We start from the raw sequence: 144,179 nt of genomic DNA, 5'->3' as shown, positions 1-144,179 counted from the left end.
TTCTTCAGAATACTATGGGGGAAACAATGGACATAGGATCTGCCCATATCATATGGGGAGGAGACTTTAACATAGCATTGAATCCTGAGATGGATAGATCGCACCCAGTTCCCAATGCCAAATAGGAGATATAATCCAACACATGCACTGATAAATGCGTGGCGTACCCTGCATAGGGATAATAGAGAAACCACATGCTATTCTACAGCACACTCCTCGTGGTCGAGAATAGACTACTGGTTGATCTCTAGAGGTGTGGAGTCTTGGTTATGCCAAACTATCAGAACCGTCGAGACGCCGCCCAGAGGGTCCACTCTCTAATACGAGAATAAGTTGTGCTCATTAAAGTGCCGAAAAGAGCGTGCAACGAGCAAGCTGACAAATAAATATCATTTGTGCAGAGCTTTCTTCGTCTGCCCAACAACATTTTAAAAGCTGCGCTGACATCTTATCTTAATGAAGCGCGAAACGAGCGGCCGTTGAATAACAAATACCCCACGTCAGTAGCTCAAGCATACTCGCGGTGCAAATAAAATAACCACAGATGTACTACTAATGCGGTCTGAATAAACTAAATATGGCACCTATGGACAACAAATACTGAAGACTTCTTTACTTTAACACGCTTGATGGTACAGTCCTGAAGAAGGCACATTAAAGTGTCGAAACGCGTAGACAGGATACAGTAAAACCATCCAAGAGTTTTTTATACTTATGAATTGTTTAATATTTTGTAATCGTGCATATGTTATAATGCAAACTAATTTTTATATCTTATGTGTGTAATTATGTCAATTTTATCAATCAGTATGCAACTGGAATAAGTATTAAATTTGTATTCAAAAATATGTACAAACTGTAGTGGATTACTACTTTTTTATGTGTTAGTTGTTTTTTTCAATTTGCCTGGGTAATTTACTCACACTTGAAATGTTGCCCTGACCCAGGAAACTTAAAGGTATCAGGGGGTCCTTGTTGTCTCTCACATTGGAGTCTTGGTTGACACATGCGACTCACTTACATTGCACGGCGAATGACCATCGCAATGCATGCGTCACATCGCATGGGTTTACGTCGCGTGCCATCACAACGCACGCGACGTTACAACCATTACATCGGAGGCGCCATTACATCTTAGGCGCCATTACATCCCTTCTGGAACCACAGGAGACAGGAAGGATGACGATATACTTGTAGTGTTATAGGCTTTAGGGTAGTTGATGGGGAGTGTAGTGGAGGGAGAGGGTTTTAGGCTTTAGGGCTTAGGGTTAATAGTAGTATATGGTAGTGTTTTAGGGGTAGGACTTTTAAGGCTTAGGCTTAAGGGTCTTATATTGTAGTGTTTTAGGCTTTGGGTTAGGGCTTAGGGTTAAGGGACGTATATGGTAGTGTTTTAAGCTTTAGGGTTAGGGCTTAGGGTTAAGGGTCGTATATGATAGAGTTTTAGGCTTTAGGGTGTCGTAGTGTGTTTAGTACGTTGCTTACAGTGTAGTTTAGTCGTTAGGGTCAGGGTGAATGAGCATAGGGGTAAAAATTACGATTTAGAACCATGCAGGGTGTTTGTATGTGGTGTGAATGTATTTTGCCTGCTTTTCAATTGAAATGCGACGTAATTGGGTGTGTTGTGATTACTTACGATGTAAAGGAACATGCGATGTAAAAACGACGATGTGAGGGTATAGGATGTTAATGTTTGCAATGTACCATCATACATCCAGCATGTACATACTCTGATCACTCCCCTGTGGTAATGCAATTTCCCCCCCAGTCACGACATCGCCATATCTGTCCTGGCAACTGCTGCCCCACGCCCTCCTAGATTCTCCGTTCAGGTTGGAACTGCAACAAGAAATCGCAGAATTCTTTCAAAGAAATACGGATACGGTTCCCACGCTGGCCACGGTATGGGAGGCTTTTAAAGTCACTATAAGAGGGGTGTGCATTACAAAGGGGCAAAGGAGGGATAATACTGAGGGATATCCGCACTACACTTAAGAAACTAGAAAATTCAACACAGGCCCCAAAACCCAGATTGGAAGCGCCGTTGGGGGACACTTGCAGGGTGAAATTAGAGAGAACAGTTAGTCAAAAGGGAAATCCCTGGAGTCGACTGGTCCACTAATCACTATTGGCCTTTCTTGTTGTAAAAGGAAAGGTCACAATATGCCATGGGTATTCGGACAAACATAAAAAATAGGTTTCCACAAAGAAATAGTCTTGTTTACAATCTAGATTTATTAAAATTACATTAAATTAAACAATAAAAACAAGATAAATAAATACAATTCTTCCAAAACAATTAAAATCCAAGATTAGGTATCTTGGAGGGATAAAAATGATTATTCAACAGTGTTACACAAACACAATATTACAGTACACGATAAATGGAAAAACAATCAAAATGTGTTCACAATAAACAACAGACGAAACATAATCACAACAAACCCCTCATGTGTAAGTGGCCCACTTGATATCTCTGCCACTGTATTACACTAGATCCAGTGGCCGTAGATAATTTGGTTACTCTGAAGCTTTAGTGGAAAGATGTGATACCCATCTAAAGTTTTTTCTCGGCCCTATCTGGATTCTTTTAAACCAAACAGTGCGTCGACGCGTTTCGGTGCTTAACACTTGATATCGTGGCACCTTCCTCAGGACTTCTTATTTCTGGGGTTTCGAGGAACGGATGGATACACCGTATCTGTGAATATATTAGCAGAAATGTGCGCAGTCAGATATCGTGCATTGAAACCTGATGTCTCATTTGCCATAAGAGCTGGATTGCTAAGATTAACACATACCCACTCTGACTATGTACTATTGATTATGACTGCCATTATTCCCTTGACAGTTTATCATTCCTGACAACAGATCCGCTTAATTAGAGAATACAATTAATCACACAACGATGTATACAGTGGCTCAATTGCATTTGGTTGACGCTCCAAAGAGAACTGGAGAAGATAGTCATGGTAAAAAGCATTGGATATGACGAAAGTCCGTCTTTAGTGTTCATGCGCGTGTTCGCGTGTTTATAATGGAGAAAGGACTAAGCGTTCGCACCGGCACTCGGGAAGTACGCTGCCACGGGTGACAGATCTATTTTTCTCCGGTAAGGGTCGACAATGTTCAGAGGACTATTGCCTCTTTGGAAATAGTTGTACGCTGGCCAGCGTTTCACAGGCTGTTATTTTTTTCGGCAGGTTCATTTACTCCTGAGCACTTGTCGAGACTGAAATTAACCATCTAAGGCTCGCAGGTAAATCTCTTGCTAACAAACCGCAGTGATTAGTAAATATCGAACGCAATTTTGATTCAGCGTTTTTTGACTGTAGTCTTATTTTCCGTATAGGCTCTTGAAAATATGGGACCACAGTAAAGGTGAGCTCTATTGTTTTTAGCAAGTAAAGGTTGGAGTATTTTTTGATGCACGTGTTTTCTTACATAGATTTCCTTCGTTTCTTCTTTTTCGCAGATTTTCACGCAGATAGCTATACAGGTAACAGTCCTTTTAAATCAGGGAGTAGTCGGTACTTATCTCAATAAATGGGTGTGTATATTAAAAACAAAGCCTATGTTGTTTTCCCTCGTCCAGGTTACTCAATTTCATACAGTTTTATTGGAATTCACAATTCCAACGTACTCGGACTAAGAAGCCTTTTTAACATAGAAACTTGATACTCAGTTTTCTCCTGCATCTAGAGTAATGTGATTTCTTCCTTTTTTTTCTTTTCTTTTTCTACACACAGACCCCTGACGAAGGGGCATCCGCCCCGAAATGCATTGGGTGTTGATTAATTGTTTTGATTTGAGTTGTACGAACTATGTAATATGTTTGCATTTTTGTGAAAGTAGAGTATTTTGTTCTTGCTAATGGAAATCTCAAAATGAATGAAACAATGATTCTGATTATTGCTTGTTTGAATTAAAAGAATGTACTAACGTTAAAAGATTGTATTTGAGTAGTGAGTACTGGTGTCCTGGTAGTTTTCAATACCAGGCCTTATACATCTATGAGAAAAATTGACACTTTTGACTTAAACCCCACAATAAATAGAATGGGTAGTTTAATGCATGCGTTTTATGAATATGGTGGTGATTTGTTTTGGTTTTAAGGACAAATGTGCAAATAAAACATATATTTTGTCTTTCTCTCTATTTATTTTCATTGATTTCGAAACAATTAGTTTTTACTTCACACCCCTGCAGTGAATTATACGTTTTTAAAATCACTAAATGACTACAAATGTAAGATTTGTACACTGTAATTCAATAAGGAATATTGGGTTTTAAGATATTTACAGAACAAAACACTCTAAATATACAAGTTTTCATTCTAACCTCAAAAAGTGCACTCAGATGTGAGTTTGTAAAGCAAAATATTTGTGTAATAAGCTGCAGTGAATGACCAAGTCATTGTGTGCTACTTCTTCAGATCTGCACATAAAATGGATGTTGCATCCCACTACTTCAAACTGAGGCTTTTAGCTGTCAGTTGTCGAAGACCTTTTGCAGCAAGGCCCATGCTTTAGCTTATCATTAGTTGTCTTTCCTTCTTATTGTTATGTATCGATTTAGATTCCGTATGAATTTCCCGATTCATGCCCTTATATAGGTACAATTCACATTACCCTTATTTAGGCATAGAAATCCATCCCTTATTTAGGCATAGTCCATACTACCTAAATACATGCGTGGCTACTTACATCCGTTCATCTACGTCACAATGAGTTCCTGGAAAACCAGGCTCTTAAGCCTTTAGGACTTCCCCTTGCTTGAATATTGATTTCTGTAAGAACTCATTTATTATGCATGAACATCTATTCCATAGGGGTTCGCTCATGACGTTCTTATGCCCGACTTTTACGTCGATACTGGCATTCCTAAACACCTTCAAGTTATAAATATACCTTCACTTGCTATGGCAAGGCGCGGTGTGGTCCGTTTACCTACTTGCATGATGCGGTTCGCTACAGCAAGTCCCGAAGGAAGTCAACTCTCCAACTGACGCACTGACCAGGCGCTGTCATCCTCCTCGCCGAGAATCCAGCTTCAGTGTTTCTGACTCCCCTTGAAGGGTGTTGGAGATCGAGTCCCGGGAAAGAGATATCAACCGCTCTCATTCTAAGGTATGGAGCTGATTAGAACCTAGAGAAACCTTTGGCATTTCTTGGCACAACTAAACTAAACTAGACTATAGCTAAAACAGCACCTACTTCTTCTCTCGTACTAGACTTAGGTTAGGTACACTGGGGTAGGATTATTTTAGAAGCACCAGCTAAGTATTTTAGCCTGTGTTATTTATGTATGTATTTTTATATATGTCATAGCTACAGACCATGCTATTAGAGTATTATTTTATATTACTGTTAACGCTGTACGCATTATAGTTCGCATTCTGTCTTACGATGTGCAGTTCAAATCTCTTGCATGAGAAAGAAGACTGTTCAATAAACCCTTTTCATTGAAACATCGGTCCTCCTATTTCTGTGCAACAACTCTGTAGAAACGAAGCATGCACGATTGACTGAGTGAAACGGTTATCTATTCTTTCCACGACTCTGAAGATATTGTTCAGCCTCTAAGGGAAACAAAGTTGTCAAGTATATGCGGTTGTCAGAAACGAATCCCTTCGAGAAAGTTTCTAGTGACCTCTGAGTTAGCTGGCACACACAAGTAATTAAGTTTAATGTACTTGATAGAGACATACTGACCTCAGTCCTATGTCAAAACAATAGTGTATATTATTCCAATACACAGAGCCTATCAGGGATATAGGAACTACACTAAATGGCGCCCAACGGTTTGGTAAGGCATTAATTTGACGCTAGATACTGAAGTAATTCAGTTATGCTTTTCTCAGAGACCCCTACTCATAAATACTCCAATAGACATCAGGAGTGGGCAGGGATAATTTCCGCCATAGCTGAGTAGGAGGAAAATCCTATGTATTATCTTTTTGGTTTGTTCAAAGTTGAAGGATACAATGTTCCAAAATATTGTGCACCTTATCTTTGTTTCCGAAACCGGTGGAAATACAGGCGACAACGCTGTACCAGGTTTAACTTAACAGGTTTCCAAGAAACCGATGAGAATGCTGTAATGATTCTTCCAAATTTAAGGACAGCCATCACTCTAAAACTTATAAAACATGGCCTAACATCAAAAGGTGGTAGAGCAGCTTTTTGTGATAGAGGCACATGAATATCATCAGACAGAAGATGATCCACCAGAGAAATATCTATTCGCTTTGAGGATATTGAAATTCCACTCACATACCAGGCACATGAGCTTTGGTTTAAAGGCGCCCTAAAACATTTAAATCACATTACCAGGCTCGGTCCACTAGGTAGACCAGGAGCAACATGGCTGGTTTTAGCTGGCTATACACCTGACCGTGACATTGAAGCAATGTCAGACGATGAATTACTTAGTAATATGTAAAGATAAGTGGAATTATACAATTAAAACCACAACTGTCCGAAAGTCCTGAAAAGGTCTTTTCTAAAATCACTACTACCTCTTCTAAAAAGAAGTGGGAGAATAGCAAACAAGCTTCCAAAGAGAAGCGTACTCATTCAAGCGGTATGTCTCCTCAAAAGGAGCCCTCTGAAAGGAGGTATAACCTCAGGAATAGGGATAATTTGAGAAAACCTGAAAGGTATCATGATACTGATACAAGTTCCTCTCATACCTTTCAGATATCGTCACAGACATCCGAAAGAATAGGACGGTCAGAAAACAGGAAGAACGTTTGAAATACAAAGACCATCAATACGTTCAGAAAAGTAAACAAAAACCTCAATTCCCCAAAAAGAAGGTAGCAGGTCTAAAAATTAGACATGCTGAGGATCTTGAGGACACAACTCAATTACTGAGAATGGGCTCAGACAATGTTGGACAGCCAAACAGAAGTATCAATAACTTGCCAGAACCTGAAGGGACTCCTGGAGACAGTGGACTTGAATGAAGACATTGAAGTTGAAACTGCAGATACCAGGTTTAGTTTTCCACATAGGTTATATGAAATAACACTCCGTATGGAGGGAGACATACCAAGAAAAATGAAAGCACTCTTTTGGGAGCGACTTTCCAAGGGTTATGATATACTTCTAGCAGAACAAGACTTGTCACTAGAATTTGTCAGGGAGTGCCCACATGGCAAAGACATAATTATACCAGCCTTCTCTAATCATATTCCTGTACATTTAAAAAATACTTATGCCAGGAAATGGGCAGTTGCCCAAGCCCCAGCTATATATAAAAATCATGTAGGCTGGGATGTGGACTCACCTCACTACAAAATCCAATAAAAAAATCAACCAGCTGCACAAAGGCATTACCCAGTTAAGCAAGAAGCTACAAAACAGGTCAGGGAGATCTTAGATCATGTGAATACCAAGGGGTGATTGAAATATGCACCTCATCAATGAACAATGCTTTGTTTCCTGTTTCCAAACCAGACAGTACATATCGTCTAGTTTTGGATTACAGACACTTAAACTCTTGTTGCAAAACATTTGCAGAGCAAAATGCACACAGTACAGCATTAATGAATAATATTATAATGTATTTTGTATGGAACGCGGGATGAGAACAACAAATGGCCGCACCACTTCGGACAAATCTGGGATGGCAACTTTTTCAATCAAAGAACTCTGGCCTTGCCTAGTGGATATGGAGGTACGTGTCGTACCAAAAGCGACCACGATACCCTCCTTCTCTCTCTATGTAACATTAACTTTGCCCAAGATGAGGTGTTGGCAGCTAGCCCAGATCATGTCGAGTCACACATGACTAATGATACACGTCGCCTCAAATGGTCTAAGGTTGCGTGTAAAGTTGAGTGTGTGACCCACATGAATTCGTTGGTTTCAAATGCAGTAGTAATGCTCAAGGCAGAGGCAGGGCAAGAATCCTCTACTGTTAGATCTGTTGAAATACATGAGTACCTTTTTAATGATCTTAAAACTCATTTTATTACTCCAATCAACACAAACTGTAAGCCGGCACGATCGAAAGCTGCTGTATGGTACAACTCGTCTTTGTTGTTCGGCTTACAGATTGTTAGCAGCCACTATTAGGTCCAAAGATAGGGAACTAATTTAAAAAAGTAGGCTTAGTTATAAGGCTGCGCAGGCAGCAGCCAAAAGGGAATGGGATGAAGAGCACTGGGTTGCCCTTCAGGAGGCAAGTTTAAAAAGAGATATGACCTTGTTTTGGCACCTGTTGAAGTGGGGTAATGGCATTCCAGACAATATCCCATCCAACCATGTGGAACCACAGCAGTGGGTAGCCTACTTCGGTGGTCAATTTACCTGTGACATAGCAAACAGCGGTTTTACGGGCTCGTTGGCTCCCTACCCTCCTCTGCAGTTTACAAAGCCCGAAGTTGAAAATGCACTTAGTCAGGTTCCTAAAGGTAGGGCGCCAGGGCTCGACGGTATCCCTCCCAATTTGTTCCTTCAAAACACAGGACTGTGGGGCGAGTACATCCAGCTCCTAGCTAATGCCATCGCAAAAGGCGCTTGTATACCCACTACCTGGGCAGGTGCGGTGATTGTACCCATCTTTAAAAAAGGTGATCGGTTGTTACCAGCTAACTATAGACCTATTAGTCTAATAGACTGTATACAAAAAGTTATTGCTAGGGTGTTGTTATGCAGAATTCAGGGCTGGTTAGAGGAATTTGCCATTCTTTCAAATCTCCAGGCAGGGTTCCGCCAATGTACAAGCACTGTGGATCAGGTCATGAGGTTCATACTGTTATACTGGGGCATTGTGACCATTGGGAGGGGTAACATTTATGCCGCGTTTGTGGACCTCAAGTCTGCTTTTGACTTGGTCCCACAAAATAAGTTGTGGAGTACTTTGGAGAAATTGGGTATGCCTGCAGACCTGCTGACATTTGTGGTGAAACTATATACCAACAATATTGCCCAGGTAAGTTGGGACGCCATGGGCAATGCGACACAAAAATTCTCTGTGGACAGAGGGGTGAGGCAAGGTTGCGTCCTTGCCACCACCCTCTTTTCCCTATACATCAACGGGGTGGTAAAATACTTCGAGGATTTTCCTACTGACGCACCAACACTAGGGGAACAAAGATTCCGCTACTTATGTTTGCGGACGACACCCTCATCCTTTCTAAGACCAGACAGGGCCTCCAGCTTGCGCTGTCCAGATTTGAGGAGTTTTGTCAGGACCATGTCCTTGTTGTCAATGTTGACAAGACCAAATACATGGTACTGCCAAACTCCTCCAAGGCTGTCGGGTTGTCCGGATGGATGGGGGTGTTCAGGAGCAAAACAAGACTTTTTCCTACCTGGGTGTTTTAATATATAGGAAGGTCACGTGGAAGCCGCATGTCACCCAACAAGTAGTTAGACATGCCCAACTTGCAGGAGCCCTAGTGAAGGAACATAGACAGTCCCTCACTAAACCAATAGCACCGGTGCTCCAGCTCTATCAATCCAAAATTGGTGCTTCACTACTCTATGGAGCCGAGTTGTGGGGTTATGTAAATGTGGGCAGCCTAGTTATGGCCCAGAACAAATTCCTACGATCTATTTTTGGCCTTCCACAATCGACCCCTTTAGTTCCACCGTACATGGATCTGGGGTGTAACACCATCAGGGATGTGGCTCATTATAGGCTGGTTGCCTACTGGAGACGAATATGGGTAATCCCCAAACTTGCCCACTTTGCTAACGCTATGTTGGAAGTTAGGGATTTGGATGTCAACAGGAAATTGGGATGGTTCAGGACAGTACACAACATACTATCAGATATGGGTTTGGTACACTTGTGGTCTTCCCCAGCAGAAAACGCATTTCCATCTAAATCCGAGTTTAAAGCTGTGTTTTGGGATATGATCAACAGGCAACATATCCAGACCTCCTCTGGTGCTTCCCTGTCTAGTGTTTTCCTAGACTTCAAGTTGGAACCTAAATTTGAGCAGTACTGGGATACCATTTCATCACCTCGAGACAGGAAGTTGTTCCACCAGTTCAGAGTGGGAACGCTCCCTATTAACAACTTCATATTCAGGTGGGGGTAACATTCAATCGAGCCATTGTCCGCTTTGTGTGGACAGTATAGAAACGATAGGTCATATCCTCTTTGCTTGCCCAGCTTACATTAAACTAAGAGCAAGATGGCTAAAACCTATCTGTGTTATTATGGGCACTAAGTCCAGTGTCGAGGATCTTCGTATCCTCAAGATTTCAGTGGCGGGTCCGGTTGTGGTTGCTCTAGCGACATTCCTAGGTTGGGTATGGGTGCTTCGCTGGAAAGAGAAGAGTGAGCAGCAAAGGTCTACCCACAGAGAGGACTCCCCAACCTTGAAACATCCACTTCCCTATCTCACTAGATTATAAATATTGCGGCTTATCCTGAGAGTGTTATTTAGGATTTTAATCTTGGTTTCTTAACGTATTTATGTTTTAAAAATCAATTTTAATAATTTTTAAACTTATTTAAATAAGGTGCAAGTTCTTTAACTGTCTTTTCTTTGTAATATCATGAGCAATATTGTCACAGTTTTTAAAGTACATTATGCTTATGTGTATTAACTTTTGTGATTTCATTCAAATCGAAATAAAGTTATAAATGAAATGAATAATATTGTGCGTAAAAAATATAAAACCACATTAAATATTTCTAACGGTTTCTTTTGTCAAAACATTACACCTGAAAGTAGGTGTTTGACCGATATCTCATTAATGGGGACACTGTGTCACTTCTGTTGTCTCCCTCAAGGATTTAAGAATAGTCCTGGGTTATTCTCAGCAAGGGTAACTGAGTTACTACAAACTTATGATGACGAGGCATTGTCATATGTCAATGATATCTATCTGACAGACGATGACCTGGATAAGCACTTGAACAGGGTGAAAACCATTATACTGGGCTTCGCCTCTTAAGGGTATAAATTCAATTTTAAAAAATCAAGAATTTCCCATCTCAACCCCCTTTTTCTAGGATATGAACTATCAAGTGAAGGCAAAACCCTGGCAGCCAACTTTTTAGAAAAGTGTGTTGTAGGTTTCATGAATTCTGGAAGAACTTACATTCTAAAGTACGCACAAAGGGTTAAACCTCTCTACGAATTAATCAAACCTGATTTTAAAACAGTAAATTGGACACAAAAAAACACAGAAATTTTGTGTTCACTACAAACAGTCATGTTAGCAACCAAACATTTACAAACACAGATAAACGTATGCAACTTAGTGATCCGAATCATTCTGGGTCAATGCGGATTCACCTTCTTAACTTTTAACAAAGGTGAAAAAGAACCAATTGCATACAAATCACATTCGAACACACAAGCAGAAATGAAATTTAAATTGACAGAAAGAAATTCTGACAGCAGTTTAAACTGCTGTAGCAAAAGAAAGAGCTCTAGCACAGGGAAAAGGCATTATGGTTGGAGCACCTGTACCAGCCTTAGAGGCAGTTACAAAAGCTAGCATTCCGAATGCAAAAGCTTGACATCCGAGACGGATACAATGGGGTCATTCTCTTGCTGCAACTGATGTTGAAAACTTTTTTGATCCTTATTTGAAAACACAAGCATTCCTGCAATACGAAACAGAATGTCCTCTGCCTACTGAAATTCTGCCTCTAGACCATAGACCAGTATGAATGTGTAATTTATACTGACGGATCAGCACAACCTGCTACGGGGGGGGGGGTAAACAAGCTTATAATGCTGCATGCACGATAGTTAAAGGTCATATGCGCCAATGCAAATTCAGACCTATGGTCGTCTCTGTGAGATTGCACAGCTCAGCGAGCTGAACTACTAGCATTCATACTGGCACTTGAAAATGCGGATCGCGAATTCCCCACACTCATAGTGTGCAATTCTTTCTACTGTGTACAATCATATCATTGGCGTCAAAATGGTTTTAAAGATGCAAAAGGTGGTACAATCAAGCATAAAACGCTTTGGGAACAAGAAGTTCAGTTGCGAAATGGACTACAAAAAACTCACGTGTTACACACGCTGGGTAATCAACAGGATGGCGTTCACGTTGAAGGGTATTCATTGGCTGATGAAGCCGCGAAGGGGGCTGTGCAATCGGCTACCGTAGCTGCAATCACTCGTTCAAAAACAAAAATAGACAGTGAAATAATACTGGCTGTCAATGCTACAAGCAAAGGCTGTGGTATTATGTTACCTAAATGGTTTCCACTCAAATACTCATATGTAACTGATACAAATAATGTTCTGTTTGCTTGAATCCCTGGGGTGGGGGATAGGGCAATTCCAAACATGGTACATAGATTAGGACTAATCCTAGCAGCACATTAAGGGCTCGCCTCTGCTCATGCAGGTGTTTCCGCCACAATGTAATTATTATAACAAAGATACGGGTGGCCCGGCATTAGAAAACAGACCAGAAACTATGTCTTGGACTGTGAAATATGTCAGAAGATGAAAGTCTCTACTGTGAAACGTCCTCCGCAGATGCCCCTGTTAATTTCAGATAAACCATTAGCTTGCGTTTACCTGGACCACTGCGGTCCCTTACAAAGTGATGGTAACTATAAATATATAATGGTCGCAGTGGACTCGTGTTCAAGGTTCATTTGGATGTGGCCTCAGCGCTCTGCTGATGCTCGAACTGTTATAAAAGATTTGCAAGCCTTTATTGGCACATACGCAATAGGCACACTACACTCTGACCAGGGCCCTGCGTTTAGCTCTCAAGCTTACAAAGAAGCCATGTCCAGTTTGGGCAGTGAATTGCAGTACTCTTCTCCATTCCATCCTGAGGGATATTCTGTTGTGGAAAGAAAAAATAGGGACATAAAGCAGCCTATAACAGTTAGGATATTAGGTTTGGGTGACGGGTGGGTCAAACATCTAATTGGGGTTCAAAGTTCTCTTAACAACTTGCCAAGAAGTTCTCTAGGGGGTATCACTCCATATGAGGTCCTATTTGGGACAAGAATGTTGATTCCGGACCTTGATTGTCATACAGCAGTGGTGGAAACTAAGAAATTTGATATCAAAGATCGTTTGGCCGTTTTACAGGATTTAAATGAACTAAGAATGAAACAAAGCAACGTGTTCCTGAAGCTAACCACCACTGGGGAAAAACCAACCATCCCAGCAAGGCCTGTCTGCATCCAAAGCTTGGTGATCTAATCAGAAAAAAGATCACGGACAAGATGGAATTTGGGCCTTTTTACAGACAACAAGTACCTGTCCTAGAGATCCACGGAACAAGAACAGTGATACTGCAGCCCCTTGCTGAAAAAAAGGAGAACAGGTTTGTGTCTATCAACCTGATCAAACCACACTATGTGGCCGATACTAAGCAGTAGGCCAAGTGGACTCTGACAATGTAGCAGATGCACTCCTCTAGCTATGATCCAAGAGGTTCAAACTGAGAGACTCATCACCATTGAAGAAGCTGCAGTGAGAAAAGAAGGACTAAGCAACAAAGCTAAGAAACTCATTCCTCTTGAGACCCAAATAACAGTTCATCCTGAAGCACCTGTCTACAATGAAGTATCAAGTGATCAAGTGGTTCCAGCGATTTCAACAAAACCGGATGCAATTCCAACCATTGACAGAACAGCCTCTGGCTATTTCATTAACTTTAATACATTGTCTGAGGATCCCACCGAACCTGAAACAACGCCAGCAAAAAGAACTTTCAAAGAACAAGCAACTGACTCTTTTCATCACCTGGAAAAAACGTATCTGTTTTCACCATGGAATGAAATATGCATTGTGTTGAGAATATTTTTCTTCTACTTTGGTTAGCTCTGGTAATAACTCTGGGTATGCTGATAAATGGAAGATGTGTAAAAATGGACACAGCAAGTACACAAGTGAACTTACTTCTGAAGCCATACAAATCATCCCATCGTGAACAAAGAGACTTGTCAGCAGTGAACATCACAGCCGTTCCTATACCTGATGGTATAGCTTGGGAGAAAACAGAATATGACATTTTTGCCCATCGGAGCTGTTGAAGATTCCACACTTATTCAAGATTTCATTAAGTGACTTTATTACCTCTAGTACCTTTTCAGATGATTGGGACTTCAAGACTGTTAATAATATGATGTCTGATCTAGAGATGTCTGCAGTATTCACAAATAATGAATATTTAGAAGGTTCATCAGACTATGAACAAATGTATTGTTATAACCATTATGGTAATCATTTCTTGTACAAATCTAGAATGCCTAGAAATGTATAAACGTATAACCAATGGGAACATTGTCCTACACCTCCAAAGGGTAGCTCAAAAACCTTTGTGAATAAGTTTCCATATATTTCAGGGTTCAATGTATCCAATGGAGAAACATTTTTTTTTAGAAATGTGAACCGAACAGGAATGAAAACTATGTTAACCAATACAAAACAGATTTATTCTGCAGCCTTTTATGCCCAACTGTTTAGACAAGGTTTCAACTTTTGGAAAGACAACATTGCGACAAAAACTGTCTGGGGTTCAAAAGATTGGCAATTGCAGGGGGTAGAAGCTTTGTTTAGAGTTTGTATCATCCCAGAGCAAATTATGTTTTTGAGTGACACTGTCCAACAAATGTCTTGCCTTGGGTTAGCCAAGATCAAGGACATGAACACACCGGCCATACCAATACCTGTGAGTAATAGCTCTACACGGGTGGAGGTCGGCATACATAATATCTTGCATCACAACAGATCAGATCCAGTTTGGAACAAATGGTTGCTCTGGCCCATAGACACAAATAACTGTCAAGATCGATTTCTGAACAAAACTCAAGGTTTCAAAGTCAATAAGCCGGACCTAAGATATGTTCAAAGACAGCATCCTGGGGTAATACCAACATACAGTGTAGGGAAGCTATGCCTTGATTGGCTACAGAAAGCTACAATACAGGATGTAAAACCTTAGGGAATTTTTGCTAGGACCAAGAAAACCGCGTCAAATCTTTTTCATATATGCTGGTATATATGATGCATATAACAAAATATGGATGATTACACAAGCTGAGACTGCAGAACGAATATGAGAAATTGATCGTATTAATTTAAAGAAATCTCTCTCTGTACTAAACAATGGGTTAACGACTCAGCCGTCCAGGATATATTATTTGGACAGCATTGTGTCTTCTGCCATAGACATCATGGAACAAGATTTGGTCATGTTGCAACATGGTCAGTCTCAGCCGCAGCGCGTGGGTGTGTGGGGGCTGTGACACCGAAAGGCTACAGCGGGACCCTCAACTTCGTCAGCACCCTGAAAGGACGGGACACTTGCGAGGACAAAGTTACGGGGCTTGTTGCAGCCGTGCCAGTCCAGCAAGGCGGACTCCAAGCCCCAGGATCCTCCAGCAGCACCACCTGGCCTGGGAGCAAGCCGCGCCCACACCTCCCAGCTGTTCAAAACAACTTCGGCGCTCCCGCTCCGCAGGAGCCGCAGCACGTGGGTGTGTGGGGGCTGTGACACCGAAGGGCTACAGCGGGACCCTTAACTTCGTCAGCACCCTGAAAGGACCGGACACTTGCGAGGACAAAGTCTCAGGGCTTGTTGCAGTCGTGCCAGTCCATCAAGGCGGACTAAGCCCCAGGATCCTCCAGCAGCACCACCTGGCCCGGGAGCAAGCCGCGCCCACACCTCCCAGCAGTTCAAAACGACCTCGCCGCTCCCGCTCCGCGGGTGCTGCAGCGTGCGGGTGTGTGAGGGCTGTGACACCGAAGGGCTACAGCGGGACCCTTAACTTCGTCAGCACCCTGAAAGGACCGGACACTTGCGAGGACAAAGTCTTGGGGCTTGTTGCAGTCGCGCCAGTCCATCAAGGCGGACTCCAAGCCTCAGGATCCTCCAGCAGCACCACCTGGCCCGGGAGCAAGCCGCGCCCACACCTCCCAGCTGTTCAGAACGACCTCGCCGCTCCCGCTCCGCGGGAGCCGCAGCACATGGGTGTGTGGGGGCTGTGGTACCGTAGGGCTACAGCGGGACCCTTAACTTCGTCAGCAACCTAAAAGGACGGGACACTTGTGAGGACAAAGTCTTGGGGCTTGTTGCAGTTGCGCCAGTCCATCAAGGCGGACTCCAAGCCCCAGGATACTCCAGCAGCACCACCTGGCCCGGAAACAAGCCGCGCCCACACCTCCCAGCTGTTCAAAACGACTTTGCCGCTCCCGCTCGGCGGGAGCCGCAGCGCGTGGGTGTGTGGGGGCTGTGACACTGAAGGGCTACAGTGGGACCCTTAACTTCGTCAGCACCCTGAAAGGACCGGACACTTGCGAGGACAAAGTCTCGGGGCTTGTTGCAGTCGCGCCAGTCCATCAAGGTGGACTGCAAGCCCCAGGATCCTCCAGCAGCACCACCTGGCCCGGGAGCAAGCCGCGCCCACACCTCCCACCCTACATAACTGTATCGTCTTCCCCGTGATGCGGGAGCGCGCGGGAGAAGCCCGGGACAAGGGCGGGACAGTCTACAGCAATCGTCGGCAGGAGGCGGCAGGGCTGGGCCATCCTTCTAACGCCCACAATAAATATGGGTAAGCGCAAAAACGTATCTAGTGTTGATGCAGGGGGAACAAAACCCAAGGTGGCTAGACAATCAGACTCCATCATATCATATCTAACTACAACGGTTGGGGCCTTGTCCAAAGAAATCGAATCTGCACAACAGGAACTGGGTTTGGCAGTCCCCTCACCTAAAATGACTCAATCTGCCCATGGTCAGGGGATCCCACTGGAACCAGATATTATAGTGCTCAAGCCATCTACAGCCGCCAGCCTGAACCTAATTGACTCCTCGCTATTTTTCCACCAAGTAAGCCAGATGAGCAACCTGCTCCCATAATAAACACGTCCAAAAAGAGGAAAAAAGGCGAGGGAGATACCGCTGTTAAACATATGGTCATGGACACTTTGAAGGATCATCTAGACCACTTATTTGCCGAGCGGATCGAACCGCTGCTCGTTGGGATTGCAAAGGACATAACAGACACAATGAGCACATGCCTTGAAGGTCTTTTAAAAAAATGTGTAATTATTGACAATCTGGTTAAAAAACTTGATAGCATCCACCACCCGAAGCAACTTGTTAGCCCGGCCCCAGAGGGCCCCAATTCAAATTCCGCTATATTGCGGCTACCGTTACCGTTACCCCTACCCCTAACAATCGGTCAGGGGAGCGCTGTACCGTCTTCGGGGGAGGGTCAGAAGGACAAGACTCTAAATTCCCCGGTTACTAACCAGCCTAGAGTTGGGGCCCCAGAGGTGCACACTGCCCCAGTGGGCTTCAGACATGTGGAATGCACAGCACATTTAACGCTACCCCCTGTAGTCGCCCCTTTTGTGGCAGTTTTTATTGGAGTTCCTTGGTTAGTTGAGGGGGAGGTTGAAACAAACGCAGCATTAATCTCGAAGGCTAAAAAATGGTGTGATGAATCTTGTAGCGGGGGTTAAATATCTCATCGAGGATCATTACAGCTAGAAGGGTGGGATGGGTGGGTTTTAGACTCAAACGGGTAAAAGGCGATTGTGTAGTTGTGAACTTTGATAGGACTCATTTGCCAGACAGACTCTTTTGGGACGGCTCTGACATACAAGAAAATGGCCACCTCAGAGCAGTCCCCCTGGGGTTTTTCGATCCACCACAGTTAAGGACTTTGCCGACCTGAAGTCCTTACAACATACCACCGACGGCAGGATGTGTGGGTAATGAATGGCAAGTTGTACCCTATAGACCTCGACAAAGTAGACCAACAGCAAATGAGGTAGGCCCAAACATGACACTGGCTAACAGATTCACTCCACTCACTAACCTGAATCTTAATGATTGACAACCAGTCCCAACGCAGCCACGAACAGGCCTTGTCACAAGGGAGGAGGCTATCCCATTTTGTAAATTTACTAGTTGGAACATTGCAGGCTTGAAGGGCAAAAGTGCTGACCCGTCATGGGTCAATTTTATTACTACACACGACGTAATAGCCTTACAAGAAACATGGGATATCTCGCCAGGGTTCTGGCTAGATGGTTATTCAAGTTTTGTAACCCCTGCGGTCGCTAGTAGTGCTGGGAGAGCGAAAGGGGGACTTCTGCTCCTATTCTCCTTAGAATTAGCTGGGTCATTTAAGCAATTAGAGCCTGGCTCACACAATCTTTAAATTGTTGAATGGATTGTTTCTCCAAGTTGTACCCTCCTAGTAATACATTTTTATAACTCACGGGTGAGGGCGAATGAAACGGATCATATAGTCTTCTTGGAGAATTTCTTAGTCACCTACAGTCAAACTACGCATAACATTTTTGAGCTCATTTTATTGGGCGATTTTAATATTCATAAATGTAATTTACCATGCCTTATAGATACTGGTGAGGGTGCGGGCGTCGTAGATACTCCTCACTTTGAACATTCCAAATCAGGAGAGGCGCTTGAAGCGATGCTAGCCAGTATTAATCTATATGAACCATCCTATACAGGAGAGGGCGATAGGGTGCCCACATACAAGGGGACAGCGCAGGGGACGATTATAGACTATATCTTCATCTCGGTCGCGATCATCCCAAAGGTGATAGGGTGTAAGACAATTGTCTCACCCCACAGCGATCATAACCCCTTGCTATTAGCGATTCACTGGAGTGACTTACGGCGCAACCTAGTTGGACAAACTAAGGTTTGCGCCACCGCGGTGCCCAGTGATCAGGATAGAAGGCTTAAGTGGGGCAGAGTAGTCGAGGAAGAATTTATGGCCACCATCTTGCTCAAAATAGAGGACTCAATTGCAACCTGTTTGGCCCAAGGCACTTCAAGCCTACTAATTATACAGGCCTTTGACTCTATCTGCGCCCAAGTCACTAGGGTCCTAACGGTAACTAAACCACAGTTCCCACCAAGGCCCCACAAATGGTTTGATTCCTATTGCTCACGCATTCATAGATCCTTAAAAAAAGCCTTAAGGGACAACCCGAGAGACAAGGCTTTAATTACTCGCCTGAGGCGGGAATACAAACTAACCCTAAATAGAAGGAGAAATGCCATTAAAAATGCGGCCTGGAATAAACTTCTCAACATAGATGTCCTCCACGATAGTAAAAACTTCTGGGACACCATAAATAACCCGTTTTTCTCGGGTACTGACAATACTGCCCTTGACTGTGTCATCCCGGATGAGAAATGGATTGACCATTTTAAAAATGTATACGATAACAAATGTGGTACATCTGTGGTTTGCCCAAGAACAGCACAGGTCCACCTTGAGGTAGAGTTTGGGGAAGATGAGGTTGTGGAAAATGACCATGTATATGTACATAAGCGGCGTTCATTTGTGTTCACCATACCCCTCTCTGTAAGCAGAACAAATACCGCGAAGCATTGACTGCATCATCCCGCCAGCGTAGGCCCATGCACACACGTACGCGACAGCCATTTTTAGGCACCATGGCCTCTCTGCCCATTTGTTAAATCCCCAGCACCCCCGCGCATTAAACACCCCGCTCTCTCATGCATAGACCATAAAACTCTTCCTCCGCGCGACCCTACTCTGGAAGTGACCCCCCCCCGCCTGGCCCACACCCTGTATTTCCCCTCGGGAGCACCCTTCCCCTCTTCTGATGACCCCCCCCTCCCGGCTACATCTGGCCTCTCGACCCGGTCCCAAGTCATAAGACCAAGCCTCGTGGAGGTACACCCCCCCTTTCTTTATTGCCCAGCATAACAAAACGTGATGCACCAACCGAAGTGCCCGATCTTATCGCCTGCCTAACCTTTGATCTGATCACCCCCTCTTGCCCTTGTGTCCTGTTGGAATGTCCGGCTGCGAGATCACAATCACTTGTTACATTCGGGAGGGGGAACGACATCTGAGCGATTGGTATGGGAATAGGCCTGAAGCTGGGATTCCAAACATGCCTTTGCGTACTTCAAAGTGTCTTTATTGCAATAAGGAATGTTTGTGCATCATAAACCTGTGTATAAAAGACGAAGCCTCAGAGAAACTTGTTAGAGCACCTCTTGAAGACACTGTGTGCGTGTCCGAAATGACAGGCTCTCCTCATGAGAAATAAAACTCTGTTCTTGCGTTCCTGCTTCCAGCGCCTGTCTCTTTATTTGGTAATTGTTCAAGATGGGAACTAAGAGGCGTCTTGCGCCAGCAACCTGGGCATCGGTTGTACTCTGGACTGCTTTTTCCTCAATTGGCGTCCCAACGCGGGGCCCATCAGCGACATAAGGTCCGGTAAGAGAGGTCCAGACGATGGGGTGAACATCTAAACGATTGGAGTATACCTGCATTGAGAGGACCCTCGTCCAGCTGCCGATTGAATGAACTTCACCGATTCCGAACGGACCTCTCTCAAGCGACCTACTGTCCTGACTGGAATCCCACAGGAATGCTGCGGTAAAAACATGGAGTAAGAGAACGATCGGGCGCTGGAAAGGGAAGGCGAAGAACTGTCCGCACGGTCCGGTCCGGGTAAGGTTAAGTAGGACGTCTTTTACGTCTGATTGGTAGGATGGCTTTATCCATCTGAATGATTGATTGATTGTTTGTATTGGAATCGGTATTTAAATACTGGTATTGTTCATTGATTGGTTCATTTAGCCTTGGTTTGTCCTTGAAGTATTGGTTCTCTTTGAGACATTCTCTGTTTGCAAACAGCGACGAATAGAAACGTTCCTCTCTCTTTGCAAATAGTGAAGGATAGGTAAGGCAGACTTTTGCCCCCCGTTGTAATCAGTCATGCCTATTTTTCTCCCCACTGATTGATTGGTTGCTCTTCGAGACATTCGCTGTCTACAAACGAGGAAGAATAGGAATATTCTGTGTCCCTTTGCAGATAGTGAAGGATGGGTAATGCAGACTTTTGTCCCCCATTGTAATCCGTCATGCCTGTTTTTCTCCCCACTGATTGATTGATTGTCTGGACATTTATTGTTAAAGGAATAGTTCTTTTGAGGTATTCCCTGTTTGCAAATAACGTGGAATAGAGATATTCTGTCTAGTCTTTGCAAGTAGTGAATGGTAGGTAATGCGGACCTTTGTCCCCCGTTGTAATCTGTCATACCTATCTGATTGGTAAACTAGTTCCACCCGGACCATTTATTAGAGGTAGATCATCTGGCTCAACCGGAGGGCACCCCTAATAAAAAGGACATATGTAAAATACGAAGTAATCACCGTACCCTGTTAACAGAAACTTTAGCATGAAACACACTACAAAAGGAAGGAAAGAGAAATCGAGCAAAATCAGTAGGCCACTGATGAGTTTTCGACTTCGCTAGAAATAAGAAACGTTAGAAATAGCCCGCAATAAGATAACACGAAAGTGGTGAGAGAAGCCAAGCCTGACATCACGGCAGCCACGAGGTAGCTAGGCTCTGCCGCCCCTCACTGCTCCAAACTAGGCGTGGGCGGAAAATCCGTTCCGCTCGCGGATTTTGCGGATTTTCGGGAAATCCGCAATCCGCGAGATTTGCGAATTTCCCGCAAAATCCGCAAATCCGCGAGCAGCGGATTTTGCTCGCACTGCTCGCACTGTTCGCGTGAGTTCGCGCCCCGCGAATAAGTGCAAAATTGCAGAAATACGATCTTAGCAAAACTGAAAGTAACTACTTACCAGGTTCAAAAGTTCAGGCTCATCATTAGTAGCCATTTCCTGGAGTGCTTCCTGAGGGGCCCCTCCAGAGTTCAGTTGCCAGTTGAAACTAGTATGTGACCCTGCTCTGAACCTCAGAATAGTTACACATATGCCACAAAGGTCCTGAATTACAGCTAAGGGAGACAAGCAGGAGCCAGGCTGGAAGTTAAAATCCATTAATCAGCCCCTAATTCATTATTGTCAGTTGGGGCAAGGCAGGTGTTGTAACTAATTTTGCAACAATGAAAGCACTTAGCAAGTGCAAAAGATCACTAATCAGGGCGCACTAAGGAAGCAGGTGCCAGCTAAAAAAATATTCTGTGACACATTAATCAGCCCCAAATTAATTCAGGTCACTTGAGGCAGGGAAGGTGTGCTTGCGTTGCCACAATAATGTACACTGCTGGACAACCAGAGGGTGCTGTGATGAAACAGAGGGTGGCATGGGTGGGCCAGAGGGTGGCATGAGTAGTCAGAGAGTGGCAGTGGTGACAGAGAGTGGCAGTGATGAAGAAGAGTGTCCCAAACAGGCTGGACACGTAGAAACAACAAGTTCGCGAAACTTGCGACCCGACAGGTAAGTTCGCAATTTGCGAAAGTGTACAAAACCCTCACGAACTGGCAGAAACACGGGCGAACACAAAAAAAAAAAAAATCCGCAAATTCGCGGGAATTCGCGGATTTTGCGGATTGCGAATCCGCAAATCCGCAAAATTCGCGAACGCGAGATCCGCAAAATTCGCTCATGCTTACTCCAAACATGTCTGTCCCACCGCCCGCCACGCCCAAAAATGGTAGCATAAGATAGATACAAGTCAGCAGATACCTACCCCCATTCCGGAAGTTCCCGAAGTGCAACAGGCCCACGGCTACGCCCATCCGGAAGATGAGGCCTCTACACGTGCAGAGCGGGGCCCGGCTAACTCCCATCAGCCGGAGAGGTCGTGGGATGGTCGGCCCGGAATGTACTGGTCCTCCCATCCTCTTCTGGCGCCCTGCAGGCCACGAGGGGGGGATGTCTTGCTTCTGCCTCTGACCTCCCCCCTACTCTTATCGCCTGGTCCGGCCATCACGAATGTCGGAGCGGGGAAACGGCGTGGGGTGCGCTGGGAGGGAGAGGCGGCGCGGACGAGCCGCTCCCACCTCCCCAGGTGGAGGCCCCCAGCTGCACCCCCAACGCTCCACTCACCCGACAAGGGTTCTGCCACTCTTGCGGTGCAGCGGCGCTCCACTCGCCCAGCGGGGCCTCGTCCACTGCTGCGGTACAACGACGCTTCGCCCGAACCAGCTGAGCTCATGAAATGGGCAGTCGACCCTGCAGGAGCGGGCCCGGCGTGAAAGGATGGCCCGGTCGCCTGTCAGCTAGAAAATGAGTCCCACGACCAGAAGTGTTCTCCTCGACTTTGAAGATTCTATGAGAGCCGCGTGGGGGCCCCACCCCCGCGGGCACCCACCGATGGGGAATGGCTGCCATGATCGCCCACGGAACGACCACGACGTAGCCACAAGACCTTGGTGCTCTCATGCCGGCACCAGCCTCAGTATGAATGACTAAAATCCTGCGAACTACCAATTTGATCAAGTTCCGGTGGAACACCAGTATGACCCGGTAGGAATGATTGTTGCCACCTCCCCCTTTCCTTTTTTTGACTGATGGTTCATTTCCCCAGTCCCTTTTGCTACCCTTTAATGAAAACTTTTGGACTGCCGAAAGAGGTTTTGGTCCAACCACGAGTTGATGGAGACATTTTGACTATACTTGGACCTGCCTGACCTCACCCAAAATGGCGCCGGTACAAATGAAACTCGCAACTCCTTGTTGTGTCCCGGTTGCTCAGCCTTGATATCATGAGATGCTTATGCAATTTTTGCACATGGCGAGATGGGATGGGCATTGATTATATGTTCGGACAATGAATTGATATTAAGTTTTGGCGCATCATGTTATTGAAGGTTTAAAATTTTTCAACACTTATGGTACTTGCTCACAATGAATTTTTTTTCACAACAAGTTTATTGATAAAGATGAGCATAGGAAGTAGAGTGGCATCCCACAATCAGGACGATACCACCAGGCATTTCAGTTACGATTACAATATAGATCTGAGCGTTGAAGCAAGAAACCAACGGAATCTAGGATACATGGAAACAGTAATCTCACCTTCATCTGTTCAACTATCTATCCACCCAACTCCCGGATCCCTCCCTGGAACCCGCCCTAACCCCGTGCATGTGTGTGTGAACTGTGTTGACGGAAGCTCTTGGTGTGTCTAGCATGTGTGTGGGAATGGGTTTTGCTGGGTCATACAGGGCTACAGGTCCTCCTCTTGTTCTACCGGGGGGTCTAGTGTCAAACCTCTGTAGTCTGCCCACCTCTTCCATATTTTAAAATGTTTACGAGGGCATCCTCGCGCCTCAAAGATTGGCCTCTCCAGACCCATACAGAAGTCCATACCAGCCTTCCATGCAATCAGGGGGGGGCCTCACGACCTTCCACGCTCGGGCCATGTCTCGTTTGGCTACCACCAGCCCCAGAAGGAGCAGGTGTCGCTTATATATATTACCCCCAACCCCATCCATGATGTGCAATAGACCCAAGCGGTGAGTACGGGGAAGGGTCCAGCCCAGCACCTCCGACAGACAGCCCCATACACCCCTCCAGAAGCCAGCTAGTTTGGAGCAAGACCACACTGTGTGGAGCAACGTACCCACCTCTGCCCCACATCGCAGACACTCCGGGGACCCAATCAGGCCCGCCTTCCACAGACGCTCTCGGGTATAATAGGCCCTGTGTAGAACCTTGAACTGTATGAGGCGAAACCGTATCGCTATAGCCGCACCCCTTGGGGATTCTAGGGCCTCTCGCCAATCATCCTCATCTAATGGTCCGATATCGGCCTCCCAGTTCGCCTTCAGCGGAAGAAGGTTGGAGGAGCAGTGGGTAACCATAGTCTGGTAAATGCGTGACACTTTCTTGTCCCCAAGGTCACCCATGAAGACCTTTGCTTCGATTGGGCTGAATTCAGGGAGTGAGTCAAGGTTGGTTATACTGGACGTCAGAGCATGCCGGAATTGTAAATATCGGAAAAATTGAGACTGGTGCATATCAAATTCGGTGCGAAGGGCCTGAAAGGACTTGAGAGTCGTCCCGGACAGTACATGGCCGAGCTGCGATATGCCTATTGAGTCCCAGCCATCAAAGCCTGATAACCTAGATAGTTCCGGTAGTAAGCCGTTGCGCCATAGCGGCGTTTCTGCGGTCAGCCTGCCCCACCAGCCCATGCGACGCAGTGCCTGTCGCCATATCGCAAAGACAAGTTTAGTGACCCTCGGCAGCGGCCGACGTAGTCGGGATGAGTATAGGATGGTGTGGAGCGAGTTATCGCCCATCAACGCACGTTCCAGGGCGTATGCTGGATCCCCACCGTCACCATACCACCATTCATTTAGAACAAGGAGATGGGCGGCTTGGTAGTAGGACTGTATATCCGAGGTGGCTAAGCCCCCACAGTATGTGGACAAAAAACAAGAGCGCAGCGCTACTCTGGCAGCACCTCCAGCCCAAAGGAAGCGACCCAGCACTGAGTTAACCTGCCGAAACCATTGGGGTGGGATAGGATATGGATGGTTCTGTAGTTGGTAAAGTAGGCGCGGTAGTGCAACCATCTTAAAAATGGCAGACCGGCCAAAGATTGACAGGGGCATTCGAGACCAAGTTTTAACATCTGTCTGGACCCGCTCCCAGACGGGCAGTAGATTGCGCTCCCAGGCAGTATCCGCCGAGTTTGAAAGAAACACCCCAAGGTATTTCAGACCCGCTGTGGCCACTTGCAATTCCGAGGCCCAGGGATCCGTCACAGTGCCCCCAGGCAGCACCCATAGGGTGGACTTGCGTAAATTTAGATACAAACCTGAGACCTCCCCAAACAGCTGCATGACTTCCAGGACACGTGGGCCGGAGCGCTGCAAATCGGTAAGGAAGAAGAGGACATCGTCCGCGTATAGCGCGATTTTATCTGACAGGGTGGCATTCCACTCGAAGCCCCGTATCAGCGCATCACTGTGGACTCTGGCAGCCAGGGGTTCCATGGCTAGGGCAAAAAGATAGGGGGAAAGAGGGCATCCCTGCCTGGTCCCCCGGCCAATGCGGAATGTCTCCGACATCGCCCCAGCGACTCGCACCGAGGCCGTAATGTCCGTATAGAGTAGCTTGATATAGGACCGGAAGATTGGGCCTAGGTTGAGCCACGACAGCAGTGTAAATATGTACGACCAGCTGACCGAGTCGAAGGCCTTGTTGATATCGGCCAATAATAACGCCGCCTGGTCCCCCAAGGCTCCAGCAGCGTCTATCGCCGCCTGTGCCCGTCGGATATTATGTCGCGTCGCCCTGTGGGGCATGAAGCCTGCCTGATCCGAGTGGACCAGGTCTGTGATATACGGAGCCAGACGGTTTGCTAGGGCCTTGGCCAGTATTTTGGCCTCGATATTGATGAGGGAGATAGGCCTATATGAGTCATGGCTACCTGGGGGTCTACCAGGCTTCTGAAATACCACTATTTCAGCATGGCGCCAGTCGGGGGGCAGTGCGCCCCGTGTTCGCGCCACCTCAAGAACTCGGCGATAGTGTGGCCCCAGCTGTACGTGAAATTTTTTAAAGAACTCACACGGGTAGCCATTGGGGCCAGGAGCCTTACCAGCATTGAGTTGCCCCAGAGCGTCTCCCAGCTCCTCTGCCGTGAGGGGTGCGTCCAAGGCCTTCCTGGCCTCGTCTGACACTCGGACGGGCGGCAGTTCCGCAAAAAACTGGGCTAGGTCACCCTCAGGCAATTGGTCACATGAGGCGTATTGGGCTTCAAAGTACGTGGCGAAGCTCGCAGCCAATTCGTTAGGGTCAGTCAGGACCTCCCCATTGTCGTCTGTGAGTCCCGGCAACATGAGGGGTTGGAGGTGGTGTTGGCATAATCTGTGGAGCATTGAACACGACTTGTCCCCCCATTGATACACCCTACTCCTTGTGGCCAGCCACGCCTGTTTGGCTTCATCCATCAATAGGGACGCGTACGATTGCTGTGCCTGTAAAAGCAGCCGTAGCCCGATCTCATCACCACCCACTCGGTGTTCCTGTTCGAGGGTCACCACTCGCTCAGCCGCCATCGCAGTCTGTTCCCGGCGCCGCCTACGGGCCTCCGAGCACCATGCTATATCCACCCCCCGTATGGTAGGTTTCATAGCCTCCCATACCATTTCTACGTCAGCCCCCTCTATTAGGTTCTCCCGCCAGTAGTGATCTATGGTTTCTCGCAAATGCTTAGTATAGGCTGGCTGCAGGAGATGCCACGAGGACATCCTCCACCTGAACGGCTGCCGTTTTCGCAGGAGGTCTACGTTAACTGAGACGGGGGAGTGGTCGGATAGGCCTCTCGGCAGAATGGCCGCGCTCCTCACCCTACTCAGGCATTCACGAGGTAGAAACACATAATCTAAACGCGAGAATGACCCATGTACCGCCGATACATAGGTATACTCACGGGTCGCAGGGTGCATATAATAATAATAATAATAATAATAATAATATGAAATTTATAATGCACTCAGCTTACCCGGGGGCATCCCGGCGCAACAGACCAGAAGGAGAGACTAAGCTAATCACTACTATGGAAACAAGTGGGTCTTAAGAAGTTTCCTGAATGGTAGGATCTTGGGCTCTGAGCGAATCTTGAGGGGCAGAGAGTTCCAAAGAGAGGCCACTTGTACAGAGAAACGCCTGCCCCCAGAACAAGCTCTTCTTACTCTCGCTAACTGCAAAAGGTGTTTTTGGTCCGAGCGCAGCAGACGTGGGGGTTTGTAAGGACGGGCCATGTTAGCAAGGATGGGGGGGCCTTTGCCATGTAAAATTTTGTGGGCTGTACATAGCGCTTTAAATTTCACCCGCTCCTTCACGGGGAGCCAGTGAAGCGCTTTGAGGGCCGGAGCAGCAGACTGCCTTCTGGGAACATCCATAAGGACTCTCGCAGCTGCGTTTTGCACCTGTTGGAGGGTTTTGAAGGTCGTTTCTGGAGCACCGAGAAACAGCGCGTTCCCATAATCGAGCCTCGATAGAATCAGGCCACGTATCAACAGCTTCCTTGCTGGATCAGGAAGCAAAGGTAGCACCTTTCGAGCTGATCTCAGTAAACCAAAGCAAACCCCTGCGGTCTTCCTGGCATGAGTCCTAAAGGACAGGTCTTCTTCCAACCATACTCCCAAGGACTTGATCTCCTTCTTGGGGGATGGTGGGTCCCCAAGAGACCGGGGCCAGCAGCTCGCAATAATGGAGGGGCTGGAATTGCCCAGGAGCATCAGCTCGGTTTTACCTCCATTAAGCTTTAAAGCGGAGATAGACATCCAACGATAAACATTGGCAAGGCAGTCGTGTAACACCTCCGGTTGTTCCGTCAGCTGAGTGAGGCCCACCACCAGCTGAGTATCATCAGCGTAACTGATGATCTTCACCCCCGAAGGGGCGACCACTCTTTCAAGTGGAGTCATATATATATTAAATAGGGTAGGGCTCAGTGATGAGCCCTGCGGGACTCCACATTGAAGGGGGATTAGGGCAGATTGCTCTGACCCTTCCCAGACTTGGTAGAAACGGTCAGAGAGAAAAGATCCCAACCATTTCAGGGCCGTCCCTGAGACACCTACCTCTGACAGACGTTGGAGGAGCACCTGATGACTCACGGTGTCAAAGGCAGCACTCAAGTCCAGGAGGATCACTGCCACTGACCCTCCTGTATCTAGAGTGCTCCTTGCCTCCTCCACTACTGCCAGCAAGGCAGTGTCTGTTCCATGGCCGGGGCGGAAACCAGTCTGGGAATCTCCTAGCAGGTGGTTAGACTCAAGATGGTGAGAGAGCTGACGGTTGACCAACTTCTCTGCAATTTTAGAAAATCCAGGCAGAAGTGAAATTGGCCTGAAGTTGGTCAAATTGGATGAGTCCAGTCCTGGTTTTTTCAATAGGGCTTTCACCACAGCCTTTTTCCATCTCTGGGGCACTGTGCCCTGAGCGAGTGAAAGATTCAAGAGATCAGTCAGAGGAGTTGACAAGGTGTTAGCCACGAGCTTAAGATGTTTTATGGGAACTGGGTCACTCGGGGAGCCACTCTTCATCTCCAACAGGACTTTTATCACCTCCTCTTCCGAGAAGGGGCCCAAAGATGCTAGCTCAATCGAGCGACTTGTGAGGCTAGTAGCCGGTTCATGGCTTTGAGGAATAGTGGGTAAGGAGGATAAGATGTTCTCTATTTTTGAATGGAAGAAGCTGGCCAGTTCCTCACATTTTTCTTTGGGATTATCATGCAACACTGGAGGGACCGGGGCATTCAGAAGTTCCTTGAAGATTTTAAACGATTCTCCAGAAGAATTGCTTGCTCTCTCAATCCTGTCACTAAAGAAAATCTTTTTTGCGTCCTTCAGTGCCAAGCATCCATCCAACCCAACCCCTCACTCATTGAATGCAGTCTGGTGGGTGGAAAGGAAGGGGGAGGGGTTACGGTCATCTCCTGACGCCTCCGGCGATCCACACACACATCCATTACGTCGTTCCAATCTCCTCCAATCACTGCCATCGACCCGGATATGTCTTCCCACATAGAGAACAGTCTCTCAGCCAGGGCCCACTGCAGGGGGGGGGGGGGGCGTACACACTCCCAAACACTACCTGTTCCGTACCCACCATGCCTTTAACAAACAGGTAGCGACCCTGGGGATCCACCCATTGCTTCTCATGGACATATGCTATCCTGCGGTGTATCAATATGGCCACTCCCCTGGAACCCCTGGAAAACCCCGCATGGAACACCTGCTGATAACCAAACCTCTGCAGGCCCAGCGCCTTCGTGCCCATCATGTGAGTTTCTTGAAGCAACAACACATCTGCCACTTCCTTTTTCCCCCATCGTAACACTGCCCCGCGTTTGATTTTGTCTAGTAACCCCCTGACATTCCACGTAATCACCCGCATAGAATCTTCGAGAAGTCGATGAGTCGATTCAGCCATAGTCCATTGGAGTCCACCATACGAGCCCCCCATTCCAGCGCCACCCACCGCCCGTCACACGAATCATCATTACGACACACACATGCATTGTACTATCTACCCCAGAAAACACCACCAACACCCCAGCCCCAGAATCCCCAACATTTCCCAACCCCAACTCAGCAGCCACAACCCTGACCGCCCATCCCCTGCCTCCCCCCACCCTATACCTCAATGATCAATGAAGTACCTGTCGCGGTAGGGGTAGTCCCGAGACCAAAACAGAGGGCTCGGGCCCACCTATACCAATGGATCCCAACATCCCAATAGGAACAGTGAACTCACCCCCCCCTCCCTCAGTGTCCCTCTCACGAACGGGAGAGTGGCAGCCACTATCATGTAGTCCCCGAACCCCACCCCACAACCCCATCCACCCTCAGTAGACATTAGCAGTATTGTCTCAAGGCCGCGATACAGCCGGTGATGCAGGGGGTCTCAGGCGACCAGGTGCACCCATCCAGGATTTACAGCAGTAATAGCAAAAGAGGGACTTCAGTGATCTGTGCCAGAATGTTCGGAGTCCTCGGTTCTACCAGTGCCTTGTGTGCCATCAGCCGAGGCTGCGCGCCTGCGTGATTTGGAGCGGTTGTTTCGTCCGTGTCTAGCCGTCCGGTCTCGCTGTGTCCGAGGCGAGCCCTCAGGGGAGCCCGGGTTGAGCCCTGGTTGAGGGTTTGGTCTGACCTGCACCGTTTCGTCTGTCCATCTAAAAAGGTCCTCCGGTGTATCAAAGAACAGCGTTCGTGACTGGAAGATTACTCTCAGGCGCGCCAGATACAGCACGGAATATTGTAGCTTAAGGCCTCTCAACTTTGCCTTGGCTGCCATGAAAGAGTGGCGCTGCTGCTGGACGAGTTTGGTGTAGTCTGGGAATATTAAGATCTTTTGATTTTCACAGAGGAGGGTTTCCTTATTTCTAGCTTCCCTCAGTATGGCGTCCCTGTCGTGGTAGTTCAACAACCGTGCGATTACCGCCCTAGGTCGCTCGCCCTCAGGAGGTTTTTGCGTCAGGGCGCGGTGTGCTCTTTCAATGATGAAGCAGGCCGTCAGCATCCCAGGGGGCATCCATGATTCTAGCCACTGTGCAAGGAATTGTTCCATGTTACCCTTCCCACAGCGCTCTGGAAATCCAAGTAAGCGGAGGTTGTTGCGGCGCGCCCGCCCTTCTGCATCCTCTACACGGAGCGCCGTAATCCGCTGCGCAGTTTCCATCGCCGCCATCCTCTTTTTTAGGTTGCTCACGTCGTCCTCCACCACCGACACCCTGGATTCTGCTTCCGTGATTCGCGCCACCGCATTCCTCAGGTCTTGGCGCAGCAGGGTCACATCGGCGCCAACAGCCCCTATCTTGGCATCCAGCATGTCCCTTGACTGGGTTATGGCCGCCATAAGGGCCGCATTGTCCGGCCCCCCTCCAGGCGGGCCACCCCCTGATGGCCCAGGGCCCCCACTAGGCCCGGTGAATTTGTCTATCGTCACTTGCTTAGTGGAGCTGTTACCCCCCCTGGTCATGGTCGCAGAGTCGTTAGGGCCACTCGATAGTCGCCGGCCCCTGGGAGGGGGGGGAGTCTCAAACAAGGCACTGCGGAATAGCTCAGCATTGATAATAGCGCCTGGTGGACCTCAGCTACTGCCCCCAAACAGGCTGCCCCCTCCAGCCGCCGATGGTCAGGGCTCTCAGTGACCCGTAGTGCTCCCACAGATGGCGCGTGGGTCCACTGCGTCGCGCGCCGATGTCTCCTCTGGTCTGTGGGCCCGGGGGGGGGGGGGGGCACAGTTGCCCCACTACTCACAGTTGCCGCCAGTCGGCTGGATGTCCGTCTTGGCACATCCACCGCCAATCAGGATCTCCAGGGCATCCGTCCCCCTCCGCCGCCGTCGACCCCGGCCGGACACTGGGCTGCGAAAATCGAGGTCCCGGCTGCGCCCGGGCCACCAGGCCGCCCCTGCCGCTCCGGTCCCTTCGCCGCGTCCACACTTCCTGCAGGCCCAGCCAGGCCCCGGGAGGATAGTCACCGGCCAATTGTCCAATGTCTACAGTGACCCCCTCGGGCACAGCTCTTCTCAACAGCCCCCACAGCACTATGCAACAAGAATGAAGGATGCAGCTCCCACCGGCAGCGGAGCGCCGCCGCCAGTCCCAGTGGAGGGTAATGCGCCTGTCAGCGGTGGGGGGCGCCGCGCCCCCGGAAGGCGGAGGGTGCCGCAGCAGCAGAGTGTCCGAAGACCAGCGTGGATGACCTCGGGTGGGGGCCGCCAAACTCGAGGCCCCGGCTCCGGCAAGGCCAGGTAGGCCGCAGCTCCTCCGAGGCCCCCCAACGGCCCAGGCCCCCACCGCCGGCAAGATGATGATGGGTAGGGCACTCCGCAGGGAGCCGCCGACAGCAGGCAGCCCTGGAATGCGGCCAAGGAGCGGCAGCGCCGGCTCCGGGTCAAGTCCTCCGGTCGGGGATGCCAAAATTGAGGCCCCGGCTCGTCCGGCGGGCACCAGGCCGCCCGCTGCACTCACTCGCCTCACAGCCGCAGATGGTCTCGGCGCGTTGTCTCCGGCACCGGACGATTCCCGGTGTCTTCCGCCACGACCACCCTGGACGCGGTACACTTTTCGGGGTTCAGGGGCCAGGATAATTCCAGGATAATCGTCGGGCCGGCGGGAGCTCTTAGGCAGCCACGTCCGCCATGATCGCCCGCTAAGCCACCGCTCACAATGAATTTTCAACATGATTTTATCGTATTTGTCGCACTTTTTAATTATGAAATCCCTGACCACCGACTCTGTTATGCTTTCCACAAATAAATATCCCCGCATGTACAGTTCCAGTCTGCTCCGTTGTGGTAAATAAAATTACCGGGACTATTTTTCTATACATTAAATGACAATAAGGATAGCTCATAAAAACGAGAGGCAGAGTCCTTGGTATCTGAGTCATACGGGCTTTAATTAAGATGACTCGAGTCATTGAGAATCGGGTTCCATCACCACTAAGGTTCAGGAAGGGATATCTAATGCTTTATTAACATCACACATTATATATAGTAAAACTGTACAATTTCAATGAATACAGTAGGCGTAACAAGTGAAAAGAGAGAGAGATAAGAACACATGGGCGTAAAAGAAGGCGTGTAATAGGGCGTACACTGAGGTGTGTGCTAGATGTGTCACAGAAGTGTCATGGGTGGGTGGATGCATAGAGAAAATCTGCGGGGTCAGCAGAAACCTTTACCATACATGCGCGCGCAACTGAGCATGACGTGTATTGACGTGTAACTGGGGAGAGCTGGGGGGCTTGACTTTAGCACTAGTAGAGGAGTCTGATGTCTGGGATGTCAGAACGACCTGCACCTATAGCATATCTGATATCTTGTGTTTGGAGGATGTGTTGTCTGAAGTAAAAGGTCTCTCGGGCAGAGGCCATTCATCACTGAATGCTAATGGGTGCATACGTGTCTTCGTGTAATGCGCGGGGCCATGGGCCTACTATGGCAACGGGTGCAGTAATTTACTTGCAAGGAGACAGGAAGGCCGGGCCCTTTGCTCTGCAGGCGGGAATATGTTTACCTATTTCACTAGACTGGAATGTGTTTTTGCGGAGGCTGAGCAGATAACTATAGGCAAAATACCATCTTGGCAGGCAGACCAGGCCGAGCCGGGCACCGCTCGGCTGAGCAGGAAGTAAGGTAGAGGTCAGGGATGCATACCTAAACTGCAGCTTTCTGAGACAGAAGAGGCTCGGAGCCTGAATTAAGAGCCTGGCTCGACTGAGCCAGAAAAACGTGTGCTTCGCGGTATTAAAAAGTGCACCATGTAAATGCATTGGAAACGTAGGCCTGGATGCGGAATTGACATTAGAACCACCGAGGGCCTAATAACTGACATGCTAACATTTGACGGAAATGCAGGGGCATTATTAAAACAGGCACGGAAAAGGAATTACATGATAATAGGGACATACATGGGACATAGGTACATGGATAGGGTGCGAGGGGGGGACACACTGACTACCTGATAATTTCTATTTCCTCATTCCCTCCTTGGCCCCTACTGCGCCCTTTAGGATATATCTATTTTCATGAGACCATCTATCTGTTCATATAACATCATTTGCTCGTCTTTTTTCATTCGAGCACGGGAACGTGAACGTGGACGGGGAATACAAGCCGTGGCGCACAAGCCGCAAATCGCTGGGCCACATTGTAGACAGAGACAGCAACTGAATACTATAAGCAATACTAGTCCTAAGAATGACAGTACTTTCCATCCCCAGGCTGATATCACACTCCAGAGCCAACCGGACCAAGTCCAGGTGCCTGGATTCTGGTATATCTGGTGAGCTATTTTATGAAGCCTTGTTATTGCTGAATACACTGAAGGTGCGTTATTAGGAATGAAAATACAACAACTGGAGCCGATAACTCTACAAGCTCCGCCCCTATCGGCCAGGATGACGTCAAGAACAAGGCGGTTCTGAAGAACAACAAGTCTCATAGCAGACTGCTCTTCCGTTAGGTTACCTAAAGCAGAAGTAGTCTCATTCACTACTGCTTCCAAAGTTCTGGTTAATCTACGTATTAATTTACTATTTTGAATGGGACCTATGAAGAAAAAGAATCCTTTATTGAAATCTGTATATTGCTCCAATGTAGTCTCAGTCTGATCGACAATTGGGGACTCGATCTCCCTCTTGTGTCTGACGTGTACGAGTCGAGAATCTCGATGATAAGTGGATGGGGCTAGAAAAACTGGTGGCAGTAGGAATGCAATATAACATGTTCCACCCCAATCTAAGGGCAGACGTACATAAGCTGTCTGACCACAAATAAAATAAGAATGACGGGAAGCTTTGAAAGTAGACTTTCCTTTATCACTGAATTCGACCACAGTATTATAATCACTGTGTCCTAGGTGTACTGAACCATTTTTCCTAACGCATAATTCACCTTTCACGGGTAAAACTGTTATAAAAGGTAAGTCCGAATTAGTCTCGGACTGGACGTTCAGAATCATGAGGTTAAGGGAAAAATTACCTAAATCATACACTTCATTTTCTAAATCGGTCCCTGTCCTTTGGGGAAGACCGTCTTTGTCTGGGAAACAGGCTTTATTCATAACTGTATTCAGGTCTCCCCAAATCCAATTGCTCTGGGAAACTGTGGATTTACTGCCTAGTGAGGACATTAAAGTAAACCATGCTCCGCACGAACCATTGTGCGAAAACGGATAAGGAAAGAGGGGCAGAGCTCCCTTCATTTTCTGGTAAGGTGGGAGTCGGCCACATACCCAGCAATTCGTGACATTGCTGGTCTGGTGAGAATGCTGTAACATACGGATAAAAGTGTTGTTGCGCAGTGCTAGTCGATAGGATAGTTCGTGAGGTGGCAGGTCGCTAAATGTGTGCTCTATTGTGTCATTGAAAGAAGAATGTACATGTGAACCACGAGGAGGAAAGAAAACATGTAATGTCAAGCTTATACATATAATCGTAATACTCAGAAAAAGCATAATAAGCAAGGTAACGATGCATCTACTACGTAGATTTTTACAATATTTCATTTTCATTATTTCCTGTCTATCTCTCTCACTATTTGGGTCTACAGTCTCATACATATCAGGAACCTGTCTAACCGCTTCACCCGAGGGGGACTTAAACAATTAAACGCTGCCTGACTTACTAGACCGTAGCTTGGATTTGTACTCCTGCTGCGGAGTTTTTTCTAACAAAGGGAGTTTAGTGTCATTATCAGAAATGTTCTCAGAAACCTTCACGAAACAGTCTTTGGAATCTGAGCCAAGTCCATGGAATCTTTTTACATGATGGGCATGGATCCAGCCCTTACGACCTTCTACTTTTATTGCCGTCCTCGTCGTTAGCAGCACAAGTTTTGGTGATTTCCAGCGCGGCTCCAGGGGACTTGACCGGTTGAAATTTCTTACAAAAACGACGTCACCCGGGACAATGGCGTGATCCTTAACTTGGGTGTTGTCTGGAAAGGCGGCAGCAACCTGTGAACGACAAGAGAGTAGTGCAGACATCAAGGAAGCCAGGTAATCTGTCAGCATGTTACCGTCAACGTCAGTAATTTTCCTAGGCATAGGTGTACCCCAAATATTTGGGGGTCGACCGAAGACAACCTCATAAGGAGATAGTCCGGTTCTGGAATGAGCTACCATACACATGTAAAAGAGGGCAACCGGCAAGGCTACCATCCAATCTACGCCTTTTTCAGCACAGATCTTAGCTAGTCGTGTTTTCAGAGTCTGATTGTGTCTTTCGACAAGGCCAGCTGCCTCTGGATGTCGCACACAATGGAACTTCCACTGGTACCCTAACAGAAGAGATACTTGTTTCATGAGTTCAGAAGAGAATGGCTGTCCATTATCTGAGTGCACGACACGGGGCAAGCCGTATCACGGGAAGAATTCACGGACCAACTGTTTGGAAGTGGTCACAGCAGTGTAATCTGGGACTGGGTACGCTTCTGTCCATCTGGATAGGGCACATACAACTACGAGGACATACTTGAATCCTCGACATCGATCCATCTGAATATAATCCATCTGGAGGACTTCAAAAGGGTGGTCAGGAGGATGAAATCCACCTTGTTCCACGGGAATGGCTTTGCCTGGATTGATCTGACAACAGATCATACAGGTACGTACTTTCTGTTTTGCTGCTGCACGTAAATGTTTGTTGAACCAAATGTTCTGTATGCTGTCTAACATAGCTTTCTCTCCTAAGTGTGCTGGACTATGTGTCGTATTAATGATAACTTGAACAATAGAGTCGGGGAGAAACCATGTGGCTTTTCCCTTTGTCATCCATCCCTGATCTGTCTGGACCCATCTCCTGGACTTTCGTATGTGCTTTGCACTTCATGATGGCTATGGCTGTAGGCAAGTGTATTGCATCTAATAGAGCTTGAATGAGGGGACCATGCTGTATCTTGGCTCCATGAGAAGTTAAAAAACCTCTCTCCTGCCAAAGGACACCGAAGTCGTGAACGACTCCGAATGCGTACCGTGAATCTGTGTATATGTTTACTCTCAAGTTCTTGGCTCGTATGCAGGCTTGGGTCAGAGCGATGAGCTCTGCTGCTTGGGCAGACAAGGTGTCAATACGATGTGTTTCTATGACTTCAGTTTCAGTGGTCACTGCATATGCGGCCACTAACTCTCCTGTGCTTGTTCTCATGCATGAACCATCCACATAAAGTGTCAGGTCTGGGTCGGGCAATGCAATGTCTGTCAAGTCTTGTCTTGGCTTCGTCAAGGTGTGGCTTCCACACAGTCATGTGGCATAGGGTCTGCTGTAATCGAGGGTAACAGTGTAGCAGGGTTTAATATGTTGCAACGTCTGATCTCTATGTGTGGCTGAAACAGTGTCAGTTCATATCCTGTCAGTCGTGCTATGGTCAAGTGCTGTGTCTGTGTCCTGTTTAAGAGAACTTCCACGGAGTGTGGAACCTGTACTGTCAGGGGATGTCCTAACACTATGGAGTCGCTTTGTCTGATTGCTAGGGCTGTTGCTGCAACTGATTTTAGGCATGCAGACAAGGCCTGGGCTACTGGATCCAATATACTAGAAAAATAAGCACAAGGCTTGTGTTTTCCTGCTTGATCTTGTGTGAGAACAGATAATGCTGTGCCATCGCGTTCAGTGACAAAAAGTGTAAAAGGTTTGCTGTAACATGGTGTCGCTAAAACAGGTGCTTGACATAGGGCTTTCTTCAATTCGTCAAAAGCAAGTGTATGTTCCTGAGTCCAAGGGAGGACAGTCGAAGTCGCTGCCTCCTGTGTTGTCAACTGTATGAGTGGTTTGGCTAAATATGCATACTGAGGAATTCATTGTCTGCAGTAAGAAGTGAGGCCAATGAAGGCCCGTACTTCCTTTTGTGTCTTGGGCTGTGGAAGATGTGCAATTAACTGAATGCGATCAGGTGTCAACTGTCTACCCCTCTTGGACAGCAAGTGTCCAAGGTAAACCACTTGCTGGGCATAGAATTGTAGCTTCGAAGGGGACACTTTATGCCCCTTTTCGGCCAGGAAATACAAGACTGTCAGTGATGCACGTTCGCAGTCTCGTTCTGTTCGTGCTGTGATCAATAGATCGTCAACGTACTGAAGTAGGGCAGTGTCAGTATGCATGTGAATACTGTCTAGTTGTCGTTTCAGTGCTTGACTGTAAATACTGGGGCTTTCTGTGAACCCTTGAGGAGCCCTTGCAAATTTGAAGCTTCGGCCATTTAAACAGAATCCGAAGAGATACTGGCTTTCCGGATGGATGGGGACACTAAAGAAGGCGTTCTTGAGATCAATTACAGTGAAGAACGCAGCTTCGGAATAGATGGCAGTCAATAGGGAAGAAATGTCTGGGACCACTGGGTACTGGGGTATTATGCATTTGTTTAATTCTCGAAGATCAATCACCAGTCTATAGACCGGTGGTGCATTAGGGTCAGTTCGTTTAAGAACCGGGATGATAGGAGAATTACATACATTGGAGTCAGTTTCTACAACCACTCCCTGTGCAATGAGTTCGTCAATAATTTTCAGTAAGGCCACTACAGCCTCAGGTGGTAACTTGTATTGTCGGATTCGGGGCAGTATAACTCCTTGTTTTAACGTGACACGGTATGGTGTAATGTGCATACAACCTACATCAGTCGGACCTTGCGCCCATAAATGCTGTGGTACATTCTGTAATCTTGGATCAAAATCTCTTAACACATAATGTCCTTTAAAATCACGTAAAAACAATCTCACTCCTTCCGGAGAACAACAAATCACTGCTCCTAGTTCTTTCAACGTCTTTATACCAAGCAAGTTTTCTGGACATGATTTCGTAAGTAACAAGTCTGTAGTACGGGACAATGGACCAACTTCTAGGGAAACTGGCTTTGACACTTCGTTAACAATAGGCTTTCCTGAAAATCCCAGGGAAACATTTCGTGAGTCTGAGAGGGGTGCCCCTGGAACCTCATCATGACTGATGGTAGTTCTGCTCGCCCCTGTGTCAATCAAAAATGTTCTGTCTTTCCCTAATACATGGCTATGTACATAGGGACCCTCTTGATCTACAGGAACCTCGATAAGGGGCAAGCCAACCTCCCTCTCTGGGCTGTTTCATGAATACTGTTGATAATCTGGATAATCTGACTGTGCATACTGGTACATTTGCTGTGTAACATGTTGTGTGGCAGCTATGGGCTGGGGTACGGCTGCTGTCTGTTGGGCATTCTGAGGAGGTTGCGTGTTCTGCGTTCTGTGTTCTGCGCGATGTGTTCCTGTCTAGGAGGACGCGGTCTTTCTTTCGTCCTGCCTGTAGCTATATTGTGTTTCAGGACGGCACATTCATTTATATAGTGACCTGGCTGTTTACAATAGTTGCACGTCCCTTTTACAGGTGGCGCGTCTTTTCTCTGACCATCAGCTGCCGGAACAGTTTGGGCAACTAATACTTTCATTTTCGTGTCTTTCATGCGTCTCTTTTCGTGTTCCTGCTCCTCTCTAATTCGATTCTGATGATACTCTAACATTTGTAACATTTGGGAAGGGGTATTAGCTTGCCAGGTACTCTCAACCTTCAGTACTCTATTCTTAACCTGAGGTATAGAATTCTCTACTAATTTGGTCACAAACAGATGTGGATACGATTCACTACTTGTCTTTAGGCCGCTAATAATAATAAAACATTTTTCGAATCTAAAATAGAAATCACTAGTGTCTTCATCTTGTTTCTGTTTGCAGGCTGAAATGGCATCCCAATCTTCCTTTTTGGTAATCAATAATCTCGGCAAAACCTGTATCAATAGCTCTGGTAATTCTCTAGCTCTATCCCCGAGACCACTTCCAGGGACTCGTGTATTTTCTTCGTTTTCCAATTCTGTCCAATTAATCTTTTTCTCTCCCACCTCCCATTCTTTTTCTTTAAGTTTTTCGTAAATGCCTGCAGGTAACAGGACTTTTAAGTGTATCAGCATATGTATATTCTCCCATACGGAGCATATCCGTTAATTCACGGTGGAACCCCGCTGGATCTTTATCATGACAGGGCAGTAATTTTTTCATTTCCAATAATTCCATTTTCGTCAAGGGTGTGTATACGAATACTCGTTGAAGCGTACCTGCGTCATTTCTGACGGGATGAACCTCACGTAAAGGATTCTGTCTGTCTATGTAATAGGCCTTCCTTTCTGGGTGTGAAACAGGAACGAAATGTGGAGTCAGGAAAGTCCTGTATTTGTGTCGTTGTTCTAGAATGACATTAATTAATTCAGTACCTAGACCTCTCCATCTTGCTAGGAGTAAATCGTCCAATAATTTATATAAGGGACCTGGATCAGAATGCTGATTCTCGTACAATGTAATGAGATGTTGAACCATGTACATACCAGCTAATCGCTGTTCTTCCGGAGGAAGCCTCAAAAATGTTTGCGCTACTATGTCATCTTTATATACGCTAGTATTGCCAGCCCATTGTACTGCTGACCGGGCTAGTTCCTGTTCATGCATGGTATTAAGTTTGCTACTCCCTATTCGTCTTTTTAATGTTTGGTCAGTGGCTTGAAATATGTGTTCGAGGGAATACTGTTCTGGTACGGGAGAAAGAGAAAGTTTCTTGTATTCTAGGCGTATAGGTCTATCGAAGGGTCTTGCCCTTCCTACGTACTGTATTCTATCCGGGTTCTCAATTGCTACATCATCGTCTTCTGAGACTTCGTCATCCTCCTTCTCGGCTTCTCTCTCCGCCCGCTCCCTCTCGTGCATCTCAAGGATTTCTTTACGAATCTTTTTATACATGGCTTCTATACAACTCTGTTTATCATGTTTACCATCAGCTATGTTGTCACTCCATTTTGTCAGGGTTCTCATCTCATCTTTATCTTTACTTGGCTGGTCTTGTTCCCTTATCAAACAATTAATCAAAAACTGTAAGATCAAACGTTGAACCTCCACTTTCCTATGTGCCATGGCCACGTGAATACTTTCTGGTCCCTCCCCCGTTCTAATGAAGTGATATATCTTATCTAAATGTTCCTTCATGTCTGGTAGAACACTCAAGTAGTTTGAAACGCGTCTTACATGTAATGAGTATATAAGCATTTGGCCTTCACCTGGTACTGGATCATATATACAATCAGTAAGGTACTGTCTAAGTGTTGCGTGAGTAGCTGCTTTTGGCGTGCACTGTAATGCTAGTTCTCGTAGTGATGTTCGTTTTAACTGAGGCGGGGTGGAGGGACCTCCACCCGCTGCTCCTACACTGAGATCGCCTAGGCCTGAGTCGACCTTTACTGGCTGTGCTGTCGCTGGTAGTGTGGCGGTAGCCACTGGTAACGTTGTCACTGGTATGGCAGGTTGATCTTGGACTACAGGTGCTGAGGAAAAAGGATTGGGAGGGGGGTTGGTAACAGGAGGAACAGTAGGGGGATTCGTGTTATTAACAGGGTGGGGAGGAGGATTAGTAGGTGGTACACGTACATTTACATACTCTGGAGCAGCGTCATCTAAATAGGAAGAAAGGAAAATGTCCGCTGCGGTCTGTTTATGATGGAGTTTAATCGGGATCAGTGGTTGCGGCAAGTTACTGGGTACTTCCGGGGTCACCTTAGGTAGGCCCTCGGCGAGAAGAGGGTACATGCCTTTAATAAGGGCATTTCTTTGTCTGTCTAATTGTTCTACTCTAACTCGTTCACCTTCTTCTAGTTATTCTTTTTCTTGGGCTTTTTCTGATGCTTCTCTACTTTTCTCTGCTTTCCTAATTTCTTTCTCTGTTCTTCTATGCGCTTCTTCACACCACAATTCTATGGCATCTTTCTGGGATTGTCTGGCTTTCTTTTTCCACAGTGCTTCTTCTACTCTCATGATGCAATCAGCATCCCATGTCCCTGAGACAGGCCATCTATATTTCTCTTCCAGATCCTTAGTGTAGTCTACCCATAAATCTAAGTATAGTATGGCATCTAAGCCATGTTTATGGTACATAAAATGTCCTGGAGTATCCCTAGGCGGGACGGGAACTGCCTCTTCGAGTATCCCTTTCCTGGTTCCTATCTGACGTAATTTCGAAAACAGCGGCATATTTGAACTGACTTGAACAAGAACACATTAAACACAATAATGAACTGCAAACAATCATTCATACCACGACATTAAAACATTGCGAGCAGAGATTACCTGGTACATAGAATAACACAAATCTGAAAAACAATACTAGAATACTGGATACTGGATGCACTGCTAGAACAGTACAGTCATACCGGTCCCATAAAGAGACACGTCATACCGTATCCACCTAAGTGGACACGTCTATACCGGATCTGTGTACCCAGACCCGTCTTGACCAGGCTCAAATAAATGAACCCGTCTATATGCGTTCCCAACAACGGTACTCACTGGGAAGCAAAACTGAAGGCCTCGGAAACTCGACACTGGACTGGACTGGACTGCTACGGCGTCTGGCTGCTACGCATGTGCTTTGGAACAGGTGGGCCTCCGCATACCTCGGACCTTGCTCTCTCGGCTTGGGCTCTGGTCGGGACAGTCCGCATTCCTCACCGCCTCGTGTGGATGCCTGGTCGCAGTCTCCGTCTCCTCCGTGGGCCTGAGGGAGTTAGCAGGAAAACCCGCGAATGTGCACAGAAGGGGGCCGTCACGGCTGTAGAAGGGGTCAGGTTGCTGCGTTACATCGCCGGCACGTGGGGAAGGGGACTGGTCCCTATTCGGGCGCCAGATTATGTGGTAAATAAAATTACCGGGACTATTTTTCTATACATTAAATGACAATAAGGATAGCTCATAAAAATGAGAGGCAGAGTCCGTGGTATCTGAGTCATACGGGCTTTAATTAAGATGACTCGAGTCATTGAGAATCGGGTTCCATCACCACTAAGGTTCAGGAAGGGATATCTAATGCTTTATTAACATCACACATTATATATAGTAAAACTGTACAATTTCAATGAATACAGTAGGCGTAACAAGTGAAAAGAGAGAGAGATAAGAACACATGGGCGTAAAAGAAGGCGTGTAATAGGGCGTACACGGAGGTGTGTGCTAGATGCGTCACAGAAGTGTCATAGGTGGGTGGATGCATAGAGAAAATCTGCGGGGTCAGCAGAAACCTTTACCATACATGCGCGCGCAACTGAGCATGACGTGTATTGACGTGTAACTGGGGAGAGCTGGGGGGCTGACTTTAGCACTAGTAGAGGAGTCTGATGTCTGGGATGTCAGAACGACCTGCACCTATAGCATATCTGATATCTTGTGTTTGGAGGATGTGTTGTCTGAAGTAAAAGTTCTCTTGGGCAGAGGCCGTTCATCACTGAATGCTAATGGGTGCATACGTGTCTTCATGTAATGCGCGGGGCCATGGGCCTACTATGGCAACGGGTGCAGTAATTTACTTGCAAGGAGACAGGAAGGCCGGGCCCTTTGCTCTGCAGGCGGGAATATGTTTACCTATTTCACTAGACTGGAATATGTTTTTGCGGAGGCTGAGCAGATAACTATAGGCAAAATACCATCTTGGCAGGCAGGCCAGGCCGAGCCGGGCACCGCTCGGCTGAGCAGGAAGTAAGGTAGAGGTCAGGGATGCATACCTAAACTGCAGCTTTCTGAGACAGAAGAGGCTCGGAGCCTGAATTAAGGGCCTGGCTCGACTGAGCCAGAAAAACGTGTGCTTTGCGGTATTAAAAAGTGCACTATGTAAATGCATTGGAAACGTAGGCCTGGATGCGGAATTGACATTAGAACCACCGAGGGCCTAATAACTGACACGCTAACATTTGACGGAAATGCAGGGGCATTATTAAAACAGGCACGGAAAAGGAATTACATGATAATAGGGACATACATGGGACATAGGTACATGGATAGGGTGCGAGGGGGACACACACTGACTACCTGATAATTTCTATTTCCTCACCGTGGCCGGCCCACGTGGTTGTAGTAGGTATGGGCGGAAAATCCGTTTCGCTCGCGGATTTTGCGGATTTTCGGGAAATCCGCAATCCGCGAGATTCGCGAATCTCCCGCAAAATCCGCAAATCCGCGAGCAGCGGATTTTGCTCGCACTGCTCGCACTGTTCGCGTGAGTTCGCGGCTTCCCAGTACAACTTCGTGCCCTGCGAATAAGTGCTAAATTGCAGAAATACGATCTTAGCAAAACTGAAACTACTTGCCAGGTTCAAAAGTTCAGGCTCATCATTAGTAGCCATTTCCTGTAGTGCTTCCTGAGGGGCCCCTCCAGAGTGCAGTTGCCAGTTGCAACTATTATGTGACCCTGCTCTGAACCTCAGAATAGTTACACATATGCCACAAAGGTCCTGAATTACAGCTAAGGGAGACAAGCAGGAGCCAGGCTGGAAGTTAAAATCCATTAATCAGCCCCTAATTCATTATTGTCAGTTGGGGCAGGGCAGGTGTTGTAACTAATTTTGCAACAATGAAAGCACTTAGCAAGTGCAAAAGATCACTAATCAGGGCGCACTAAGGAAGCAGGTGCCAGCTAAAAAAATATTCTGTGACATATTAATCAGCCCCAAATTAATTCAGGTCACTTGAGGCAGGGAAGGTGTGCTTTGCTTTGCCGAAAATAATGTACACTGGACAACCAGAGGGTGTGGTGATGAAACAGAGGGTGGCATGGGTGGACCAGAGGGTGGCATGAGTAGTCAGAGAGTGGCAGTGGTGACAGAGAGTGGCAGTGATGAAGAAGAGTGTCCCAAACAGGCTGGACACGTAGAAACAACAAGTTCGCGAAACTTGCGACCCGACAGGTAAGTTCGCAAATTGCGAAATTGTAAAAACCCTCGCGAACTGGCAGAAACACGGGCGAACACAAAAAAAAAATAATCCGCAAATTCGCGGGAATTCGCGGATTTTGCGGATTGCGAATTCGCAAATCCGCAAAATTCGCGAACGCGAGATCCGCAAAATTCGCCCATGCTTAGGTTGTAGGCCCGTATTTGTGCACCAACATTTTTAATTAAAGGTTTTTGAAAAACAAACATAGTTGTAGCACTTAGATTGGTAAGTTTCGAATAAATGAACACTGTTTCCGATATGAGTACAATACAGGTGAAATGAAGCAGCTCGATTAGTTAAAAGGTTAAAAAGTATAGTACACAGAAATATTGCAAAACATAAATGGTCCAGGTTTGTTATGTGTGTTTTTCATTTCTGTGCAGCATAAAAGCAATCAATAAGGATCCTGGTATTTAGCCTCTACTTTATATTCCACATGTATCAGGGGAGTTGTTTTAGATGCCCCTAAACCACTCCGAAGGCTTGCCACCAGGCCCCTCTAATACGAACGAAAACGACCCTGTACCACTGTAGACCATCCCTCTTCCTTGGAGGAGAACATGAGTTCACCCCCACTCTACACTGACTGCCCTTTTGCTTTGGCCCTTCCCCACACACGATCTGAAATGCCACGTTTGAGCGATCTATGCTATACACAGGCCATCAATAATTATCTCTCCTGCCCTACCGGTCCCTCTGGGCTTAAACGCCGAGATGGTAGGGACTGCATGCCGCGGAGACAGGCCGAGTATGTGGTAAGTAAAGGCATTTTCGGGTTTATGCGCGCTGATGTGTTTTAAAACGCTGCCCCCCACCCCTTCTTTTTCCCCTCCTCCTACAGATCACATCGGAACGTTGACTAAAGTATGGTGAAGACCTAATCAGCACGCCATGGTCCCGTGCGGAAATCGGGCTAGCACTGTGAAAATGATATATTACCTAAGGGGACTGCCCCTGAGAACGTGGCGAATTTGTGCGATATGAATGCACGTGTGCATGCCCTGATGTGTATAGCTCGACTGAATGTACGTTGCACATGTGTGGATTGATAAGAGAAATGTTTTGTGTATGATTTAAGTGATGATCGAATGACCAATGGAATGGGGAAAAAGGGGTCTGAACATGGTTCCTATACACGATAGACAAACAAAGATATAGCACTCCCTTATTTAGAAATGACTGTCTCTCTCTCTGAGCACAGCGACTGGGAGGGTGAAGCAGAAACTTGACGAGTTATTACCATATGACAAAATATGACCCCAACCGGCACCCCAAATAATGCAACCAAGAATGATGGGCACCAATGAGTAAATCCATACGTTAACTAAATAGGGAAAGGTTAAGGAATACCCCGGGGTGAGGTTTACCCAAGTACCCTCCGCCTGAAAGACTAGGAATGTAATCAAAGTTTAAGATTTACCACCTTCTTCTTGCACCCTCATAGACATAAAACTCAAAGCTGCCCCATTGTTCTCCCGACTGATACCCTCTGTTGTCTCAGCGTGGAAACCCATTCACTAAAAACGATTCGGAGATCCCACCGTGAGCATTAGCCCGACCAGGTTAACTCCCGACCAATTGACAAAAGTGTAACTATATGCAACCAAAACGCCACCAGACAAGGCAGCCGACGATAAGAAAGAAGAAAAAGGTAAAAAGCTCAGCCCCCAGATGGATTAAGTAGGATACTAAGAATGCGCAGCATGCAGGCAGAAATCTTTGTGGCCAGAAACTGTTCTATGTTTTGTCTTGGGTTTTTGTTTGTAATACATGTACTATCTCTCCCGTCTGAATTCGTGTGTACGTAATGTATGTATCTACGTCGACCCTCAGCCTGTGTTTCTATATAACTCGACCCCCGCTGTCCTGTGTTGTGTACGCACTGGATGGCCTATTATCGTACACATCTCATTCTCTCTCTCTCTCTCTCTCTCTCTCTCTCTCTCTCTCTCTCTCTCTATGTCGTACGTGTACCGAATAGGTCGTTTAGAATGTGGACGACTCTCTCTCTCTCTCTCTTCTCTCTCTCTCTCTCTCTCTCTCTCTCTCTCTCTCTCTCTCTCTCTCTCTCTCTCTCTGTGAGGGCCTCCCCCCCCTGTTCCCTTTTCCTTTGTGTGGTTACTTTGTGCCCCACCGGCACAAGCCTAATTGGTTTGTGAACACAAAGGTGTTCGGAACAAATTGACAAGAACCTAAAACAATTGTAAACTGCCATGTTACTACCTCTCCTTTCTACAAAATGAAGGAACTTAAATTGGCTAAGAAGGAAAGGACAGGTAAGACGACTGATGTCCCCTGATCTGGCCTTTTTATAGGGGGGGCTATATGTCAGTGGCCTTCCATTTTTTCAGTTCATTAGAAACACAATCCCCAATGTCCAGGTTGCCCCACCCCTCCGCATCCAAGTACGAATGACCAGAACGCCCTCGCTTCTCCCGATTGACCCCAGCTCCATATCTGCCGTCCTCGAAGTACAACTGATGACCCTGATTAAACTGTTACTCCCCGAGGAAAGAATGTTTAGCCCCTGTCCCTCTCTCATGATGACAGCACCCCCCCCCTGCTTGCAAGAGTTAGCCGACCCTGAAGGAAAATGTAAAGACTGTCAGGACTCGGGTTAGAAAGACGAGTCTCTACTGAAGGGTCCAATTTCGAGTTTGATAGAACACACAGTCGATAGGAGTCTGACTTCTCTCCACATATGTCATGAATGAACACCAAAACTGTGACCGATGAACATATCCCCAACTACTTAGGATTTGGGACGGAATTGAAATGTATAAATGTCTTCTCCTGCCAGTTCTCTAAAGCTTGTTTTGTACCCATTCAAAGATACACAATCACCGGAGGAGAGGGGCCGGACGTGATGCTCAGCCTGGCCGCAGATCATGAAGAACCTGTGACCTTGACCAAAGGTGGAGCCGCAGAGTAACGAGACGCGGGACGAGGCACCTCTCTCAAGCACGGAAACTGAGAGGATGAAGGGCCGCCTTGAAGCCCTCTGTTTGCTGACCCGCTTGTGCCAGAAGCCCCCCTGCTCTTCGAGCCCGATCAATGGGCCAGCCTGCTCGTTATCCCTTGCTCCCTTGGTTTGTTGCAGAGATCTGATCCCACTCCGCCCTCTCTTCCCTCGGTTATCCAACGACACCCCTTCTTTCCACATGGATTTTGACTCAGAAAAGAAGAACAGCATTTAGGTAGAATAGGGTTTTGCCACGAAGGGAGAAAAGAAATGCAGGTGCCCAGCATGAGGCACCATTAAAAAGATTAGTTAGGAAACAGGACTGTGGTCTAACAGCAGAGGACAGATCACACCCTGCAACGTGTAAGGTTGGATCCGAGCTGGACCTATAGCTCCACCGCCGGTGCTCAACAGCGCCAACGGAAGAAGACGGACTACCAGAGCCTACCAGTGATGGCTCGCTGCTAAAAAGACACTGTGACGAAGACCCTCCCTTTTTTTTATTCTTTTGAACATTCTATCCCTCGACTAATTGCTTGTATAGAACTGAATTCCTCCCTCAACCACTCTGTATTGCTTTCAAAATGTTTTTCCGGTCACTTTAACTGTACATTGATACCGCCGAGAGAGTCAGAACATGGTTCTATAATATGTCGGAACATTTCCTTGATTGACCCCGACTGAGTAGTATTCCGACCTCTAGACTTGTATGTATGACCCGACAAATGTAAATTCATATGTATTGCATTTCGCCTATCGCATCGACTACACATGGTTATACGCAATCCGCTAGTATTGACAAACGCTATTTCATTGACCACACATGGCTACATGTACATCCCGCCAGTTAGGATAAACACGGAAATGAACTAACTTATGTTAAAAAGCGGCGACTGTGGAAAATGACCATGTATATGTACATAAGCGGCGTTCATTTGTGTTCACCATACCCCTCTCTGTAAGCAGAACAAATACCGCGAAGCATTGACTGCATCATCCCGCCAGCGTAGGCCCATGCACGCACGTACGCGACAGCCATTTTTAGGCACCATGGCCTCTCTGCCCGTTTGTTAAATCCCCAGCACCCCCGCGCATTAAACACCCCCGCTTTCTCATGCATAGACCATAAAACCCTTCCTTCGCGCGACCCTACTCTGGAAGTGACACCCCCCTTCCCCCCCGCCTGGCCCACACCCCTGTATTTCCCCTCAGGAACACCCTTCCCCTCTTCTGATGACCCCCACCTCCCGGCTACATCTGGCCTCTCGACCCGGTCCCGAGTCATAAGACCAAGCCTCGTGGAGGTACACCCCCCGCCCCTTTCTTTATTGCCCAGCATAACAAAACGTGATGCACCAACCGAAGTGCCCGATCTTATCGCCTGCCTAACCTTTGATCTGATCACCCCCTCTTGCCCTCGTGTCCTGTTGGAATGTCCGGCTGCGAGATCACAATCACTTGTTACATTCGGGAGGGGGAACAACATCTGAGCGATTGGTATGGGAATAGGCCTGAAGCTGGGATTCCAAACATGCCTTTGCGTACTTCAAAGTGTCTTTATTGCAATAAGGAATGTTTGTGCATCATAAACCTGTGTATAAAAGACGAAGCCTCAGAGAAACTTGTTAGAGCACCTCTTGAAGACACTGTGTGCGTGTCCGAAATGACAGGCTCTCCTCATGAGAAATAAAACTCTGTTCTTGCGTTCCTGCTTCCAGCGCCTGTCTCTTTATTTGGTAATTGTTCAAGATGGGAACTAAGAGGCGTCTTGCGCCAGCAACCTGGGCATCGGTTGTACTCTGGACTGCTTTTTCCTCAAGGTTTTTAAGGCTATAATGGATTCCTCCAAAAACAAGGCGCCAGGGCCGGATGGCGTCCCAGTTGATTTTTTTAGATATTCCCCAAAAATTTGGTCACAAGTTCTAACCAGAGTATTTAGAGCCGCAAATGATAACATTTTCCTGAATACATGGGCCACAGCCATCATAGTCCCTATTTTTAAGAAGGGCAACCGGGAGGACCCAGGGTGCTATAGACCCATCTCCCTCCTTGACTCTGCCATTAAAATCCTGGGCAGAGTCTTACTTGGTAAATTAAGGGCAAATCTGGAGGCTTGTGGGGGGCTCGCAAATATACAGTACGACTTTCAAGAAAAGCGAGGTACCCTGGACCAATGTTCCAATTTGCACCTTCTTGTCTCTAAATACACGGTGGTCGGGCAGGGGTCAGTTTATCTGGCCTTTATGGACCTCTCCTCAGCCTTCGACCTGGTTAACAGGTCCAAATTATGGTCCCTGCTAGAAGAGATTGGGATAGAGGCTCCATTGGTAGGTTTTATGGCCAGTTTACATCAGGACCTGTTCACTAAAGTAAGGGTCAATAGGGAGGGGAGATGCACCGATAGCTTCAGGTCACAGAAAGGGGTGCGCCAGGGGTGTATCCTGGCCCCCCTTCTCTTTACCATCTACATTAATGGACTAGGGAAACATCTTGAGCTAGGGGCGGCAGATGTTCCGCATGTAAGAGGGGCCCAGGTACCGGCCCTCCTATACGCGGACGACGCAGTCCTAATTGCGCGTACTGGCAATAGCTTACAAGTCCTACTGGACCGCTTTGGCTCATTTATGGAGAGCCTTGATCTGAAAGTAAATGCAACAAAATTGCACACTATGATCATAGGTCGCCAGAGAAGTAAGACTACCCGAGTAACCTTTACTTGTGGGGGTGATGTGGTTTCGAGGGTTCCTGTCTTTCCTTACCTGGGGTCCTTTTTGATGACAAGGGTTCTTGGGCTCCCAGATAAAGGCAAAGAGTGTCTCCTTGGCTCGTTCAACAGCTGCTCTGATGGGCTTTTCAAAAAGATTGGGGGCTAAACCAATGGAGGTCTTGGTTAAAGTCTATAATAGTAAGTGTATCCCCATTGCCACGTATGGGTCTGCTCTGTGGGGTTATGTCAATCAGGATCGTATTCAGAGAGTTGAAAATGGGCTCATTCGTCAATTCTTATCTGTCCCGAATTCTACCCCTACGTTCTCCACTCATGAGGAACTGGGTTTACCCTTCATTACAGACAGACTGAAGTTGGCACCTCTACTCTTTTGGATTAAAACATGGCTGAACCCAGAGCTGATGCTGCACCATGGTATTCTCTTGGATGTGGTATCAAGGGACCACGCCTTGAGAATACCCTGGCTGAGATACCTTAAAACCTCATTTGCCGCGTTGGGGAGACCGGAGATCTATTCAGCCCCATCAAATATTAGAATAAAGGATGTTGGGTGGATCAAGCATCGCATCGCATCAAGCAAACAGCGCCTTGAGACCCTCCGGGTAAGTAGTGCGCGATATAAATGCGATGATTGATTGATTGATTGATTTCCTTGAAAGGGCACGGTTAGAGAGAGAAGAGAGGGAAATAATGAAACCGTCATTAAGAGCATATCTGGTCTTAAGTACCACTCCCTCTCTGGAACCTTACTTAAAAATTGTCACTAATCCCCTCCATAGAGTTTTGCTTATTAAATTTAGGATGAACTTGATCCCCTACACACTTGGTTGTTTTTCTACCTGGGCAAAACCTGAGGACGCTCCACCTTGCAAATGCGATAACTTTTCTACCCAAGATACTCTACACTTTATGTTCTTTTGTGGACTTTATGCCACCGCTAGGGAGAAATATTTAATACCTATTCTGAAGGATGCCGGCTTTCTCCAGGCCAGCATTAATTTTCCTTCAAATGTTGGGCAACATGCACATCATTTTTCGTGTTGCATCTTACCTAACGGCTGCATTTAGATTAAGAAATAAACAAGCCCCAGGGAACGTCTCATTTTAAATGTTGGTCCTGTGTGTTTAATTAAATTTTAATCTAAATTATAATTAATGTTTTTAACTGTAAATTAGGCAAGGACGACTATGAATTGAATTCTGTATGTAAATTGCAATGTGATTTTTATTTGTGCTGTATGTACTGATTTTTATGATTTTAACAAAAATCGAATAATGCGTATTTTGACTGACCGGTCAGTCTCAGCTACGTTCTATCATTCTATTGGGTTGGACGCTCCAAAACGTGCATTCAGACTATGTGCCTTGACTTTTAATCAACACTACGTCATTGTTTTCAGAATTCAATCTCACTGATAAACAGATCACACTGGCACAATGGGGAGCAGACTATATGGTGCTGAGCATTGAAAAAATGGAAAGATTGCCATTTACAGTAGCACAAAAACCAGCTCCTGAATGGATAATACATGGAACAATCTCTCTGCCGGTTACAATTTTCTATTTTCAGTATTGCCTAAAACACATACCAGCAGGCAAATATGAAAGGTTGGGTAAGGAGTGCCTTCTGGAGGCACCCCTGTGGCCTGGAGGCCTGGTACTACACGCATGGCCTGATGAACTTGCGTACTCCAGCGGAGCAGCGCAGCTGTTGTTTCTGGCTCCACGGCGGAGAGGTGCGCTGGTGCCGGACTACCCTCATCGCTGTTGCCCATCACGCGTGGCCCTCCGGCCTGCACCTCCGCGTTCCTGGCGGCGGCACCTAGCCCACTTTGGGACTTGCCTCCACTACAGCGCCACACATAAGGTCAGTGCTGCCTGGGTCCGCGCACAATCGTATTTTGCCCGTGAGGAAGGGGCAGTACTTATGTTCTGCTGCCGGTATCTCCACCCACTGCAGCTACTCATCGTTGCTGGCCTCTGACTGCTGAAGATACCTGCGGTTGCAACATTAGAGACTCACATTCAGCGCTGTGTGGCACATTGGACAGCTTGGGGAGGTGTGCTGGCTGTCCCCCCCCACTTCACCATATTCTCACTGCAGGTTACTAGGACACGGCCTGCTTGCCCCATCCAGCGACAGTGCAACTCTGCATGTACTCACCCTCCAGCGCCCGCCTACCGCTACAATTGGCTGTTTGCTGCCTTTCCGCAGTAGGTTCGCACGCACCTTCTGCTCTTGTGGATCATTGGTTACTAAACACCTGGCCAAATTGCGCGGGACTGCCCTGTGGCTGTGCTGACTCCCTTCCCCCATTGGTAATCGGTCTACCTCCCTCTCTCATTGGTCTTGGGGCTGGCCAGTACCCCGAGGACTGTTGGACATTGTAATACGAGACATCGGATGGCTATCTGCCGCTCCACTCATGTCTGGGGGCACCAGGACGGGAACAGACACTGGAGGCACACAACCGAAGGGCAGAATTGACAAATCGGCGAAGCCAGCTGTCATGGATCAGACAACGTCTAAGCTTGACACGATGTTAGCCGCCATGGAGCCGCTGGAAGAATCGATCCAGCTAACCCACGCCTCGCTAGAGTCCAAGATTGACGGTGTGGCTGTTGATTTCACGCATCTGCGCGCTGATCATAAGAAACTAGCGGACCGCACCACCACCTTGGAGGACACAGTCGCAGACCTCACGCCCCGGGTCGCCCAGACCGATAAACATGTGCAAGACCTCCTCAACAGAGTGGAATTTCTGGAAGATCGCACTGAGGATGCAGAAGGGAGGGCACGTAGGAACAACATGCGCATTATAGGTGTGCCGGAGCGATGGGAGGGGAGGGAACCTGCAACGCTTATGGATGACTGGCTGAGAAACCTGCTGCCGGACTGAGCACTGTCACCACACTTTGTCGTAGAACGCGTACCGACTCGGCCGCTCCCAACAGGGTCTAACCCTCGGCCAATGCTCCTCAGAATTTTGAACTATCGTGCCCACGATTCCATTCTGTGAGAAACTAGGAAGCTGCTGGAAGTCTGCATCGATAATACCCGGATCATGTTCTTCCCAGATTACACGATCCATGTTCAGCGTCAGCGACATTCCTTCCTAGCAGTCAAATAACGGCTCCGTCAACAAGATTTGAAGTACTCCCTTCTCTTCCCAGTGCGTTTGCGGGTGGTGGCGCAAGACAAAACCCACTTCTTTGCAACTCCGGAGGAAGTGGAGGCCTGGTTGGACACTGATGTGGCCGTGGAATCCCGAGCAGCATCAATGCAGCACCATTTCCACGCTTCAGAGGACCCCGGCGTCGACGCAGAAACAGGTCACCTCCGATGAGCAGACCACGCGTGGTGACGGAGATGGGTCCACAGGCGGACCTTATCCTCAGTGAGCAGCGAGACGCCCTCCGGAGGGTGGCGGAACTCAGTGGCTACCCGAGTACAGATGCGGCTCCGAAGGCCAGCCCACGTGAACTGCCTAGTGATGACGAAAATATCTATGGATTGACAGACTCTCAGATGTTCATGGAACAACTGGATGTTACTCCGCAAACAGCTGACTTGATTCACTAACTCTCCGGTTTCACTGTTAGGTACTGTTTGTTTGCCGCTGTGCGATCCTGATGCACCGCCGGGCCTGATATTGGCCGAGCCTTCACAAATTGTTGTGACTGATGCCTGGGCGCGCAATGAACCCTCTATCTGCAGTGTGCTGCGCAGTGAGAACTAATATTGCGGCGACTGACCTCTGGGTGGGTGATACCCTCGCTGCACTTTCAAGCTGGTGGCCAAGCCTGATAGCGATGGATCCTCATATATTGGGCGGGGGCATGGGTGGTGCTCTGCTCTCCTGTGGTGCTCCTGCGACGAGCTACACTGTTTGCAGTCTGTGAACTTTCTGGCCGGAGCATTTTGCACCTACTGGGGCTGATATATGCTGCTTGAGGGGAGGGGTGCTCGCTCTGCCTGCTTTGCAGGCGCAGTAGTACAGTCGTGCCAGGTGCACAGCGACCCCCCCTAGACTTAGATACTTGTTGCCTCATTGGAGAGTTTGGACGACTGCATGTTTCGCTGTTGACCTTTTGGTATTGATTATCTGTTTCTTTTATTATATGTAATGATTGTGTTGTATTTTTATATTGTGCAAATTCTGCGAGTGTTAGCTATTTTATCCTCTGAAGCCATGAATGTGGGGAATGTAGGGACACTGGGCCAGCTCCTTACTGTGAATCTGTGGTGGGTGGGAGTGGAATGGTCACCTGGGATAAATATGTCTACAGTTAAGATATGTACGTGGATTGTGCGTGGCATGCACACACCGTCACGTAGGTACCAAATATACTCTTACCTCAAAAGGCATCACATACATATAGCTCTTCTACAAGAGACACATCTGGCTGGTACGGAAATCCAAAAATTGCATCGCAGATGGCGAGGGCAGCTGTACGCAACGGGATACTCGGCTTATGCCCCTGGGACACTGCTCTGGGTATGGCCTGGGACCCCATTTGCTGTCACACATTCCCGGATAGACTCTGAGGGCAGATATGTAGCTGTGCAGGGTAAGCTAGATGGCCCTGCTGATTGTCCTAGCCTCATTGTATGCTCCCAACACGGAACAAGTTTTTTTTTTAAAGCTGTCTGCAATCCTGGCGCCATGGCATGGTGTTCCTTTGGTGCTGGGGGACGATTATAATTGCGTTCTAAATGTTGCCCTGGACCGCTCCTTTCTGCCCCTCTCTGGCACGTCCGTGCACAGCGCTATGAAAGCTCTAACGACCTGGGCCTCACAGTGGGATTTACATGATGTTTGGCGGAGTTGCAACCCACAAACCAAGGTATACTCTTATTATTCAGGCGCACACACATTACATGTGAGGCTGGATAGGTACATGTTATCGAGCGAGCTGCTCTCCCATGTCACTGACACTTACTATATGGGTCGCACCCACTCTGACCATAACCCTCATGTCTTAGAACTGGCATGGGAACGCCCACACCCGACGATAGCCACCTGGAGGCTGCAGCCAGGCTTGGTGCTTGATGCACCCTTTCGCAACTCCATGTCTACACATCCCACACAATATTTTGAAAACAACAACCACACTGCATCCACCCCCCAAATTGAGTGGGACGCGTTTAAGGTTGTAACCAGAGGCCACTGCCTAGACACACAAGCAGGTATGCAGAAACACTTAGACAAAGAGCTGACGCGTATTGAAACTAATCTACTCCAGAAGGAGCAGGAAGCGGTGGAAGGGGATGATAGGGCATTGTTTAAGGCTCGAGAGGAACATACGCAGCTACTTGACCGATTGCGCTATTTAAACTATAAACCCCATTCGGCACGCACCCACCATCTTGGTGACAAACCAGGCAAGTTACTGGCCTGACTGATTAAACAAGATACAGTGACGGCGCCGGTGACCGCAATACGCACCAGCCGGGACGCCATGGTATGTACACAAAGTGCCATACATGCAGCCTTTGTGGACCAGTATGTGGAATTATACCGCTCAAGATTACAGGTCTCTGCTGCCAGCATAGCTGAATACCTCTCCGACATAACACTACACCAAATAGAGGTTATGCAGCATGATGAGTTGGGGGCCCCACTCACGCCTGAGGAACTACGTACTGTCCTTTTTTACCTCTCCAATGGCAAATCCCCAGGCCCAGATGGGCTGCCATCCGAATTCTATAAAGCATACTCTGATATTTTAATTACAGAACTTTTAAGGGTGTATGCGGCGGCCTTCTCTGACTCTTCCCTCCCGCCCACGCAAAATGATGCCATCCTAATCTCCCTCCCAAAGCCTGGCGGAGACTGTGCGCTCTTAGGCTCTTATCGCCCACTAGCCCTCCTAAACACTGACTTCAAAATCCTATCTTCTGCGCTGGCTCAACGTCTGGCCCCCTTGGTGCCTACCCTCGTACCCAGCAACCAAAACGGCTTTGTGCCAACTCGTAGCATTTCACTTAACATCCGACTCTTGTTCAGAGTGAAAGCAATGGCCCTGATCGGGGTGTCTGGTGCTTGATCTCGAAAAAGCATTCGATTCAGTGGACTCGCCCTACCTTGTAGCAGTGTTGCGGAAATATGACCTTGTAGATGACCACATTCAAATGGTGGGCCTATTGTATCAGAAACCCACGGTACAAGTTTGCATCGGTAAGCTGTTGTCAGATACCATTCGTGTCAAAAGGGGCACCAGACAGGGGTGTCCCCTATCTCCACTACTCTTTTCATTGGTAATGGAGCCCCTGGCAGAGCAGTTGCTAGCACATGGTATAGACTGGTGTATCCCTCTAGCGGATGGCCTCCACGTAGTATCTTTATATGCCGATGACCTGCTTTTGTATATTAGGGATCTGACCCGTTTGCCATTGGCCCTATCCAATATATTTCATACTTTTGAAGTAATGTCAGGGCTTAAAGTTAATTGGGCCAAGTCTGGGGTGTATTCCTTTAGCGCAGACACGCAGGAATGTGAGATCACTATCAATGGTGGACGCCTCACCTTGTACCCTACTACGTTCCGCTATCTCAGAATATATATTTAGAGGACCCCAGCAGATGTGTTGGAAGGTAATTTGGTACGAGCAAATGAACTTCTGGAAGACCCTCCCTCTAAATGTGCCCAGCCGAGTCACGCTGACAAAAATGATAGTCTTACCCAGGCTATTGTACTACTATGCCAACCTCCTGGTATATGTCCCAACACGCATATTTTGCAAGCTAGAAACCTCAGTCAGAAATTTCATATAGAACACAGGTCGACCCCGTCTAGCGTTAAAGAAACTGTATGCACCCCCCCGATGCTGGAGGCCTGGCGGTCCCTAACCAGGAACTCTATTATCTTGCGGCACAGCTGCAATGGGTGACTGGCTGGCTGAGTGGGAGGAACTTGGGGGAAACCGCCACGGACTCCACGATTTGGACGCGGGCGCAAGTCCACACACTGTTTCACCCTCTAACCAGGGCTCCCTGCCCGTCGCAGTTACACTTGGCAGTTGCACGCAAATGCTACACGGAAGCCTGAAACTCACAAGCACCGTGATTCCATATGCCCCGATTCTTCCATTATTGGGAACACCCAGGGACAGAGACGTCATCACAGAGCCGGCACTGGAACACTGGGTACAGGCCGAGGTGGACACAGTGGGAGACCTATATGCAGAAGGGGTTTTACTTCCTTTTGAGACATTAGTTGCGGACACGGACCTCCCGGCAGGACAGTTCCTCGTACATGCAGCAATTACACGAACGCTAACACGAGCTTGGGGCGACCTCTCCAGAGAGCCACCAACACATTTACTGGTGCAATACTTACACGCTATGGGGAATGGTTCGCATGTGGTCCATTGGCTTGTGCAGGCACTCCTTACCCATGCACAGCATCCTTTCCAGAGCCTAAGAGACAAATGGGCAGTGGACAGGGGACGGGCATGGACGGATAAAGAATGGGCGGTTGTGCTAGCCGGTGCTACGAGTATCCAGCACAACTCTCCTGTCAAACTTATACAGCTTTACATTATACATCGTGCATATCTATCGCCTGAGAAAATTAACCGATACTTTAACACCGCGACATCCACATGCCCGAGATGGACACTTGTAGATGCAGACCTCTTACATATGCTGTGCTACAGTTATATTGGCACACCGTGACTGCTACCCTTACGGAAGGTGTTGGCAGGGAAATGCAACACACGTGGGAAACATGTATCTTGGGTCTTTATATAAACGGACGAAGCAAACTAAGGTCCCCTCTAGATTCTGTGACCTTGGGCTTATAACAGCGAAGAGGTTAATCACTAAGCGCTGGAAATGCAGCGAACCTCTACAAGCGGCACATTGATGCAGCTCTTTTGATAACTGGGCGAGGGCGGAAAGCATAACCCTTCACAGAGAGGACAAGGCGGGACTAAGGAAATACCCCATAGCACAGTCCTGGGATGATACTCTGAAGACTTTTCAACAAGCATGCCTTCAAAGGGGAGTAAACTAGACATGCCTTAACTGGCCCTAACGGGGGGGGTAGCACCGGGGACTATATGCTTGTGTGATCTGTTTGTGCCTCACCCATGCATACAGACTTCTTTGCTACACTGCATTGACACTTAGCTGGTCCAGACACTGGCAGCCTAGATCCCACTCTACTGCGTGCCTGACGCTGGCACTATACACGACGCTGACACTGCCCTCCCTGGCAGACCCTTAATACAGTAGCAGCATGTTTCCTTGCTCTCGTTCATGGTATACCCCACGACTAATGTCTTGCTCTCGCGGTAGCACAACAATAATTTCTTTATTTGTCTTATTATTTTCTTCTTGCTTTTCTTATTTTGTGTCTCAATATTGTTTTAGTTTTAACTGTTGTTATAATGTTATGATTATCGGATCGTTCACACATTACCCTGTACTCACTTGCATCTGTCAATAACTACGTGCTGGATGATCCATCCTGTGACTGTTAAATGACACTGGCCAGTGGAGACGCATAGATAAGATTATATTTCTTGTGTTGAGTCGCTAGCGACTATGGCAAATAGTTATTATGAGCATGATGCTATATACTCTCTGAAGTTTATCTTGATATTCAATTTGTGCAAAATGGAACATGGGCATCCTACTGTGACAAATTGTTGTTTACAAGTATATTCACGTACAGCTGCAGGATGTTACATTATTTTTTCATCCTTCTATGATATGCACTGTGTACAAAGAACGAAATGCAATAAAAGATATTCAAACAAAAAAAATGAAAGGTTGGGTAAAGAATACATCAAGACATCCTGGGATTTACCTTACACACACCGATGTTGGAGTGGGGGGCATGAAGTGTTTCTTAGCGGTACAAACTGTGAAAACGCACTAAGCGGTTCTCTCCTTTGCCAGGATATTAATTTACACAGGGCCTGCGAGGGTTCCCCTAACAACTTATCCTGTCACCTGCATGGTTCACCAGCTGCAGTGATTGATCCAATTTTTGGGCAACTTTCAAATGGAAGTTACCTCATGTTAAACAAACACAGCTGCTGTGGCACGTTACCAGGTATTCCATATCTAGTAACTGTGTCATCCAGGGTCACTTGCTAAATGCAAGTATGGTTTCCACAAACCAAGATAGCCAGCGAGTTGCCTTTATGGCCTTCACTGAACATCTCTTCTATACAAATTGATACTCTAAGCAGAATGAAAGCCATTCTTTTGTAAAAAACTGTGCCACTGACCTCGGCCAAAGAAACCTATGATCTACAAGTCGCAAGGACTTCTGCCGAGATACATGCCCTTTTGAATACAAACTGCCCCATACATTTCTCAGAAATGTTGGGTCGTATCTTAAACATGTCTGATACAAGCGGTATTGTACATCTATTTAAAAATGTATGTTCAGGACTGTTAGCACCTTTTCAGCAGTCCTCTGAATAATGCCAAACTTCGTAAACTCTGTATTGGGCAGACTGACCCTCCTTTTGGGACTCGTTGAAGGTATACTATTTTTGCTCCTACTGCTATGATATGGCAAGCCAAATTACTAACGTCACTCCAAGCACTATAGAGAGAGCTCTATTGGAGATGAAGTGTCGTGAGCGCACTGTCAAATTCTGGGTTTACCTCGTCTATGAGAATTAATTACCACATGGTTTCTGTCATTCAGACCAATCTGGCTAGATTGCATCTTACCTGTTCTATGCTGCCTGCTTTGTGGTGAAGAATGGGTGCTACACATCTGTCTAACACTCCCATCAGTCATGCCTACGGATATCGATACTCTGCTGGACCCAGTAACGGCCCATGCTCTGTGTTGTCCCCAGCGGCTACAATTCTGATGACGGCATTAATTAAGATCTCACAGATGCAAAATGCTGATGCTGAGGTACGAAAGGAAATAACAGGCATGCAGGTAACATCCGGTACAAACATTGCTGATGCGACCAATGCTGAAGGCGATGCTCCACATCTATGTGCGGTTAATCTTCTAAACGAGGTAATCCAACTTTCACCTACAATGGTAGATGACTTTTTGTCTACCGACATAGAAGATTTCATGTTTTCTCCCAGCCCTAACACTGACTTTTGATTTTGGCTCACAGTGTTCTGAGAGACTTTGAATCTGACCTTCATTTTTCAAAAACAAGGTACTAACTTTGGAACTTTTTCCTATGATAATGTTTTTTTTCCAGATTTGTATTTTTTCATTTTTTGGCACAAGTAATCTGCTTATAGTAAAACTATTCATAGAGAACAAGAATTATTTGAATACTTCCAGAGACAATATGTGACCATGTCCACAAACAAACAGTTTTATATAATCTGACATAAAATGGTTTCGGCCCTTTTTTTCTGTATTTACGAGCCATTTCATAAATGTATATTTTTATGATTCATTCAATTTGCATTTCAAATGTCAAACATTTGTCAGAATGAAACATTGCTTTAATGTGTACAGAACCAATGCATTCTTATGCTTACAACCAGTTCTAATGCATGTTTCAATGTATTTTGGACATGTGTTTAGTACTTCATGTGTAGATATATTTTAGATATGTTTAACATCTTTAGAATTTAGTAACGTCGTACATACGAAAGTGAAGTGGGTGTTGTGTATCGATTTATATTCCGTATGAATTTCCTGATTCATGCCCTTCAATAGGTACAATTCACATTGCCCTTATTTAGGCATAGAAATCCAGCCCTTATTTAGGCATAGTCCATGCTACCCAAATACAGGCATGGCTACTTACATCCGTTCATCTACGTCACAACGAGTTCCTGGAAAACCAGACTGTTAAGCCTTTAGAACTTTCCTTTGCTTGAATATTGATCTCTCTAAGAACTCATTTATTATGCATGAACATCTATTCCTTAGGTGTTCATTCCTGACCTTCTTATACCTGACTTTTACGTCAATACTGGCATTCCTAAACACCTTCAAGGTATAAATATACCTTCACTTGCTATGGCAAGGCACAGTGCGGTTCGGCTACCTACTTGCAAGACGTGGCTCACCACAGCAAGTCACGAAGGAAGTCAACTCTCCAACTGACGCACTGACCAGACGCTGTCATCCTCCTAGCTGAGAATCCAGTTCCAGTGTTTCTGACTCCCCTTGCAGGGTGTTGGAGATTGAGTCCTGGGAAAGAGATACCAACCTCTCTCATTCTAAGGTATGGAGCTGGTTAGAACCTAGAGAAACCTTTGGCAAATCTTGGCACCACTAAACTAAACTATAGCTAAAACAGCACTTACTTCTTCCCTCGTACTAGACTTAGGTTAGGTACACTGGGGTAGGATTATTTTAGAAGCACCAGTTGAGTACTTTTGCCTGTGTTATTTATGTATGTATTTTTATATATGTCATAGCTACAGACCATGCTATTACATTATTATTTTATATTACTGTTAATGCTGTAGGTATAATACTTCGCATTCTGTCTTACAATTGTAGCAGTTCGTATCTCTTGCATGAGAAAGAAGACTGTTCAATAAACCCTTTTTATTGAAACACCTGTCTCCCTATTTCTGTGCAACAACTCTGTAGAAAAGAAGCATGCACGATTGACTGAGTGAAACGGTTATCTATTGTTTCCACAACTCTGAAGATATTGTTCCGACTCTAAGGTAAACAAAGTTGTCATGTTTATGCGGTTGTCAGAAACAAATCCCTTCTTGTTCATTCGAGAAAGTTTCTAACGACCTCTGAGTTAGCTGGCACACACAGGTAAATAAGTTTAATGTACTCAATAGAGACATACTGACCTCAGTCCTATGTCAAAACTATAGCGTACATTATTCCAATGCGCAGAGCCTATCGGGGATATAAGAACTACACTGCACTATGTTTTTCCATTCGTCTCTACCTTGGAGTATAGCTTTATTACCATCATTAGGATGGGATGACTTTTATTCTTCCTCTGCTTGCATTCAGGTAACTAGTTTTTTTTTCTCTGAGCACTCATTGCAAGTTTTTGTATTTCCTTGCTGTCTCCATAAAGTGCTGCTTCCTCACTTCTCCTGCCCTCTCTGTATTGCTCTCACTCCACCCTTGCTCTCTGTGTGTTGCTCCCCTTCACCTCACCACCCTGCACAATTTTCTCTCCTGTTTTAAATATTGAACCCATCACCCACAATGTCACTTTGTTGTCACCCCCTGCTAATCACACCCTGTTACCTCTCCAACACCCCTCCTCATAGTTGCGATGCCTTCCCAGTTAAAACAAAATAAAATCAGAGGGCACAGCAGCTGAATTTTGTTATTGGGTGACTCCTTTCAATGAAAAATACATTTCAGTGCACTTTTGTTATTTGCTATTCCAAGCTGCTGGGTCATGACACATAGGTGGTGAGAGGGAGCGTGGATCCTTATGATGCATATATGTGTGCGTAAGCATGTCGTCTTTTTTTGAAAACTTTTTTTTCCAAACCTGTTCGGCATCAAAAATAATTAATTATTTAGTTTTTTGGCCAGTGCTGTGCAGCCTTTGCAAAACCACAAGGCCAACATTGGCAAAGACAGAAGGCGAAACGTATTGCCTTTGCCAAAGCTTGATTTTTGCTTCTTCCGCCATGTGTGGTGGACTGATCTTCAACTGGCCAACCCATGTAAAAAGCATTATCAGCTGTTTCTAATTTGACCCATTTACCCCTCCCTACTTCCTGTGCCTACAGTGGTCCTTGTGGAAACTTCATTTTTGGACTTGGCCCTTTTTGCAGGGTCATCCCTGAACTTTTTGCCTTTCCCCTATATTTTTTCTGACCTGTTGTTGGCTGTTTTATGACTCTGGGCACTTTACCACTGCTGATCAGTGCTAAGATGCATATGCTCTCCCTCATGTAAATGAATGTATTCATTGGGGATTCCATGATTGAATATTTGGTTTACTAATCAGATTCTAATACAGTGCATTAAGTGCTCAGGGAGTGTAAATCCAAATGCCGCTAGTGGGCTTGCCGCACTGGTTGCGCCACCCACAGAAGCGGCCTTGTCAAATGTGTCTAAGGTCTGCCATGGCAGAGCCTGTGTGCAGTCTGGTACTGTCATGCTGACTGGGCAAGTGCACCCACTTGCCAGTCCCTAAACCTTCCCTTTTCTGCATATTAGTCACCCCCATGATAGGCCCAAGGGCAGGGTGCATTGTAAGTATAAGGTAGGACAAGCCCTGATGTGTGTGGCATGTCCTAATAGTGAATTACAGCCTTTTTTGTTTTTCACTATTGCAAGGCTACCTGTTCTCCATGGGCCAGAATGGGCTGTTAGAGTTATTACCTTTTATAATCCTAACTGACTCGGAGAACATGGTAGAATTTCGAGTTTAGTATGCCTGAACTCAGAATATTAAAATACATCTTTCAGTAAAGTTGGTTTTAATATTCTGTGTTTGAAAATACCACTTTTAGAAAGTAGGTATTTTCTTGCCTAACCTTTCAAGCCTGCCTCTGCTAGATTGTGCATTCCTTTGTCTGGAGTGTGTGAGTGACAGGGCTGGGGGATTCCAGGAGACAGAATGCGTCAGCCCAGTGGTGAATAGAGAGATCTGCATCTAGATGGGAGGGAGGAGTTGCACCTGGGACCTGAATAGGACTGTGCCCCCCTCCCCCCCCACAGTGCTGGCTCCACCCCCTGTGGTGCGTCTGATGTCTCCGCCCTGCACTGTGAAAGGAGAGAAGGAATCATGTCAACAAAGCGCTCTAGGGCTGTGCTTTTCCTTCACAATGCTGGCTCCACCTCCTGTGGGGTGTCTGATGTTTCTGCCCTGCACTGTGAAAAGAAAGGAGTCATGTAAACAGAGTGCTCCAGAACTGGTTTGGAAGGACAAAGGATTCTGGGGTATACATTTTGGGACCCTGATCCCAAGAAATTAGTTCACTTCTGGACTTACAAGACAAAACCTCTGCTGAGGAGAGGAACCTGAAGAAACTGAGGAGAGACTATTCCCAAGCTGAAGTGCTGCTTGGGGGATTTGCCTGCATTGGGTTACTGTATGTGGTCACAAATGCTTAACTTACAACGCCTCTGAGATAAAGCCTTGCTGCTCGTGCCAAGCTATCAAGGGGGTGAGCAGGGGTTATGTTAGGAGCGTACCCCCTTACTCTGACTAGAGGGGAGGGGCCCTATTTGTCACAAGTACCTACCTGTGCCAACTAGAGACCCCCATTTCTAACATTCATACGTTATGATTGCTCAGTTTCCTAGATCTTCTGTGGCCACGGCCCTTCATGGGGTGTAAACTTACAGAGCTGAACTAAGTCACTGGCTTACCTGCTTCACTGATTCAAGCCTCGACTCAGAAAGACACATGATTCATGTATTATGCTATGTTATTTGGATTTGTTTTATTTTGTATTTATGTTTTTTGTTCTGTGCAACAGGCAGTAGTGACACAATGCATTAATGTCTGTCAAGTACATATGAGATTTATGCCACGTTTTCTTTACCAGACTTGACTTTCAGTCTTTTAATCTGACTATAACAAGGCAATCGGTACGCAGGATGAGACACTTTCATTTGCGAATTTTTGACTTCAGAGATGCCATGTACTTAGCCGGAGCTTTAACAACGTCGATGACTTTGATTCTCTTGGGATCCCAGACGCAGCTTTCCTCCAGACCACTTGGTACCATGCCGCAATTGGGGGGTACCCAAGCTGTGTCATACCCATGTTGGTGCCACGTTTTCTGTAAGGGGTGGCCTTGCCAGTCGATCGCCTTCACTTTGCCGACACGGACTTTGAGCTTCAGAATGACCCTCTCATGAGGAGGTATATTCAGTGGATATGATTCTACTTTTCTTATATCCCTGCTAACGTAGACTCCGCGGCCGAGCATGCCATCTTTGGATGGAGTGAAACCTTTGCTGAGGATGGAAAATGCAGCGGGCACTGATGTTCCATGGTACATTACGTACTCTTTTTTTCCAAAACCTCTTTTGGACCGGGACAGCAGTTGGATGGATTCATCTTGCGGATTTAAACCTTCTAAATGATGTGAGGGACCGTCCTTCAAGTCCTCGGTAAGAGCAGCCGAGAAAAGCACTGCAGAGAATAACAGAGAAGACAGGTTTCAGGACTTTGACAAAGACACATCTCAAAATATGACAATTTGGTGAAACCACGGCTTAAAATTGTGAAAACTGCTTGCACAATAATGACACCAAGACTATCTAGGACCCATCACGCATTTTCATTTATAATGCATTCCCCCATAGTTGGTAGAATAGATTTTTTTAACGGAATTGCCACCCCTTTTACACAACACTCCTGGTTTGTACACGCTTCAGGCCGATTACGATTGGTGGAATTGCCTCCGAGCAACAACGTCTCAACAACGTCTCGGACTCCGGTCCGACCGGCACACCGTTGACGGTTCCGACTGCTGTATAACGATGCAACTGAACACTGTTTGGTCGGCGTCCTGTTGTTCCCTATGGGAGCTCGTGTTCCTCCCAACAACTGGCCAAAACACAGGTTCCTATGGGAAAATGGGGTGTGTGCGGAAAACCCTGCACCCAGTCCCAGGCACACCATGGTGCAGGGTTTTACAGGGGGTGTTCCATAGGTACCCCCTTGGCCACCAACCGTAGGCCGTAGGGGCTAGGGGGCCCTGCCATGGGCCCCCAAAGTTACTTTCTGACAGCCTTTCCATGTCGGACAGGCCGACGCAGAAAGGCTGTTGGAAGTCGACATCGTAATCCCGATGGCGGAAACACTGTCTATAGGGGGTTATGATGCCTTTCCGACCAACACAAAAATACTGCTAATCATGATGCCCCAGCATGCCTGGCAGGCCCGGCTACACTCAACCTTATTAAGATTAACAACGCCCCTACTCACCCTGCAGGGCATACATTGAATCTAATTCTTATTAACTCTGTGGAGAAACATGCCCTCTGACATCGTCAGACCACTCATTGATAGAATTTCAAATTAGTAGCCCCAAAGATCACTCTGCTCCTAATCCTCACTCTATGCAGTGGTTTAGATAATAGCATAAACTTACAGCTGATCAGTTCCAGAACTTAATTCCTTCCTGGAATCCTGATTTTGATAATGTGGAGGAACACCTGGCCTACTTTAACACTGTCATAAACTCTACAGTTGATTATTTAGCCCCGTTGAAACAATGTCCTCACCCCCCCAAATGCCCCCAAACTACTTGGTATTCTCCCCTCCTTCGGTCCCAAAAGAGTCATTGTAAAAAACTAGAACGAAAATAGTGCCGCTCACATGACCCACAGGAAAAAGGAAAGATATAAAGAAGCACTGGCTTTATATCACAAAAACTTAAAATCTGCCCGCAAATTTTACATTGCGAGGCACCTTGTGCAGCCAGGTAATAACCCTAGGACCCTTTACCAGATCCTAAAGTCTTTTACAAACCCAAAGGCGTGCAACAATGAAGAGGCCCCTGACCAAACTCTATGTGACAATATAGCAAATCACTTTATCCAGAAATCGATACGATTTATAACAAAATCACAGCGACTAGTGGTACCCAGTGAGGTTTCTTGACAGAGCACTCGCCGACTACATCAAATGCTTTGCTGCTGAAGAACTTTCCCCTACTCACACCAGATGAGTTAGAATCTCAACTAAAGAAAGTAAAATCTGGATCTCCATTAGATGTCATCCCTGCTAAGACCACCTCCCTGCTCACTAAGCAACTTGCTGACCCTATTTGCACCATTCTCAACAGCTCTTTGAAGGAAGGCAGACTCCCTCTTGAATGGAAAGCAGCACAAGTTGTTCCCATCGGAAAAACCTTGGGAAAAGCTCCCATGGACGAAGTATCCAACTACTGCCCTATTTCCTTGCTCCCCCTTCAGAGCAAGCTTCTGGAAAAACACAGAAATAAATACCTATCTGAATTTATGGAATTGCCTGGATGTCTAGCAGCCAGGCTTCCGGGACAGAAAGGCACCGAGTCCACCCTGATAGCAGTAACCAATAACATCAGAATGGCCCTGGACAATGGTCAGGCATGCCATCAATACTGCTGGGCATGTTTTCACACACTTATTCTACTAAGCAGAGTCTTCACTTTTTTCCCCTCCCCTACACGGAAAATGCTGATCCAGGCACTAGTGTTGAGCTGCCTGGACTACTGCAATGCCTTGTTGGTCTCAGCCAAAGAAGCCTCTTTAAACAAATTGCAGGTAGTCCAGAATACGACGGCCCGCCTAGTAGCCAATGCCCCTCCCAGAATGGCATATTTACCCCTTCTGCAACACCTACACTGGCTCCCAGTGCAGAAGCGGGTTACATTTAAGATCTACTGCACTGTTTTCAAAGCTCTTTATGACCTGGGTCCTAATATCTATCAGACAAATTTGTAAGGTACATCTAGCCCCCCTTTTTTGGAACCAAATTCCCCTTCACTTACATCAATGTCCGGACTACTTACAATTTAGTAAGCTGCTAAAACTTATCTGTTCTGATGTGTGCTTGCTTGGCTGAAGTTAGCAGTCCTAGAACAGATATACCCCTGACTGGGTGATTTGGATGCTATATAAATGATTAAATATCAAATATATCAAACATCAAATGAGGATTAAAAACTAATCACAGAAAGATTATCACAGTTAGATTATATATTTTCTTAGTTTTCAATATTGACATAGTACTGCTTTACTACAGGCAACTATAGAAGTTGTGGAACAAGGAACAGTCTTTATTTTCAGCCACCAATCCATGCCACTGTGCACATAGGGCTGAACATGTTGCACATTCCCTTTCTTCATCAACACTTTAGCGGGTTTTGTGTGGTTGGCTACAGTGGGGTTGGGGGTTAAACTATCATAAGAACATATTATCCCTGTGGTGTCGACCGGCACTTTGGAGTAAATGTTACGTATCTCCAGGAAAGAGCATAGAATTAATCTCTCAACACATTTAACACATAAAGGAGGGCCAATAATTGCATGCTATTGTAATCAATATACATGTTTGGGACAATGGTTTTCGCAACTAAGATGGTGCGGCATTCTATGATGGCATACACTTCTGCTGCATTCTCTTTTGGGGTGCATCAGTAGGATAGAGGGCGCAGTCCCTATTTTCCCAGCCATTGATATTCCTCCAACTCTACCTTATCACCTACCACTTCTTCTCTCGTCTAACTTAGTTTACCCTCCATTTGCTCATAAGATGAGAAAGACAATGGTTAAGACTGTTGTGCGAGTGTGTTAGAAGTGTTGAAGTTTGCCACGTATGCGCAGGCTGAGGATTCACTGTCCCTGTTAGCTTGTGTACTGCCTCTTAAAGAAGTTTAAACTGTACAAAAAGTGATTGATATAATGATTGCATCTGATAGAATTTTAGCCACAGATTCCTTACCTTAGAATAATCCCAGACATCAGACTAGGTCCAGAATTATTTTTGTAAGCAGTACCCCTAGGTAGGTGGTGTCGTTCTGCTCTGCTTGGTGTCACTGGTACCAGAAGTGGCATGTGTGGTGCCTATATAGGTGTCACCCCTACGCGCTGACGTTATTTCTTTTTTTCCATGCCAGTCAGCCCAAATCCAGGGAAGAGCTGCCCCCAGTCACCTTTTGACTGACCATGGTGTACATGAAGTCCACCAGAAAGGCAGGGTTTCAGCCATGCAGCACCTGTCATTAACAGATGTTGGTGACAAACCCGCATTTGGTCTGTCTATAGCATCCTGAGCATGGCCAGGACACCAAGACATGGGAGGATCTTCTGTTGCAGCAGCACAGCAAATGTCTGCACCCGAACCTGAAAACACTCCATCTTAATGCGTGGAAATAGAGCAGCAACAGTTGACAGCTTTCGACCTTCTGCCCGAAGTCTGCCATGTTATCTTGACAGCCAGGTGTCCCTCCACCAAAAAAGTATATGCCTGTCATTGGAGCCAGATTTTGTTTTTCTTACGTTAGCCCAGCAGAGCTCTGCTTTGGACACTTTGAAAGGCTATCTTTCTGCCATCTCAACATTTCTGCGGTTGCCATATTGGACATCCTTGTTCAAGTCCCCAATTATGCATAGGTTTCTGAAAGGTCTCCAACACATGTACTCTTCATTATGCCATAGTGGGACCTTAATATAGACCTGACATCTCTAACGTGTGCTTCTTCTGAGCGTCTTCATAACCATCCACTCAGGCTCATCACAATAACAACGGTCTTCTTGGTGGTGATAACATCTGCACAGTCAATGATCTACAGGCACTATTTGCAAAACCTCTGTACCTTACCATCTAGCTAGAAAAACTGGTCCTTTGAACTAGAGCATCCTTCTTACAGAAGGTGGTAACTCCCTTTCAAGTATGCCAGTCCATCACCCTGCCTACCTTATGCACTCTACCTCACCCCTCTAAAAGAAGAGGTGAGACTCCCTTGGCTGGACCCCAAAAGAACACTGTCGTTATAGCTTTTCCACTCAAAAGAGTTCTGGGTGGATGATCAACTCTTTGTGGTACATCTAGTACGAGAAAGGGAAGCTGTGTACAGACTGGCTATCTCACCATGGATAGTGCTCTGCACAAGAATTGCTATGCAGTGTCCAAAAAACAACCCCCTGAAGGTTAGCAAGCTCATTCTAACAGAGCCAAGGCTGCAACCACTGCAATAAATCGCAGACTTCCTGTCCTGGATATCTGTCAGACAGCAACGTGGGCTCACTTCAAAGGTTTACAAACCTGTAAAGTCAGATCTGGAGTGACAGTAATTGTGCCCACTCAGTTCGACGGGACTTTCTAGTATACTACGTGGTGCAATCCCATCTCCGGGAAGTATTGCTTGTGTATTTATGTATGGTAAAGAATCTGTGGCTAGAACTCTCAATAAAATGAACAAGGTACATAGGTAACACATTAGCCATCCTCCCGCTCTGTGGACACATTTTGGAGTTCAGGTTTTTTTTTTCCTTTTCGAGGACCTTGTTTATGCACCAGCGTTCAGGGTTCTTTGTGGCTCTGTGCTTCTGGCATGGGAAGTTGCAAAGAGAAACTGATGTTAGCATGCAGGGGTGGCGCCTATATAAGCACTGAAACATCACTTTCAGGACAAACGACAAAGTTGTGTGGAGCCGAACAATTACCGGCGCACATGGGTACTGCTCATGAACAAGTACTGGATCCAGTCTGGCGCCTTGGATTTGTTCTAAGGTAAGGAATCTGTGGCCAGCTAGAGTCTTTACCAGGTAAGGGGTTACATGATCACTAATATCAGTCATTGGTAATCACTCGGGCTGCATCCCAATCTATTATTATTTTGCTCAGCATCCCACTTCAGTTTGAACCCAGTTATATGAAAATAAGTCTTGACCCTTCTCCAATGGGAGAAGTCCAGCCCGAACTGCCTACCATGTTCCACTATGACTGGTTTCACCCTTGTTATGGGCTCACCAGCCTGGTACAGCTTGGTTCCACTGTCAATGTCTTCAAGACCCAAGTCTGGGCATACCCATCCCACTTAGGTCGACACACTAAATTGTACAAAAAGTGATGGATAGATGCTTGAATTAATCCCATCCTCTGGTAATTATTGGGCCTGCATCCCAGTTCATCATTATTGTGCACATCATGCCACCTCAGTTTTGAGCCAGCTACATATTTGCGAATCTGTCCTGAGCCTGCACTAAGCCAGATCCTCGTTGAACCGGTCCTAGGTTGCTTGTATTCTGGTTCAGGGAGGAATTGGCTTGGGAGTTTGGGCTGCACTGTTCCGATTGTAGCAGGGTAAAGTCTGATTTACATATGGCTGGGTCCAAACTGAGGTGACACGGTGGGCAAAAATGGTGGAGTGGGATGCGGCCCAAGCCATTGCCAGTGTATTCCATCCATCACCTTATTGCTGTTGTCCTAGAGAAAGTTGACATGGTATGGGCAACTTGGTGGCTTTATAGAGGCCAGCCAATAATTTTCACTTAAGATGTGACATAGTGCTTGCAATTGTAGCTTGAATTGCCGAAAATACTATTCATAAATAAATCTCCGTTCACAACTGGCATTTTCGTTGGACAAGAGAAACTCAAAGCACTTCTCTTTCGATTTTGTCTATTCCATTCCTGAGCATGTTAAACAATTTTAACTGTCTCCTTAGTTCTTTTTGCATGCCCTGTCCCTCCTCTACTCTTAACATATCTGGATGATGAGTAAGAGAAATGAGAGGGTTAGGAGAGAGGAGTAGTACAGAGAGGTAATGAGAACGGTGTAGTGAGGAATAAAGTAGAGGAGGAAAATGAGGTTGCGACAAAGAGTAGGTTGATAGAGAGGTGAGGTAGGGATAGATATAATATAAAGAAGGAACAGTGATGTAGTTGGAAAGATAGCTACATATAGGTTGGAACAAGCAAGCAGAGAAAGTATGATAATGGGGCAGATATTTTTCTAGTATTAGGTACAGAAGTAGAGAAAGCTAGACACAGGGCAAGGAAATATAGCGAGAGGGTGTAGTACATCTGGGTGAGTTTAGAGAGAGGTAAGATAGAAAGACAGCTGAGAAAGGCAGAGACAATCATGTAGAAAGGAAAGGTTGAGAGAAATGAAGAGAGTTGAAAAGTAAAGAGAGAGTGCTGAGATAGAGGCGGGCTAAATTTATAAGTGAGGTATAGAAAACAGGACAGATATTGTGAGTAGTCAGGCAGAGAAAGGTAGAGAGGGGTAAAGGGTAAAAAGAGAAATAAGTGGAAAAACATAACACCATTTAAAAAAAATCTGGGGATGACCACCCATAAATTGCTTTCCAGCTAATTTCAGTCTGAACTCCAACTTGCTTCTTTATTGCACAAGCAGCACATATTCCTAGGGAAAAGCCTGATGATGGAATGGATGTCTTTTTTTGTATGTTTCCCTTGAATCCTCCGATGCAGAGAATTCTTTCGAAGATCAGCGAGAGTCCAGGTGCTCTATGATTCTGGTGGTTCCAGCCTTGCCTCACAGGGTTGGTACTCTGATTTATTCAACCTACATTGCCACTCCAGAGTATGGACTTGCTATCCGTGGAAGGAGGGAGCCTTTGGCACCTCTCTCTATAATTGCTCAGATTAAGGGTATCCCCCCACATGCATCAAAGTATTTTGGAATCGCAAACGGTGCGATTCCTTAAAATCGGCCGTTTGCGACTCCAAAATAGCTTTTTGGAATGCATCATTCAATTTTAGAATTTGCATCATTTTTGCGATTTCTAAAATTGCATTTGCTTTTAAGAAATCGCAAATATGCGATTTCTTAAAAGCCTTGACTATCAAAGACAGAAAGAAAGATCTAAAGTTCCTAATCCATTCCTCTCAGTGTGGCATCACCCTCACCCCGCCTCCAACTCCTTTGGACCTACATCTGGTCTTGGCTAGTTGATGTGCTAACTAGTTTAATCAATAGCCTCCTGTGAAAATAGCATTTCTGATGGCCTCGACATTGTTGAAGCGCATGGGTGAATTACAACCCATTTGCACCTCAGAGTTTCTCATGATGTTCCATATGGGCAGAGTAGTCCTTTCTTCCTTCAATTCACATTTACCATTAGATTTTTTCTCAATATTTGTTTTTAATGTCCACAGCCGCCTGAGGTGAGATGGTCTTAATCAACTCGAAATTCAATGACACCTTGCTCTTTTATCCTTACCAACCAAAAGACGAGCATTTCAAAATGCCAACCTTTTTTTTACCTTTGATGGCAGGCAATCGTTGTTAAATGATACTATTTTTCATCAACATCACTACAACCTGCGTGGAGCCCAGCTTCCATCTAGTGTTAGGACAGAATATCTTGAGTGACAATGGTATTCTTTAGGCATGCCGCTCAGTCTCAGGCATCTCAGAGTTATGTCAGTGGCTAAGTGGAATAACCCACATGTAGGATAGGACTCGACTCAAGGGCAATCAGGCAGTGCCCAACAGATGGGTCTGGCAGGTAAGTATGTGAAGTGTTTTTTAGCTGTTTGTGAGCTGGATTCATGGTCTGCTGAGACTTTTTTTTACCGCTGATCTCCTTTATAATGAAACTCTTTATTGGCGACTCCCCTTTGCCACATTGGGTTGTAAGCCTGGACCAGGGACTCCACTTCCCAGGATCCCCGCACAGCTGACAGCGTTTCCCGTGCCCGGAGGCGCATAAATTAAACCGAGAGCTTCCACTGCGCAGGATTCTCCTTTGCTGCATCGGGGTAAGAGCCGGGACCAGAGACTCCATTTCCCAGGCGTTCCGCACTACTGGTAGTGCTTCCCACGCAAGAGGCGCATAAATTAAACCAATAGCTTCCGCTGCATGGGACGCGCGCGGGCTGCGTTTGGAACATACCCGGGCCAAGGGCGGGCCCGTCCCTGCCTGTCAGAGCCCAGAGGAGGCTGGGCTGGGCCACCCCTCTTTCAAGTTAAATTCACTAAGAGGCACAAGGTAGGTGTTTGCTAGCATCAACCTATTGGGACCATTAAATCTATCATAACTGACAAGAACTGACTCAGAGCATTCAATATGGGGAAACATATTGGCATATTGTCCTTGCGCCCTATCACCAGTAGCATTGACAGGAGGCTGGAGAGCGTGGTTAGTCTTGTATCAGGTGAGATCGAACTGACTCAGTGCCGATTGTCCCTGGGTAGTGAGGGCCTACTGAACAGTCCTCATCCTAGAGGGGCATATCCGACCCCTGCAGTTGAACCTGAACCTGTCACTGTATCGTGTTCCTCAGAGCATCGGAGGATTGGCACTTATAATACCCCACTTGCTAGTGGGAGCCCAAGAGGGCATGACGCAGTCCAGGCTTAGTCAAACATGGACACCCCAACAACTGTGGGAATCCCAGTTGCTAAACACAAGAGGAAGAGTGGGAAGCCTTTTTGCACCAAAAGAAATCAGCCCCATGAACTTGCTCTTCTCGCACTTGTTTGTTCGCATGAATGTAGTCACTTTCAAGCACTGGTATTTCTGATGCAGCGTTAAATGAGAAGTTACACTGCTCCATCTGCACACAGACTGAGGGGACATCTGACCATGGGGATTTTGGATAGACCTGGGGTAGTTTGCATAGCAGCACTACACATAGCTTCATGTAATATACTTTGAACTTCAAGTCTGCCGTAGCTGATGAACCTGTGTACTTGTATGCACTGTGAAAAAATTGCAAAATAATTGCAAATGGCATTCTGCACAGTATAAGTTATGATCAAATAAGTATATGCTAAAAAGCATATAGTACTTCCACAAAAGTGAAACTGAAAAATTAGCAAGAAGTGAGAGAGGTGAGGATTTTGGGATCCTCCCTAACATAGGGGGAGTACCAAACAGATGCCTTGAAAACATAAAAGCACTTCTTATTGAACAATTTGGTGGTGGTCCCATCCTCTTAGGACCACCCCAAGCAAAGTTATTGCCAAAAAACACATTCCAACCAAAGGCCCTGCAAAGCATTATGGGATGAATGAATGAATGAATGAATGTGGAATTTGTATTGCGCGACTTTGCCGGGAGGCATCAAGGCGCATAGGATGGAAAACAGCTGAGTGAGATGTGAACAGAGATGAAGGGTTACAGGTAGGCTTCTGCGAAGAGCCAAGTTTTTAGACCTTTACGGAACAAGTCTAGGGATGCAGGCCCTTGAGTTCTGCAGGAAGCAGGTTCCAGACTTTCGGGCCAGGGAAGAAAAAGCCTTCCCTCCCCATCTGGCCCTGGCGGTTCGAGGAACAGACAGAAGGATTTTATTGCCCGGGGTGTGGAAGGACACAAGAGACCTAGTGTCTTCTGCACCAGATCCGTGAAGAGAACAGAAAGTAAGAACTAGAACCTTGAAGTTTATCCTGGACTGCGCAGGAAGCCAGTGAAGGTTCTTTCTAATTAAGGATCCTGAGGACCACCTGGGAGCATCAACAACAAACCTTGCTGCTGCATTCTGGACAACTTGTAAGCGATGGACCAGTCTTTTGCTAATGCCCAGATATAGGGCATTACAATAGTCCTAGCGAGGGGAGATGAGAGCCACCAAGACTTGTTTACGTGCTTCCGGGGAGAGATAGTGTGCAAGTTTTCTCAGAATCCTTAGGACACCACAGCAAGTAGAAACAGTCCTGTTACCTTGCTTATCAAAGGAGAGTGTGATGTCAAGGATAACACCCAGATTACAGGCAACAGGGGAGGGCTTGGGGCATGTTCCAAGGGTAGTGGGCCACCAGTCGGCCGACCAGACATCTTGTTTACCTCCAAAGATGAGGACCTCGGTCTTTTCCCCATTTAATTTGAGGAAATTAGAGTTCATACAACCTGCCACTGCTTCCATACAATTCCTGAAATTAGAGGCCGTGTTCTCCACAGATTGCGAGAGGGAGACCATGATCTGGGTGTCGTCAGCGTACGACAAAACTTCCAATCCAAAGGATCTTAGAAGCCTAGCAAGTGGGCCCACATATATGTTGAAAAGGGTAGGGCCCTGAGGGACCCCACATTGCAAAGGCTTGGCAGAGGAGAGGAAGTCGCCCAGTTTTACCCTTTGTTCACGCTGACTAAGAAAGATGAGATTAGTAGTGGGCAGTGAATATTATATAGTATCCAGTATCAAAATAATTTTACAAAGAGCTGCAGTTCAACTGGTGGTTACTAGATGTCCCTCACGAGTCAAATGCAAATGCTTGATGAAAGGGTTTCAATGGTTTTGCATTTGACTCGTGAGGGACATCTAGTAACGACTAGTGGAACTGCAGCTTGATGTAAGAATAATTTCAATGCTTTGCATTTGACTCGTGAGGGACATCTAGTAACAACTAGGTGAACTGCAGCTCTTTGTAGAATTATTTTGATATTGGATACTATAATATTCACTGCCCAGTACTAATCTCGTCCCATATTGCTTTGCAGGACCTTTGGTTGGGATTGTTTTTTTGCCAATAACTGTGCTTGGGGTGGTCCTAAGAGGATGGGGCCACCACTGAAGTTCAACAAAATGTGCTTTTTGTTTATGCTCTATGTGTTCAAGGCATCTGCTCGGTCCTCCCCCCAGGTTAGGGGGGACCCCAAAATCATCAGCTCTCTCATTGCCTAACATTTGTATTGTAAAAGTTCACTTTTGGGAATTGGTTATATGCTTTTAAGCATGTAAAATTGCTTTTTCAAAGCATCTGAGGCTGTTGTTCATTTAGCTGCTATGCTACGTGATTAAGCACAATTTGGAAGTGCGAATTAGTAAAAACTTTGCATGCTCTGTAGTGTAGTATTATGCCCAGGGTTAGTTTTCGGGACGCCTTTGTTAATATTGTTACTGATACTGTGTCCAAGCAAATCAGCGAGTTGTTAGATATAAAACTTATATCTCTTTTAGAACGCTTAGATCACTTGGACACACTCATGAAAAAGCTTAGTCAACCACTGGAAACAGTACAAATTATGACTGCCCCAGTGGAAGGGCCCACTGTTATCCTTTTTATAAGAGACAAGGGAACCCACTAGGTAACCAAGGACCTGGGGTATCAATTAAACTATGAACAAATGGTCCTTGACAACAGGGAATCTAACTTTGTAATAATTATAGGCCACAATGAACTCTATAACTCCTTTTGCTCATGCCTTTTAAAGGCCTGAAGCACCACTGTAACTGTATGTTTTGAATGTATGTGTAGCATCGAGGATGCAGGACTGTGTCCCACTGCTTTATTGTTTGTTCATTCGATTAAGCATATCTTCAATATATTGAATAAAATTCAAAGTTCGGCTGGACTTTCTCTCTGTTATAGAGTTCATTGTGGCCTATAATTATTACAAAGTTAGATTCCCTGTTGTCAAGGACCATTTATTCATAGTTTCACTGTTATCCCTGGCACCTCTCTTCTTGCTAACCAACCCCCTATCGCTACTGCTCTCGCCACCTCTTCCCCCACTGGCCTTTTGGCTGGTAGCATTTGCAGCACATGTAGACAAGTTAGGGAATGTTTCCAACCTAAGGGGAATGTAGCCTCCCTAACAGTAATGGTTTATCATCTACAGATGAGTCCCTACAAATGTGCCCTCTAATTTTATTCCAGGTTGTACTAACAGATCAGGTAGTGAACAACCAAAGTTAAGGCAAGGTAAACTAAGTAGTAATGCACCCAATTTTTTGAGCAGAAGTCTTCAGAGCCCAAACTCAGATGTTTTGGGTTTACAACCGGCCCCTTGCCCTTAGAAGTTGGTGATAGCAGGTGTACCAACTCTTAGGAGGGACCAGAGGGAGACCTGGGTTTATCTGAGTAATAAATGCATGTATTGGATATCAAAGAACAGGAGGTTCAATGCGTCAGACATGAATGAGATCATCATGGTACGCAGAGTTCTGTGGGTTGGTGTCTCTTCTTAAAACATAGAAGGAGACTGTATTGTGTTTAATTTTCGTGGACCATCCTTGGTAAGATCCCTATTGAGAGCTCATGAGACCACAACAACTAACAGCACTAACACCTGTTCAGTAACGCTGGTCTACTTCTATAAACCAAGCTTTACTCCTTCGATAAATGAGCCTCCCTTTCGACTGTATACATCAGGTTTCAGGCTTTGTCTGAACTGGACACCCTGGGTTGCCTACTATCACTACTGAAGTCTCATGGCACTGTTCATATGTTTGCATTTCCCCCAGTAACTCACAACCTTGATGTTCCAACTAAGGTTTCCGCCAATTCAGATCTGATTATTTTGAGCTGGAATGGGTCCGGCCTACAGTACATCAACTGAACTGGCTAAAAGTGTTGAGACAGTAGGATATCCTCATGTTTCAGGAGAAATGTGCGACCCAAGAACTATATATCGATGTGTTTGAATGGTACAACATTGTAGCCCCAACCCTTAAATTTGGTCGACCCGCGGGGGCCTATCGATCTGGATAAGCATTGCTGCAGGAGGTAGCGTTAAGGCGTTATGTGCCAAAAGTGACAAATTCACAGTTTCATTGTTTACAATGGGTGTTTCTATTTACCAAATTAACTTCTACTACAACGACTTCCACACGGCACCAAATGGAAATTTCATACGTTTATTCGAATTTATTGCCACCCTACAGCATTGTAATGGACTCAATAAAACAGCTGTTATTTTTTTGGGAGGTGACTTTAACGATGTAACCCTGTACAAGGACCAGTAAATGGCCATGTAGAAGAGGACAACTCAATCTAGTCAATGTTATGGCAATTACCGCCGTAACAATTGATAATAACCCCCATGAGCTGATGTTTAGAGGGAGGGATAGTGCTTCCAACATTGATTATGTTTTTAGTTACCCTGTCCTAGAGGATTGTTTATTGAAAGTCGAAGTCATTGTCACAACTTATGGTGATCACAATTCGATTAAAACAGTACGGAGACTGTCCCAAAGGCCAATATTTAATACCGAATGTGGTGTCAGGAACCTATCACCCTCCACAGACAACTTAAGACAGGTCTGGCGGCTGTCAATAATACTATTCAATTAATTTATATAGCGCGCTACATACCCAGAGGGTCTGAAGGCGCTTGAAGAAGGGTGGGGAATTACTTGTCGAATATCCAAGTTTTAAGTTGCTTTCTGAATGCTAGGTGGTTCTGAGTCTAGCGGACACAATAGCAGAGCGAGACAGCAGTGGATGCAGCCAACGTTACCACCGAGGGTGAGGCCATCAAATCCTTACTATCGAAATCCACCACTGTTGTGCACCATGGACCCAGATTGTTTAACTGTGAGTGCTCGAAGGCTAATAAACAGCTACGCAAGGCCCTGTCGATCAGTCCGAGGTGCAACCCACTTGTTAAACCGCTGAGGCAGAAGTATAAGTTAGCGACTTCTAAAGCGAAGGAAGAAATGCTAAAAGGCAGCTGGGAGTCACTTGTCAATGCCGCCAGCCTAAAGAACAGGAATACATTTTGGGCTGCTGTTAAGGATTTGAGGTCAATGGGACAGTTACTGACCTCGATAAGCTGCAATATAACAAGTGAACAATGGGAAGCCCATTTCTCTATGATCTACACAGCCCCAGCAAAAGAAGCAGACCGTTTTAAGCAAAGGGCCCCAACTAGGATTTTAATATTGTTTTCTTAGGTCAAGGAAGCCATCCACCAGAGTGTGGGTAATAAAGCCCCAGGTCCTGATGGGCTACCCATTGCTCTCATCAAGCACAAACCTGATTTTTTTTTTTTTTTGGAAAACCTTTATTTGTAGAAAAAAGTACACCGCTATTCAGCCATACATCCCGGAGGCCAGGCAGCATTGAGGTAGCATTTCTATTCGTGCACCAAACGGTAGACAGGAGCAGTCAGGTTTAATTTCAAATATATGAGAACAATAGAATAAATAAACCAAAAAAACAACAAAAGCTGCAAGAAATAAAGTAAGGAAGAGAGAAAGAACAAGAGAAGAAGGAGAAAGGGAGAAGAGAAAATTAGGCTGAGGACATAACAAACCTGATTTTTGGGCGCTGCTTTTCTTAAACGTTTTTAATAATTTAACTAATGCCCCACTACCAAGCTAATGTTCAACAAGAATTATTGTTCCGATTTTTAAAAAGGGTGTTCACTCCAAACCCAGTTGCTACAGACCAATTTCCTTGATAGACAACACCCTGAAATTCTTAGGCAGGGTTTTATATAACAAGATCCTAATATGGACGAGGAAAACCGTATTTTAGAATCATGTCATCTGGGATATAGGAGCAAAGTAGGCTCAAACCAACAAGGCCTAAATCTTAATTTAATCATTGGGAAATACACCATAGCACAGTGATCACCAATATATTTGGCCTTTATGGACCTGACCTCTGCTTTTGATGTTGTTAACAGGTCACGTTTATGGTCCATTCTTTTAGAATATGGTTTAGACTAGGCATTGGTGGATTTTCGGATCTACATACATAAAGATTTGAAGGCCCGGGTTAGGATTAATGGCAGGGGCGAGATTTCCAATGATATTAAAGTAGGTAGAAGAGGCAGGCAGTGGTGCATCTTGGCCCCTCTTCTTTTTATTTTTTATATTAATAATTTGCACAAATAATTAATCAGCTCACTAATGATGTGCCCAGAGTTAACTCCCAGTGTTATTATATGCTGATGACGTGGTTTTAATCGGCCGCACACCTAATGCCCTACGCATCCTAGTGCAGGGATTTGATGATTTTATGTCCAGTCTAGACCTGTGTACCAATTTAACAAAATGTTTCATAAAGTCTTGTGGGCCGAGAAAACTTTCCCTAAATTTCATATCTGTGGGAAACCAAAAATTAAAATGCGCTAGCACTTTTCCATATCAAGGGTTGTTCTTTGCTGCGAGTGGCACCTGGTCTGAACATGTGGTGTTTTGTAGGAACAAGTCCCCAAAGGCAACCAATTCCATTCTTAGTCTTTCCCGGCCAAAGAGGACAAGGGCCATTTTAGCTAATTTAAATTGTTTTAAATCCCAGTGTGTCCCTACAGCTATCTATGGCACAGAGGTTTGGGGTACTGCTAAAAGCTACAGCATCCAGCTGGAGGAAAACAAATTCTGTCATAACTATTGGGCGCACCGATCTCCATCTCTCAGTATGTTTGACATAGTGAACTGAAATTAAGCTATATTGAGGATTTCATATGGGACCTCCCCACTTTATTTTGGCTTGCCACATGGAAAAACCCAGCAGCGCCCCTCACAAGAGAGATAATAGGTGATTGCATTCATTGTGAGAAGGGGATGTATATTCCGTGGTTTGCAGCGGTGAGTCAGAGCCAGAGTAGCGTTAATTATGGCAGGTCCAAATGCAAATAATACTGTACATAAAAAAGACCTTAGGATCGAACTAAACACACTTTATAGCACAGAAAGACTGGATAGGGAATCTAAGAAATCAACTGTTTCAAATTTTATGAGTATCAAACACACTTCGTACCTTCTGCCTAGTTATCTCAGAATACCTATATGTCATTGGGAGAGGGGACTCCTTTTCCGTTTTAGGACTGGCACTGTAAAATTCTTGCTCTGTTTCCCTCTTGGGTACAACGCAAACCCTGACTCTTTGACCTGCCAGTGGACAGTCAGAGTGGTCAAACAATTTTACATGTTTTATTCTTCTGCTACTTTTATATAAAGTATGCAAAACGGCTTGTAATATTGTTTTGTTTAAACTTTGCCTATTCACTTAGTAGATGCATATAGGAGCATACTCAAATTGGAAAATGATGAGTTCGTTTTTCGTGTTGGCACTTTTTTGAGAACCGCAGTACGGACCCGTAAAACGATGTGTAACCCATGAAGAGTGCCTAAAAATGTGCTGGGCTCCGTTAGTAACGTACTGTATGTGTTTTTAAAATATTTTGCACTTGTGACCAATGTTACTGAAATTATTTTATTGTGAACATGAATTTGTGCTTTTAATTTGCTGTATATGATCGTGCTTTTATGGATATGGTTTTATCCGACTAACGTATTTTTGAACTTTGAAAAAAAACATTGCCTGCAGCAAGCTCAAATCTATGCAGTCTTCCATACCTTTCAAAACTTTTATACTGTATGTCTTTACAAGTTCAAACTTGCCCCAATTTGCAAACATGGGCCTCTTTTTTAGTTTTCTAATTCGCTAATGGGGGCCACTTTTATTTTGGTGACCGGGCCCATTTTCTGTCCCAGTCCAACCCTGCTCAAATGCACTGTGCTGACACCATGATATTTAATCTTCTACCCACGGGGAGTCATGTGCACTGTAACCCAAAACAGTTGCCTAACGTAGGAGCTCTGCATCGTGCCAGACTCAAATAGCTTCTTGTAGCTGCCATAATCCAAAATCAGAACACTGGCACTTGCAGAGGGTGCCGTTTTCAGACCTTGATGTCATGAAGAAGAGATGAATTCCCACAGGTGACTTTGTATGCTGTATGACGGCCGCCATTTTGTCTCTCTCCCTGATGATTTTCTCTTCATAATTCTCCTCAGGACGCCCCTCACTGCACTTTTTTTAGCGTTTCCACCATGTTTTAGGTACATTTTTCTCGGTGACTCCTGTTCTGCTATGGGAGGTCTTCACTTTTGTCGAATTTTTTCCTTTCTGAAGTACTTCGCCCTTTATCCTGTGTACTACTATTATTTTTCTGTGCTCTTTTTACCTCACTCCATGGGTAGGAGCAGACGTCTTTTGCAACACACCAAATTGGAAGTAAATACTCCTGCTACTTCTGGAACCAGCATCTCTACCTTTAATACATATTCCTGTTTATCTCAGTTATCGCCACACAGAGACCGTCTTAAGTCCCATTGCCATGGCATCTAAAGTGCAGTTACCTTCGACTTCTGGCAAGAGGCTTAAACAGGATCCTCCTTCTCCCCCTAAGTCTTCCTCTCCGGTTTCCTTGGACATGGTTTGGGAGGAATGCCCTCAGACCATTTACTGAGGAAACCAATTGTTGCTTGCAAACGTTGGATGATAAATGGTCTTCCAGGGAGTCCCGTATCACTGTGGTGGAACGTCATCCTAATGACGTACAGGTCTCATCTACCAAAATGTCCTTGTTGGAGAAGGAAATCTTACAATTGAAAAGAGCAACTGAGGATTTGGAAAACAGTAACTGTCACAATCATCTACACATTTATGGTCTTCCTGAAGGACTCGAATGTGACGACCCAGTCACGTACTTTTACATTTTTTGCCGCAGTGTTTGAATTTACCTTATACAACTAAATTGAACATACAACGAGCTCATAGACTTAGGTCCCCATCTTTCTTCATCTTCTGCGTCTTCCAATCCTCTTGGAATCATTATTTTATTTCTGCAATTCGCTGACCTTTTGCTGGTACTAAATGCCGCTAAAGCCAAAAAAAATCTCTCTTGGCATGGTACCAAAGTATTTATATCTCAGGATGTTCCTTCAATGACTGCAAAACGACTGAAGGAGTTTCTGGACCTTCGTCCTGCACTTCGCTCCTTAGGTGCAGGATATGGATTATTCCATCCCTGCCTCTTTAAAGTCACCTTTCTCAACAAGACTTCCACCTGAGGATCCAGCTGACCTCCGCAGATTTATCCAATCTCGCTCTACCACATCAATGGAGATGGCTCCTTCTTCCTCTGAAACTTGACTGTTATACTTCTTTTATTGCGCTATTCCATTGAAGTTGTTGTTTTACTTTCTAGTTTTTAGACGTCATTGCTTTTTCTAGCTCTATTTTACATAACCCCTTGTTTCCTTTACAGATACATTGTTAGTTTTTTACCTTAGTCTTCTTCATGTTCTTACCTCATGCTCTTGTTTTTATTAGACGTCTTGATTTAACCCCTTCCATGCTGATGACGGCCCCCATCCGTCATGCATTACAGTGCTCGTGTGCTGATGACGGCTGGGGGCCGTCATAAAGCCATTGATCCTTTAAAAGCTCAGCACACGAGAAAAATCGGCCCAGCATGGAAGGGGTTAATGTCTGGCCCCCTTGTTCGAGCCATTGTTTTTATTGTCTGTTATTGTCTCATCCGTTCTCTTGTTCCATCACCTTGATGGACAATGCTCCCTCTTCTTCCTCTTCTGCTGATTCTTGACTGTATTGCCCTAATTTATGTTAATGTTATTGGATTCCATTGTTCTGTTTTGTTCTCTTCACATATTCTTTGTTCCTTTTACAGGTTCAGTGTAATTTATCTTGCTCTACCCATGTTCCATGTTCCCGCTCCTCGTTGTGTTTATTTTATTGATGTCCTGGTGTGGTGTGTTGCCCCCTGTTAGGTGTGCTGTTTCCGTTGTCCCTTGCTGTCTCTCATCATTTTCCCTTGTTCCCTTAAGGTATGTCTTACAGCCGTTGTTTTTACATGTACTGTCTTCTTTTGCTCTTACTCTTTCTTCCCTTGCATTCTTTCCTCCTTGTTATTTCGAATCCTTTTTCTTCTTCATTGGTCTTATATTCTTCCTTTTCCTACTGGTTACTCTATCTCCTTCCCCCTTCACTCCTTTATCTTTTACGTCACTTCTCCATTATTGCATTTTTTGTTCATTATGTATTTTTGATGTCTTTACATTAAGAGACAGAGAATATTATTGCATCTTGCCTCTTACAAGAGACCTACCTTACAGAAACTGAGGCATTGAAATTAAAGAGAGGTTGGGTGGGTTCCGTTTTATTCTCTCCTTTTTCAAATAAGAAAAACGGTGTCATAATTTTGTGTCATAAAAAATTGAAATGTAAAATTATATCGCAAGAAATTGATACTGAGGGGAGATGGTTGTTAGCTAAGTTATTAATTAATAATATTTCTTTGACTGTGTTTTATGTTTATGGCCCTACTCATCCTGATTGTTCGTTCTGGCCTCTGATTACCCAGAAATGTATTACATTTTGAGATTATTATTTTATACTAGGAGGTGACTGCAATCAAGTTGTTGACTCCTTTATTGATTGCCAATCTCAGGTTCGCTTCACTCCCCACAAATCGCACAAGCATTTCCTTGACACTATATCCAAATCTCACCTCGTTGACTCTTGGAGACTTTCTCACCTGATACTCTTGACTTCTCGTTTTTTCCTCCTCACAATTTCCTTTCTCATTTAGATTATATTTTTCTTTCTCAATCTTTATCTCAAAATCTGTTATCCCCCTCTATTGACCCTATTGTTATCTCTGATCATGCCCCAATTATAACTGATCTTGATTTGCTCACTCCACGTCCCAGGTCCTCCCATTGGCGATTCAATAACTCTCTTCTGCTTGATCCACTTTTCTCTTCCTCTTTTGTCACTTTTACTAACAAATTCTTTGATCTAAACAGTATCACCTCTTCTTCCCCACATGTTTTATGGGACTCCTTTGAAGCTACCACAAGAGGTTTCATTATAGATTTTTTTTTAAAGAAACGCTTTCTTCAATAACATAAAGCTACTCTAGCGCATATTAAATCCTTGGAACATAAATTTTATTTATACGTCATCGGCGGATTCTGTACTTTGAGCTCTGATACATGCCAAATTAACATTTAACAAAACTTCTACTGATAATGCATCCTCCATTCTTCTCTGTACCAGTGCTCGCTACTACTGAGGTCGAAATAAGGTTGGGAAACTTTTAGCGAACTATCTTAAAACCTGTAAAGACCGTACTCTGATTGATTCTATCTATTCTCCAGATGTTCTCTGCTACACAAGGACCAGGATATTCTTAATGCATTCAAAATGTTTTATATGGACCTTTATACCCCAGAGTTCCCTCCCTCCAGTACCCTTATCGAATCCTATCTTGACAACCTTCCAACTCCATCTACTTCTCACCTCCATCATTCATATCTTGAAACAGAATTATCTCTTAATGCATTATCCTCTGCTCTAAGGGCTTTAAAGAAAGGGAAAACCCTTTGGCCAGATGGGGTTTCGGTTGAATTCTCTTTGCATTTTCCTAACTTATTGCTTCCTAAACTTTTAAATCTTTTTCACTCATTCTTTGTCTCCAGGAAAACAGAGGGCACTTTTCAAGAGGCCACAATTTGCCTCATACACAAGGAGGGTTGAGATCCTATGTTTTGCAAAAACTATCGGCCGATCTCCTGGCCAATGTAGACTATAAGCTATTTGCCAAAGCACACACATTACGTTTAGATCCCCTTATGCCTCATTTGGTCGGTAAGGAGCAGTGCGGCTTTGTCAAGGGTAGGTTGATTTTAGATAACTCTCGTCTCTTTTTTAATGTCCTACACAAGATTCCTTCCATCTCCACATCTCTAGTGGCCATTTCTGTCGATGCTGAAAAAGTATTTGATAAAGTAGATTGGTCCTTTTTATTTGCAGCTTGAAATGGCATGGTTTTGGTCCCAAATTGATTTCACTTAAGAGCCTCTGTACTAATCAATGGTTGCGTCTCACCCTATTTTCCCCTTCAACGTGGAGTTCGTCAAGGATGTCCCCTCTCCCCCCTTCTTTTTGTCCTTGCTCTTGAACCCTTCTTATCTTCAATCCACAATAATGATTCTATCATAGACTTTATCTTATTTCTACTTCTATGGCTCGATCTTCCCTTTTAACTGATTTCAACTGCTGGACTTGTAGCTCCTCTAATGCTGATATTATACATCTTCTCTTCCTTTGTCCTTCAGTTTCAAATTTTTTGGGGAAGATTTGGTCCTATATTTCTCACCTGTTTAATATTTCTATTCCCTACTCCATTCCTCTTCTTTTCTCTGGGAGTCTATCCAATTCTTTAGATCTTTCCCTCCATGAACATGGTCTCTTTGACCTCATGCTTGCTTTAGCTTTCCAACACATCACTCTTAACTGGAAAACCCTTACACAGCTCTCTATCCAACACTGGTGGAATAGTCTCTGCCCCTTTCATCGACTTGATATTGCTTTTGCCTCCTCCTGCAGACCAATGGTTAACAGAGATCTCTTTTGGTTGCCTCTTACTACTTATTTAGGCAATCTAGCGTTAACGCATAATTCTCATTTAAATGCTGTAAATGTTAAACCTCATTGAATGTTTATCTTCTCTGCTCTTTGATTCTTATCTTTATTGGTTTATAATATATACTGATTTGTTAATATTATCTCGTACATTCATTTGTGATATGCATTTATTTATCTGCTTACATTCTTTATCTATTTATAAGACTTTCTTTTTTCCTTCCTTCTTCCTTCCCTTCCTCCTCCCTCCCCCTTATCTCTTCAAAAATGTAAATAGCTTTCTCTTCTGTTATTTTACTAGCCATTCTATTGTTATGTTTCCTTTTTAAGAGGATTCTCTTTGTATTGCTGGTCTCCTGTAATTTTGTTATTTTTCAAATAAAGCATTTAAACTTAATCTTCTACCCACAGCAATGCAACATTTAGCTTGGAAGTTCTGAAAAACGTATTTGCTTACGCCCCTTCCAGTTTTTGTAGAATTTGCCTACAGATTGAGAAAGGGAACGAGCAGGACATAGCTGAAAACATTACCTTTATGGCAGAACTGTTGCTCTTGGTCTGCAAGCTTTTTCTTATTATCAAAGTCCTCTTCCCGACCCATTCAGTTACAGGTCAGAAAATTCAAATCAAATGGGGGGGCGACCAGTCTTCTTGAATTTAGGAAAGGCCTCAAAACCTGGCTGTTCTCTCAATAGGTTTGCCTGTAGCCCTGTTTCTTTTGTGGACTTTTAATCTGTTTTTATCTGTGTTGTGTTATTCTGAAACCAGTTTCACCTTACCTAAAGCGCCGGGATTCTCTTTTTGAGTAACCGTTGCGCTATACTAAATAATAAATAACATAACATAACATAACATAACATGGCTCTTTTTAAAATTATATGGAACTGGCGAAGTTGCACTTGCTCATCTTGTCATCATGCTGGTAGGCGGAAGAATTGGTATCTCCTCCTATTCCAGCAACTAAGGCAAAACATCTGGGTTTGATAATAGATGATAATCTAAACTTCAAACCTCAATTCAACTCTGTGATCTCCTCTTATTTTTACTTGCTCAGAATGATCAAAAAAATTCTTTCCTTTCATCCCAGTGGAAGCTAAAAAAATAGTAACCATAGCGTTAGTTCTCTCTAAACTGGATTACTGCAATAGTCTATATATCAATATGCAGAAAAAAAACCTTAACAAACTTCAGATGGTGCAGAATGTGGCTGCTAGGATTCACACAGGGACCCCTAAATTCAACTCCATCACCAAAGTAATTCGGCAGTTGCACTGGCTGCCAGTAAGAAGCTGCATCAAATGTAAGGCTCAGTGCATAGCCTCTAAGGCGCTGCACAATATCGGCCCTATGTTTCTGAAACATTCCTTTCAGATATATATTCCTGGAAGAGAGCTGCAATCGCTAGGGGGGGCCTCATTACTAATCCCAAAATCCACAAAGCTTGTTGTAGAGGCAAAAGCTTTGTTCTTGGAACCACTAATCTTTGGAACAATCTGCCATCCAACATCAGAGCTCTGCCCACCCTCATATCCTTCAGAAAAGAGCTAAAACTTGGCTTTTTCACATCTAGGCTTCTCCCTGCTCAGGGTGCAGACAATGCCACGACACTTCTAGGTATATGTTCGCTTTACAATTTGCTCTAACATAACATAACAAAGATGCCTACAAAATATCAAGAAATGCCCCCAGTATGTCAGTGGTTTGTTCCATCATTTTAAGCATGCCCATAATATGCCAAGAATGTAAGCATTATGAAAGGGGCTAGCCTTGTTGTGTTAGCAATGACAGAAATATGTCAAGAATGAACAGCATTAAACTAAGCCCAATATTATACGAGTAATGGGCTCCATAATACCTTTAATGTGGCACAACATGCCACTATTGTGTCGTGTCCTCATCATGTAAGGAATGACCAAAGTAGGCCAGGACTAAAATCATTTGTGCTAGGAACAATATGTCAAGTCAGTCAAGTCAAGAGATTTATATAGCGCGCTACATACCCATAGGGTCTCAAGGCGCTTGAGGAAGGGTGGGGAATTACTTGTCGAATATCCAAGTTTTAAGTTGCTTTCTGAATGCTAGGTGGTTCTGAGTAAGGCGAAGGTGAGCGGGAAGTGAGTTCCAGGTTTTAGCTGCCAGGTAGGAGAAGGATCTACCTCCCATGGTGGTTTTGTTGATGCGAGGTACAGTGGCAAGGGCTTGGTTGGAGGATCGTAGCTGACGGGAGGGGGTGTAGAAGGACAGTTGTGTGTTGAGGCATTCGGGTCCAAGTTCGTAAAGTGCTTTGTGTGCGTGGGTTAGGAGGCGGAAAGTAATCCTTTTATTTACGGGGAGCCAGTGGAGGTTTTTCAGGTGACCAGAGATGTGTTTTTTACGCGGGATGTCTAGTATGAGCCTGGCTGAAGCGTTCTGGATGCGTTGGAGTTTTTTCTGGAGTTTTGCGGTGGTACCGGCGTATAGGGTGTTTCTGTAGTCCAGGCGGCTCGTGACCAGTGCGTGGGTGACCGTTTTTCTAGTTTCGGTGGGGATCCAGCGAAATGTTTTTTTGAGCATGCGAAGAATGTTGAAGCAAGATGATGAAACGGCGTTGACTTGTCTGGTCATCGAGAGTGAGGAGTTCAGGATGACGCCCAGGTTCCGTGCGTGGTCCGTCGGGATGGGTGCTTTTCCAAGGGCCTCTGGCCACCAAGAGTCATCCCAGGCGGAGGGGGAGGTGCCTAAGATGAGGACTTCTGTTTTGTCTGAGTTCAGTTTCAGATGGCTGTGCTTCATCCAAGTAACTGCCAACTCATGAAAGAAATGCCCACAATACGGGAAGAAGAATCATTAGTGTGCCAAACCATTCAATATGTCACAAATGAGCGCCACAATGTCAGGAGTTCACAAAATGTGTCAAGAATTGCCAACAGTATGGTAGGGGCGCATTTTGGAAGACCTGACCATCATCATTCTAAAGATACTCATAATAAGTGAGGAATAGTCACCAATATAACAGGAGCTCATACTGTCTCCATCATACCAGAAATTACCATGAACAACCACCACTGTGCCAGAGGCAGCATTATGCCACTCCAGAGATGAAAGATGCCTGCAATATGCCAAGAATAACGACAATGTTGCCATAATGGGGGCCTGGACAGAGATACACATGCACACCCTCTCTTAAAAACATACATGGATATATAACCCCCCCTATTCCCCCCCACCTCAGCAATAAAATAGTTTTCTTGCCTACTGTTTTTGCACCATTGATGCTGCTGCTTCCCCAACTTGTCCTGGGAGCGGTTGTATGGCATTTCAGCGCGGGCTTTTACCCCGCATGCCATTACAATGCGGAGATTACAACGACTTTCGCTGGAGGGCGCTGGATAGTGGAATAGTTTAATTTTCTATTCCAACTCCAGCGCACGTTAACAGTAGGGAAGGTGTTGGATATAAAATTAAACTATTTCCTATCCAACAGCGCCCTCCAGCGAAAGTCGTTGTAACGACTTTTGTTGTAATCCCTGCGTTGTAATGGTAGTGTGGGGTAATCTCCGCATTGTCATTGCTGTTCCCCCCTGGGAGCTGGACTGTGCTCCCAAGGTCTGATATCTGTTCCACTTGACTGGCTCTGCATGTTGTACTATCATCCACAATGTTAATTACAACACATGGTGTGTAATGTGGCTGACAACAAAACAAAGGTGAACCAGATGGTAATATGCATTGTTTCTCATCAGCAATGTCAGTCACTTTGTGAGTGTCCTGGGTACAAGTTGCAGGTCCAGTCCTTATCACCCAAGAGGGCAGGAGATCAGTACAGAAGGGTATACGTCCTTCAGGTCAGCAGTCCACCAGAGTGTCAGTCCTTTCAGCAGCACAGCAGTCCTTCTTCCTGGTAGAGTCTTTCACAGGTCCAGAAGTGATCTGAAGAGTTTGTGTCTGAGGTCCAATATCTATATCTGGTGCCTTCTTTGAAGTGGTACGAATGTCTAGAAGATTCCCTTTGAAACATTCAGGTTTCCTGCCTCCCCTGCCTTGGCTCCATACTAACTACAGGGGTATGTAATCCTTTGTGTGAAGGCAGGACAGATCATATTCAGGTGTGAGTGGGGTCATGCCTAACTCTGCCCTCCATTGTGCCAGTGATGGCCCATCCAGGCACACCGAAGCTCTGTTTTCTATGTGGATGTCTGGAAGGAATACACAAAGGCCAACTGCCAAATACACCCAGTAATGTGACCCAGAACCAGGCTGCACATACCAAATGGCTAAAGCAGGAAAAGGCCAACTTTCTAAAAGTGCCATTTTCCAAAATTATAATTAGAAATCCGACTTTACCATAAAAGCTGTTTAGAGCCTAACCTAGTGGTGACTTCTATGTATTAAAAAAGAAAGGGGTGGGCTGACTTGGCAGTTCAAAACTGCACACACAGGCTGCAATGGGAGACCTAAGACATGTTTAAAGGGCTACTTAAGTGCTCTAACCTAGGAAAAAGAATACCTGACGTTTTCCCTCTTCAACCGTAAAGGTACACTTTCCTCTCTTACCATTTATATCTGAATTGTTATTTTTTGCCATCTGAAGGATGGCCATGTATTGTAATGTTCAGGAGTGTGCACAGCTGGCAAAGTTCACTTTTACCACCTTTGGAAAGTCTTGATAAGATATTGACAGGTTTTTGAACTTCATCAGGGTTGTGGAGCTTAAAAAACACAATAGGTCCATGCCAAAAGTATCAGTTGTAGGAGATAAACCTGGCAAACCCACTTTTGAAGGAGAGATGCGCTTTTAATCCTTTGAGTTCCTTACTGTCATGGGAAGTTGTCACTTTTGTGGGCTTAATCGGGGCCTTTCCCTATTGTTGAGCATCGAAGGTATCCAGAAGGAGAACTGACTTATTGCTTCATTTGCTTTCAAGGCAGGACATACCACTAGAACAGTGGTGTCACAAGGATGCCATGGTTTTGTTGCAAACAACAGCCATTAATTAGGCACAGCTGCCCTTCACCACCACTGGGGCTGGTGCCGCTGCATCTGCTGCAGTATTGAAAGCTAAATCCTCTCATCAGAAATGCAACAAAGTAGATCACATATGCAAGGAGTGAGTCTGTGTTTGGGGAACTACCATTTGTTTATGAACACCGAGCCATTGATTAATCCTCCAGTCACACCATGCCATACACACATCGTGCAACCTGAACCAACAACTAGTGAGAGGTACCATATACAGGGGAATTCATGTAATTTGAAGAGACAGAAAGTTGGAGTCCCAGGGTGCATGCATATTTACAAGGTGACTCTTAACACTGAATTCTCTTCACAAATCATAGTTCTACTCATGGACCTTGTACTTACTTCAGGCCTGAGAGTGGCAGTTTTTGGGTTTGTCTTTAGTCCAGCAGAGTTAATTACTTTGTTGGGGAACAGTGTGCGTCAGTGATCTGGAGGATTCAAAGTCAATGGCGACCTAACAAGCCTTAGCTAACCAGAAAGCGCAACATGGGATTTGGTAGTGCTCTCAATTAGCAGCTTGGGGCTAAAATGCACTGACCCCCCCTCTGTGCCAACAACTGAACCCATTCTGCTTCCCAAACACCTTTCCCTCACTACTCCCCAAAAGTTACATCCCAGCAAGCTTTCTTTTGCACCGTTCAACCTCATGTTTGAGCCATCCCAATGGCAGCAAGTACCAGGATTCAGGTTTATGAATTTTTCATGCAGTGCAGCGCAACATTCAAATATGCTACGCACCAATGCACAAGTAACAAACCACAGCACCAAGGCCAAATCAACTAAGATTGGCGTGGTCCTTGAGTCACCACCTTCTCTCCTGTTCACATAAAGCTGCTTGATGAGTGCGCACTAACAAAGAATTTGTGCATCCAGTTAAAGTCCTATTCGCAGACTAACTTAGACAATTATCATTCTTTTTCTTGAGACATGTACACCTTTTCTCTTGTTTGTACCTGTTTCTATCAGAGGTTAGTTTGTGACACCCGGGCCAAGTATTTTTGTACATCCAGCTTTTTGGCAAAACCTATGAATGTCTGCCCTGATCCACTCCATTAATGCCAACTAATGCATAGCAGTGCCAAACATGTTTTGTCCTGAGAAAAGTACACCTTTCTAGTGCAAAACACATTTTGCATAGAATAGTAAATAGCATGCGCCACTTTAGGCCGTGCTAGGTCCATGGTAAATACCAGTACAAAAGTTTATTCAATCCTGGCCCAGATATCTTTTCTCTCTGGCACCAGTTCCACCTTCTCAAAAGTGGGCTTCTTCCTATGTTCACTATCGCAGTTGCACCACTAGTGGCCACAATCTCTATGCCCAATACACAACTCCGTGGTGAAACCCAGGTCACCTCACCCACACACATTTTTTTAGTGGCCACACCCAAGATGTATCACCCCTCTCAGGGCTACCATTCTATGTACCAGTTGTCATATCAAACAGTTTGAAAAAACGTGTCCCTCAACTCAAGTTCGTCCAGCTCCTAAGCACCCCTCAGCAGTCTGCTGTCTGTTGTCCATGCCAACCTTATTGTTTCCAATATACATAGAGTTGCCTTTCACTTAGATTATTGCATTGATTGGATGTCTTTGTTGTCTATCTCAGTTGTCTAATTTGATGTCTTTCTTTCCAATTCTTGTGTTTGTCTTGCTCAGATACATTTTGGTCTCACAGGATTGTGATTAGTTGGTTTGTAACCTTCCGTTGCTAATTTTACTTACATTCATGGACCTACTTTTTTATTTTCATTTAAGTACTCCATGAAGGTGTGTACATTTTCTTGTTTTCTTACTCTTGTGATCCTTTCACTTCCCCTCACTCTCTGCAATGCTTCCCTTTCCATCACCCACAATCCATTGTCCCGCCCGCTTGGGTTTTCTTTTTCTTTTTTTATATTTATCCCCCCCCCCCCCAATTCTCTTTTTTTCCCCCATTCTCTTGGCACCCAGCAGCCCCACCCTTCTTCTTCTCATCTTTGTTTTAGGTGTCACCTGCATAGCGCTCCCTTCCTCTCCCTCTGCTTTGTACTTGTGAAATATCTTGTATTTAATACATCTTAAAGGGGGGCACTTATCAGGTACCATACTTGAATTACTGTAACCATTCACTTTTGTGTGGAACTTTTTTTTGTTAAAAGCTGTTCAGTATCAGAATAAACTTTCTTTCCAGTACTGAGCAGCATCAGGAAAAATCATTAGCAAACCTAATATGCCTAAATGGCAAAGCCAAAGCGTAAGATTGATTGACTTTTTAGATGTTTACTTTAGTAATGGTCCACGCTTTGCAGATTGACTATGTCATGCGCCAAGGAAACGGAGAGGACACCATGAACAATGGGTAGTTTATACTTTAAATTTTCCCCAGAACTGTTGTGTGATTTTTCACTCACCCACTTGGAGTTCATGGACATGTTATGATTTGGGGGTGATCCTGCCACCCAAGATGTTGATCTCTCACTCACAATGTGGACATGATGCATGAATAATGTAGAGCAACAGAAGATAAAACACTTGTGGGCCCATTAGGATGACGGGCTGACGTTGTCTGCCCGTCATCCTGTTCTGTGGCAGGACCGCCGCCATAAGGGCGGTGGTCCAATGGGGGGTATTAGGAGGCACCCGTCACTGTGGCGGGCGCATCCTGTATTTTTAACATTGTGGCGGGCGGTGCACTCAGCACCGCAAGCCACAAAGCTAAAAATGCTTGTATGCATTTGCATACACAAAGCGTCAGGCACTGTGCGGTGCCTGCCGCTTTGTTTATGCAAATGCAAGGGGGTACCACAGGTACCCCCCGTGTGCACCACACATCTCTCCTTCACTCCGGGGGCCCCCAAATTGAAGACTGCATGCCTTTCAATGGAGGCATCACCGCCACGGAAAGGCATGTCTGCAAGCCCATGGTAATATGGCTGGCGGTGTCTATTAGACACTGCCATCATATTAGACCTTTTCCGCCTCGGTCGCATGGCGACCGGGGTGGAAAAGCGGCGGACGGTCTCTCCGTCTGCTGCGGACCCCCCAGCCATGCTACTATGGTAGGGGTCATTCTGGATAGAATGGCAGGCGGATTGCCCCGGCCAGGCCAGCGGTGGCTACAACCAGCCTGGCGGGGGCAATCCGCCCGCCATCCTAATGGGCCTCTTTGTGTCAACCTTGTGGTAATGACTGTGAAGGGTCAATCATGACATGTAGTGCTTATTTTATGCCAGTTGTTGCCAGTGCTGATTTTAGGGGTTCTGGACCCTTTTTGTGCTTGCATGTCAAATATCGAAAGTAACATCTTGAGGACAGGCGGGGAAAATGCAAGATGCATACCATTGTAATGGTGTTAGCCACCACACCCCGCTGGCAGGAGAGAGAGCCTCGGCCCATATAGCGCATGCCAATCACCACTGAACCAAATGCTACTGATTGACTGATTTGACCTTGCTTAGGTCAGCTCTGGCCAAGACAGCCATTCAATCTCAGATCGACACGTGCACCCTCACTTTACCGGTATCAGTACTGTCCCTACCATCCTTCCTCAGCCAATTGCTCCACACTCACTATCAGTCAGAGTGTGCAATTTTGCAGGTGTACAGCAGCTGTCCCCATCTCAAGTAGAGCATGTCCTCAGTTGTGTGGTGTACACAGTGCGTTGCTAGCACTAGTTTAGTGTGGCCCCTGCGCTGTGATCAGCAATATACTACATCCAGGACCGTGAGGCAGATTAACAAGGTTTTCAAGCAATGCTGCGCAGCAAGCAAAGTTGCTGCACTGTGTTACGTGAAAGGGAGCAGTCAGGACACTGCCATATCTTCATGAGCACTGCTGCACAAACTGGCTGCCTAGCACCACACATACCTTTGAATCATAGTGCAAAGGTTCATACATACTATTTAGCATAGCTTTCGTATATGAAGCTTATTCTTATAGTATAAAATACTATGCCATGCATACTTAAAATCGTTTTTCTCCTTGTATGTGTGCTGCACAGTGCTGTACATATGTGATATGGGAGAAGTTTGGAGCAATAAAAACATTTCTCCTTTTTAACGCACACATACTTTGCTTTACTGTACTTTGTGGACTTATAGAGCACAAGCGAATCATCCCCAAGGGGATCTCTCGGCGCTATAGGAGAAGGTAAGATTGGGTCCATATATCTAAAATAGCCATGTCTTTAGAAGTTTCTTAAAGCTGATTAGCTCACTGCAGGACCTGATATTTTGTGGCAGTTTATTCCAGTAGCTCGCCGCCAAATAACATAAGGCTCTACCCCCCTTCCTTACCCTCTGTATCTTCTGGATACACAAAAGGTTGGCGTTGTTAGATCTTAATTGCCGAGCCGGTTGATACCGCCTGAGTTTATTACTGAGATAGACAAGGCCTTTCCCCTGTAGTGATTTGAAGACCACACAGAGCATCTTAAGGATAGCTCGTTTCCTCACCGGGAGCCAATGTAGCTGGTTCAGCAAAGGGGCCGACAGGGTGCGTGTCAGCTTGTTGAGGGCAAGTGATAGTAGATCATCTCTGGCACCCACCAGCAGTGAATTACCATAATCCAGCCTACTCACCAGGAGTGACTGGACAAGGGCTTTCCTTGCTAATAAAGGGATCCAGGGAAAGATCTTCCTGAGCATTCCTCATTGTGCCAAAACACGTGCCTGACTCTTTCTTGACCTCCTCCTCCATAGATAGTTTATCATCTATCCTGATGCCCACATTTTTAGCCCAGCTCTTTGGTGAAGGGGCTTCACCCAACTCAGCCGGCCACCACTCCGGGGACCAGATTGTCTCGGCCTTCCCAAATAGCAGAATTTCCGTTTTGGGGGAATTGACTTGCAAAACATTCCTCCTCATTTAGATGGCGATGCTGGACATGCAGTTTCTGAATTTGCGCTGAGTTGACATAATGTCTTCCCCAATGGAAACAATTAGCTGCGTGTCATCCGCGTATGAGATGATCTCAAAGCCTTGGCCTCTGATGATATCTGCCAGGTGTGTCACATATGCATTAAACAGGGTAGGACTCAGCACAAAACCCTGCGGAACGCCCCTCTCCACCCCTGTGGTCTGCAATACAAATGAACCCAACTGGATGCTCTGGGTACGACCCGATAGAAAATTCTCAATCTACTCTAGAGCCCTGCCCTTCACCCCAATCCCCCTCAGTCTGTCTAGCAACATCCAGTGTGAAATAGTATTTAATGCTGCTGACAGATCAAGGAGGACTAGGATCACTGGGGTCCCTCTATCTAATGTCATCCTGATGGTATCTGTCACTTCTAACAGTGCGGTCTCCATGCTATGTCATGCACGGAATCCGGACTGCGAGGGATCCAGGAGGTGGTTTTGTTCCAGATAGCGAGATAGCTGTTGGTTCACCAGTGTTTCCAGAACCTTTGAACAACAGGGGAGATGCAATATTTGACCTGTAGTTCTGCAACTCAAGCGGGTCCGCTGACGCCTTCTTTGGAGTGGCTTGACCCGCGCGCTTTTCCACTTATTCGGAAATATAGCCGTCTCCAAAGAGATGTTATATATTTTAGAAAGCGCGTCTGCTAAGACCAGGCTGAGTTTGACATAACTGCCGGTGGTACAGAATCAGACGGTGCGCCCGATTTTACGCAGCTTAGTAGGGAGCCTACTTGCTCTCTACGCCAATCTACTGAGAATAACGGTGTGAGATGCACTGAAAATATCGGCATATTGACACTGAATTGACAATTGGAACGGATCGTTGGAAGAAGTAATAATATCCACGTTCGCTTTTCAGAATAATATTCGAAGGATTGGATACTCAACAGTTTTAACCTCATATGGATATGGTACTTATGATGAATTGCCCTGAGGAAGTCCGTGGTTGATTTCACACAGGACGAAACACATGTTGGCTAGTGGCGGCTAGTTCTGATTTTCTGAAGAAGAAAAAAAAAAATTGTTGAAATAAAGAAGAAAGTTGTGAAGATCATCTTGTCTCTATGAACTTTTTTACTTGGAATTTGAGCTCAGGATATACCCTTTGTTCTGAGAAGCGAGATTGGCCTGTAGATCTGCAACTCAAGCGGGTCCGCTGCCGCCTTCTTTAGGAGTGGCTTGACCCGCGCGCTTTTCCACTTATTCGGAAATATAGCTGTCTCCAAAGAGATGTTATATATTTTAGAAAGCGCGTCTGCTAAGACCGGGCTGAGTATTGACATAACTGCCAGTGGTACAGGATCAGATGGCGCGCCCGATTTTATGCGGCTTAGTAGGGAGCTTACTTGCTCTCCGGTTATGTTGGCGAAAGAGTCCTGCCCACAGGAAGAGACCTCTTCCTGGGGAGGGTTTCTGAGTACGTCTCCCTCCACCTGTTCCTCTATCGCCTTGTCAAAGGACTGATTGATCAGGTAAATCTTGTTGGTAAAGTACCTGGCTAGATCTTCACATAAATCCTGTGTAGGAGGGGGTGCCGCATTATCAGCCTTAGGATTTGTAAATTCCTTCAAGATCCTATATAGTTCCCTGGAGGAAAATTTGGCCTCTGTAATGCGTACACCCAAATGTGTCCTTCTTGCTGTATTACAGCTGTTCAGGTAGGCTCTGTGTATTTTCGGTATAATAATTCATCTAACTCCCCCTTTGACTTCCTCCATCTCCTCTCCAGAACCCTGCACTTAGACTTTTCCTTTCTGAGAGTGTCCGAATACCAGGGGACAGGAGCTGCCCTCTCCTGAATAGTGACCCTTTTCATGGGCATTATGGTATCTAAGGCTACCTGAATTGCTCCCTCCCGTCTTTCCCAGGCAAAGTTGGGGTCCACATCCCGCTTAAACGAGGGGTCCCTATAAGCCTGGCTAAAGGCAGAGGCGGTTACTCTCGCCCAGGGTCTTCGAAAACTCTTCTGTCCTTGCACCCGCTGTTCTGAATGAGCACGCCACACCGAGAAGCTTAGTGCCATATGGTCGGTCCAGCCAAGTACTTGAGGAGGCTCAACTGCCAAGTCGGATATATTGGAGAAGATGGCGCCTAACGTATGGCCTGCATTATGATTGGGACTGGTAACTCTCAGTGATAGCCCAAGTGATTCCATCGTCACAATAAGGCTGGCGGAATCCGAATTAGAGGACAACTCTAAGTGGTGGTTCGGATCCCCTATCAATAAATGTTTTTTGGTATTCAGGACATGAGGTGGCAGTCTGTCTAGTAATGCGGTGCAGAATTCCCTATTACTGACCCCAGGGGGATGATATATCAATGCACCTGTCCATTCTATGACCTGGTCACACTCTGCTCTGAATATTAGAAGCTCCGTATTGGCAGAAGACACTCTATCCACCGTCCTGATGTAGTAAGGGAGTCAGTGGCGATGGCTAATCCCCTGCCTCGTTTACCGGGCCTATCCAGTCTAGTGACTGCATAGTCATTCGGGAAGGCCACTGCTAGAGCTGGTGTGGCTTCGTTATTGAGCCACATAGATGCAACGTTATTTGTTAGTGAACAGGGCTTCAAGTCAAAAACCATGAGTGGTAGCATTGGAACACCTATGTTCCCATGAAACACTCTCATGGCTCAAAGCAACTAAAAGCAGCAGAGGCACTACTCAGAGTGGGAAGAATAACGACTGTTTCTCTCAGTTAATGACAATGTTATTTCCTCTCATATGCCCCATGTTTACTGTACGTACATGTATAATATTTCTGTGCCTACATGTGACGACGCAAGTGTGACATTTGAGGGACACTCTGTTGCTAGTAGGAGTGTGGTGCAATGGTAAGATTAGTACTCCTATGTTTGGTTTGCATTTGTTGACATATAGGTTTGCGCAGTGTAATGATATTGTCAGTACTTCTAGGGGCCAGTAGTAGATTTGAGATCTTTGAAGGTGCCCATAGTCATGTCACTGTCACTTTGTCTCAAAAGTCTGCCATCTTCTTTGCATCTCTGGCATGTATTTCTTTACAATAGTAAAAACTACTTCAAGCATGAGAATTTCCTGATATTTAGACAAACATACAAAGTAAATATAGCTCAACTTATTCATGTAAGGTATGTGTTGCAAGGTGAAAGTATTATGTGGTATGGCAGGGGTGCATTCACATGTAATACTAACACAATACACAAAGGTGGACCCTGGATACTCTCAGTACACCTTCTCTCAGTCCTGGTGGAGTGGCAAAGAGCAGGCAGGCTACTTAGAGAAAGATGTTTTAAGCATTCCACATCACCAACATGGACAATAAGAAATTGACATGACAAGAGAGAAATTCGACACCAATTTATAAAAATAGCTCAGATTTTTATATATTTTTAGACACCAAAAAGAAATCAATACAAACATTATAACAGGAGTTACTAATTTTCAAGCAGTAAATAAATAAATACTTTGCAATGTAAAAAACATTAACAATGCAGTCAATGGGAAAAAACACATATAAAAAACACATATATGCAATTGATACTTTAGAGGGTGAGTTCAACTGAACCCACTTAGAGTTAAAGTCTTGGTAGTCCTTAGACAAGTTCATAACAGTTAGCACAAGTTTACCTGGCTCATGGAGGCGGGTACAGAGGTGCACTTCAGCTGTCAAAAGAAGCTGTCATTCAGACTTCTGGACCTGAAAAGGCTACCTTAGCAAAAAGGTACATGCAGGGTGAGTTGAGCAAAACCATTCGGAACTTAAACTTGGAGCTGGCCTTGGACCAGGAACCTCCAGGCAGATTATTTCTAACTGGCTAGCGGGGTTAGGGTGCAGAGGTGTTCTTTGATATCCGTGGTGCTGAACTGGATCCGCGACAGGGGTGCTGGCAGCCATGCCAAGAGAGGGTGGAAACAAATGCTGAATCTTTATAACAGAGCCACTGGGGTAGTTGGTTGTAGTGTCAGCTTGATCTCTCCACTTGAATCGTCGATTAAGGCGGTTAGTAGTCAGACTGACAACCAAAAAGCCTTAGCACCGGCAAACACAGTGACTTGGAAAATCTCTTACAGAAGACCAAGGGAGCAACGTAGACACTTGAGCCACGCTGAGGATTGACGTCCAGCTCCTTGAAGAGAACTGTCCACTTTTCTTTGTGCAGGGACACTCTGGAGACCAGCATACAGTCCTTCAGTTTGTTGTCTTAGTGCAGTTTGGTCCTGCCGACACCAGGGGCTCTTCTTCCTTTCAGAATTTTTCTCTGGTCCTGAACAAGTCGTATTCTGGTGGTTGCAGTGTGACTTTGTCCAGTAGCGCCAGTGAAGTTTTAAAGGCTTACCGCCGCATCAGTGCATTTCACTTTCCATCCTGTGCGGGCAAAGGAGTGACCTCCTGCTCACACAAGTCCTTTTTCTCTGACCTCTGGGAGTGGCACACACTTCCCAGCATGAGGTCAAACCTTTGTCTGGTTGGCCGGGCTTCAAAAAAGACCACAAAAGGCATGGGAATACTGGTTAAACTAGGGGGGCACAGTTTAAAGTGCCACCTGGGTACATGCTAGTTAAGCTTTGACACCGCCAGTGTGTCGGGGATCAAAAAGCACTGTTTGACACCAAACATGAAAGAAATTGACCGAGTCTTCATGGAGCTGAACATATAGGTAATTTCCTAATGCTAGTCCATGTTATCCAATTGACCACCAGACACTTGTGCTAGAATTAGTTTGGAACTCTAACACAGGGGCAGACTATACTTACACATATACTTTTACACATATGATATAAGGTATCCTGCCTCCTGGGCTATAGGAGGCCTACCTTCCTTAAGGGTGACTGACATATATTAAATGCAGTGAGGTGACCCTGTCACATATGGGGTGTGTAGGGTCAAACTCAAGCTGCTCATGCAGATCTGACATGGCAGACCTGCAGGCTTTCATTTTGGTTGGTTCAGTCAGGGTGGCATAATAAGTGCTGCAGCCCTGTTGCTCCTTTAATATCCCTACCCTGGGTGTCATTCATACCATATACTAGGCCTTACAGGGGTATTATAGTCCTCGACAATTGGGTGTACCAATTCAAATTTGTAATTTTAAAAGGAATGAGAACTGACACTGGGCCGGGTTATCAGGTTCCAGTGCACTCTCAAATAAAAAACCACAGCATCTAGCAGATAAGTGGAGCACAAAAAATTGGGGGCAACTGTAACCCATTCCATTGTACAACACATCCCCCTCCCAGGCAACATCCTAAGAGATTCAGCCCCATCCTGGAAGAGTCTTTCTAGTCTGTCCAGCAAGGAAGAGGGAGTAAATGGGCTACCTAGCTGCAGGGCCTATTCTGCCTCACATCCTCCTGTCCAGGCCAATTCCACTGGGAAGTTGACCCATCTCTACAGTAAAGGAACACATTTAAACTGGATCTGTCCTGTTTCTCTGGTTTTCTTGCTCAATCTCTTTTCTTGGGGGCAAAAGGAGTGCACTTCAGCAATCCCTACTTTAGCCAGGGTGACACCTAGCTTACCAAAAGAGGTTATTAAAAACAGGAGTAACCCCACCATGACCAGCAGGACCAGGGGACCTACTTTATAGGATCTTGAAGGAATTTACAAATCCTAAGGCTGATAATGCGGCACCCCCTCCTACACAGGATTTATGTGAAGATCTAGCCAGGTACTTTACCAACAAGATTTACCTGATCAATCAGTCCTTTGACAAGGTGATAGAGGAACAGGTGGAGGGAGACGTACTCAGAAACCCTCCCCAGGAAGAGGTCCTAATTATTCTGTGGAACAATGGTCTCTTTCATCAATAGATTATACAGCCCTTCATACGTTTCCATATAATTACCCTTAATCCAGCCTTCCTGTGTCTTGACTGAGGAGTCAACAAAATGTATCCAAGTTTGGTTTTGGCCTTTATACTGTTTCTCTAAATTTGATTCCATACTTCTCTGTTGTGAGTCCAGACCCTTCAATAAGGGTATCCTTCATGTGATGATATAACTCAGCTACCTCTTCATCTAGGGTCAGTCGTCGATCTATGCCCTTAACTGGGAGTAATTCCCACAGTAGTGAGCCCCAGTGTTGGCAACCCTTCTCTTTTCATGGTGTAGGCTCTCTCAAAAGCTTCAAACCATTCTGAAATATCATCTCCATCTTTATAACTAACTGGGAACTATACCCTTAGGGATCTTAGGGTCACAGGACTCGTCCCTAACCCTAATAGCTTTGCTACCACCATCCTTGGGTTCTAGGCCCAGATAAGTCCTTCACTCTTCTAAGGCTAGTCTCCTCCCCTCAAGTTCAAGCTTTCTCTCCTCCAGGGAGATTTGGGCAAGCTTGTCCTCAAGGTCTCCTAACACCCTACTCACAGGTCTACTACTAGAGTGGCATTTGCTAATACCTGCAGGTGAGGGTAGTCTTGGAAAAGGCTTGTTATCTTGGTTATCCTCCCATTCCTCTACTTGATGAGCTAAGACTTCTTCCTCTACTTCAGGGTCACCTGATGAGAGGTCATCCGATTTTTCTCGCTCATCTTCATACTCTTGGAGGGCTTGCACTAGGTCCTCCTTTCTGACAGCCACTTTGTAGCCAACGTCCCTAAGTTACCACAAAGTTCTAGATCCTGAGAGCTGGGAGAGAAACTACCTCGAGTCTCTGTGAGCTCCATGGTGCTTAATTTTTCTAGAAAGTGGGTACTTTACAATGATCAAAAACTTTTTAAAACACTTGGGCCTTCTTTCTCAAACGCTTTAAAACGTTTTACTCTTTGATTTAATGTTTGACTTGGGATGGTATCAAAGGGTCCTAACAATTTAAAATAAAACTCGATTAAAAAAAATTAGAAAAATTCACTTTTAGTATCTATAGACAATTTCTGGATTTCTCGTGCACAAAAAAATACTTATGTCCATGTGTTAAAGCAAAACACAAGTTCATGAATCACACCGCTGCTACCAATGTTGCAAGGTGTAAGTATTATGTGGTATGGCAGGGGTGCCTTACCATGTAATGCTAACTAATAAGCAAAGATGGGCACCAGGTAATCTCTTAGTACACCTTCTCTCAGTCCTGGTAGACCAGACAGGCTACTTAAAGGAACGTATGATAAGCATTTCACATCACCAACATGGACGATAAGTAATTGACAATCAAGAGAAATCTGACACAAATTCATAAAAATAGCTCTGATTTTTATATATTTTAAGATACCAAAAATAAATCAATGCATACAGTATAACCAGAGTTATCGATTTTCAAGCAATAAATAAATCAATACTTTGCAATGTGATAAACATTAACTGTGCGGTTAATGAGAAAAAAAAACATACATATGCAATTGATACTATGGAGGGTGAGTTCAATGGAACCCACTCAGAGTTAAGGTCCCTGGAATCCTTTGACCAGTTCACAATACCTAGCCCAATTTTTACCTGGCTCAGGGAGGCGTTGCAGAGGTGCACTTTAGCTGTCAAATGGAGCTGTCAATCAGACTTGTGTCCTGAAAAGCCTACCTTAGCAAACATGCGGGTGAGTTAGGCAAAACCCTTTGGAACTTAAGCTTGGAGCTGGCCTTGGACGAGAAGCCTCCAGGCAGATTCATTGTACCTGGCTTGGGGGGCTCGGTGCAGGGGTGCTGTTGGCTATCCGAGCTGCTGAACTGGATCCGTCCTGGGCAAGTTGTAGTCCGGCAGTTGCAGTGTGGTTGTCATAGGTGAAATCCTTTGCATCTCTCCTTTGTGTAGTCCTGCTTTTTTGCAGACACTGGTCTTTTCATGTTTCACTCTGAAGCTGAGGTTCGAGTGACTGAAGCGCACCGTAAATCCTAGATTTAGGGGATGTTAGTGTGTGTGAAGACTAATAGCCCATCAGCATCTAGTCCTGAGGCTAATCCACTCCAGTAGTGACAACATCCTGTGGGTCTATGTCAGTAAAACTAGTCAGAACCTGTTACTGAGCCTAAATTCGAGATGGCCAGAACCATCCTCCATCATGCACCTTAGCTTCCAGCTCCTAGAGGTGTAGAAAGTCTTGTGGAGGTGGACGCCTCCTGCATAAGCTAATTTCCCGCCTACCAGTGAAGAACAGTGCCTGGGGCAGAGTGAGGCTTTGTCCTCGAGTGGGGTACAGTTCCATTGTCCAGTGGTCTTAGTGAAGCCTTTAAAGCTTTTCGCCACACCAGTGCAATTCACTAGCCATCCTGTGTGGTCGGAGGTGTCACTTCCTGCTCACACAAGTCCTTTTTCTCTGACCTCTGGGAGTGGCACACACTTCCCAGCATGGGTTCAGCTACTATCTTCACGTTAAGGCTTCAAAAAAGCCTGCCAAGATACAGGAACACTGGTTAAACTAGGTGAGCACTGTCTAAAGTCAACACCACCAGTCGGTCTGGGTTAAAAAGCATGGTGTTTGACACCAAACTTGAAAGAAATTGGCCAGACCATCATGGAGCTGTACATATAGGTAATGTCCATGTTATTCGATGGTCACCTGCGATAGTATTTCACATTGAACACTATCACAGGGCAGTACATGCTTGCACATATACTTCCCCACATATAATACAAGGAACCCTGCCTCTTGGGCTATGGGACACCTACCTTAGGGGTGACTGATATATATTAAATGCAGTGAGGTGACTCTGCCACACATGGTGTATGCAGGGTCAAACTCGAGCAGCAAGCTGCTCATGCAGCTCTACCATGGCAGACCTGCAGGCTTTCATGTTACTTGGGTCACTCAGGATGGCGCAATAAGTGCTGCAGCCTTGGCGCCCCTTTGATTTTCCTGCCCTGGGTACCACTGGTACCATATACGAAGGCCTCACAGGGGTATTAACCGCATCGCTACTGCGGCGATTTTTGTGCTGCGCTGCAATTTTTAAAATACTGCGTTACATGACGAGCTCAGCTCGTCATCAACACACGCCACCCGTGGGTGATGACTCGTCATCAGCATCAAAGGGGTTAAAGGCCTTGCCAAATGGGTGTACCAAATCCCATTTGTCATTTCAAAGGTATGAACACTGACAATGGGACCTGATAACGGGTTCCAGTGTGCTTTCACATCAAAAAACGCAGCATCTAGCAGAAAAGTGCGGGGCACAGTAACCCAACCCATTATACAACAGTATGAAATCTGAAAACTCAGACAAAATCATTCCATTCCAGAATTATGTCTCAGAATCACATTTAACGCTATTATATGAGGGATAATTTAAGCCGAGCTCGAGAGGTTCCATCCTGAATAGGACTGGTTAATACCACTTGGTGCTAGGCCTTTGTTCATGGCTTGTGTGTAAAACGTCCTGTTACGTCACTACTGGTGGAAATGCGTGATTGGTGTAAACGTTCTGCTCATTTTCCCTCTCACCTCTATATCATGGAGCAGAAGGATTGCTCTTTGGTCCTGCAGTATTTTTCAAGCGCTGTTATCAGGGGCATGTGATTGTCAGATTTGTATTACATTTTGCCTGCTAAATCGATGCTGATGATCAGAATATCATTGAAAGGAGCAGGATGGAAAATGATGTGGAAAAGATATCATATACGTTTTGATAGAGCATTGGCCTATGAATTTCCATAAACGTTGTTTCAACTGACTCTAATATAGATATACAGCTAGATTCATCAAAGAGCCGTTTTGTGAGTCCTTAATAGCGATTATTAAGGAATTGCGATTAAGGACTTGCAAAACGGGATTCATGTAGGAATCGCTAAATAAATTGCGATTCCTACACATTCCTTATTTGCGATTAGCAAATTGCTAATCGCAAATAAGGAATAACTCCCCATTCATTCCTATGGGCCTAAAGGCCTTAGGAATGAATGGGGAGTATTCCTTATTTGCGATTAGCAATTTGCTAATAGCAAATAAGATAGCGATTTCAAGGGTGCCAGGGGTGTCCAAAGGACACCCTGTAGCACCCCTGAAATGCAAATTTACACAGGTGTTGCGCACACACATGACCAAAGGACATGTGTGTGTGTAACATGCAACAGAGAAAAATGCACTTTAGTGCATTTTTCTATTTTTTCGCTATTTACCACGAAGTCAGACTTCGTGGTAAATAGCGGCCAAATATTGCGAATTCGCAATTTAAACTTGGGTAATGAATTGCATTTAAGGAATCTCTAATAGAGATTCCTTAAATGCAATTCCTCGCAAATATGCGATTTCGCAAATAGCGATTTTTGCATTTGGGATGATTAATCCCAAATGAAAAAATTGCGCTCGCAAAGGGCCAGATTCTCAGAATCTGGCCCTTTGCAAGCGCAATTTCCTTTCATGAATCTAGCTGATAGCTCTTTAGGTTATGGAGTTGTGCTGAAAGCTCCACTGTTTTACTACTGCTTTTGTGAGACTTCTTAGGGTGTTTAAGTCCCTATAAACTGCGCATGGATGGATAAGGCCAGTCAACAAGCTAGAAAATTATTAGAATATTAGAATGTCCCCTCAGAACATCGTTATTTGCAGTCCAGTTACTTCTAAATTATGCTTTAAAATGTACTATTGTGAGCTTTGTTCCCTGCATTTTTGGAACACTTTTCCTGGGGAACAACTCTGTCTGTGGTGACTCCTCCGCAATGGTGGAGGAGCGGTGCCCCACTGCTGGCACGGAGACAGCAAACAAAAAATAAAACGATGCTCTATCAGTGTTTAATTTTTCGTTTTGCCAGCTTGTTCATGTAGGGGCGGGGCATGGGTCGGTGGAGGAGGAGTGGTTGTGCACTCCCTAAATGCTCATGTGTGTTTGGCCAGCCGTCTCAAGCCGACCAAAACACACATGCGCACTTAGGTTTCTCCAGCCCTGCTACATTCAGCAGCCGGGTTGGGGAAACCCCCCATAGACTGCCTGGTCTGAGCAGGGCGTCTTTTCAGCCTGCTTAGACCAATCCCTGCGCTGCAGTACAGAGACTGGCTGGGAGTCTGTCCCAGGGGCTGCTGGGACCCAGAAAGACGCCAGCAGGAGTGACGTGACGCGGTGGCAGCCGGCGGCATCAGGTACGTTTTTTAAATTATTATTATGGTGGAGAAGTGTGGCTCACGGTGTAGAGCAGGCAGACCCGGAAGCTGAGGTCAGACCCGGGACCAGGGTTCAATTCCCGACGCGGCAGGGTCTTGAGCTCAAATGTCCACGGACTCGATAATTCTCGCTTCGGTGCCTGCTCTAATCATGGGTTCTCACTCTGCAACTCTGGGCATTAAGCTTGCTTAATCTCCACAACGGCCCCCTGCGACGGGATGCCTGGCTTTCACTTTGGGGATGCCCTGTAGGGGCTATCTCACAGGGAAAAGCCAGGACGGGTTCCCAAGGCAAGCGCCGGGAAACCTCCGGGTAGCTGTGCGCTCAATAAATGCAATAATAATAATAATAATAATAATTTATTAATCCGTGCCCATGCAGCTAGCTCTCCCACCCCCCTGTGCTCCTCCCACACACCCTACCACCCTTTGTTACTGGCGGCCGTCACTGAACTCTCTAAAAAAGTATGGCTTTTTTGCTTTGCTGTCTTGCACAGATGTCTCGCCAATAGAAATGTTCACCAACGCTAATTGCAGGCAGGTCTAGATGGTACAAGTGTTGCACACAGAGGGAGACACCAGTGGTTTTACTGGTCAGCATCAGTTTTGGAAATGGGTAGCTCCAGCAATGACAGTGACCTACTCCTTCCTATGAACCATTTTGAGTCCTGCCACTTTTTTTGTTTTACAGAACTGATCACAATAACAATAAGGTTTCCATTTGGGGACCTGGAACAAGGCATTTTTGCAGTCTCGCTTCAGACAACTCCAACTGTCTTTTGGGAAACAACATTTTATACCATCCTCTGCAGTGCCAATCCTTACTCAATGTTGGATGATTTTTGTGTCAATTTCAATAGCTTGGCTCCTGTTTGTTGCTTTCCTCCCTGTGTTTGACCCACCCATAGGAGATGTTTGGTTTCACTATCAATAGATTCTTCTTCTTCAGCAGCATTGTAAACAGGACCAAGGGGCATATTTACAAGAACTGATGCATCGGCATTGATGCTTCAGATTTCTGGCTCCTGCCACAAATGCCCTAATACAGTGCTCCATGGCGCAAGGATTCACGGATGCGTCAGAAATTCTGACCCATATTTTCGCACTAAAGTGACCCATTGCTGAAGTTGTTCACAAGAATGCCGCAATTCCAGCAATGCGTCAGAACTCAGAGGCGAGTCCAATGTTAAAAGCCCTGTCTCAATCCTTTCACCTGGTTTGAGAAGACATAGGGATTTTTTACTCAGTCAAGTGGTAGAGTACCGCTGCGAAAAGTTGAACATTTCACTGCATCAGTTCTAAGTGGCTTTTATCGTGGGAATGTCTAACCTGCATACACTATACCAGGCGCAGGAATAATGCAACACAGTCCTCTGCAAACTGATGCATTTGGCCCAGTGCTTCACTCTGTAAATATGATGCAGTGAGGAGCACTGGTTGCCCTGCCACTGCGTCCAAAAATATGACACTGCTGAGGCGCTAACTTCTTGTAAATATGCCCTCATGTTTTTCATCAAAACTAGTTTGCTGTCCTTCAGTGCCTAGTGGTCACTAGAAAACGACAGCTGAAATTTGGAAGCTAAAACATTGTTATTGACATACTATTATAATAAACAAGCAATGGTAATTCCAATCATTCTGTAACGTCCTGAACGTCTCAGGATCGTTAACAGACACGATAATGAGGACGCAACCACTTGTGTACGGTTAGTTATTTTAATGAAGGCAAAAATAATACAATACGTAAACAAAAGAAATAGTCACTGGAATCCTCCAGTCTTTCTACGTTACCAACCCACAGCACGGATGGTCTTAACCGTCCTCTGCAAATACGCCGGTCCCGGCGTATGCCAACAGAGGGCAGATTATGAAATGGCCGAAAATGCCAATCGATATGCTGTGAGGGGCACGAAGAGTGAGGGGGAGAACAGAGGAGTCAGGGAAACACCCAGCCGGGGTCTCTACCTGAAGGGAGCAGCCGCTCAACCTCTTCCTCGTACTGCACCGGGACGCGAAGTCACCACCTGGTGCTGCGTCACCGATGCCCAAATCAAAGTATGGTGATGGGATCGAGAGCAGCCGCTCGATCGATCCTGTGGACTTCCTGGACTGTAACGCGGCAAACACCTCCCGGTGTGCGTCACAGCTGGTAGTCCCTGAATCTCGGGTCGGGCTGGGAGCTACGGCTCCAACCAGCGCAAGTGCTAAGGCGCCTGGACTCAGCCGAGTCAAGGCGAAGCTCAATTGGTGTCCGGTAGAGCTTCCGGGTCAGAAACAGGTTGAGCTTGGCAAGACACGGCCCAGGGAGTAACGACTCGACCTACCTCCGTTCTTGCCTGACAGGAGTACCACTCCGGAACGCTGCTCTTCACGAAGCAGGTATGTCGGTGGAACACAATATCCGACAGCGTTCTTCCTCCAGGTTCCTCCTTTTATAGGGCGTGTTTCCTTGAGTTATGTAACGGCTTTCCCGTTTACATAACATCTAACTCGGTAAGCAACCTGGGAGTCGTAGTCCGTTTTCGCTGGTGCTGGTTTACCCCTTCCTGACGGGAATTCTTGACACATTCTTGATTATATGTAAAGGTAAGTAAGACCTAATGGCATTGCCAATGTTTGTTTAAGTATTGTTACCAAAAGTGAGGTCCATTTCCATTAACGAAGATTCCACCCAGAGTGGTAAGGAAAGGCAGGCGGAGCAAAACAATGTTCCATATGGTCTCCAGTCCCTCTATCATCCAGTTACTGACTCCTGAGCCAGCTTTAGCAGAAGACTCCAGTCCACAGTGGCAGCCGCCACAATGAAGAGGTGGTGGGGTGGGTAGTGGGCACTGGGGGACTGCGCGAGGTGGAGCACGTGCAGGGGGTAGTAATAAAAAAATCTAAAAAATAAACACTTACCTGGAGCTACTGCTCGCCTACCCCATCGCACCTCATCCTTCCAAGTGGGGCAGTGTCATGGTCTCCCTGTCCAATCCCCTCGCTGATGTCAGAGAGCAGCGCAGGGATTAGCCTGAGCTGGCTGGAAAGACACTCAGACCAGGGAGTCTGTGGGGGTTTCTCCAGCACGGCTGTTCAATGCAGCCCGGCTGGAGAAATCTAAGCACGCATGTGTGTTTTGGTTGGCCTGAGAAGGCAGGCACAACACTTATGCGCACTTATGGACTGCAGATAGCATTCCTCCTCCCCATGTCCTGCCCTTCCCTGCACAAACTCGCTAAGAGCCGGCAAATTAAAAATAAAACGATGCTAAAAGATCGTTTTATTTTTCATTTGCTGGCTGTGAGCCAGGCAGGGGGGCGGCGCTCCTCCGCCATTGTGGAGGAACCGCCGCTGCCAATCCGCCAGTTCCTCTGGCTTGGACCTCTCCAAAACAGAGAGGGGCATATTTACAAGGGGGTATCACCACCAGAATGTCACTTTTAGCGATGTTCTGGTTGCGATATGCTTTTCTCCATATTTCCAAAGCGATGTTAAGTCCCTTTTAGTGGCTTAACGCAGCCTTGTAAATAAGGCCCCTTTACACGCATTACTAAGCATGAAAGGGGAGGGCAATGGGTGTTGCTGTGGGTGTTTCATCGCAACACACTGCTTTTGACGCTGTCCCATATTTACAAGGAGGTATAAATCTGAGGCAGCACCAAAAATTAAGGCAACACAAAAGCAGGCATTAAAATGGCGAAACGAAGAGAAATACTTTTATTTCTCCTCGTTTTTGCATTTTCTATGTGTGCTGCATTCTGTAGCAGACATAGAAAGAGCAAAATGACATTAATGATTGTTTATGTGCTGGAAGGTGTCCCTTCCTGCACACAAACAATCATTAAATAATGAAAATTTGCTACTTCTATGTGTGCTGCATAGACAATTATCACCTGCCACAGAGGCACCCTTGCACTATTTCGCAAGGGTGCCTGCGTTGACGCAAGGCAGCTAAATTTAGCACCAGCGCTCGTAAAAACACAGAGGTGTGCCTTACTCTAGAGACTATGGTGCATCACTGCATTTTGAAAACGTTGGATCGCGGCGCAGTCAAATGTGGCGCAGCTCCACGCTCCAACATTTTCTGAAAAATATGCCAGAGTGAGGCTCTGGACAGTCAGGAAATGGACCTTAATAAGGCCTGTGACAAGTTACAAAATACCATCAATCTTCAGGACCATTGTCACCAATGAGTAAGTTTTCATATCATAGTGTCATACCCACCCAGATACAGAAAGTTTGTTGTGGTACTGTATTGATTGATGTTGCATACGATAAGGGACGCACCCCTTTTAGTTTTCAGACCGGGTAAGCCCATTCAGACTGCTGCATATGAGTCTATGCCTACAGCTCCTTGTGGAATGCTTTGCACTTTAGAATGAGCTCTTGGAGGGGGTACTGATGCCATTGCAATGGCAGTTCGGGCTGGACTGTTCCCATGAGGCACCGGGTCAGACTGATTTGCACATGGCCATGTCTGAACTGGGGTGGTGTGGAGTGCAAAAAAACGATGGATTTAGGCCCAGATCTCTGTACTGGGGTGAATGTATGACATTGTTCTGCATTCTGTCCATCAACTGTGGTTTTGGCATATCGATGAATGGCATGACTACAGGGTACAAAGGTACACATGCAGCCAGACAGGCACTGTGGACTCACCGAAGAGCGTGGCAATCACTACCACAAACAGCTTCATCTTCGCCCGTGCCTGTTTCTTCTTCACAATATTGCCTCCTTGAAATGTCTGAAAAAGTAAGAAAGAGAAAGGGGTCATTTTACTCTGAGAGATAGTGGTTAGAGCAGTTGGATTGCATGTTTACCTTGGAATCTTCAATGACCTCAAAATATGGGCAATCCTCATACCTGGGGAGACTGTTTGGTATCAGAGGAGCCATCACAGCGAAAAGGAGCACGTATGCCCGGATTCCCAAACGTTTAGCATCGGGTATGCATTGCATTTGTAACACTAACCTGACCTGAAACCTTTTTGGGGATTAACAAACCAACGCTAATTGGTTTTAGCGTTGATTTGTATGGAAAAGTAATGCAAAGCAGCGCGAAATGCTGCTTTGCATTACTTTGAGTCAAAGGGCATTACACGAGTGGTACATTGGCATTCCTATACAACCACCCATGCTTTTTGAAGCTAAACATCATCTACTAGCATTAGTCGACAATGTTCAGTCCCAAAAATTAACAACACTGAAAAGCAGGCGTTAAAAGCAGACGTTTTCATTTCTCCTTGCTTTTTATTCTTTGAATGTGTGCTGCACAGCACACATACAAAGTAGGAACACGTTTTAAACTTCTAAAGCCGTAGTATTTTGTACAGGAAGCAGGGGCGGCTCTAGGCTCATGGCGGCCCTGGGCAGGGAGCGAAGGCAGGGGAGCCCCGATAGAGGGGGTCCGGGCGGGGCGAAGCGCGGAGGCCAGAAAAGGAGGGGGGGGGGGAGGGGTCAGGGTGTTTGGAAGTGGAGCAGAACCAGAGGCTGCCAAATCCCTGCCAGGGGCCGCCACGCAAATATGTATCCATCCTCAGAGGATTATTATATAAAGGATATATATTGTCGTGGTGGCCCCTGGGGTTTGGTGGCCCTGTGCAGGTGCACAGCTTGCACGTGCCTAAGGCCGCCCCTGCAGGAAGGGACCCATCCTACACAAAATGTATGGTAGACTCAGGCACACACCCTAGCTAAGGAGTTAAGGTGTGTGTCTGGTGCAGAGCAGCTGAAATCAGCACCAGCGCTAAGGATAGGGGAGGAGAGCGGCCTATCTCTGTGAATATGATGCTCTACTGCTCTCTCCCTGCTACGCAAATCAGCACAACATTTGTGGCTGTTGTGTTGCATTCCATGACTCCTTTGAGAATATGGGCCTTGGACTGCAGTAAAGGAAAAAGATACCCCTATCTGGGGTGCAAAGTATGCACATGTTATACAATTCTGCCCCCATTCAGAATATTCTTTCGGTGAGTATTTTCTGTTTTCCTCCCTGGTATTTAGTTCCTTCAGTGGTCTTCTGTTCCTTACTGTTCAGCCAAGCATTCCTCACAGAAAAAGTGAATTTACTTTTAAGTGCTAAGGTCCTAGGTGGAAGACCCAGATAAAACATGTCATCTTTGAATGAAAAGCAGGCGGTGGCAGGATGAAAGGTGGCATGGAAAATAGTCCAGGATCGACTATGCTAGTTGGGTCAAGGTGAATTGTGCAATGATCTGTTTCTCATGTGTAGGGAGTGGCACCTCTGGAACCAGCTGGTCCTGGTACAAAGGTTCACAGCAATCAAATATGTACACTAGGGAGTCCACAATCTCTATGGAAGCAGAGACAGGGAAGAGTCTACTGGGAACTAAAGGCCATATGTACAAAGCTCTTTTCCTCCTTGAGTGCAGAGTCTTACACAAAAGGGTAAGTTTTCCTTTGTGCATCAGGCCCTTAGGGATTTGGGCATTCTGACACAGTCTCCCAATCACCATGCCATCTCAAATCAAATTTTCTCAAGCACGAGGACTTCAAAGTATTTAAGTGTTATACAAAGAAAAACAGAAATGCTTTTGAAGGGTCTGGAATCAGCTGTCAGCCTCTATTTATACCTCTTTATTATTTTATTCGAACAGAATCTTAAAAAGAGAGGAACATTTCAATCTTCAACCATGATTAGCATGAATTCGAATTCGCAGAGTGGGGTTACAATTGTACATACAAAATATTCACCCAAAAAGAGGGGGAAATTGCAGGAGATCTAGAAAGCGGAAAATCATTACTAAGGTTCCCTAAAGGGCATATACAGACTGGAGTTAGGACATATTCATTACTACTGTTCCTGCCAAATACAATAAAGTGCATAGGCAGACTTTATACCAAAGTGCATATAAAGTTGAGTAATGTTCATTACTACGGTTCCTTAGCAGACTTTTACCCAAGCATGAGAGAGAAAAGGAGGAAGAGAAAAATAGGAAATCAGAAGCAAAGTCAGAAAGGAGGGATGAGAATAATCTACTAGAGAAAGATAAGCAGAGAGGAAGAGAAGGGAGGTAAACGACAGTGGCATGTGGTGAAATTAAGATGAATCACCCTTGGTATGTAGCACACCCAGTATTTGGCAGCCCCGGCGGGCTCCTAAGAAAAGTGTTGCCCCCATGCACTCTTAGTTTTAATTGTCTTTTTTTCTTGTAAAAAAAAGCACTTCTAATCATCCCTACCAGATTCCCCTGCAGTGGTTCCGGCATATTAACTGTGCCTTAGGTCAGTTTCTTTGGGATGGGAGAGCGGTGAGGGTGGCGATCTGGACATGCTTCCTATCTACGTATTGTGGGGGGCTGACAACCTCCGAAATCTGGTCCTATTAAGTTGCATCGCATCTACATGTCTTAAATGAATGGTGGTATGGGGACAGAGAGGACCAGCCTATGCCGTGGAGCGGCGCTGCATGGGTGACCGGTCCCTGCTTTTCTCCTTTATTCTGCCCTGATGAGGTGTCCCCTGCCGTCTACCATGAGAATTATGTTTCACCTATGAAGGCAGGCTCTGCGGAGGATGGGCTGGTGGAATAGGCTGACCCCAGAGACCCCACTTTGGCACAATTGGCCTTTACCGCTGCTGCTGAATCACAGGTTTCGTGACTGGGACAACATTGGGATTTCTACTCTGGGGGACGTCATGCGGGGCACGATTTTAAAATCGTTTCAGGATATCCAGAAGGATTTCCAGATGCCAAAGACCCAATTCTTCAAATATTTACAATTTAGACATGCTATCTCCCCCAGCTTGGAGGGTCTCGACTCCTTGCCGGAGTTTAGCCCAGTAGAGGCTAAGGTATTTATGGGAGACCTCCTAGACCATAAGATCTCTAAAATGTATCAATCCCTGGTTACACATTGTTCCCCCTCCTTGCAGCGTCTGAGAGAGGCCTGGGAGGGAGATGTAGGTCTGATGGAGGAAGGGGACTGGACAGAGGCCTTGACCTCCCCGCGTGGGGCGGCTATTGCAGTAAGCCTGCTGCTTATTCAATTTAAATATCTTCATAGGGTCTATTTTACCAGGGTTAGGCTCTGGAGGGCGGGCTTGGTGGCTTCCCGGTGTATCTTCGTTGTGGGCTCGAGAAGGGGACCCTGCTACGCACTATTTGGCACTACTCTGCACTCGCATGGTTTTGGAGGGGGCTCATGGCCTGCCTTTCTGAGATACTGGGGTGGGAGCTTCCTAGCTCGCTGAAACTTGTCCTCCTTCATGTGATGGAAGGGATCAGGGCAACATCTATAAGCGCCACCTTATGCTCCTAGACTTTACCTTAGCGAAGAGAGATATAGCTAGAGCCTGGAAGGTGGTGGTGGCTTCCTCGTTCTCGACTTGGAAAAGAGGTTTGGACTTCTGTATGGGTCTCGAGATTCCCATCTTTGAAGCTAGGGGGTGCCCCCGTAAGCATTATAAGATCTGGAGTCGCTGGGCGGATTATCAATGTTTGGAATTGGAGCTGCTGCGGGGGGCCGGACCCAGGTCCTGGAATGACCTATCGGCCTCCTCTGTTGTCTTTATTCTCTCATGGGTTGCCCCTATTTCCATGGCAGGATCAGATATCTTAAACACTGGGCTTTTATGTAGAGCAGTGGCAGTCTGGTTTAGAGATATGCTTTTCTGGAATGAGGAGATAGTGCATTGGGGGGTGGGGACGGAGGGTGGGATGTTGGGTGTTTGCAGGGGTTGATTTTATATGTATCACCTTTCATATTCTCATGTTAAAATAGTTAAAATGGTCAAAGTCAATTTATTTTGTATGGTACATGTGGCAGTTGGCTCTGGGATTCAGAGGTCAGCATTGTATGTGTTATTTTGACAAATAAAATTCGTTTTTTTTTTTAAAAAAGCACTTCTGATAAATGTTGCTTGGTAAAACGCAATGAATGCCAGGAAGAGCTCTAAATGTTATTGCCAACAAACAGATAAATAAAGTGAGAGGGAATTCAGTGATGCTTGGAGGAACAGAAGCCCATGACAGACTGATGTCAGGCAGGGCAGCTAATTGAGTCGACTTCAGCAGAGTTGATGCTGGTAGCATGATTAGGGAGGGCACTCACCTGAAAGCCAGAGCCTCGAGAGACGGTCTGCCACCGGTTCAGTGGAAATCCATCGGAGATTTATAGACAGAGCCCAGCCCATTACTGTTTGAAGATGCAATGTTAAATAAACAACTCAATGCTTACACAATCAAATTTTCTTGGCTGTTGACCCAAGGAGTACATTAATAATGATGTAATCTTTAGGTGGAAATAGATCATAAAAGTATACACTATTGCTTTATTGCATTCATAAAAGTCCCATAATCGCCCCTGCGAAATTTGTTCCAGGTGACCGGATACATCATTTATTCATCTTAGTTTCTGCAGGTTGATTAAAGGTTTAGGACCTGACAAGAGTTGTGCGGAAGAGAATCCAGCGGTGGAAACTCCTCAATCTTTAGGATACTATGTTGAGAGGATTCCACCACTGCTTGCTGTCATATTATGTGAGGCTGTAGCAGTCATGTAAAGCCCTCTAGCACCTAACAGGTCTCTTGACTTTAGAAAGCTTGCCAGATGCAAATGGCTCGACTTAAAAATGAATTAGACCCACAGGCAGAAGTGAAGAGTTTTAAGTTTTTCCTAGACAGCAGCAGAGGTGTACGTTTGCACAGATCGGAGGGAGGAGAGGCCAAAAACTGTGATAACACTGGATTCTTATCTTATCTTTTATCATATCTTACTAATTCTAATCCTCAATCGACTGGATCTTTATTATCTGCTAAGGAGTGTAAAGGGGAAAAACTCAAATTTACCACATAATCAATCAAAATAAATCTTGCACTCTGAAAGATCACTGACTTCGAAATCAAATGTTAAGGGATTTATTACAAAGCCAAAAATAACTGAACACACAAACACCTCAACACAAGGTTAAGAAAATAAATGGGCACTAATACAAACATAATCCTATGCAAGAGTCTTATCAAATTTAAAGTAAGAAGAATAGTTAATTCTAGAAGCATCAGGCACGCAATGACTGCTTCAATCTTTATTTTAGTATTCATTAACCTAGAAAAGAAAATCAATTAATCTGTCCCTACACTGTCACTGAAATGACATCCCTACTTAGCATCATTCCCAGGCAAGAGAGAAACATGTGTCAATAGTGGACTTCTTCAGATGTACACTCACTTTGCATAGATAAGTAGCCAAAGCTACAGAGTTCGTTCTAAGGTGCTCCTTCTAGCTTTCCCTCTAGTCCTCAACTCACCACCCTCCGGGGCACTAACCCTAATACAAAATCATAAAACAGTAAAACACACCCTTTACACGCCCCTTTGGACAGGTCTTCATTTCCTGTACTTTTCCATCGAGACTCTGACTTCATCCAAAAACCGTTGGTGTGTCCTTGGGTCCCAGGCACCTTCTCTGCTGAAAGTATTAGGTCTGCATTCCTGTACACTCCCATGGTGGCTTCTCCTACCATCCTAACTCCTAAACAAAAGGGTTATTCTGCCTAACGAGATGCGTGTCCTTGCACCTGCAACAAAAAGCATGTGAGCCAAACAACCTTGCACGCACACAAAATCTGCTGACTACCTTCGACTGAGAGCCTTCTCAAGGAAAAATAAATTTGGGGCCTGCAATATTCAGCTAACATAAGAAATCACAAACAGGCTTCTCATTGCAAAGCATAGGAAATCATCTAGGTCTTTACATGTTTAAGCATACATCTCCAAATTCACATTGCATGCATTGATTACATTACTCTGCATACATGAATAAGCAGAACTACACATGCAGACTTTAATACGGTGCACGTTTACCCCTAATGCATCACTTTATACGTTTACTAATTCATTATGTATCATCTAAAATACCTTTTCGATTAAACACTACATTGAACTTCAGAAATGACATAGTTACATTTCTATTCGCACTAATATATGCTGCTTTACTACTATATTTCTAATGACCACACGTTAATACATTCCTTTCGATATGCGGGTGCTAACTATCTGTGATTATGATGTATCCCTACAATTATCAGAATAACATGACGCTCTATCAACTGAAAAGGAGCTACCACCAAGGAGGAAATCCTAAAGCATGGAACTTAAAGGATGATAGAGCGCTTAGAACACAGAGATATGGAAAGAGTGTTTCCAATTAGACTTGATTTTAGAAAATTTAAAGAACTGCAGACTATGTTATGCTATGAAAACGTATAGAGCACACGTACAGCCAAGGGTTATTCGGCTCTGTGACAATCAGAAGCCATATTATTTGTGTGTCCGGGGACACAATGGGCATATGCGCAGGCTTTGCGCCCTTCTGGGGCACTTGGTATTACAGAAGGGGCAGCAGACTCTGGTGCAGTCCCTTCTGTAATACTGAAAGCGCTGGTATACATACTGTGCCAACGCTTCCTCAAGAGACCGTTCCCTCATTTGTATGGGGGCATGTCCCTATGCAAATGAGAGAATCCATTTGTCTTTGCACCCGCACCGTATTATAGAGGCAAAGAAGCTCTCAGGAGGCACACTGTCAGTAAACCCCCTGATTGCAGCCATCTGCAATCAGGGTCCCATGGACCCCCAGACATCTACTTGTAGGCTGGTTGAGTCACTCACTGCACCCACCTGCAAGGGGATCTCAAATCCTCTCTAAAAGTGCACGCATGTTGCAACCTGCACAGTAAAAACACAGAGCGGCTTCAAAGCAGCAGCTCAGTTTTTCACCTGAATATGCTACCATTATGGCAGCTCGAGTTTGCGACTGAGCTATTTCTACCATTTTTAAAGTACAGTATTGTGGATTTTTGTCATTTGTGGTCTTGTGTTAAGTCTATATAAAAATACTTCTTTTAATACTACAACCTGAGTGGGGTTCATCTGTAGTGTTCACAAATGCTTTACACACTGCCTCTGAGATAAGCCTGCCTGCTCGTGCCACGTTACCAACGGGGTGAGCAGGGGTTATTTTAGGAGTGTACCTCCTTGCCCTGACTAGACGCAAGGGTCCCTATTTGGTCAAAGTAGGTACCTACCTCTGCCAACTAGAGACCCCTAAATCTAATAGGTTCCATTGGAACCCTTTTTGAATAAAAACAAAACATTTTCTGGGGAGCAGGGAGTTGCCCGGAGTACCACTGCCTATTATCAAACCAACTATTATAAAGATTAAAACTTTTTTTTACCATAGCCCATTTCTTTTAAGGAAAACAGGCTGCATTTAAAAAATATTTTTTTAAAGTTCACAGACATGCCTGTGACAGCCACCAATTGCAGTGAGTTGTAATTTGCGTCTTAGCTTCTGAATACTGATGAGGTCAATTAGATTGCAACCCACTATGATTGAGAATTTTGTGCATGGACCTATTAGTGCTTAGGTCGGTTTGTAGATTTTGCACTGGTTATAAAATACTGGTTGTGTTTTGCAGTCATAATTTTGTGGCTAGTGCTTTGTACATCTGGCCCATAGAATTCATGTAAATTTTAGAGTAAAAGGATAATTATGTCTTCCTTTAATGGTTTAAGAATATTTTCCTTCATCAAAGGTTTAAAAAAGAGCAAGGGTGCGATTAACGCTAGAAGAAATTTGACTGATGAAACTGTGTGGGAAGGGATCTAATGGCGAGCGATACTTGACCTGAGTAAAGGTATCAGGAAGTCCATGGTAGAAATTTGGGAAATAAAAAAGATGGAAATTCTTCCAAAAAAGACGAGTTAGATGGGGAAGATGGAGTAAAAGTTGATGTTGCCATGAGTATATCAGCAATATTCTGAACACTGCTTGCTGAGAATTACCTTAGTCTATTGCAATAAGTTCTTTGTGATTTCCTCAGTTCAGACTTCTACAACTTAAGTTATTTTGTATATTAATTTTTGTGTCCAAGTTGCAGTCATGACACCAGTGCTTTTTTCATGTCTTGCGGTGTATATTACTTTCAGCAAATCCTCAGAAAACCAGAACACGTGGTTTGCTTAGCTTAAGAAGACCTCCATACGGGAGAGCAGTGGACCAAAGAGCATCATTACATTAATTGCAGTAAGCTAAGTAGCCGAGAGATCAATTGACAGAGTCATCAAGTTCTGACAAAGAAGTTAAGTTGGCACAAAGCAAAGAACTAGACTATCTCTCAATTCATATGTTGTTGTTAAAAAGCATTGCAGGACAGATGGCAAATTATGAAAGTTAGGAGGCTCTAAATCTCAGCTGAGACATGATCAGACAAAAGGATGCACATTGACTGAGAGCTAAGCCCTACAGGGGTGCAATTAGGATTTAGAATGCAACCTGCCTCGTAGGTTGGGGCAGTGAACTGAGTTATGGCAAGATAATTTGGAGAAACACATTGACAATTTGTCACTTAAATCTCAGGGTCATGAAGTGCAGATTTGTATCCGGTATGCAACAAGCAAGACTTGCCAATATCTAGGTGGGAGGGAAAGAATATTTGAAAAGACCTACCCAAATTAATTTTCTTGAAGGAACGTCGGGCATATTATCAAGGGGGTTTATCTCCGCATTTTTGGCTTTAAAAGCCAAGAAAGCGGAGATAAAATTATTTCCCTATTACCTAGCTGTCGCTAACACCAGTTAGCGACAGCTAGTAGGAGATAGCGACCATCTTGGGCCCCGCTTTGCATGTCAGTGATATTTATCACTAATGACATGCAAAGGGGGCGTGTCAAGATGTTAGCGACTGGAAACAGTCGCTAACATCGCTATCTTTTATTACCAACATTTTGAGATATTTGCGCTAAGCGCGAATATCTCCAAAAGCTAACACCTGCCCCTGAGCAGTTCTTAGCCATGTTATCCAATGGTAGGTGGATAACATGGCTAAGAGCATTAGCTCGGTAATGCATGAATATCGCTGACTTTTCAGCGATATTCATGCATTTCGGTCGATTTTTATCGCTTAGGAGATAAACCTTGATATTAGCAAGGTTCCTAAGCGATAAAAATCGCCGCAGCTCGGCGATAAAAATATCCCTGCTAAACTAACATATCGATAATTATCGCTAGTTGTTGGTAATATGCCCCTAATTTATTCTTCGGAGCAGTGCAAATTAGTGGCAGATGGTTTCTGCCTTTTAAATATGAAATTTCTGTAGATCAAAAAGTCATGTCTTGAAGGTCCCATTCCTCCAGCGATGTCTGACTTGGTCATTTGCAAACAGTACAAGTTTGGCCTTAGATGGTTTTATTTTGAGATAGGTCCTCGACAACCTTGCTTGGGTGGTGGGTGGTTGCAATATGGTTCTTTGGCTGGATGATTATAGTATCTCTGGCCTGGTTCAGTGTTCTAGGCCGTGAAATGGTTAGTGTGGATAGAATGTTCATTTTTACTTATTCCACCAGTGTCTGATAGAAAGGTCAGAGAGGACCTGGACGCTGAGGTGGTAACTTCAGTAGCTCCTGATAGGCTTTAGTGGAACCTAGGTACTTGAACCCTATATGCACCCTGTAACTACAAATAAGCTCACTCTATGTTGTACCTGAACATGTGAAAACTTCTTACTACGAACACAACAGTGATGACGGGGAGAACTGAAGGGAACTGTACAACATGGAACTAAAGAAACCAAAATTGAAGGACAAGAGAAGATGTTAGACAAGAAAAACAAGAAAAGTCCCCACCAGTGACCGTCCTTCTGCCGGCCTTGCAGAAGAAGAAAGCTGCATCCAACTCAATGAGAACTGCAACTAAAGCCTTCATGGTTTCTTTGTCAGTTTTTAGGGAGAGGAACTGCACGGAAGATTGGAATGTAAAAGATGTCAATGTCAAGTAGGGCAGTGATGCTTGGTATGGTATTGTGAGGCAGGCCGTACCAGTGAGTCCTCAGAAAAGCAAATGAAAAGCTGTGAAAAGAAGATGTTTAGATGGTTAAAGAAGAAAGCTTTTGTTGTTGTTCCAGAGCCTGCTGTGTGGAAAGATACAGCATCCGGTAGCCCTGAGTAGACTTACTGAAAAACAGCTGTGATACAGCGGTAATTTCATGGTAAATTTTTCAAATGCAGAAACCTCATCTACCTCTATTTTACCGCTGAAAAGGTGCTGACACCATGTATTACCTTCTGGAGACTTTACATAAACATGAACAGTCAAAAATGCAATTATTATTTAAGTTAAAGAAGAGAGTTGTTGAGTATTTTAAAGGGTTTTATTTTCTAGTCAAAGTTAATTTTTCTCTGACCCTTTATTCATTAGACAAATATCAATCAGGTTACAGAATTTTGAAAACAGGAAAAATTGAATTAAATACAGAACATATTATAAGTTGCATACAAAGCATTCCATAAAGGAAAGGAATAAGGCATCAAATGTCAATCAGAATTCATTAAAGAGTTCATGAGTGAATTATGCAAGGTTAACCAATAATTCATAATTTGGTAAAATCTCCCATAAAGAGAAATAACTGCACGATACAAATGAATCCTTTAAAAAATGAGTTAATTAGTCAAAGCATAAACTTACAATTTTAGCAAATAAACCTGTTTTAATCGGCTGCACTCTCTGCCCTGTTGATGCTCAATCTGCCTGTCTGTTTTTAGTAATAACACAGCCCGCCCTTCACAAGTCCACAGAGGAATGTGATCTGCCTTGCCAAAAATATGACGTGCAAGGTCTTCTCAGAAAAAAATAATATGAGCAAGACACCCCCCACCTCTCCTCGAACTCAATCTCCTCCCAGGCTGCAGCAATCTCCTCCTGTGATGTTTCTAGTACCTAACCCATATGATGTCTGGTCGCTCCCTCTCGAAAGCTCACACGCTCCCCTAAAGCCTAAGAGCCTCCAAAGAGGTCATTATTTATACTCTTGGCAGAATACACTAATAATGTTTCAAATCCCAGCAAAGCCTGCACTGTGACTGGTCAGCACAGACGACCAGAGGGTCTCACCATCCTATTTGCATTGCAAATTTCAAACCATACCAGTTTAAACAAAAGAAGTGTTAATGATTAATACATTTATATGTTTGAGCAACATTTACTAGGAAAAATGTTTCAATCCATTTCCTCCTTCCTGTCACATCGAACACAGGAAGGATACTTTAGCTAACACTGGTACATTGGCACGATCATAACAATGTACAGTTCACAGTGGCCTCAACTCCTTCCGTACTTGAGGCCAGCTGATATAATCTGCGCATGCTCTCTTCTCTTCAATGCAATTCACAGCCTTGCTGGATTCACAGGCAGCCATTTTATCTTAGGCCCAAAAACAAAAAAAAACACATAATTAGTATTAATTTACTAAATAAAACCCATTATGTTTTACCTCCCCCATACTAGTACCCTGTATAAATGATTACCTAGCAAAGCTATTCGTTTAAAGAAGCTTTTCTTATTATTTGTGCACAACATGCAGAAATGTGAAATGTACAACATAACATAATACATGCACTAGTGTACATTTTCAAAGCTCACACAGTTAATACATACTCATAGCAACATGCTCTAATGTTTTAGATAGCTTTTCATGCAAAAAGTGTTTGCCCCGCATGTAGTGTTTGGTGCATGGTTAATTAATAAACATTATAAGATGTGTTATGAACTGAACATGTTTTGTCCAAATATGCAACAAAGCCAAAATCTCCTAAGACAGCAACAGTGAATGTAGATTGCAAGGAAAATGAGCTGGGAAGAGAGAACACTTTCTATAATTATCCTCAAAACTAAAAAGTCCGCTTAAATCACAAGTTTTTCTCTACACCGCAAAAACACATGTTAATTCAGCACAAGCATTTCAGAATGACTAGGCCTCATTTCATGTCTCCTGTGCCATGAGTTTTCACTTGCACCAAAATGTGGATGTCAATTTAAATGCAGTCTGTCTGAAGCACAAAAATAAAGCAATGGTTAATATTGATGAAATCTAGCTCTATCAATCCACCCTTTTGATGATTATAAATCATCACACTTATTTAATTTGACAGGTTACATTTTTATTGCAAAAGCTAAGCATATAACAATTTTGCTTCTATTTCTAAGGCAAACACAAGTCTTGTCTGTAATCAGATCATATATAGCCAAGCTCAAATGTTTAGTGCAGAGTTCTATAATTAGCTTCTTGGAACTGTTAGTCTCCTTTAAAATAAGTAACTAAAATATTAATAAAGGAAAATTCAACAGAACAGTTTCAGCATTTCTTTGCTCTTTGTCATACAGAGTGGCATTTTATACTTTTTCCATGCAAATTTGACCACTTAGGTGCTGAGAAACTCTGACAGAGCACCATCAATCCTTTGCACTTTTTCAACCAAGGCCTTTCACTCTTATTTTCACTTTGTTTCAGCACAGCATCTCTCAGATCAAAGTCGTAGCGAGGGAGAACTGACAATCATGTCAGTCAGCATGACTTGGGACAGCCCACCCCCTTCTGAAGGGGGTGGGCGGTCTGGCGTCATGTTGACTGACATGATTGTCAGGCCACCAGGGCAGGCAGCAGCACAATGCACAAGTGCGCATGACTGGGAAAGGTCGGCAAATTTTTCCACCTTGCCCAGTCATACGCACTAGTGTCTGCCTAGGCTGGCGCATGCCCATTAGGAGAGCGAGAGTTGAGCAAAGGCTCAAACCTCTGTCTCCTAATGAGCAGGCGGCGGCGGCGGCGAGTAACCCTGCTTTCAGCCAATCCTGATGCTTCTCCAGTGCCAGGATTGGCTGAGAGGGGTTGTGACCACTGTTCCCAAGAACGTGCGCGCACCTCTGTTTCATGAAGCGTGCAGAGCTGTGTGTGGAGCGCGCACACACACAGCACATCAATCAACATTCGCGCCGCTGCTTTTAAAAAGCGAGCAGCGCGAAAACCGGGTATTTCTTTCATGTAAAGCATGCCCCGCTGCGGTGCCTACTGTGTGCTTTTGTTTAAAGTATATATGTTAATTGCAGAGCCGTCACAAGCTGCAATTTATATGAATACTTTAAACAAAAGCACACAATGTGTCCATCACCCTGAAGCTGTGCTCTATTATGAAAAGAAATTTAGCAAGTCTACAAACAGGGCGTGAAAAGCACACGTCGTGTTTGTAAACTTGCTGAATTTCTCTTCTTAACTTCGCTGGGCTGCGGGATGATTGTGTGACTTTGTTAAAGTTTTCAGGTTAATTACAGCTCCAGACGGGCAGCTGTGATTAACCTGAAATCTTTAACAAAACCCCACAATCACCCCGCAGCCCAGCTCGGTTAAGAAAAGAAATGCAGCAATTCTACAAACACGACGTGAAAAGCACACGTCGTATTTGTAGAGTTGCTGCATTTCTTCGTAAGAGAGCTGGGCTGCGGGGTGATTGGGTGACTTTGTTAAGTTTTTAGGTTAATTACAGCTCCAGACGGGCGCTGTGATTAACCTGAAATCTTTAACAAAGCCCCACAATCACCCCTCAGCCCCGCTCTGTTAAGAAAAGAAATGCAGCAACTCTACAAACACGCGTGAAAAGCACACGTCGTGTTTGTAGACTTTCTTGAATTTCTCTACTTAATAGAGCTCAGCTGTGGGGTGATTTACACCTTTCTGTGCTTGGCATAGTGTGCCACCCAACTTGTATTTTACTGTTTCTGTCATTGCTTCCAGATATATGATACACCAAGCAACATCATACCCAGGACTTTAAGTGGGATGAAAAAACTTGGGGGTCTCGCAAAGCTGCGTGGCCAGTGTAATTAAGGTCCTGGCTTAAGACACATAATCTAAAAATCTGTACTTAGCATAGCGTACCGCCCGACTTGTATTTTGCTATTTCTGTCATTGCATCCAGATATATGATACAACAAGTAATATCATACCTTCAAGTCAGGACTATTGGCTTTGTCAATGGTTGTTAGTTGCATAAGATAAATAAGCAGCAACTATGGCTTGTGTGTAATATTGAAAAGGCTTCAACTTAAAGCCCTGGTGGCACCACAAATATGTTGCTGCTCCTGAGTTTCAAAAAGAGAAGGGAAACCCAGAGAGAAAATGACTCTCTTTAAAGGATTTCCCATCCCCTACAAGTAGGGTGACTAGAGCGTGCGACCTAAAAAACTGGATATTTCGCAAAAATACAGAAAGGACCACAAATTTCTATAAATAAAATGGCAAATAATGACAGTTCTCATCCTCATAGAAACATAGAAACATAGGAGTGTGGCTCAATGGTTAGAGTGGCAGACCCTGATGCAGAGTTCTGGCCAGGGACCAGGGTTCGATTCCCGCCTCGGCGGGGTCTCGGGCTCAAATTCCTCGGACCTGTTAATTCTCGCCTTGGTGCTATTCTAATCAAGGGCCCCACGCTGCAACTCTGGGCAATAGCTTGCTTAGCCTCCACACCGGCCCCAACAGCACTAAGGATGCCTGGCTTCACCCTGGGGGTGCCCAGGAGTGGACACTTCACAGGGAAAGCCAGGAGGGGTTCCACAGCGGTATGAGTATCAGCGCCAGGAAGCTGTATAGGCGACACCGCAAGGTGACGTCTGGTGACAGTGCGCTCTATAAGTACCATGACATAGAACAGGCACTAAGAAAATAGATAAAATGTAATTTTTAAAATCAGCATCATGCCTGTTAACCCCTTCGCTGTGGGGGTAATTCCCCCACAGCGTGGGGAGAGGGGGGGCTGTGGTGCCGGGGTGCTCATGACGAGCCCAGCTCGTCATGAGTCACAGTGGAGCTGTGCTGATGACGAGCTGGGCTCTTCACGACCCCGCTCACTGATTAATTCGCCCGCACAGGCAGGGAATCAATCGCGCATAGGAGGACCGGGCCGTTATGACGACCCCAGCTCGTCATGAGCACAGCTCCACTGTGACTCATGGCGAGGTGGGCTCGTCATCAGCATGGAAGAGGCTAATTAAACTGCTTACTTATAACAACAGCTGCTTACTAGCCCTGCTTTGGAACACCAAAAAACATGCCTCTCACTGTTTTTAGTTCACCCTCTCAAAAAACTGGGACATGTGCCACTTTTGCCGAAATCTGCCGAGACAACTGTTGAAAAATTGGGACTGTCCAGACAAATCCGGGACTCCTGGTCACCCTACCTACAAGGCTCACCAGGCTTGACGTCATACCCTAACTTCTCTACTAGTGAGAATGAGCTGTGTGAGCACGCGCACATCGATGTGCCTGCTGTCACTGCAGTCCGAAAAAAAATGGACTCCCTGTGCCAGGGCATAAAACAGAGCCCGATAGAGACCTGTTTCGAGGCCCCCTTTAAAAAATTGCCAGTGCTTAGCACCGGTGAGACCCAGCCCTCTTAAAGCCCTGATCATAACTACAAGTCAGACTATTGATTTTGTAAGTGGTTGCTAGTTGCATAAGATAAATACGCAGCAACAATGGCTGGTATAAATTAAATCTATCTGAATTTGAAAGCAGCAAATCTCTACAGCCATCTTTCTAGTTGTGATGAGGCTGCCAAGGACAGAGACTTGCTTGAGTGTCTGTTATGGTCACGCTGGTAGTACAGTTTTAGCAACCCCATTTGACAAAATGTGAAATTTTAACAAGAAGCAGTTTGACAGTTAATGAGATTCGCTTTTTTGTACTTGTTTATATTAGGGCGAAAGGGGGTGATCTACTGTACAAAACTCAGCTCTGAAATTCATCAGGTTAAGCAGACTGTCCTGTGATAGGAGCTTGCCATACATCTAGTAGTGCAGCTTCCATACTGCGGTTGGGACAGAAAAGTGACTGATGGGAATTCAACAGTTGACTTGCTTCTAAATATTTTTCAAATTGTAGGGTGCTTCTTCTTTCCAGGTTTAATGGGGTCAGAGGAAGGAAGAAAGGGGAAATGTTTGTGGTATTTCTCTAATTTTTTGAATGTAGGTGCTCATTATGGCATGTCTGAAGAATAGACTAGATAAACCTTGACCCAGTGAGACACTGATGATGGCAACAGTAGTCTTGTGCAGTGCAGGAGCAGAGTCTTTTTTAGAGTCTTAATTATTGTTCTATTATTGTCTTGAGAAACGGACATCTAAAAGAGTGTGTTTTTATGCATGATGATCTGTGACATGTGCATTCCACGGGACTAGGTGATGTACCAGTGCAGTGATGGTGCAGGTTTTCACAGATCTCTTGTCAGCATTGTAATGTTGGTCTAAGTTTGTATTTTTTAAGGGTTTGAAAGTTGGATAGCAGTTCAGTGATCTCTTTTCTCATCTATAAAAGCCTCTAAGGGCACTGCCCACTCCTAGTCATCCCGTTTCACTTCATCTGAATGTTTTCTTGTTAATTGCAGCTCCAAACGGGCGCTACGATTAACCTGAAAACCTTAACAAAGGCACACAATTACCCTGCAGCTGAGGTTTATTAAGAAAAGAAATGCAGCAACTCTACAAACATGGTGTGTAAAGCACAGGCCATGTTTGTAGACTTGCTGTATTTCTCTTCTTAATAGAGCTGGGGTGCGGGTTAATTGTATATCTTTTTAAACTTTTCTGTGCTTGGCATAGTGTGCCCCCCTCACTTGTATTTTCCTGTTTCTGTCATTGCATCCAGATATATGATACAACAAGTAACATCATACCTACAACATGTCGGACTATTGGCTTTGTCAGTGGTTGTTAGTTGCATGAGATAAATAAGCAGTAACGATGGCTTTCATATAATATTGAAAAAGCTTCCACTTAAACCCCTGTTGGCACCACGACAATGTTGCTGCCCCTGAGTTTCAAAAAGAGAAGGGAAGCAAGTGTTAGTGAAGAGAATACTCCTGACAGATGGATCAGTCATTTACACACTTGCATCTGCCATCTGCTCAGACCTGCATCTAGGCAAGATTAAAAATCTTGGCAAGGCCTAACCAGCCTTCCACCATTCTAAGTTTGTTCAGGTGAGCACGTTACATTGAGCAAGCGTTTAGACATGACAAGATGGTGAAAAAGGCTCCTTATAGAAAACCCCAACATCGATAAGCAGAGATACTTCTGAAGCATTGCCATACCGCACTCGCTGTCTTCTCTGACATTTCTTTTGTCCTTTTTTCTTCCACGCCCCAGCTGCTCTCGCCGTCTCCTTCTCTTCTTTTTCTTCTTCCTCATATCAGTCCAGCTCCACGATTCCCCACTTTTCCAGTTCTCCCCATCCCATTCTTGTCTCCATTTACCTCTCACTGCCTGTTTTTTGCTTTCTCTCTTACCGGTTTTCCATTCTCCGTTCTCCCTTCTAGTTCTTCAAAGCCTCTGGCTGCCTTTCTTTCCGTCCCTCTCTTACCAATTTCTCCATTACCCTTTCCCCATTTCTCGTCTTTGCGCCCTGACTTTTTTTCTATTTTGTTCCTCCCTCCCCCTTTCTCTGCCACTAAATCCTATTTCTCACTAGTCTCCTATCCTTTTCCTTCAGGCTATGTTACAATTTTGAAAACACATCCAACTATCCCTGAATATTACATGAAAGCACATTTAGAATTTGGACCAGTGTGCCTCTGCAGTGTTGGTGACCTGGCCAAAAAGGACATGAAAAAGCTGAAGTAGGATCATAAGTCCAAAGCTGTTCAAATCAGGGACCCTGAAAATAAGTTTGGTCCCGGCACTCAAAATCCTTAAGATGTCCCTGTGCATTTGTTAAAGTTTTCATGTTAAACACAGCACCCATCATGAGCTGCAATTAACAGGAAAACCTTAACAAATGCACACAATCACCCCGCAGCCCAACCCTATTAAGAAAAGAAATGCAGCAACATAGCTGACAAGGTTTCAAATTGCAATGTGGGACTTTTTCATAATTTCACTGTAAGTATTAGTGCCATTTGAACAGGGCCGGCTTTAGTGCTGGTGGCCCTGCTGTGACTGTGTTTGTTGGCGCCCCAATGAACACTTCAGCCACGGATGCTCTCATTCCCAACTTTTAACAGTGGCCCTCAAGTCTCCAAAACCCCTCTCTCTTTCATATTTATTTTGTTTATTAGCGCCACTCATACCAGTGTAAGGTGTTAAGCACTTTACATCGCATACACATTACACAGAGACACTGAATCATAGTGTGTAAATCAATGTATAGGAAATGCTACATCAGACAGAGGAATAAAATGTCTCTTCTTAACAGAGCTGGGCTGCTAGGGTTTGAAGAAAACGTTTGGAGTGATATTTGGCGCTGCACACACATGCGGTGTGGTTCCTGGCGCGCATAGCCATGGCCGGAGCACACAGAGACCCTACACTGCCGCACACAGAGGAAAAAAATTAGAGGGAACATTGGTTGGGACGGCTGTTCCTCTTCAGAGAGAGACCGAGAAGTTTTCTTTGGCAGGGAAGGTGCTATGCAGGCTTGGAGAGGCCCACCCGTGCCCGGGTACACTTCTAGAATGTGTCTTGCTTCAATTAAATGCCCTTTCACTGCTCAGGCAGGCGAGGGGAGTGCAGTCTGAGCTAGCTTTCATAAAGCTATTAATTCAGAGATCGAATCCCATGATATAAATTGTAAGACCACGAGATAAGGGAAAATAAATTTTTTACCGCACCGACTTCTGGTCTGGTTAATACAGAGTGAACACAGAGCCAAACAAGTCTAGCATGTTATCCCATATTTTTATGCTCGTTGATATGGCAACAACAATTTAGCTTCCCAGTTTGATAAGGATGATCTCTCAAGTGAGCTAAAACTAAAGCATCTGTATAAAAACACGAGGCATTTAGTTGACAGAAAATTAACAGAGTTCAGCAAGACTTATTCACAAGTAAAGCTTCAGGAGTAAACTGTGTTCTGAACTGCTAAAGATGTTGAAAACATTAACTGTCTGGAGCAGTGGAAAAGGCGATGCAGGCAGACACTGCTTGTTGCCGTAATCACACTGAAATATACAGCGGAAAAGGACACTACCACCTGTGGATTATAAAGATCTCTGTCTCTGATAACACAAATTGCAAAATATTTGCTGAAATGCTTTCAAGGTGTTTTAACTTCCTTAACTGCTCTGGTTCACCTCAAACTGTTGGGTTTCATGTCAATGAAATCTTAGACTCACATGGAGATGGTTGTACTCAGCGATGGAAAGCGCATTGTATTGTATTGCTTTTTATAAAGCACTTTCCATTCCTCTAGTGTGGCCTTTGTCACTTTTCAGTTATTGAGTAGGTAGCGACTCCATATGCATCATTTACTCTATACAGTGCTTTGTAATCTTAACAAGGTCACGGGGCACTTCAGTTTTCAGAGTCTGTAATAGCTCGGCCCATGTGGCAAATAAGAATCTTAATATATACATTTTTTTGGGAAGATTTATATATCGCAAACTAGTGCATGGGATTAGAAGGCACCATAGAATGGGTGCAGGGCATTGGCATCAATCAATCAATCAAAGTATTTATATAGCGCACTACTCACCCGGAGGTTCTCAAGGCGCTAGGGGAGGGGGGGTCTGCTACTGCTCGAACAGCCAGGTCTTGAGCTGCTTCCTGAAGGCAAGGTGGTCCTGGGTCAGGCGGAGGTGGGTCGGGAGGGAGTTCCAAGTCTTGGCGGCCAGGTAGGAGAAGGACCGCATGGGTGTTGCGGAGAGTGTAAGGATAGATGCAGTTGAGCATATCCGTACACACCACTAAGAAGGTATTACACCCCGGAAATTCAGCAGCTCCATGGAATCCTGAATTACTGTTTCACAAAAATGAGATAAAGTCATATTCAGCAATATCGGTGCAGCAGGACCCACAGGACAACGCGTTAAAAGTTAAACCTGTGTGCCCGGCTGATATGTCTTAAGCAGTTCTGGAAGGAACTGTTGTAAGCGCGGTGTGGAGGCAGTAGCGGTATTAGGGGTATCACTACTAGGATGGCATGGCCATAACCTGCCAGAAAGAATAGGATATGAAACACTGTGGGTGTGTATTCGGCATTAGAGGGGATTTGCAGCAGCGCATGAAAGTGCTCGGAGATTTATCCATGCGGTGGCACCTGCACACGAACAGACCTCACAACACCGCGGGGCCTGGCAGTGCTTCATTTGTACAATAATCCTTTCTGGGTAAAAAAGATTTACTCAGAAGCCCGGCAAAAGGCCAAAGGTCGAAGCGCAGAATGCAGAAACCTGCCTTTTGTCTTGTTTTTGCCTCATGCCTCTTCCTTCTATCTTAACTATATTTCCTTTCTCTACATGTAACTCTTGCCGGGTATTTTCTTCTCTCTGCGTATGTCCAATCTAGGACAGTATTTGCACAATACATTACGATGCATTTTCAAGTTTCATCTGCATATAGTTTCATTATCATGTACACGCTGGAGCCGCTCTGCATGGCTGTGTGTAGATTTTGATAATCAGATGTAAACGTGGTCCCATTGTATACTCGTTATGTTTGGTAATAGCCAACTCCATTATTTGTTTCACCTCTGGCCGCGTAATTAGCAGGCCTTGGCACAGAGTCGCCTTTATTAGCACAGTGTCTAAATGATGATACTGCAGTCGAGGATCAGCTGGCCCCGTATTTATTTTTTTTGCCATTAAAACCCAAGGCCCAGTCATGCATGTGTTTAACTTTCTGATTACTTGCTGGAGCGCCGCGGGGGCCCTGGCAAGCCGGTTGGCTGTGTGAACATAACTTCCACAGAAGAAAAGATTCCTCCAGTTAGAGCTGCTTCTGGAAGAATCCCTTCATAGGAGACGTTGGTACTGAAAAGCATGCCGCATCCCATTATGGAGATAACTGATAAGATTCTCGTCAGGCAGCTTCCTGCGCAAACACAGTACTCCCTGCTTGCATGTTAATGCCCTTAATCTTGTGAGTAATGTGAATTATGAAGAATGGCTAAATTGATGAGGTGGGAGGAAGTGGCATCTTGTGGTTATTTATAAGAGTTCTGGGTGTCAGATAGTGTGTATTCAGACGTTGATATTTGGTAATAAACGCAGTATTTGTCTTTTTAATTTACATGCCTACCCCAGCTACACGCACGCATGCATCAAAGAGAAACCAAAACACCGGTCTGATGGCACACTATGGGAATCACAGAAATGTATTTGGCATGTTCCTTTATAGGGAGTAAGCCTGGGCGAATTTTGCGAATTCGCGATCCACGAATTTGCGGATGTGCGAATTCGCGATCCGCAAAATTAGTGAATTTGTGCGAATTTGCGCATTTCTGTTTTTTGCGTGTTCGCGGGGTTTTTTGCGTGTTCGCGGGCTTTTTGCGTCTTCGCGAGCCGCTTGCATAGCGAAGTTATCCATGCAGTCTTTTATGGGAGCGGGAGAGAGAGATAGATAGATAGATAGATAGATAGATAGATAGATAGAAAGAGAGAGAAAGAGAGGGAAAGAGAGAGGGAGAGAGAGAACGAGAAAAAAGGAAGAGAGGCCGGATCTCTGAAGGGCCAAATTCCTGAGTTGCCCCTACAGAACATACAGCTTTTTATTTTTAGCAAAATGAATATGAAAATTGTGCTGTAAAGGTCTCTTTTAGTTTAACCCCTCCTGACAACTCAAAATGGGTGTATTTGCCATCCTCTCCCTTCTTCCTGTTTTTTATATCTGTAAGTTCTTCCTGATGAGGTTTAATTCCTTGGCAGGTGCCTCGTTGCCTACTTCTAACTATTCTCTGACCCTGCTTCAAGGGTCAGAGCAGGGTCAGAGAATAGTTGCAAGTAGGCAACGAGGCGCCAGGAAGCAATTAGCAGCAGGTGTCCAAGTTGAAGTTAATTTGTTTGTAACCTTTTTGTAAAAGGTTACAAAGAAATTAGGTTCAACTTTTGCACCTGCTGCTGTAACCCTTGCTTGGCTGAAAATTCGTCCCCGCTGATTCGCAGATTTTACTGCGATTTCGCAAGATTCGCGGATCGCGAAATCGCGGAAAATCCGCAAATTCGCCCGTGAAACGGATTTTACGCCCACCCTTAATAGGGAGCACCCATTTTTTTCATCTCACTTAAAGACCTGTCTGCACATATTTCTATATGACTGGTTACAGCCAGCAGCTGTGGGTGCTTCCCGAAGTCTGGTTAGAGGATATTTTTCCAAAGTTAATGCTGCATGCAGTGCAAGACACTGGGCAAGGTAAGCATACATTTTAAAAGGCTAAAGTTGTCATGCAGAACAATTTACATATTACAGTAACTGTTGAACAAATTGATGCAAGAAGATACGGGGCAGTTTTTAATGTGTTTAATATTTCAAGACTATACGTTCCCACTGCTTTATAAGCCTTGCTTTATTGCTGCTTTCATTTGCTTTAAAATGCACCATTTTCCAATATTTTAAAATTTTCTTTCTCAGGAGATAGACTCGCTTGTTCATTGAACTTGTTCACTTCACTAACTAGTGTTTTCTATTGGAAAGGGTAGAGCCAAGCAGTCTTGCTTAGTACCCTAACCCTCTTCAGAAGTCAGACTTGCTTGGCAACCCAGAAATTCTCTGAAATAAGGTTTGTTTTCTTTTATGAAGGCCTAGAGCTACTGAATTTTTTGTCATTTATCACAGATATAGTGCTGAAAATCGCACCACAAAGATGTCAATTAAAAAAAAAATCTTTACAGGGGGAGAACCCCCCCAAACCCCATTATTGCCATCGGGCTTGGGCTCTGCACATGCTCGCATGCATTCATTCGCTCTGCATATGCCTCACCAGTTTCAAATTCCACCAGCCGCAACTGGGCTTAGCCACTAGGGAAAGGTTTAGTAACCACTCTCTACAGCAGCAAACCATTCCCAAACATTTCCTGACTTCTTTCTGAATTTGAGGTGGATTCATCTGGTGAATTATTTCCACTCTCTCTGGGACACCTTTCTACCTCCCTTTCCAATTTTATGTCCCAGGTATTCATCTTCTTTTTGACAGTACTCCTGACTATTCTCATGCAATGGTACTGTGACATGAACTTGGCAAAAATCAATAAGAGTAAGCCATTCTTCAGCACATGGAATGTGAAAAAAATATATTGGCTGGATTTGGTACCACAGGACAACATGGAAAAATTATGCTTTTAATCTCCTGCACTATTCTGTTCTTTTCATTTATTTTCTGTGAACCTGTGATCAGAAAGTTAGACAAACTTCCAAAAAATTCCATCAAAAATACTTTTATTGGTAAAATTATGTTCTTGAATATATGTCATCTGGTTCTAATTTTAATAATAAGACAAAAAACGGGCCTCTGTGAGTTAATTCAGAGGTCCGGGGGGATATGAGAGGGGATGTGGAGTACGTCCTCCCTTATAATTATAATACAACAATAAATACTCCAAAGGAGACCCACTCTGAAATCCACTGGATCAATGTGGGTAATGATAATGAGGATAGACCCTACGGGTTGGGTGAGATTATACAACTAAACACTTAGGGTGTGTGTGATATGCTAATCATACCTATGTGGTGATGAGGGGGCAACACTAGTTGTTTTTAGTTACCCTCACACACCCTAGTGGTGTCATGCTTCATCATCGGGTCACCTGGACTCCTATAGGTCCAGGTGGGCTCAACCACAGTATTGGGAAGCTCTTATGATATTGAAGGCAGATGGATATAAATAAAATACCTCAGACAGTACCCAGGTATCTCTTTATTCGTGGGTCTGTATGGGTAATTAAAATTAAAGATAAAAAGGGTTTCGTCAGGATTTTTATGGTCCTATGACCCTAGTGAGATGCCAACATGTTTCAGTCCTAAATTGGCCATAAAGGTCCTGGACTTTCTTCAGGGCAAAAGAGGAACCCACTTTGTGTGTGGATATTAAAGAGGCGGAATTCCCTACTCTTTACAATGTAGCAAGGGAAGATAGCTTGTACTGGGGCTTGTACACTTTAAATGAAGAAGCTCCCTACCGTGAACCGACTCTCTCGCGTACCAGCAGCCACGAGCCGGGACGCGAGAGAGTCGGTTCACGGTAGGGAGCTTCTTCATTTAAAGTGTACAAGCCCCATTTTCTCGCTGACTGAGAAGCCCTCGCCCAACATTTATTGGATGGAGCCTGGCATTACACATTAATACGAGGAGAAGCTATCTTCCCTTGCTACATTGTAAAGAGTAGGGAATTCCGCCTCTTTAATATCCACACACATAGCGGGTTCCTCTTTTGCCCTGAAGAAAGTCCAGGACCTTTATGGCCAATTTAGGACTGAAACATGTTGGCATCTCACTAGGGTCATAGGACCATAAAAATCCTGACGAAACCCTTTTTATCTTTAATTTTAATTACCCATACAGACCCACGAATAAAGGGATACCTGGGTACTGTCTGAGGTATTTTATTTATATCCATCTGCCTTCAATATCATAAGAGCTTCCCAATACTGTGGTTGAGCCCACCTGGACCTATAGGAGTCCAGGTGACCCGATGATGAAGCATGACACCACTAGGGTGTGTGAGGGTAACTAAAAACAACTAGTGTTGCCCCCTCATCACCACATAGGTATGATTAGCATATCACACACACCCTAAGTGTTTAGTTGTATAATCTCACCCAACCCGTAGGGTCTATCCTCACTCTAATTTTAATAAGACATGTTCTGCACATTTTATTAATCTAAAAAAACACAGTTGATGGACAGAATGCAGAACAATGTCTTACATTCACCCCAGTACAAAGATCTGGGCCTAAATCCATCGTTTTTTTGCACTCCACACCACCCTAGGTCAGATAATGGCTATATGCAAATCAGCCTTGACCCTGTGCCTCATGGGAACAATCCATCCCGAACTACCAAGCCATGTCTTTCCCAGACCGGAATCAAGCATCCAAGGACCGGTTTCAGGCTATCAGCCTTCTTCAGCCTGGATAACTTGACTCCAGTGGTGTGGAGAGCCTGGGACTCACGTCTGAGCATACCCAGCCCACTCGGGGTGATAATTGCAAAAAACACAGTTGATGGACAGAATGCAGAACAATGTCTTACATTCACCCCAGTACAAAGATCTGGGCCTAAATCCATAGTTTTTTTGCACTCCACACCACCCTAGGTCAGACAATGGCTATATGCAAATCAGCCTTGACCCTGTGCCTCATGGGAACAGTCCAGCCCGAACTACCAAGCCATGTCTTTCCCAGACTGGAATCAAGCATCCAAGGACCGGTTTCTGGCTATCAGCCTTCTTCAGCCTGGATAGCTTGACTCCAGTGGTGTGGAGAGCCTGGGACTCACGTCTGAGCATACCCAGCCCACTCGGGGTGATAATTGCAAAAAACACAGTTGATGGACAGAATGCAGAACAATGTCTTACATTCACCCCAGTACAAAGATCTGGGCCTAAATCCATCGTTTTGTTGCACTCCACACCACCCTAGGTCAGACAATGGCTATTTGCAAATCCGCCTTGATCCTGTGCCTCATGGGAACAGTCCAGCCCGAACTACCAAGCCATGTCTTTCCCAGCCACGAATCAAGCATCCAAGGACCGGTTTCTGGCTATCAGCCTTCTTCAGCCTGGATAGCTTGACTCCAGTGGTGTGGAGAGCCTGGGACTCAGGTCTGACCATATCCAGCCCACTCGGGGTCTGTATGGTCTTGATGGACAGAATGCAGAACAATGTCTTACATTCACCCCAGTACAAAGATCTGGGCCTAAATCCATCATTTTTTTTGCACTCCACACCACCCTAGGTCAGACAATGGCTATATGCAAATCAGCCTTGACCCTGTGCCTCATGGGAACAGTCCAGCCCGACATGCTTAAAGCCTCAAATTGTGCAGTTCTAGATGGTCTCTTTATTTCACATAACACTTAATTTGTCAATAATTTGCAATTCAAAAGTACCATCTTTTGGAAACCTCAAAGGACCCTCTTTTTCAGTAATCTTGCACCATTGGTGAACCCACATACATGAATTTTGTCCCAAATTGGTAGATATAAAATGCACAGGTGTTCCTTCAGGAGCATCAGCAATTGATGGAGCAAGGATTCGCACATGAAGTGACTTGCTTGTTATCGTGAACCTCAAATAACGTTAATAGAATTAACCAACATGTTTGTCTTATTAATTTTACACATTTTCCATCAACATTTGGGTATCCGAGCGAAGCTTGCTTATGTGTTTACTAATCCTAAAACGCTTGCATCTAATATGGCTGCTGTTACGTGGGATTTTTCTACTGCGCATGCGTCTGTCATACTCACGTGACATGACGTACTTTCAGCTTTGGAGGGAAACTGTTGCTTCTGCGCACTAGTGTTAATATGGCTGCTCTATGTCCTCACATGCGCGAAGCTTGCACTGCTGCCTATGCTGAGCTGTTCGTTCTGCCTATTCCTAATGCTATAGTTAAAGTTAAGATAATGGGGATAGAGTAAAAATTCATGGTATACAGTGTATTTATCTATTCTGCGTTCTAAAACTGTTTCTTTTCCATTTCATGTTACACTTTGAAAACTGGCCTTTCTCGTAACGCTGTACTCCATATTTGTTGAAACTGCGACTGCACGAGAATTGCAAGTCTCTGGAACAGTGACCTTTGGACTATAGCCAAGGAGCTGACTGACTGAGAAGATGCTCTTGGGAACTTGCCCCTATGAACTCAAAATTATACAGTGTTTACACAATGTAATTTTCAATAGAACATCCATTGTTGGGTGGAATAAACCAGCATGAGAACCTGAATTTGATGGGCGGGAACGTAAATTTGAATAGGAGACATCAACATTCTAAAATGTGGTGTGGTGTGATGACCTCTCCTCCTCTTTTGTCCAGTCGAAATTGGGGATCCTTACACTTGCAACATTGGGGGGGTGGTACACTGACCTGGAAAACAGTATAACTAGCCTAGGTTTAGCTAGAGAATTTGTCCGACTTGTCACTGACCCAATGCACTCAATAGGTGATTACGAGCAGAGGGCTGCGAAGCACTCTGTCAGAAGATTTGCTGACCCAATTGGGGTTCTGGGGAAGCTGAAGTGCTGGCGAAGCACTTTGCCGGTATATGCTGTAACCCAATCAGGGTTCTGGCTGATTCCTTGCAGAGAGGGAGTAGCGCAGGTGTTGCACCTGAACTGTGGGTGCTGGTCTTAACATTTGGTGGTCCTGTCCTGATCCAAATCTGGTTTATCCTGTCCTGACTCTGATCTGCACCTGCTGGCCTACTGGTGACTGTATTCTATGGGGTTCTACTGTCTTTCCAACTGACCCGTGGCCAGGGTTGGTCTTCACACCATTCTAGGTAAATATAAATCTGTGTGGGTAATTGTCGTTATAATTTGCGTCCTTTTCTTTACCCTCCCTAAATTGCTAAAGCTTTGATTGCATATGTTCCTTTTTCTACCCTTCCCTTTGGTAAATGATAAATTTGTGTTTTACCGTTTAATAGCGTGTTCCACTTTCTTACCCTCCTTGTAGTTGAATATTAAAACGTTAATTATGATTTCATAAATGTTTCCTTTTTTCTTCACCCTCCCTTTAAAGTCATTAAGCTTGGTTATTTGATTAAATTGTGTGTTCCATTTCTTACCTTCCATTTAGTTATATGCTCAAATTGTTTTCGTAATTGCATATTATGTTCCCTCTTTTTACCCACCCTTTGATAATTGCATTAAAGCCTTGTTATTTAGTATGTTTCTTTTCTTTACCCACCCTTAGTAAATTGTGAATGCCTGTTTATTGATTAGCATGTTCCTTGTTCTTACCTTCCCTTTATTTCAGTTTGCTAAATGGTTGGCATAATATATCTTTTGCATAGTTATACTCTATTTCTGATCTTGGTTATTGATAGTCTTATTGCTTTCAATCTTTGGATCATGACTTATGATTAAATTTAGATAAAGGTTTTAAACCTTCCCCGAGTCTGTGATTATTATATGAGTGCAAATGTTATTTTGGCTACCTTCTTTAAAACGAACTCCCTGATCCAATAGGTCATGGGTTCTGGTGATAAGGATTGGTAAGTCAATTAATATAGCACCTAGGAAGTAAATAGACTAGTAGTAGAGCGTGGGTTATCTGATTAAGTAAATGTGTAAATGAATATGGGCCCAGGTGAGTATGGTAAATTTATAGTCTGGTGACCTGCGTGCTCTATCACAATTAAAAATGAATTTTTCACTTTACCTTCCAACAGTTTCTTTAAACCTTCCAAAATTTCATTTTTGCAATAGTTCAATGCAATTTCTTTTCTCTAAAGCTGTCAGTCTCAATTTCAGTCAGTTTTACTCCTACTACTGACCCTCCACAAAATCTTACTGCAAAATTCTGTTAATAACAACAAAACATTCGCTACTCTTTCTGTTCCACTAAATAAAGGATAGATTTATTTTCCCTGCGAGTAACACATTCCGCTTACTCTTCACAAAGTAAGAACTTCTGTTTACTCTTCAAACACCCCGACTAAATCCTATCCACTTACCCTTCACTCAAGCTCAGAAGAACCTGCTACTCCTTCAGTGTTACCCTTTCTAGGTGATATACCACCAAGTTTCATGAGCGAACTCTTTGTTATCAATCGCTCTCACTTTTACACAGAAAATAGTCCCTAATTTAACACTGCCAGCCCTACCTAGCTTCTCAGTGTTATTCCAACAGACGAGTAACCTCAGTGCAGTCTGGCTTCCATTTACCACCCGCTATTCCTTCCTGGGATTTCCAGACAACATAAAACAAGACACTAACTTTTTATGTTAAAAACATATAATCAATAATCACAAATTTCTGTCCTATGAAATTACCAATTTAATCAATAACACCATCAATTCGAAATAACCAAAATGTCACCAGCAGTCAAAACCCTTATTATTTTCAACACTTCAAAAATACATCCTAGCACATTAACAACATTTCACAACCCTATTGATACGAACACCACTCCAGCAGTCACCTTCTTGAATCACCTTCCAGTACTGCTTTGCCAGTCTTCAGGTTCCGAGCATTGGAGTAAGGAATCAGGACTTGGACATTTATCTAACTTGGGCAATTATTTTACTTCCCTCCTAAGGTCAATGATCCATTAATTGAATAGTTGATGGTGATATCAATAATCCTTAATCACCAAACTAATCAATAATGACCATCCTCTGGCTACCAGAACTGTCCGATGAGGTTTTTGCGTTGAGAAATTTACAGTGAAATTACCGCTGTATCAGCTGCAACAAGACAAGGACTGGATTACCAGCATTGTGATGGTGTACCTGAACATAGAAAGACAGCACACAGAAAAAGTGTTTGAATGAGGGATTGTGGGGTCCAAGGGGGATATTTTATCCATTTCCAAGGCTTAGAGATGAGAACTCAACGTATGCTTGGGATATTGAGTGGCACTTCATCCATTTTGAGATACATTATTTCATGTTCAAGGAAGAGCATGTCCAGAGACATTGATGGTGTGCAGTGCTCTTTACCGGGACCGGAGGAGTCACATATTACATGTCAAGAAAAGAGTTCTCAGCTAATCTTTTTTAGGTACCTGTGTGGTGTGATGCAAAATGCTCTAGCTGAAGGCACTTAGGAATAAACGGTCATTGGCTTAAGCACCATGAACGTGCAGTATTGGAGAAAGGTGCTGCTGCTCGGTTTTGCATCAAAGTGGGTAGAGGGGTTATACCAGGAGGCAGTTGATGTGAACTCTAACTTAGACTCTCAAGGGGAATTTGACAGTGAGCTGCCTTGGTGAAATACATTTTAATCCTGTTTAACAGATGCCTCTATGTATGGCACCTGTGTGTCAGGGGTCGGTCTGATGTACAGATTTTGGCAAGCAGAACTCTGGAATTTTTAGTCTAACCCTAGATATCAGGCACTCTAAACAGCGGCTAGGCGAGGAGAGCTCCCCACTCTGGAATAAAGAACTGCATTTGAGTCTCCTGCCACTTCTTAATAGGCTTGGTTGTCAGATAGCAAGGCGTGTGGAACCTGAAAGATATTTGTCATCTGAAAAACCAGAGTTTCTTTTTAGCTGTCATTTTTTTTCAAATTTATTTTTAAGTATAACTAATATGGGTTTCGGAAACAATGATATTTAAAAAGTTGTAACTGTAAAATGACATACAAAGAAAAGTTGTATATTTAAACTAGACTACCTAGTGTCAGAAGTGCCCCTGGAAGGTGAGTATTTATAGAGGTAATGCCTTTTCCTTCATAATATGTGTAGGAGAGTAGGGTCTGCTATCCTATGGTCACCCCAATTTTTGCTTTTTGCTTCACTGGTTTTCGACTTACTGAGGCTGTGGGCCTGCTAATCAGACCCCCAGCCTGCTGTTCTCTCTCTAAATTTATGATACATGTGCTATAGGTACATACCACAATTGGAAATGGACTCCTTGTCAGCCCCTGTACCATGCACTATAGGTGCTCAGGGCATAGGTGCCACCAAGGCCTACCAGGGGCTGAAGCATAGCTTTTGCCACCCCTGGCTGGTTCTTAAATTGACACAACTGGCTGATCACTCAGCTGGGGCAAGTGGGTGTAATCACCCCTTGCTTAGATATAGTATACCTATATCTAAACCTATATCTGGACACATATATAACCTGTGAGCCACTCCTATGGAAGGCCTCATCAATCCTGGAGGCAGAGTGCGTGGTTTTATGTGAGATGGTGCTCTGGCATGAGCTGAGCCTGTCTGCAGCTGTCGGGAACAACTCCCTAAGCTGATCCGGGATAATGCCATACCATATACTCTTAAGCGCATTATAATCCTCGCGGTTATATAGCAACTTTGGTTTGGCTTTATCAAAACATGTCGTGTAAGGTGTCATACGAATTGGAATACTATCCCCTCGCCAGTTCTGGCGACGGGGATAGCATTCCACCCTTCTAGAGGGAGAAGACATGTTACTTTACTGAAACGCGGTTGATTTAAAATGAGCCTCAGATCCACAAAATGGATGCCCCTGCCACAGACACGGGTCTGGCCTCCTGCTGCTGACCGAAACCCGGCAGAGGAGGCCTGGACAAAGAGTTTCCTGTCACAGGGCGGTGTCAAACCACCCCAGACAGGAGATAGTGGATTGGAATAGGGAGGTTTCAAAGAAACCAGACACTGCCTGGGGAGCACAAGGCTGCCCCTGGCAGGATCCGGCCAAACCGGTTCTGGGGCCTCCCAGCCCCTGTCCCAGCGCGGCCAGGATCAAAGGAGAGGGGTGTAACCACCCCCTTCCTGGGTCCCACCCATAGGAGGGGACCTAGCAGGATGTCCAACCCCCTAGATTCGAATAAGAGGGGGAGCAGTCCCAACGGACCTCAGATCATCCTGAAGAAACATAAGAAACGAAATCTGGACCCTTCGACTTTCTACACGACGTGAGAAGACTGAAGAATCTCCCTTGTGGTCAAGGAGTGACCACCCTGTGCAAACAGGCACCATCCAGCCCTCGACCCTTGCTTTGTTGCAGTTCCCGCCGGAACTCGAGCGACAGAGATCGACGAGATCAAGCTTGCCTGCCTTCTACCTGCCCGATCCACAGTCCCTGCAGAGCTGAGACCCGTGGAGGCGACCGGAAGCGTGGGGCACGCCATCTTGAAAAGGCCACGAGACGCTGACCGTGCAGCCCACGAGTGACCCTCGAAGCTGTACACCGGGGTTTGAGAAGCCCCAGCCCCGAGCTCCACTTGCACCAAAGCTCACCCCTCCACACTCGACGAGTGCTGCGTGGGGCCCTTCTGCCTGTGTGTGCTCGACGCGTTGGCCCGGTCACTTGCCAGCTGGCTTGTGGCCCCTGTGCCGACGAAACTTGAAAACCGACTTGCTTTTCTGGTTGCTCCAGATCTGCACCAGCTCCTGTGAAAAGGAGCACCCACTCTGACCCTCCTGGTTCGAGTGATAAGCAATCTCCCGGTTCCGCGTGGATTGCTTTTGCCAAGTGCTGTTTGCTACAATCTTCAAGCCGACGGTGCTGACGGCGAGAGCCTACGTGGGACAGATCGTGACCTGCTCCTGGACGTCGCAGATGCCCCAGAGCCCACGTGACAGCGGAGAG

At 45.2% G+C, this 144,179-nt stretch overlaps 1 protein-coding gene across 1 annotated transcript; it reads right to left on the bottom strand.

The window, feature by feature from the left end:
* Positions 1-64,515: 64,515 nt before the first annotated feature.
* On the bottom strand, positions 64,516-116,480 carry LOC147691757 (uncharacterized). Its single transcript, XM_086938050.1, has 3 exons — positions 116,446-116,480; positions 112,032-112,116; positions 64,516-65,238 (listed from the first exon to the last, which is right to left on the bottom strand). The coding sequence occupies exons 2-3, from the start codon at positions 112,066-112,068 to the stop codon at positions 64,709-64,711; spliced, it is 567 nt and encodes a 188-aa protein (XP_086794176.1). The 5' UTR covers positions 112,069-112,116; positions 116,446-116,480; the 3' UTR covers positions 64,516-64,708.
* Between the last annotated feature and the right edge of the window lie 27,699 nt (positions 116,481-144,179).

This window comes from Lissotriton vulgaris, chromosome 9 (genome assembly GCF_964263255.1).
Source record: "Lissotriton vulgaris chromosome 9, aLisVul1.2, whole genome shotgun sequence".
Classification (NCBI taxonomy): Eukaryota; Metazoa; Chordata; class Amphibia; order Caudata; family Salamandridae; genus Lissotriton; species Lissotriton vulgaris.
Note: the sequence above shows the minus strand (reverse complement) of the source record. Positions and strands in the feature narration are given on the sequence as shown.

Excerpts from the sequence above, each read along its gene's own strand:
- LOC147691757 (XM_086938050.1), bottom strand. The coding sequence starts at position 112,068 with ATGAAGCTGTTTGTGGTAGTGATTGCCACGCTCTTCG. Across the intron at positions 65,239-112,031 it reads AGTGATTGCCACGCTCTTCG|TGCTTTTCTCGGCTGCTCTT; the intron begins GTGAGTCCACAG and ends TATTCTCTGCAG.